Source organism: Podarcis filfolensis (genome assembly GCF_964270895.1).
Source record: "Podarcis filfolensis genome assembly, chromosome: 17".
Classification (NCBI taxonomy): Eukaryota; Metazoa; Chordata; class Lepidosauria; order Squamata; family Lacertidae; genus Podarcis; species Podarcis filfolensis.
The window spans coordinates 28,757,101-28,901,279 of NC_139621.1; the positions used below are offsets into that span (position 1 = coordinate 28,757,101).

Genomic DNA, 144,179 nt, shown 5'->3' on the forward strand with positions numbered 1-144,179 from the left:
CAGGTTTTATGGAAAGCGAAACTAAACACTGCTGAAGACTTCCTCTCTGCTGCAGGGGAGCAGGAGAGTGTGTGAGCCCAAGGCTTGCATCAGCTACTCTCTGCTGATGCCAGGAGAGAAGGCAGACCTGAGGCTTATGGCATCTCCTGCTCATCCACTTAGTGCTAAGCCATGGGATACATGAGGTGAGGCAGAGGGAGGAAAGGTTATCCAATTGAACAACTGGTAGCATTTCTAGTCATGCAGCAGCTGTACAAGTGTTCAAACAAAAGGGTCAGTTTCATTTACCTTTTACCCCTGTCACTTACCTTTTAAAAACATTTGTGGGGCAGTTTTGCCATGAGTGTGATGTGCTAAACCCTCCAAGAGAAAACAACCAAACAAAAGGGTCAGTTTCAAGTTATGTACATATATGTAAGTCATTAGATGTTTCCCTTTGTTATGCACAGTGTTTCTAAGACCTGGTCAATTCGTTTCTGAAATATACTCGGAGTCGAGAGTGGATTTCATGCTCTTTATTCAGCTCATAGTGGTGAGGAGGAATGAAAGTTCCCCCAAAGTATCTGCTTTATATACATTATTTACACAATGGAATGGGCTGCACGTGATCAGCTAATTCCGGAATTCTGTAGGCCAATCAGGTTGTGGATTGACTTCCATCAGCAGCTGGATTGGGTGGCTCCTGCAGACCAATCATACTGCTGCATTGTTCTAGGACCAATCAGACTGCTGCATTCTGAATCCTATTGTTCTGGGGCCAATCAGACTGCTGTATTTTGGATCCTATTCAACTCAGTACATAACAGTTTCGTTTAGTTTTGATATACCTCTGCTTTAGCTACGACTCTTCTTAAACTACGGGCATTTTTTCGCAAGCGGCATCAAAACCCAGATTTGACGTTTTCCCATTCTTTGGACTCCCAGGGAAACTCAAAAAACCTGCTGCACTTGGAACAGGGTATGGAGATCGCAGGTGAACGGGACACAGCTGTGGGCAGCCAGAAGAAGGGCCATCCATCTTGTGCCTGCCCATACAAAGCAGAGCGAGAAACTAGGGTGCCATTTCCTAGAATTCTTCTCATTGTGAGACTTTCTTGGGTGAGCTGAGAGTAAATCCAGGACTGTCCCTGGAAAATAGGGACACTTTGCAGGGTCTGTCCTCAGGGCAGGGTTTGGGCCTACATGTTAATGAAAAGAGTGAGGCTGGCTGATCTCGGACTGCACACTCCCATCTTTGATCATGGTTCTTTTCTGCTTTCTGTATCCTCTTAACGTTCAGCAGGAAAACTATAAAAAGCATCTTCCACGTCGCTCGCTGAAAACACCTTCAGAGCGGTGGAATGCTGGCGGGTGGTCTAAAAAGAGCAAGGGATCATTAGGAGGGCAGAACGTGTGAGCTTCAGTTCCCAAGTTGTGGCTGCGCCATCGCCGGATAGAACTGAAGAAGGCAGCTTTAAAATATACTGCTACTTGGAGCGAAGCCACACAGCCTGAAACAGCTCAAGTACAAAAACACAGCAACTCGGCTGCTCAGTGTGACAGGCCGGCACGAACGTAACCCTTCAGAATTCTTCTCTTTTCCGCTCGGCTCAGAACACAAGAGCGCAAGCTCAAAGGTTCTGCCCTGATGTTCAAAGCTCTCCATGAGATTGGCTCTACCAATCAAAGCAACCACTTCTGACTCCCAGGAACACGGTCTCTCGTACCAGCTGCGATTCACTGGAGGGGGAAAAATGCAATAGCCTCCAAGCAGGAACGCACTGCAAGGGCGAGGGGGCAACGCTGTCGAAAACAGCCAGGCTTTAAGTCGAACGCAAGGCCTTTTCAGACAAGAAATGAATGGCTTGAACAGCCTTCCTCAGTCCGGTTGTTTTCTCTCAGAGGGTTTTGCACATCACACTCGTGGCAAAACTGCCCCACAAACGTTTCTAAAAGGTAAATGATGGGGGGACCCTGACCCCAATTTCAAATGCCGCCTGCAAGCAGTTTGCTCATTTCTCTGGTGAGAGAGCTACCCCACCCCTGGGCAACGGCGGAGGAAGCTGCTTGGGCGCCTGGGGCAGCATGCCCAGGGGCGTGGCAAGCCGCCCATAGGGGCAGGGCACACCACGGGGCCTCTGGAGTCTGCCTTCCTCCTCCCACTCAGCCGCCCTATAGCTGGGGGGGGAGGCAGTAGGTAGACCTTTTGGGCAGCGCAGAGCCTGCGTGTGCCCAAGCCACTGCATCTCTCCTAGGAGAGATGCATGGCTCAGGCGCGCTGCAGGCCCCGCGGTGTCACCCAGCATTTGTCACCCCCTTCAGTGGTGACACCCGGGGCGGACCACACCCACTGCACCCCCCTTCCTCCATCCCTGCCCCTGGGCAGGGAGACAGAAAATAAATAAATATAAAAAAATTTTATTTATACCCCGCCCTTCCCGGTTCAGAAAACCGGGCTCAGGGCGGCTAACAACAAATTTAAAATACTAATTTGATGCAACAAAAAACAGCATAAAATACAGTATAAAACGTGAATAACAATAAATTCAGAATTCAAAAATCAATTTAGGGGGGAAATCCATCCAACAAACATTAGATGATCACCAGGACTAGCTGGCTAAGTTAGTCCTATTTGGGCCAGCGAGGAGACCAGGGGAGAATTAGCTGTGGGATCCCAGAGCGAGTAATCTTCATAAAAAGGGGAGGAGGAGGGAAGGAAGGGGAATAAAAGATCAGGCTAAGTTCAAATGGAAAGCCAGGCAGAATAGCTCTGTCTTACAGGCCCTGCGGAAGGAAGGGACGGACCACCTAACATGGGCTTACTATAGAAAATGTCTCAAAGAGGCTTACAGTGATAAAAGCAGCACATAATGCAAACATTAAAAATACATCAAAAACATTGACTTACGAGCATCCATCCTACAGCAGCATTCAAAATTTTCCAGGTGCCAGGCATATTTTGCACTTGGCCATTGGCCGCTTGCAACCAAGTGAAGATGTCCAGCTGCCAGGATGCCCCTGACATCTCCACCATCTGGAGGTCCACGCCTGGGGATCCTTGGATCGTGACTTGTTTTCACACACTAGCAACGTATCCTGTAGCATTTTGTCCATTATGTTTTGTCTGCACAGTCAGAACCAATTTCAGGAACCAAAAAGTATTGAAAAATATGACTTTTGAGCCGTCTGGCCCCCAAATGGCAACTAGGCATTCCGTTTTGGCGGCTGTAACCCTGGTTTAAGGAGCCATCTGGCACCTAGCTTATATACCTGAGTTTCTGACACTGTCCTGCAGTAGCATAGAAAGGACAAATACTGCTAAAAGATGAAGCCCAATACAGGCTATGGTGTCAGAGCATATAGCCCCAGCTAAGAGCCAAATGTGGCATATAGCCCCAGCTAAGAGACAAACATCTTTGCTGAAGGGCACTGCTGGCATTTGATGGCATACACCATGTTAGAAGATGAGCAATTAAATAGCCCTGAGATGGTACCTTTGATGTTGTTGGGGCCCGTGATGGTGTTGTCTGGATGTGGCAGCAAAGTTGGCATCTGGGTTTTATTGCAGGCTCTGGTACCAGTGTCCATGTTATGTCTGGTTGTTTTATTATTGTGGGTGAGGAGTTAAGATTGGGTGGCTGTCTGTAGGTGATGAAAGGTCTTCCTCCCAGAGCTTGAGAAAGAGAACTGTCATTGTTTAGGAGAGGTTGTAAATCTCTGATGATGTGCTGAACTGTTTTAACTTAGGAGCTGTATGTGATTACTAGTGTTCTGTTATTTTCTCTTTTGGGTCTGTCTTGCAGCAAGTTCTCGCTGGGTATCAGTCTGGCTTTGTTGATCTGTTGTTTAACTTCATCAGATCTTCATCAGATAACTTCATCAGATATTTAGTTCCAAAAAGGTTTGCTGTAGATCTCTTAGGTGAGAATCCCTTTCTGTAGAGTTGGAACAGACGCGGCTGTAACATAGAGCCTGGCTATATACAATTGATTGGTAGGTTTGGGATGGTAGCTGGAAGCATGTAGATGTTTGCTGGTCAGTTGGTTTTCGGTATAAGGTGGTGTCTATGTGCCCATCCTGTATTTTTATAGTGGTGTCCAGAAAATGTATCTCTTGCATAGATTGGTTCATTGTTAGGTTGGTGGCAGGGTGAAAGTCATTGAATGTCTGGTGCAAGGTGTCTAGGGTCTGCTGACCATGTGTCCAGATAATATCGTCAATGTATTGCAGGTACAAGAGAGGTTTGAGTGGGTAGGAGTTTAGGAAGCGTTGTTCCAAATCTGCCATGAAGATGCTGGCATACTGTGGGGCCATGCGGGTGTCATAGCTGTGCCACTGATCTGGAGGAACAGGTCATCTCCAAATTTGAAGTGGTTGTGAGTGAGGACAAAATGGCAGAGTTTGGTAGCAAAGTCCACTGTGATTTTATCTGAAATGGTGTTCCTTATAGCTTGTAAACCATCATTGTATGGGATGTTGGTGTACAGGAATCCCACATCCATAGTGGCTAGTATAGTATTGTTGGGTAGATTGTTCAAAGATTGTATTTTCCTCAGAATTCTCAATGGAGGCCTTGGAGACTCCAGGTAACATGAAGCTTACTGTTTTGTAATACAACACATATTCTGACATGAAACGGGAAGTCAAGTGCACCTGGAGTCTGTTTGACCTTTGTTATCAGACTACTACTACAATGCTTTTGACTAGGAGAGGGCTACGCTTAAAATCTCAATATTTAGAAATCCCCTCAAACAAATGTTATGACCCATAACCAAACCCAGTTTTCTGTTTAAAAAAAGCTTAATTCTGTGTGGAACAGTAGCAGTGGCATTTTTACCATTCACTCAGGGTTGAATGCATTCATCAGAGAATGGAACGGATTCAATCACACTATTTCTGTTATTCTTCATTCGATTTATATCCCACCTTCCCGGGGCAGCAAACGTCATGGCCTGGACCACCCCAGACCTCATAGCCCGGACTAGCAGAATCACGTCGCAAGGCAATTTATAAGACAAAATTGCAGAACAATTTAAAGTACATTAATGACATGAACACGCCCCATGGAGCAAGAAAACATATTTGTGCGGCTCACTATTTGCCCATCACACTGCTAAAGGCGCTGAGACAAACGGTTTCCTTTTCCATTTCGTTTTAATAGCAGGGATTTAAAATGCACACTGCACCCAAATACAAAGCAGACCATTTTCTGGCTAACAACTGTAAATATCTTAACAGTAATTTCAAATACATTTTCACATTCGTTTGTGTAAAAGAACTACAGTGAAATTACCACGGTGAGGTCGTTGTCGTCGTCAACAGCACCACAAAGATCTAGTAGCAGAGAGAGACTTGCTCAGCCCAGTAATACAAAACATTTCAGAGATTTTACTGGCACAAAAAGGTTGGAAGCGCACTTGTCTGCTGGTGTTTGTCTCAAGTACTTTTCAGCTGCCCTACCCCCTAATGAATTTCAGTATAATGGTAGATGGGTACTTGAGACAACAGTACCCATTCTTTATATGGCAATGAATTACACTCTCCCAGAAAACCACTTTAAGAGAGAAATTTACCTTTACATTTTTAAAGGGCGGGGAAATGAAACCTTTTAAAAAAGCCTTCCTGGATTTATTTTTCAATGTAAAGTTACTTGTAAAATCGTATGTTTATGTCATGAAATATTTCCCTAATGTCCATTGATTTATGTAGGCCTACTCTATGACCCGAGGCAGATCCACACGATAACTTTATAGCACATCCAATGCACATTTAAAGCACATGGCTTCCCCTTAAAGAATCCTGGGAACCGTAGTTTGTTAAGGATGCTGGAAATGGTAGCTCTATTGGGGGGAACTACAGTTCCCATGAGCCTTTGGGGAAAGTGTTTCAAATGTGCGCTGAATATGCTTTAAAGGTATATTGTGGATTTGCCCCTAGTTGGCTATCATCCAGTAGAGGTTAAATCCTACAACAGGGCGATACAGCTTCTGGCCTATGAAGGCAAATACAGACCATAAACCATGTATTCTGGCCGGGCAGGTGATTTGGGGAAAAGGATGGAGACCTCCCGGAAGTTGGCCCCTTTCTATTTTTATTTCCTGCCAGGTGATTGGCAACACCACACAGGTGTTTTGGTACCAGGCAAACATCTGAAACGTGGTTCAATGTGCAAGTTTGTGTCTACAGCTAAGCTAGCATTAGATAGGCTGAGATACCAAATTATATAGGGAAAATCTGTCTAGTATACAATATCTGTTTCAATAAATAAGTGTGGGTATTGAAGAGGGGTCTGTTCTTACCACACTGAGTCTCTGACTCATTAAGTGGAATTGTTTGAAAAATCCAAAACGAAAATCCACAACACTTGAGTTTCTTTGTTTCATAAACCCAGCAAGGACAAAGGAAGCTCATGCTTACAAATAATTTAATATCTAAGTGGTTCCAGTGAGTAAACGTACAAAGATTTGAAAACCCTGTATGGAAATTTTGTGAAAAAAGCTACAAGATTGCTTGTGACTCAAGCCAAGTGTGAAAACTTACAAAATTGGCCCTCAAGCACTGTTACATATATAAAATCGTTAGAATATTAAACTGGTTTAAATTTGATCACTGAAATTACTGCTTCTTTCAGTCACTGAATATATTACATTTTCACAAATATGTTCACATTTCTCAACTAGATTAAAATCATGTATTAAAATATTGGGAGAGTAACCCCCGGTATTAAAGAATGAAAACACCAGGACACAATTCAGCCAAAAAATTAAGCACCTTCAAGTCCTAAATGCTCATGCTTAAAGCTCACTCATCAGATTTCAAGGTGCTCAGGTCTGCTGGATCATCTCCCGAATAAGTTACAATCAATATAAATAGTCAGTTCTGACAATCACATTTCACTGGTGCCAGAAAATATTTCATCAAGCTTTTCAAAAGTTAGTATTTTGTTTCCTGAAGTAGAAAAACTATTTTAAGATCACAGTAAAAATTCTTCATACAAGTAAAATCACAATATAATCTCTTCTTTTATCAAGTCACATTAGATAGAAACTCAACATGATGCATCTTGTCCAAGTATGAATTCTAGCTTACAAAAAAATACATTTTTAGAGGCTACATGGAGCCATGTGGCAGTTGCAATAGTAGTTGTCAATAGTGCAGAAAGTTTGTGGGCAATGTAGCCTGAGCGAGGTTCACTGAAATGGGGGTTTGCACAGGAAACTTTGCACTATGCTTCTGGAAGCCATTTGCTACGTGAATTTCCTTATACACAATTGTCCTTTCACATTATTAGGAAAAAGAAAAACATGGCGTGTTTTTATGGGCATGTACAAAGAAGCAACGTTTGGCCACCCCGCATCACATTCTAAGCTTTTTATTCTGTTTTCTTGGCATGTCTTCTCTTGACACTGTCGCTCGTCTCTCCAGCTGTTGTGCGGTCGTAGTCTGAGGAGGCGCCATTGTAAGGGACTTTGGCCTCGCTGGCTTCAGGGCAAGGCGGGTGAAGACCAAAGAGGAGGCCAACCAGCACCTTCTCAAACGGGGCCAAGGGAGTGAAAGCATTATCCGTCAGCATCATGATTACCTGAAACAAGGAGAACAGCAAGCGGCATTAGCTCTCCAATAATATTTACAGGTGTGTGTACTTCTGCATACCTAGGGAATGCCCAGGTAGAAACCACTCACTTACTTTTGGGTGGTCCTGTTTTGCTTCCAAACACACCATCATGTGATTACCCAAGCTCACAATTAAAAGGAATGGTTATGGGCTATCTGATGTGCTATTCCTTGCATTTATACATGTTACATCACGTTATATCACGATGTCATGAGCAACAACCCATAAATAAGAATTAATCCAATTCCCCAATAATTTTTCCATTTTTAGATACAAACCAGGACCCAAGTTAAGGGAAGAATATCAAACACAATACGTATTTCTCCCTAGATCATACAAGCAAGCAAACACTACTTCTTAAAATTGCACAGTTATACTTTTTAAAACTGACATTAATACTGTAATTCAATTCATATATTCACTAGTAAATACACTCTCTCTCTCTCTCTCTCTCTCTCTCTCTCTCAGAACCACCTAGCATGCAATTCTGACATGGCTGAAGTGAAGGCAAAGTTCCTACTGATTTCACAGACAGAAGGTCATGGGTTCAATCCCCATATGGGCAACCTGCATATTCCTGAATTGCAGGGGGGTTGGTCTAGATGCCCCTTGGGGTCCAACTCTACAATTCTATGATTCTATGGAACTAAAACTAGGTAGATATCTTCTGTACACAGAACAATTAATGTGACCATTTGCAAGTTTAAAACTGCTGCTTTACCTGGCAGGCTCAAGGTAGTTTGCATTAGTTAAAAACAAACAAATGCAGAATGATAAATACAACCCCAGGGTGGCATCTAAGGGATGCCTACCCGCTTGCGTGGTGCGACTTTCAGGTTCTCTTCTCCCTCTTCCAGCCTTCTGTGTGCTTCCAAAATCTACCTGGGCGTCCTGTAACCCCCAAGAGCAGCTTTTGAAGGCATAGGAAAAACTAGCATATTTCTAAATATCGTGAATCGTCAGTAGACCCTGCCACTGGAATCCTAAGATGGCTAGTAAATAGCACACCTAGACATGAGAAACCACAGCCAGGGTTGGCAGAGGGTAGCAGTAGTCATGTGAACTGGTCTTTGAAATTAAGTACGTATCTCATCAGGTTTTCAAAAGTGAAGTTCCCCCAAACATTCCCAGAGGGCTCCTTTCTGTTCTTCTGGCCTTTCTAGAGGACAGATCCAGATTATAGTCATACCTTGGTTCTCGAACAGAATGTGTTCCGAGAGTCCGTTCGACTTCCAGAACTGTTCAAAAACCAAGACGCGGCTTCCGCGGAAGCTGTGCCGGACGTTTGGCTTCCGAAAATAAAAAACTGGAACACTCACTTCCGGTTTAGGGTCGTTTGGGAGCCGAAATGTACAAGTTCCAAGAGCATTTGGCAACCAAGGTACAACTAATTAGTTACCGCCACCATCCAAAATTTTCACCACTGATTTTTCCCCCCAAATGCTTTAAACAGGAGGGGGTGGTTATCCTTCTACAGCCCAAGGGACACGTTTCCTCTTGGTCAACCATCAAAAGGTGTGGCCAAGGCAAAAGTGGGTGTGGCCACCCCACACAGACCACAATGCAAGCACCGTGTGCAAGGACCTCCACAAATTGCAGGCCTGTTTGCTCACCCCTGATTTACTGCCTCCCCACCCTCTCCCTCCTACTGTGAGGTGCCCTGCTGCAATCCCTCTACATGGGACTCAACACTGCCACTACCAAAGATAGCTAGGCAGGATGGAAAGCAAGTGAACTGCTGGGAGAAGAGGAACTGGAGCGGATCAGACCACACTGGATACAGAAAGAGCACTCTGATCTGCTCCAAAGTTTCCCGAGTGCCCAGGAAACACCATAGCAGATCAGAAAGCTCCTTCCTGTTTGGATCTGTTTTGCTGATACTGCCTCTTTGGTTCACAGTGCCGCTTTCTCTCTCTCTTTCCTGAAGGCAGCTCCTACATTCATCACGTGCTGCCTTTTGCCACTGCCGCTGACAAAAATTGTGGGTTCTTGGGGTCACAAACAAGCATGGGGAAGCTGGACCAGACTCACAGGCCAGTAGTTCACCACCCCAGTTTTAACTGTTACCACACAATTTGGTATTCAAACTTCTAGTTATTGAAGAAAGAAGAGTTGATGCAGGAATGAACTTTTTTAAAAAAGAAGACTAAGATCGGGGTGCCGATTTTATGTAATTATAAAACAATTAAATCTAATATATGAAGCATTAGATGCACTACTGGAACCATCAGTACAAAAACATGCACAGGTTTATTTAGAGTGCCTGTAAGTTACTCATGTCAGCACAACATCAGCACCAAGAAGCCCCAAAATTCTTACCTTTGTGATTACCAAGAAGGAGGTGTAATACAGCATGAGGTTGGGCTTTGCTACTGGAAGAAAAGAGATGTGCTGCATTGTGAAGAGTACGGCCCCTATCAAGCTTATTTTCACAGGGCTGGGGGGGAAAGACACAAAACATGTCAGGAATCATTTCTCAATCCCCTCTTCACCCTCAAAGAAGAGTTAGTAAATCTCTCAACACTGCTGTTAGTTTTCGTTAATTTGTCAAGATCTCCCACCATCACCGGCCCAGAGGCATTTGGGTTCTCCAATAGGGCTGCAAAACTTCTAATCAGTAAACAAAAAAGCTGAAGGTTTAGCTGGCTGGCAGGCGAAGGGAAATGTCAATTGACTGGCTGGAAGTTAGGGGCACGGGTGTTCAATCTCCAAGGCTCTTTTGACTTTGGTGAATGAAGAACAAGAGGGAAATATTAAAGATGACCATCCCTTCTCAGAACGTGTGGTAAACTCCCTTTATTAAGTTGTTGTTTTAACTTTTTAACTCAGTAACTTTTTTATAATCACCTGTTTAGGTGGTATATATACATTACTGGTGTGATTTCTATCCCTCTCATCAAGTAATGTATGTAAAATGAAACATAACAATTAAAATAAACCTGGAAAACCAAGCAGCAGAAAAATACTGGCAAACTCCCCAAAAGACAACAAAACCTAGTTGTCTTAGTGGGATAGGAAAGTTAAAAATAATTTCACATCGGGCAACCAACGTGCCTTTTTGGTTCCAGATAGTACTGTACATGGGTAGAAGAGTCTAAAAAGCCCAGAACACAATTTATCATGGCCCTCTAATGGCTATGGTGGCTTATTTACCAGCCGTCATGTATTTATCATTAACTCTGGAAGTGTACATTCGATTCTGACCCAGCTAAGCTTCCTGGTTTCTAGAATAAACTGCAAGCAGGTGATCCAAACCTCTGGAGCAGTAACAGAAAGGCAGCTTCTGCTTCTTACAAAAGCCTGGCTTGAAAGCATGCAAGAATTTGAAATCAGGGCTTGAAAACAGGGCTTGAAAAGCCTCAGAGAGCTTCATATGGGAGGAAGCACTTGATAAGAATCCCAAGACCCAGAATTCAAAGGTCTTTATAAGCAGATAATGCAATGTTGGATTCCACCCACAGGTTTATTTAACATGTAACACAGCTCAATGAGACTTGTTGAGCAGAAAAAAGGGCAAATGATTAACCAGCCAAAAAATCCAGGTTGAAAGCGCTGCAACAACACATTGGGAACTGTTTGCTAGTCTTGCTAAGAAATAGATCTGGATTTTATACAACAGAAATGAGAATTCCTCCGTTTTCTACCACGATGCACCTGTCTTTCTCAAATCTTTACCGCTACTTCCACTTGACATTTTCTAAGAGCGCTTTGCTCAAAACACTTCACAAACATTCGTTTTGCTAATCCTTACACCATCTCTGTAAAGTAGCATGGCAACATTGCAGACAGGCATGCCATGTTGACAAACTTACTGAATAAAAGCTTGCCCAAGTCAACCAGTGAGTTGATGGCTGGAGATTGTAAAAGAACAAAGCTCCTGCCCTCTGCTGAACATAAAAGGGGCTATCATATTTTTCGCTCCATAAGGCGCACTTTTTCCCTCCTAAAAAGTAAGGGGAAATGTCTGTGCGTCTTATGGAGCGAATGCAGGTGGGAGGCTCTGCTCAGCGCTCCCTTTAAAGAGCCATGTGGAGTGTGTGTGTGGCTTGTGGGGTCATTTCCACAAGGTGGGAGAAGGGACTGACGGGCTGCCCTTCTCCCTCCTCGGGGAAAAGCCAGCAAGAGCTTTAAAGGGAGCGCTGAGCAGAGTCTCCTGCCTGCATTCACATCTGGGATGCATACAGGCTCTGCTCAGCGCTCCCTTTCGTCCCTCCTCCCGCTTTGCTGGGAAACGTTTTACGGAGCAAAAAATACAGTAGTTGTTTAACATGCATTTGTCTTCCCCTTGGTTCACCAGGGAGATCTCTGCCAGCACCCTATGAAGCAGGCCCCTTGTTAAAGGCACTTCAAAAATTCCCAAAACTGTGACTTAGAGAAGAGGTAGGTAACCTCACGCCGGGGGGTGGGGCAGAAACCCCCCGACCCATCTTATCTAGTCCTTTCTACGGTCTCCCTGGCCTCTTCTTCCCAGGACACACCCTGCACTGCTTGTCCTCCATGCCCTCAAGTGCTTTGCCTAGCTGGAAGGTGTCTCTGAACTTTGGCACTGCCTCTTGCTCACCTGGGTGGAGTGGGAGGTGTGTGCCGAAACCTCTGGCTTTTGGGTGGCCGAAACATACAAAAGAGGCACATCTGTTGCTCTAGTCTAGCCACATTTGCCTCTGGCCCTGCTCAGCATTTGCAGGCAGTCCGCATGAGGTTTCGCATGAAGGAGGTTTCGCATGAAGGAATGCCACCCTCTGGCTGAAAAACAAGTTCCCCACCTTAGGAACCTTAAAGGTACCCCTGACCGTTAGGTCCAGTCGCGGACGACTCTGGGGTTGCGCGCTGATCTCTCTCTAAAGGCCAAGGAAGCCGGAGCTTGTCCGCAAACAGCTTCCGGGTCATGTGGCCAGTATGACTAAGCCGCTTCTGGTGAACCAGAGCAGCACACGGAAACGCCATTTACCTTCCTACCAGAGCAGTACCTATTTATCTACTTGCACTTGACGTGCTTTTGAACTGCTAGGTGGGCAGTAGCTGGGACCTCAGGAGTTCCGAAATTCTCCTTAAGAGCAATGTATAATCCAGAACTAAATTGCACAGTGCAGTAATAGAAAATATCAATCTATGTATAACCCTTTTAAAAATCCTGAAGTTCTCATGTCAGTGATATTGTCGCAAGAGGAGCTCCCGAAAAACATTTCTCCTTTCACGAGCTTCAAGTTTCCTCTCTTAAAAACATGCAATTCTCTGCCTTGCATTGACCAGCATATAGCTTTAAGAGAGGAAAAAATACATCTGCGGCACGTTAAACTGACAAAAATTGCATTTCTCTTCACAGCTGAAAGATTTAGGTCACCTACACACGCCCAATAACAACAAAAGGCAGCTCATACCACAAACACACACACACACACACACACACACACACACAAAGCTAAGTGGGGGGGGGTCAAGAGGGAGAAGAGACAACGCCGACTTTTGGCAACAGCTCTGTTTGCGTTGCTGTGTTTCTCTCCTGTCATTCTTTATTACCTAGGATAGTGGCTGGAAGCAGGATGCCTAAGTGCTTTGGCACTCCTGCTGCTTTTATCACACTGGTAGTGGCAGCAGTCTTTTCAAAATAATCACTTCCGCAAAGGAAACCCTGCCAGGAAGTCAGAGAGGAAGGGCAAGGGGACTTTAAAATGCCCACCATGAGCTCGTTTCCCCCTCTGGAGGAGCGGCTGGGGCCTGACAGCCTGCTCCAGCTCTTTTTGTACTTCCCACGGCAGAAGTTAAATTGGGAGTGATTTAACATTCCCAATTTAGCTTCTGCAAACCTGAGCTGAAACTGTAACTCAAGCAGTATTCCCCCGTGCGCCAGAGGCACGCTCTGAACAGCATACTAATGCCGCTCGCCTTCGGAGCAGGCTCTCGCATCCCCACAAAACCTGAACTTTTCTTTCCCGATTAATTTCAGTTACTGCTTTGAAGCTGACGTTTTGTCAGACACTGGTGAAGCGCCCGTCACTATGACTGGCAGGGTGCTTTGGGGATGCGTTCAGCAAAAGGCAGGGCTGGTGGCACACATTGCAAGGACCCCTGGCAAGATTTCCCTCCTGCGCATGACTAGGGATAAGGAATGCGCAAATCCGGGTGGTGTACAGCTACGACTCCCATCATCCCAGCCATGCTGAGTGATGCTGGTGGGAGACTAAAGTCCAACAAGGGTCACATGTTCCCTACCCGTGATGTAGACAATTCAGTGTCAGGATTGGGGTGGTAAACAGGTTTAGCTCTCGGCAGAGTTTAGTACTTAAGAGCAGAGTTTTAACTTTTTTTTTGCAACCAGATGAGTGGCTGATACTATTTCCCTTACCTAACAAATCACACGAGGTTATCCCTGCTGTTAAGGTTCAGTTTGCCTGCCCTATTCCCACACACCCGGTAATCCCTTGCATCAGTAGGTGGGACAGGAAAAGGATTTACAGTTGCAATCGAAATGATTCAAACCCCCCCCCCAAATTGCAAATCAGGTTTATAATATAAATTTACAGACTTTCAGCTGTTTGCAACGAGCAAATCAAACAAAAGCAATTGAAATAGCTGAACACAAACGGATGCTTCGAGTAGTTCCCCCAATTCAGCTGAAATTGCAACTTATGCTCACTTCTCCAGTCTCACTATTATTCAACCCCCCTCGTTGCAAACAGCTGAATGTCTGTAAAATTTGATAATAAACCTGATTTGCAATGGGAGCTGAATAATTTCGATTGCAACTGTAGCTATTCCCCAGACTCCTGCTGCCAACACTTGCCAATGAAAGTCAAAGACTATTTTTTATTTATACCCCACTTGATCTGCCTAACACTAGACCAGAGTTTCCCAAATTGGGATCTCCAGCTGTTTTTGGACTACAATACCCATTATCCCTGACCACTGGTCCTGCTAGCTAGGGATGATGGGAATTGTAGTCCAAAAACAGCTAAGTTTGGGAAACCCTGCACTATACTCCTTACAGTTTGGTTCTGAAAGGACCAGTTCTGATGAAGCTATATTTGCTTCATCTATCTTGGTTTTCAAAGCACAGAATGAGAGTTAGACCCATGCTGTTGCCCCCATCCTGCACTCAAGATGGCAGCTTTGGAGTTTCAGTCATGGTTTGTTACAACCCTGTTTTTCCAGGTACATCTGAATTCAGAAACTGTGGTTTAAGGCTGCAATGCTATACTTCCTCACCTAGGAATAAGCTATATTGACTTCATTCCCCAAGTAGGCTATGACTGAGCTGTCAATCTCAGTTTACTAAGCAGGATATGAAACCATAAATTGGGGGGGGGGAGAGAATAGGCTGAGCTTCTATTTATTAGCCTGCACGCAACCCATCACCTCTTCCAGGCAACCGTTCAAGGGTTTCATCACCTCGCTGGGAATGGAAGAAGGGGAAAAAAGTCTGGGATAGCTCAGTTGGTAGAGCATGAGATTCTTAATCTTAGGGTCATGGGTTGGGCAAAAAAAATCCTGCATTGCAGGGGATTGGACAAAATGACCCTCGTAGTCCCTTCCAGCTCTACAATTCTATGATCATATGACTCAGCTGGGTGTCGTCAGTATACTTCCAAACTCTGAATGAGTGCTTTTAGCAGCTTCATTTTAAATGCTAAGAGGAACGGGGCATAAAACGCAGCAGATCGCAGGACAAGTCAACAGCCACAGTGATCCCCAGTGGAAGTCACTGCCAGCGTCTTTACTTGAGAGGCCCCATAGGGCTCTTCAATGAAGCTCTCTGCTGCCTTGTTCCTCAGCTCCCCTTCCCTGTGGGCAGTAGTGCAGACAGGTAATTTAAGATGAACTCCATATGAAGTCAATAGTACTTACTTCTGAGGAGCTGTGGCTTGCAGCCATAGACTCTTCATCATCTTTATGTGGTTATATGTGCACTGCTTTGCTCACTTTCTCATGTGACAAACCACAAGAATACAGAGCACTCTAGCGCTCTGTATTTGCCCAGTCCTACCCAGGGATGCAGATGGCGCTGTGGTCTAAACCACTGAGCCCACGGCTTGCTGATTGGAAGGTCGGTGGTTTGAATCCCCGCAACGGGGTTAGCTCCCGTTGTTCGGTCCCAGCTCCTGCCAACCTAGCAGCTCGAAAGCACATCAAAGTCCAAGTAGATAAATAGGTACCACTCTGGCGGGAAGGTAAACAGCGTTTCCGTGCTCTGCCCTGGTTTTGCCAAAAGTGGCTTAGTCATGCTGGCCACATGACCTGGAAAAACTGTCTGCGGACAAATATCGGTTCCCCCGGCCAGTAAAGCAAGATGAGCGCCGCAACCCCAGCGTCATTCGCGACTGGACTTAACTGTCAGTGATCCTTTACCTTTATCTTTGTACCCAATTCATATAGAGCAAAACTAATAGGTTTTCTAGAAACCAATACTACAACATGTGACAGTTTCGTAGCAGATATTTTGGGGTTCCTCAGCAGCAAACTGGCACGGACAGTTCTCCCTCCAGGCAGAAAGTTTGAAGCGCACTAATTTATTATAGAAGAGTCATGTTACTGAAGAGCTACTCATACAGTGCTACTTTCAATACAAAGAAAGAATATTCCCAGGACTGTGCCAATTGTTATGTGCTTTTCATTGACTTACTAGGACATCTTCAGCAGTTCGTTAGTTTCTGGCTTCCACACACCTCTCACTAACTGCTCAAAGTTAGATATTAGGCCGCCCCCAGCTCCTGCAATTCAACAAGAAATTATTACATGCATAAAATTGGTTCCAGAAGATCTGACGAAACTCAATTCTGCTTCCAGTCAGGACAACTGCAAAGCTGCTCACGTCCCTTTCTAAAAGGAGCAGGATATGGCCCTCAAGTTATAGGCACAAATGGAATGACCTACTTCACAGTTTTTGAAATTGGATCCTCAATTTGAGACTCATTTGAAAACATCCTATTGTCAGGGGCAAGCACCTAATATTTCAGGGGGGGGATTAATTCAACAAGGATCTTAAATTTTGTCAAAGCTTAATAATAATAAGTAATAATAATAATAATGGCAGCCAACATTGCCTGGTACGCTGGAGCTTAGAATTTGTGATTGTCCATTTAGCAAAAAAAAGCTTCAAGAAAGATTCCTATATCTTACTGAAGTTAAGCACAAAATCTCTTCTTGCTTACAAAGCAATAGCAACACAGAGATTATGCACCCATTAAGGACTCATAGAATGATTTCCACTCTTCCCTGTGACTACTCCAGAAGAAAGACACCAAACTCATGGAAGTAGTAGTCCAGCCCCATAAAAGTCTCACAAAAGTTATTAGTCTACAAAAAAACATTTGACTAGCCTACTGGGACCTGGCAGAGGAGGGACAAACCAGTGTTCCGTTTTTAAACACCATGACTGCAACTCTTGAACCTTTTTTGAAACACTCATCACTTGCCAGCTCTCACCAAAAGAGCCTTTTGCAGCACACATATGGAAGAGGATGTGAAAGCTAGCAGTTTAGCTATATGCAACGAAACCAAACTGGAGCTGCTGTAGTATATTCCCTTTCCACCAATTCCAATGTTTACATTTTTTAAAAAGGATGAAAAAGCACAAAAACACTCCCCTGCCCTCACGTCCACCGTGCTGACCTCCCCATCTCCTACGTATGGATTGCTGTCTTATAATTTGAGCTTTAAACAAACCTGTCAGAGCTGACGTAGAAATATAAATGCCCCTGCTAGTGATATACCTGGCAGAGGTGGAATTCCGTAATAAAATGAGAGCACCTATAAGCGGCTCTCATCCAAGAACAGCATTTGCCAGTAAAACTGAAACTAGGGACATCTTATTCAGAGGCCACATAAGCAGCAACATGTGACGAAGGCTGAAACCTTAGGCACAAGTTCTTTTCCTCAGGAGGATGGAACTAAACTTGAGCAGGATTGAGCTTCATGGCTCTAAGGGGCAGCCAAGAAGGGGATGGTAGTGGTGACAGGGAGGGAGAGAGGGGAAAGAACACATTAACAGGATGGATTTAAATTGGTTTTTCTTCTAAGAGTGGCCCCGGATGCAATACCATTTCATAGTGGTGCCTAATCCACACAAGCCATGTACAGTCCGCACACACCCATTTTTGTGCCCCCGAAATGCCCATGATTTTTTGTGAGCCGGCCCAGTGTCCTTTAAAAAAATAACAATTGGCCATACTGATTTTTTTACAGAGGGTTCACTATGTGTCAGTGCAGCCCATGGCTCCCCAAAAGATTAGCAACCACCGTCCTTGAGATTCCCCCTTAAAATTTGAAATGTTTTTTAATATATATATATATTATTTTTTATACATTACCTCTGGCCCAGCCAACTACTATCATGATTAACCAGACATTTTTGTAGTGCTGATGTGCATGTGCAATCCCGCCAGTTATTTTCCATGTTCTAGTCACTTCCTTCATCCCTGCAAGCAGCAGTCGTATAGGTAGAAAACAGAAACAGCGGTAGGCTAGATCACGCGGACAATAAAATACAAGATACCTAAAGAATTGGGGAAAAAGTTTGAACCTTAGCTACTTCGCAATGTTTGCAATGGAAGCATGCTGACAAAATGAAACAAACTGATAACGGCTTTTTTTTAAAAAAAAAAAAAAGCTAGATGTTAAGAAGTCATCGCTGTAGTATTACGGCTATCAGTCACTTTAAACCATAGTTAAACTAAGCTATGGTTTAAATGTGAACATGCAGCGTGCTGCTGAAATTGTGGACACGTGGCTCCTTCCCTGCTCTTTGGTTAAAAACAAACACACACAACTGCTGTTAAAAAAAAACAACCCAACACCTCATTCTTTGTGGTATATCAAGATCTGGCATTTTAAAGAAGTATATAGCGTTAAAAAAAGTCACATCCATTGTGTCTAGTCCACACGTATCCCCTTAATATTACACTTCATGTACAGATGCAGCATTTTCCTAAAGCCCCCAAATTTGGGGAAAATAGGCTAGGAGCCCGAAACATGCATTCACCAATGCTGCAATTGCATGAGTAACTCTCTCCACATACCTATAGGAGCAGGGGCAATTACATGAGCATTTTGTCTAGCTCTGAACAATCTTTCCCTCCCATTCACTTATTGAAAGATATATCTATTCCCTCACTGTTCCACCCCAGCACAAAGGTTGAACAATTACAAATAAAGGCCTGGTAGGCAGCATTTTACTCACTTCCTCCTAATCATCTATTGCTCTCCCCTTTTGCCTCTGCCTCTACAGGCTCCTTTAACAAAGAGACATCATCTTCATTACCATCTCCCTCCCACAGCCAAATTTGATTGAAAATCAAGCACGTCGGCTGACACAGAGTGAACAGAGATGCTGCTGGTTTACTGTCAGGATCAGAGGAGATCTCTTCATCAGGTTTCACCAGCCTTCTCCCATCTCTCTCCATTGGCATGCCAAAGAATAAGCCTTCCTCAGATGCCTGCTCGTGTGCCAATGGAAGCTCAGAGGGCCAAGCATCTCTGCCTTCTTCAATCCAAACAGATATGCTTTATTATTGCAAGCCAACAGTTGTGACTTCACTATATGGACCTTGCTTTTTCCGTTGTCAGAATCTGCATACGTTTCTTAACATCTATAATACGCAGGGCTTCAATTTGGCATGTGAGTTGTCTTAACACAATAGAATCTCCCTAACCTCCAGCAGGTGCACTGGGTGAAAATCTTTTTAAAAATAAACTTACATTTGGAAACATTGCACAAGATGGGTATTTTTTTTCAGACAGGTCAAATTATCTTTGCTTATGAAGCAGATCTTTCCCTAGCATCTTAGTGCAAAAGTCTTCATCAGGAATTTGCAATGCCAGACCTACCCTCCTAGGAAACACCAGTGGATCCAGCTGCCCAGCTAGAAGCAATAGGAGCCACTGTTTGAAATTCTGCACTTTGCACCTGACTATTGGCCAGTTGCAACCAGGTGAAGATGCCTGGGTGCCAGGATGCCGCCTGATGTCTCTATCACCTGGAGGTGCATGCTTGAGGATCCTTGGATCTTGCCTGTTTCTACACGCTAGCAACACATCCTGCAGAATTTTATCCATTATATTTTATCTGCACAATCAGAACGGATTTCAGGAGCCAAAAAGCTGTATTGAAAAATGGCAACTTGACATTTAAGGAGCCATTTGGCACCCAGGCTCAAATATCTGAGTGTTTAACTCGGATAGGAGCAGGTAGAAGTAGTAGTTTCTCTGTGGGTCTGTTTGACAGCGCAGTCTGGCGAACCACACAGGGTACTCTGAACCGCCACTCTCCACCCTCTCTCAAATTTGCCTGCAAAACTAGTCATAGAATCATAGGGATCTATAATAAATTAGGAGACTGCTCAGTGGTGATTTTGATCTCGTTAGAGAAGTGGTATTACACAATATTTGCTCATTACCGTACACCTGTGAAATCCCTTTTTTTTTTCAAGGGAGAGGGGACACAAGAAGAAGAATTGGAGGGGAACAGCCAGCTTTTGTTTTTCCAGTTTTCTTCTGGGCCTTCACAACTCTAGAGGCACATTCCTTTCATGCAAAGTCATAGCAATGCATGTGCATAATTGCCTCTGCTGTATAGGAAGAACAGCAGATACCTCATTACGTATGTCCTAGTCAGAGGAGGAAGTAGTATATAGTATTCAAATCAGGCATTTATAATAAATAAGACTGGCTCTTGTAGAATGCAGAGAGATGTTTCCCATAGGTGCCAGTAGATGTCACTAGTTGACAACCATATCAGAATCTCTATTAGCTTGGCTTGTTCAGTGAAGGGAAAAAGTTTCTTTTATTTTTATTTTATTTTTTTATTGCTAGTTACAATAACAAAAAACAAAAAGCAAACAGAATAGACTACATCAAAGTAACATAAATAATAAGAGAAACAGCAAACGAAAAATGTTATCAGCCTAAAATACAAAAAACAAACAAACAAAAGTACACAAATCTTGGCTTCCCTCCACCTGTGTATGACTTCCTTCTTTCTCTTTTATTTTAATTGTTGTGTTATCAATAATATTTTGCCTTTATACCTCTTATATAAATAAAGAGTATAAATAAAAATTATATTATTATTATTATTATTATTATTATTATTATTATTATACCCAACTTCTCCTTGTCTTTACCCTGTAAACTTCATTCATTGCATATTAATATGTTTATGCCAGAACAATGCTTTTCCATGTACTCCTTTACACAATCCCACTCTTCTATCAGTTTTTGATCTGATTGTCCTCTTTATCACTGCAGTAAGTCTTGCCAGAACTATATATTCACAAAATTTTATTTGCCACTCTCTTAGTGATGGAATTTTTTCTCCCAGTGAAGGGGAAAAGTTTCATTTCAGATTTTATGCAGTACAGAGGCAGCATTCTACACAATTCTAAAGTCGGCTGTATTTTTTTTATGCAATAAAAACATTCCTAAATGGTCAGCTGCTGAAGTCGATAGGGCTCATATTTCAATGTGTAAATGTAAACAAGGCTTGAGTGAAAACAAAGCATTTCACACTTGTCACGGGTTCTTGGTTTGTTCTGTGATGCATCTGACAGCAATCTTCAGAACTTTCCTTCTGTTTTGAAGGAAGTATCCACACACCACTTCACACATCAAGGGGCTGCACCTTCTCCAATCCAATTTCTTGTGCAGCATTTTCAGAGGATGAGAGGGGAAAGGTTTAAATACCTACTTCTCAGATATATTAAAAGATTCAACTGCAGAAAACAGGACCCTCATAGTGCATTTGCCATGCTTACTTTTAATAATGATAGCAGTGTTATTAACCAAGGTCATATAGAATCCCTTGCACCAGAGGTGGCTAGCACTCAGCTTGGGGTCCTGATGGGGCCCCAGAAACAACTGCTGGGGGGCCACAAACCCCAGTGTTTTTCTGCATGGGTACAATCTATATGTAAGAAAAAACAGGAGTTCCTCATGATGTATATAGCACAAAATCAGTATGTTGTACATCCCAAATACACCAGCAAGGCAGGTAGGGTTTTTTTTTGCTGGGGGGAACGACCCAGCTTCCCTAAACGCTTTAGGAAAACTGATTCTTATCCTAATAGATGCACCTTAAAGTAGAGATGATGGTGCATGAATATACATTCAAGCTATCCTATTAAAGATGGTGGCATCCTTTAAGTATGATAGCAAGAAACAAGGCAATGAAGTTATTTTTTCCTTGGCCTTAATTTGCCTGAATAACTGGAGTGTTTTATCAATCAATCAGTTAATTTTAATAAGACACCGGTTAAGCTCTGCATATTGAAAAGCAGCTTCGACTATACCTCCCTATAGCTTCTTCCTATGTCAAGCAATGGATACGGCTCAGAACGGCATCTCATAATGAGATTTTTGGATTCTAGGACGAGTATAGGATGATGGTAAACACATGGACTTGAATCCTGAGGAGGGGTTACCTTGTCACCCAACTACCTGATTCATCAACAGGACCCCCCAACTTATAGGGACAGGGGTTTGGGGGGAGGGTACAGCAGGCTGCAGAGTGAAGCGAAAGCCCATTCTATGAACACAAACTCTGTTCTGTTTATGGAAGAAAAGTTAGGATCTGAGCCAGAAAATGCATGCTTTGTTTTTCAGGCCACGAGACCCAATTATTCTGATTAATGGCGACCTAAATCAAAGCACATTCTCATACCGATGAACTTCTAATAAGATGATGTTAGTACTGCTTAAACTGAGAAACTACTGTAGTGAAGGAAAAACACTTCCCCCCCCCCAAAAAAAAGACCCCACAAGCATTCACCCCACCCCACCCAAATCTGGGTTAAGAGACAGTGGAAGAGAGCTGCATCCATTCCACAGCTCGTGTCACGGCAGCTAAAGAAGGGCTGAGATTCATAAATTCAACCCCAACTCAAAGCTGTTAATGAGCTTCACTAATTAGGAAAAAGTCCAAAAAGGAACAACATGTACTTTATGCACACATAAAAAGATATCGTTCTCTGCCAGTTACGAACACTGCTAAGTCCTATTACTGGGCCTCTCAGCTAGTTGGAAATTCACATGGAGGACAAATCTAGCTCACAGTAATTACTAATTTGCACGTACCAATTTTCTGTCTTTCTCCTAACTCCAATGCTCTGAAAGACTAGAAGTGTAGTGTTCAGAGTACTGGACTAGGACTTGGAAGACCAGCGGTCAATTCCTCAGCTGAAACTACTTCACAGGGTTGTCGCGAGGATAAAAGGGGCAGGGGGAGAACCATATATGTCACCTTGAGCTCCCTGGAGGAAAGGTGGCTCTAATCGTCACGAAAATGCAAATCTTAATGCGGTAAATTGAATGACGGGCTTCCATTTACGCCACAAGACACCACGGTAAGCAGCCCAATCTGATCTATACAGTGGTACCTCGGGTTAAGTACTTAATTCGTTCCGGAGGTCCATTCTTAACCTGAAACTGTTCTTAACCTAAGGTACCACTTTAGCTAACGGGGCCTCCTGCTGCTGCCACAAAATTTCTGTTCTCATCCTGAAACAAAGTTCTTAACCTGAAGCACTATTTCTGGGTTAGCGGAGTCTGTAACCTGGAGCGTATGTAACCTGAAGCGTATGTAACCTGAGGTACCACTGTACTTACTAGAAGCCGAGGCCCGCCAAGTTTCAGGTAAGTAACTAAGACTGCAGCCTTTGTGAGAAAGGCGTCGATGACGGCATTCACAATGAACCTGAAAACAGTAACTGCTCGCTTTTACTCTAAGCAGGCAAGCCCCATTTTCACTTGAAAGACAGACGTACCTGCCAGTGTTCTGAAGTAACAGGTCTAACCCCATAATTGAGACAGGATGTATTATTGCCTTTAAAAGTTTTTTTTCTCTTTAGTGCAGCGTTTTATTTTAGTCAATCTAACATACACCCAGTGCTCTTTGGTTAAAAATAAAAACCATGTAAAACAGCATGGGGACGGGGGGACACACAAGAGAAGAGGGTTCTTGACTTCACAGGGATCAGCCAGTCAGGACCGTGAACAGCACACTCTATAGGAAAACCTGCAGATTATTCACCTTCCCCAAGCTACACCATGAACCAAAATAACTATATGTACATATTGTGGCAAGGGCACCAATTGCCCTTTTTATGCATGTCTATATAAACACCCAGTTTTTAGCATTTGAACAGTTTCTAATTACAGGTGCAACACTGTGTTAACTAATTGATTAAATTGAATAAAAACCTTTTTCAACGAGGTGCCCAGACAACAGCTTGTATTAAAAAGCATACTTAAAAACCGCCAATTGCAGACACCCAGTTCTCTTGGGCCCTGAATATTTTTATTTATTCATTCATACGCAAAACTATGCAGATTTGATCTATTAAAACTCACACAATTAACTGACCTAGATTCTTTGAATCAGATGGCAGCTCTAAAACTCTGAAGCTGCATTCCATGACTTTGAGCACAGATTTAAGTTTTAGGCAACATCCTTCATCGTAAAAGCTGCTTACCAGACTGACGAGGCAAGTAAGACATTTGTGGTGTTGGCAAGAAATCCAACTGGAGGTTCTGCAAGCATCAGCGAAGATAAAATGGAGCCACCAAAACAGTAAAGCATTGCGCTAAACCAGCATGCAATTGGGCTGCGGTATGATACGTCAACTGCTCCTGGAACAGTAGAAAATACAAAGTGTAAGTAGTTCAAACGTCTCACCTTTAATCTCTACAGAAAGAGCAAAAACCTGATCACAGTTCAGTACCAACCACCCCCCTCAGCAATTTTCAGGTCATCCAGTGGGGTGCAAGTTTGTGGACCACTGTTCCTATCAATGTAGTTCATTAATTTGCTTCACACGCCCAAGAAATACCAAAATAGGCTTAAGCATTATTTATGAAATATATATATTTCATAAATAATGCTTGATAAAGCATGATCTCCAACGTTAGCCATACTCTGAGCAAACCCACTGAAATAAATTGATTTTTATTTAGTTCAGTGTGTTTCTGAATAAAGTGAATAAATTGGGTGCTGTCCAAAGTAGTTGAAATGGCATCACGAGTGTGAAGGGTCATTGTGTCTTTCCTGATATAACACCCCCCAAACTTCCTAAAGATGGCCCTAAGGATCAAGTGACTCCTTGAAAGAACAAGAGTTGGAGCACAGGGGTCTCTGGGGCAGGATAAGAAAATAAGAAGAATTTGGTTGGGGATGCCTTGCAAAAGTAAAAGGGCCTGACCATTCATCTTTGGATCCAAGCCAATAAACCCATTGCCCACCCAGAGCTAAAGCATACAGAATAAACTGTCTATGGTCAAAATCCCAAGAACACTTTGAGAGAGCAAATCCCACTGAACGTAGAGCTTACTTCTCAGTAAACATACTTAAAATTGCACTGTCAACCCCATTGATGTCATTTAAGATTTCTCCTTAACTGGCCTCCCTGTTGGGTTCTAAGCCAACCTTATAAGAAGACTTTTGTTTGATTTGTTTGTGGCAAGGACCAACTGCAGACCACAAGGCAGAAAAGGTTGTCCACCCCCTGCCTTCTTTTAGGCCACAAATGACCGATACAGGGGGTCTTTGCAGTCAACTAGTAAAAAAAGCTGTTATGAACTTTGTTTGCAAGGTTGTTCCAAGCATGGTCCACATTCAATAAGTAAAATAAAAAAATTCCTTCCAGTAGCACCTTAGAGACCAACTAAGTTTGTTATTGGTATGAGCTTTCGTGTGCATGCACACTTCTTTTATATTAAATAATTGTTTTATTTTGTTTTGACTACGGCAGACCAACACGGCTACCTACCTGTAACTATTCAATATGTACTTATCAAGCATGATGAAATACTGTGCAAAGCATACAGACTCCTCAACAATCAGCTACTACGTGAATGTCAAAAAAGAAGATACATTTACAATGGTCCAAGCAATAACAGCACTGAATGCAACCATCATAGCACCAGAACAGGTGCAAGGCTTCATTCAAAGGGACCAACCCAGCTCCAGCTCGCTACAAAACATTCTACTACTGCAAATGCAATACTATTTCAATTTTTAAAAAACTTGCTTTCTTTACAATAGTATGAGCACAAGAAAGCAGGCAAGTTAAGAAACTGGTATTATGTGGAAAAGCAAATTTTAATGGGAGAAAACAGAAATGATCAAGTGATTTGCTTTCAGTAATCCACAAGTAATTAGATGTAGCCACTAATGACCTTTCCTTTAAACTGTCTTTAATTCATACCAAAAAATGAGGATCCAGTTAGTAGGTGCACATGCAACTTAATTCTTTGGAATTACTTTTGTTAAGCCAAATTAAACATAGTGTGTATCAGCAATATCCAAATATAAATTGCCATGCTTTAATATCTGCACTGCATGTCACAATGAATATTAGTGCTGAGAACCCATCAATATTCCTTCTAGCATTAAAGCTGCAGTTAATTAAGCTTAATTGTGTGCTTGACAAGGGAGATAATTATCTGGATGAACTATCAGATTTACTTAATTACAAGTCTGGAGCACAAGATATTAAGTCCAAATGCCCTATTCACAAGTATATATTTACAAGGATTTGTGAGGTCAGAAGACAGGCACATATTCCATAAGTCTAATTTCCACTACCCCCAAAAAATAAAATAAAATCAGGCATTGAGAAAGATGTTTTGAAATATATCAGGAAGATGCTCCAGATTCAGAGGAACAGGGGCTAGTGGATTAGTTGCAGGTTTTCTCTCCAAGCAAGAACAGCAACAAGTGAATACTTCACCTTCCCAGAGAGACCAGGAAACTCAGACTTCCAGAATAATGCCTTAATGTCCAAAATTATACAGGTGCAAGCAATGATAACTTTTCCCTGCTGCTCCTCCTACACTCAGTTCATGGTTGAGGTGCTGCTGCATCATTAAGCCATAGGCTATCCTGTTCCAAAGGGGTCAAGCGAGCACCACCACCCCCTGTGCTTCCAGCTCCTTCTGCATCTGGTCCTCTGGTCTGCCACTTTCAGCTGGGAAGTCCTGCCGAGCTGGCCTGAGTCTCCATTCCCCTTCAGCTTTTGGTGTTCCTCCCTGGCCCCCTATGCCTCTTATGGTAGATAAAGGTAAAGGGACCCCGACAGTTAGGTCCAGTCGTGGCCGACTCTGGGGTTGCGGCACTCATCTCGCTTTATTAGCCAAGGGAGCCGGCGTACAGCTTCCGGGTCATGTGGCCAGCAAGACTAAGCTGCTTCTGGTGAACCAGAGCAGCGCACGGAAACGCCGTTTATCTTCCCGCCGGAGCGGTACCTATTTATCTACTTGCACTTTGATGTGCATTCGAACTGCTAGGTTGGCAGGAGAAGGGACCAAGCAATGGGAGCTCACCCCGTCGCGGGGATTCGAACTGCCAACCTTCTGATCAGCAAGTCCTAGGCTCTGTGGTTTAACACATGGCACCACCTGTGTCCTCTTATGGTACGTCCCTTCTTTATACCAGCCTTGCCCAACTAGATCTATGAGCCAAGCATTGCATTGGGGTAACTTAGGATGGCAGATGTTCACCATGGATGAGAACTGAGCTTAGCTCCCATTCAAAAGCACCACCACCATTCATCACTGCAGCATGTCCAGGCACCCAGTGGAGAGCAGCACTGCCACCAAAGCAGCGGTGGTGCATAAGCCACTATACCATTTTCACCACAAGCAGGACTGGGCCATGACCCGGTGTTTTTTTTGGGGGGGGAGGGATGTCATTAGCACCATTCCCAGCTCTCTCCGAAGTCTGGTGCCAGCCCTACACTCCAGCTTTGATCCCCAGGATTCTTTGAGGAAGCAGCAACATGTAAAAGCCAGTGTAAGACTGTGCTGCAAATATGTCCCTGGAGTCCAAGGCATCAATTTGTTTTTCTTCAGAAGAAAGGAACACTGCACATTATTTGTGGGTCCAAAAATTCAAGTTAATGATTATAGCATGGGCATGTTGTTACTATACTGCTATGCTGCTTCAATGGCTTGCCATTTAAAGTTGCCATTTATAGCTATATTGTGGGTAGAACGATGAACTAAATTTAGTGTTTTGTATCATCCATCTGAACATGGTCTTGTCAGTTGGGTTTACCCCACTAATCATGAGACACCATGAAGGCATGCAGTGTGTGCTCCGGCCAAGTGGTGAAGATAAGGTTGCTAAGGGGCCAACTTCATGTCACACACAGCTCTGTCTTTTTCAAAATGAGAGAAAGCAGCTGAAGGATTCTGAGCAGAGAAGCCGCACGTAAGTGTGCCTATACCGTAGAAGCATATCCCTTTCACTGTTTCCCCCATTCAGAATTTGCCTATAGCAGCTCCACTCCTGCAAAATGCAGGCAAATGCGGTGCATTTTCAACACTACCAAAGCAAAGTCACATAGTACTTCCTTTTGTCTGCCTAAACACACCTGTTTGAGGCTGAGGTGCCTCAATAGTATTTGTTGAGAGTCAAGGCCATGGTGAACAGTTGCCCAAGATGAAAACAGCACTGAGTGTCGTGGAAAGGGATATTTTTGTATACAAGCACACAACCATGACTGTATATAATCATGAGGGTTATTATGGGCCAAGGAGAAGACTGGGGGGGGGGGTGACATGCTCAGCTATCCCCAGTATAGACCCAGTTTTTAATTTCTGAAGAGAGATTTCAAACCCTCTTAAAGGCTCTGAAATGGTCCATGGCAGACATTGTGAGACTCTACAGTGCATGGTTGGAGAACTTGCAGGCTTCCAGTTCTTGTGGGGCTCCAGTTCCCATCAGCCCCAACCAGAAATGGTGGGAATTGTAGCCCAACACCTGGAGAGCTACAGATTCCCCATCCTTGCACTACAGAGTTTCACAACTTGTGCCCTGAAGCAGTTCAGACCCTAATGCCACATGATGCAGCAACAACCTAGCTGAAGCCAAGCAGGTCTGGACAGGTCAGTACCTGAACAGATTACCAGACACCCGACAAGTGCTACCTGGAATTTCATTAAAGAAAGCACAGCATAACAAAATAAGTCATCACTTTAATCCATTCATTGATATGTGATGTTAGTCAAATCTGCTCCATACACACTCCAAATCCACTCTGCATATTGCTTTTATGCCAAAGCACCAAGCCAGTCGTATTTGTGTCATTTCAGCAACAGGCTTTTGCCAGCCTTTAAAAAAAAAACCCGAATGTTTTTTGTGTGTGTGTGCAGCTTGGCATTTGCTTCAATTCTGCCAGCTGCTTTTAAATTGTGGTATTTCAATGTTCTTGTTCCCATTGGTTTTATTTTTAACTTTTGTAAGCCACCCTGAGAACCTGCTAATGCTGAATAAATAAAAGCTTTCAGGACAGTCTGAACCTAGCCACAAATTTAACCTCTGGCAACAGCTGTTCTTGATACATGAGCTGATTTTAGTCTCAAAGTGCAGGGTACCATTCCTCAAACTGGTGCCCTCCAGGTCTTTGACTACAACTCCCATCAGCCCCAGCCGGTATGACCAACAGTTGCGGATGATGGAAGCTGGGAGCCCCAACTTCCAACAACACCTGGAGTTGTCACAGGTTCTCCATCCTTGGTGCAAGGGGGGAAAGCAGCTCTGCACATGATCAGAAGCACTGTTGTTACTTCCAATTAGAACAAATGTCCTGCTGGATCACACCAAAGGCCTATCAGGTCCAGCATCCTCTTTCTCACAGTGTCCAACCAGACGTCTATGGTAAGCACACAGGCAGGAGATGAAGGCAACAGTTGCTCTTTGTGTGGCATTGTTGTACATTAGCTTTGAGTATGGACTTCCATACAACAAACAAGTCAATGGCAGAATCATAGAATTGTAGAGCTGGAAGGGACCCAAGCTGGAAGCCCAACCCCCTGTGGTGCTGGAATTTCAGCTAAAGCATCCAAGACAGATGGCCATCCAATCTCTGCTTAAAAACCTCAAATGAAGGAAAGTCCATCAACTTCCAATGGAGACTATTCCACTGTCAAATAGCTCTTACTGTCAGAAAGTTCTTCCTAATATTTAGTCGGAATTTTCTTCCTTGTCACTTAAATCTATTGGTTCAGGTCTTGCCCTCCAGAGCTGGAGAATACAAGCCTGCGCTATCCTCCATGTGACAGCCCTTTAGCTTATCTGGAGATGGCTATCATGTCTCCTATTTACCAGGCTAAACATGCCCAGCTATCTGAACCGTTCCTCATAAGGCTTGGTTTCCAGACCCTCTATCATCTTGGTCCAGTGGGTGCCAATATTGAAATATTGGGTGAGCCAGGTAAGCCCCACCCCAGATAATTGATCACATGGTGTTGCACACATACACCATTTGAATGGCAATGCCCATTAACTCAAATATTTTATGCGGGGACTGAAGACTCCTTTGCCCGTAGGAGTCAGCTCCTATGTCTTTAGTCGCCTTCCTCTGCATAACATCCCTTCTTAAACTGTGGTGCCCAGAACTGGATGCAGTACTCCAGGATACAATAAGACTTACATCCTCCATGAATTTACCTAATCCGGCTACCTGTCAAAGTCATCCAACGAACCATGCATGCGTCTGTCACCAAATCATATGGATTCAAATTTCATAAACTAATAATAATAATTTTATTATTTATCCCTCACCCATCTGGCTGGGTTTCCCCAGCCACTCTAGGCAGCTACGCAGCAGGCAAAAGTAACAAGTTTTGATGGGCGTAATGGAATACTGAATAGTTTAGTTTATGTAAAATATGCGTGGATTTATGGTATGCAAAATGAACCATGGAAAGAGAAGAAGGGAAGTCACTGATGTTTTAAGGTTATTTAAATGAACATTCTAAAATGTAAAACAGAAAATATAATATAGAAAAAACTGAACAAAAAAAATGCTTAATTTTCTCCCTCTCCGCCAAAAAATTGAAAAAAGCGGTGTTTGTGTTTCTTTAGAAAACGTGCGGGCATGCAGCATACAATTTAAAAAAAGAGAGAAAAGCGGCGTGGAGCTGAGCGAGCCCTCGCCTCGTAGCTAACCGCGCTCGTCCACAAGGGAAGGCATTCTGCACATGCCCAGGAGGCACGGCCAGACGCGAGGCCGGGCTCCTCCGGCGCCGCCATCCCCGCTGCCCGCCCGCCTTCCCCCTCACTCACCCGGCTGCTCCTTCAGCGACAGGACGGAGGCCGCGTAATGCGCCAGGTCGAAGAAAGGGAACATGGGCAGGCGGGAGAAGCGAAGCGCCACCTGCCCCAGGAGCTCCTCCATCGCGGCGGACTCCGCCGCGCATGCGCCGGCGACGGATTTAAAGAGGGAACGTGAGGGGGGCGGGGGAGGGCGAGAAGAGCCAAACGAGCGAGGGGCGGGGCTTAGAAGGGCCCCTCCGCCCGCTCTCTCTTCATCGCCTCAAGCCAAAAAGGGGCGCGAACGGTCCCAGTCGAATCCCGCGCATAGTTTTTTGTCCCGTACAAACCGCCGTCGGGCGGGAAGAGCGCTCGCGCCGCGGGGGCGGGGCAAAGGCTGGCCCCGCCCACTCCCCCCCACTAACGTTGCGCTGGAATGAAAGGCGATTGGCCGGGCTGCCGCGCGGTGGGCGGGGACAGGAGGGTGGCCGCGCGATCAGGCAGGGACGCTGGGGGGGGGGAGGCAGTGAGGGCCGGTCCCCCCATTGGGGAAGGTGAGGCAACTGCCTCAGGCAGCAGAAGAAACAGGGGTGGCAAATCCTAATGCAGATAATTATTGATTTCTGCTCCCCCTCTGTACCTGATGTAGCTCTTCAGTCTAGGGTTGCCACCTTTGTTCTGACATAATGAACATAATGAAGACGTTGGGTGCAAATATATTTTTTTCATCTGGTGCTGAAGTGACAGCTGTGTACAGCTGAAAACACTGGCAGCAGTAAGATAAATTCAAAAGTGTAAATAAGTTCTGATGGATGGAATACTGAACGGTATAGTTTTTGTAAAATATGCAGGGATTTATTATATGTATGGAAAGAGAAGAAGGGGAGTCATTGATATTTTAAGGATGTAAAAATGAGTACTTTAAACTGTAAAACAGAAAATTTAATTGTGTATATATATATATATATATATACATATATATGAGAGAGACGTGATATATATATATATGTATATATATATATATATATATATATATATATATATATATGAAGCAACTTCAAAACATTCTATTGCAATCTATTGTAGCCTCACAGGATGGCCCCTGTGGAATTTGTCCATACATGAGAATTTGTAAATCTGTCTGTGCTTGGCTACCCAGAGCTTAAATACATGATGTTTCACACACCCTTTTAAACACACGCATTTGGAGAAGATCCCTAACTTGGGGGAGAGAGACGACCTGAAATACAGGACAAACTGTATCAATACAGGATGTAGCAATTTACATTGAAATATGGGACAATCCTGTGCATCCGTACCTTGGCTCCTGAACACCTTGGGAGCTGAACGTTCCAGCTCCCAAACGATCGAAAACCAGAAGTTGTTCCAGTTTTTGAACATTCTTTTGGAAGCTGAACGTCCAACGGGGTTTCCGCGGCTTCCCATTTTCTGAATGTTCTAGCATTTTATCTGACCTTTGGATCTTAAATCAGGCCATACTGACGGTTAATGCAAACGGCAAATTTCTAAGTTCCAATGGCCGTAAGTCGCAAGCATTGTATTAAAGGAAGTTGTTTAATCAGGAGCACCAAAGGCAATGAGCATGGTTTACTGAAGATTTGCTCATATTAGTAAACTAGTCTTGACTGAGTGTCCTATAGGATAGTTCTTGAAAGCAGGTGTTAAATCAGACAGTTCTGTGGGGTACTGTGATATGAATGCACACTAAAGTCAAGGAAAATCTTTTACTCTCGTATTCGCAAATAAATTAAAGAACCTTCCTTCCAAAAAAGAAAAGTCTAGATTCACATCAAGGAATAGCTTCACATGCCCCTAAAATTACATTTATCACATTGTCACAAAGATCAGCAGGTTTGCAGTGGCATGGAAAATGGGGGATGTTTTATAAATTGTCCATGTGACGAAGTGGTTACACAGCTGCTATATGAACTCAGCCTAGATTGATACAGCTCACAGACTCCGCCAACCAGCTAGTTGTGTGAATTGGCCCTGAAAGACCACAATCTTAACAATGCATGGGGATTTCTCATGGAATGGGGATATTACTGTCAGTCCCATAATTACATCCTCAATTGAAGAAGGACAAGAATAGTTGCTGTAGCTATTATAGTTTTAAAGAAAATGTACTTCAAAGGTTTCCTGGCAGCAGCAGACACTAACTCACCTACCTCCCAAAAAATTGACTGACATGATTGTGACATCACCATTTGCCATCTACTTGTTGATCAGTCTACAAGTATTAAGCTGGGTTTTTACAGGATAGGGTGTGGGGAATTGGCAGGCTACAGAGCTGTCAAGTAGCAGCTTGGCATTAAGAGGAGCTTGACATTAAGATGAGCAACTTGAAAGTCTTTGGGGTAGGTCCAAGATGGGGGTTATGTTCCTCCAGTAGCTGTTCCGGAACTGCACTCTTTGCTACATTTTTCTATCAGTCTATTACTATCCCTCTTTAAGTGTTCAGCATTAGTGTTTAACTTAACACAAGAGTAGTGAAAAACACCACCACCCATCACTGCTGCCTTTTCCCACCAGGTGGAAGGTGGTCTTCTGAAGTGGAGAGCTTCCTGTACTTATGGAGGCTTCCTGTACCTTTTAGAAAACTGATTTTCAGGGGGAATTGGAGTGGAACAGGAGGGGAGGGAAGTTGGCACCCTCATCCCCATAATGCTTCCTCACATATTATGTTAGCATGAATATTGATTTCATGAAGAGGACTATTTCGTAGGCCACAAACTTCTTGCTTTGACCCAGCAAACCTTTTGGGGGTGATAAATACGCACATCCTTATTTGTGTGGGAGATTGGAGGGAGCGCAAGGAATTGCCCCTTTCCCATCCCCTTCAGTAGTAAATACTCGTTGAAGAAACAGAACTTCCCCCATCACTGCAATATGTGCCTCCTGACAGGACAAAAAGGCAGGGGAGAGAGAATGAGAGAGAGAACCCAGCTAAATACCTGTAGAATGATCAGGAAAAAATGGAAGACCTGAACTATTACATGTAACCCCAGGAGGCATTTTCAGACTTGCTCCCCAGTACTGGAGTTTTCCATCAAGGTTAAGGGCTTGCCGATCGGAAGGTCGGCAGTTCAAATCCCCGTGACGGGGTGAGCTCCCATTGCTCAGTCCCTGCTCCTGCCAACCTAGCACTTCGAAAGCACCTCAAAGTGCAAGTAGATAAATAGGTACCGCTCCAGCGGGAAGGTAAACGGTGTTTCCGTGCACTGCTCTGGTTCGCCAGAAGCGCCTTAGTCATGCTGGCCACATGACCCAGATAAACTGTCTGTGGACAAACATCGGCTCCCTCAGCCAGTAAAGCGAGATGAGCGCTGCAACCCCAGAGTTGTTCAAGACTGGATTTAACTGCCAGGGGTCCTTTACCTTTATCTTTACAATAGTTAATAGCTATAGAAACTGAGTTCTAAAATTTAGGGGAAATGCCCATTCTAATTATTATGCTCCAATGATTTATATTTACTCTTTATGGTGCCACAATATTCATAATTAATATTAAGAATGCTTACCAAGGTCAGATATATAACAATATATGACATACTCATATGGGAAGCGTGAAATCACATCACTGTGCTCTTTGCAATACTGCTTTTTATCCACTGAGTGGCATCACATTCATGTCTAAGAAATATAAATAAAGTTCTGCCTGATTTCCTAAATTGAGGAAGTACAGGGAAGAGGAAAGAGTTACCAGGTAGTTTAGGATGGAGGTGGATCACTGGCAGCCTAGGGCCCAGTCTGGATGGCAAATAAATTATATCTGGTCTTTGCTAATCCTACCAAAGTTGATTCAAGCTACTGTAAACAGTTTGTTCACAATTTTACTCATAAGGAAAATAACTATGGAAAATATCTGTTTCCTAGAACATAAACCTGCAGACATACACTGCTGCAAATAGTATATTTTTTTGGCTTCCACAGTAATGGGATTTGTATTATGATAATTCACAGGGAGGGGTGGGAGGTTGTTTGTGTGTTTGAAATATTAATATGGGTCCATATAAATAACAACCTTTCCCTTTCCAAATCCATCCAACACACTCTCATAAAAGTTGAGACACTCTTCAGATGTCTATCCACCCTTCTCAAGATACTCAAGTCACATAGCACTTAACTAAATTAACAAATATGTAAAAAGAATGGAATGGACAGGAGGAAGATCTGAAGAAAGGAAGGAGGTTTTTTTTGTCTGAGATTCCAGCTGCCCCAGGTAATCAGAGATGTTCCTGCACACTCTCTCAGTCCCCAAGAAGGTTGGAAAAGCTGTGTCTTCAAACTTATCCAGATTCTCCTTTTTCATAAATGTGACTTTCTCCTTAGCTGCAGTCTTTTAGAAGTAAATTTGCTGTTCATCCCAGCTGTTTCCAGGTGTTGCTTTCTTCTTAGACACAGATTTGTGAAACTGATTGTAGAAGTCATGCAAGCCAATTGCACTGGCATCCTGTACAACCAATGTAAGATTTTTCTGACAGTCTCTTCAATATTAGGTGAAACTTCCCAAAGTAGCTAGACCACAGTTTGTCCCATGTTTTGTCTTCAATTATACATGGGATCTTTCCCCCCATACTTTTTTCACAGCTGGAAGGGGGCCCATTTGGATTTTTAATTTTATAAAAGCTGAAAAAATCCCTTTCCCCCTTGCACCAAACCAAAGTAGCAGAGTCAGAACTGACACATATGAGATACTTGGGCATATAGAAGGTGCCAGAGGTATGCATGGTTCGGTGAGCTCAATTTACTGCTCAGGGATGTGAGATGCAATTGGAACCAATGCCTGACCCACAAAGAATAACTGGTCCCAGGAATTCTTTTGGGTGGTTTCCATGCCCCCCATTTCATATTTAGAAAACACATCTGAATTATTTGCTGATATGAATATTCACAGTTACATTCTTTGATGAGCTTGCTTCCTGTTTCAGCTACAACTCATCAAACTTCTCATTACTTTTGGTCCATATTAGCCAACATCCATCATGATTGTTCAGGCCCAAACATGCCTTCTTTAAGGGCCTTTATGTTTCCTTGCAAACATTTCAGAAACATTGGTTGTTGTTGTTTTTTGTTGTTTTTTTAAGGCAAAGCTGACATTGTCCCAAAAGCTTAGCCCATCAGGAAAGAATACACCCCTATACCAAGTTTGGATTGGGTCAGATTAGGGTGTCCCATTTTACAATCGATACATATTTAAAGCAATTATTATGGTCAAGTCGGCTCAATGGGAACCTGGTTTCTGATAGAAAGACTGTCAGTAGCATGACAATAGAGGAGGGATGGTGAGGAGCCAAGGTCAGTAAAAGCTGGGCAGAGAAGATATGAAAAGGCACAAAGGCTGTTCTGTAGCAAAGGCAATGGAATTGCAAGCAGCCAGTCCAGGAATGAGAGCTGAACCGATTTGCAGAAGTGCATCTATGGCGTGTTTGTTCTTTGTATAGTACTTACAGTCATCTACTTATGGGTATGGGTATGTATGTACGTGTTTTTAATAACAAAAGACACAGTGGAAGAGCACAGACTTGCAGTCTAAAGAAGAGGAAAAGAGGATTGGAGAGAAATGGACTGTGGAGGATGTGTAGCTTTGTTTTCAAACAAATTGTTAAAGAGAAAAGATCAAAAGGAGATTTCCAATGGTACAGAGGGACAAGCCAGTTAAGAAGCACATCACAGCCTTTCCAGAGCTGTCGCTTGACAGCAGATTGCAAGGTTCTGCACCATTCCCTCTGGTGATAGAAGAGATTTCTGTTGGTAGATCCCAAAGCCCTAGATTGTAGACACGTGAGTGGGGTGTTCCCTCCTTATATACAAACATATAAATAAATAAATAACTCTTATTAATGTAGGGCACATCCAATTGACTAACCTGCCCTGTAGTTCGTAAATCATCATCTTGTTGTTGTTGTTTAGTCATTTAGTCGTGTCCGACTTTTCGTGACCCCATGGACCAGAGCACGCCAGGCATTCCTGTCTTCCACTGCCTCCCGCAGTTTGGTCAAACTCATGCTGGTAGCTTCGAGAACACTGTCCAACCATCTCGTCCTCTGTCGTCCCCTTCTCCTTGTGCCCTCCATCTTTCCCAACATCAGGGTCTTTTCCAGGGAGTCTTCTCTTCTCATGAGGTGGCCAAAGTACTGGAGCCTCAGCTTCAGGATCTGTCCTTCCAGTGAGCACTCAGGGCTGATTTCCTTAAGAATGGATAGGTTTGATCTCCTTGCAGTCCATGGGACTCTCAAGAGTCTCCTCCAACACCATAATTCATCCCCTATCATCTATGTAAAAGGTAAAGGTAAATGACCCCTGAACTGTTAAGTCCAGTCAAAGGTGACTATGGGGTTGTGACACTCATCTCACTTTCAGGCTGAGGGAGCCGGCATTTGTCCACAGACAGCTTTCTGGGTCATGTGGCCAGCATGACTAAACCACTTCTGGCACAACGGAACACCGTGATGGAAACCAGAACGCACGGAAATGCCATTTACCTTCCTGCCACAGCAGTACCTATTTATCTACTTGCACTGGTGTGCTTTTGAACTGCTGGGACCGAGCAATGGGAGCTCACTCCGTCGCGGGGATTTGAACGGCCAACCTTCTGATTGGCAAGCCCAAGATGCTCAGTGGTTTAGACCACAACGCCACCCGCTCCCTTCATCATCTGTGTTACATCATCTATGTAACAACCTTTGTCTCTTACATTTGCTCAAAACACCTGTTTCTGATTAAGGGTATATAGTCTGACTGTTCATCTAGAACTCCCAATTCCATTTTCTCTCCCTTTTTTTGGGTAACCTGTAGAGAGATTCATCAAATGGCCATGTAGCTGCAAAGGGAGGAAAGATGAAGTCCGCCTTTTCATTTGAAATAACTGGTCACACTTTTGGCTGGCTGCCTGTAATTTGTGGGATATATCCAATGCTGCCGTCATGTTCATGCAACAGACTTCTGCTTGTGCAATGGAACCCTTTTTTCTCTCCAGCAGCCCCCCCCCCATGCACACCCTAAAAAAAATGGGGGGGGGGTTAGGAAGAAGAAGAAGTCCCATTGCACAAGTGTAGTGCACTCACTTCTACTTCATTGGCAATCACTCATAGCCGAGTAAGATTGTCTTCCATAAAAGTGAGTTCATAAGTGACTGTGGAGGCCAATTCTGGATCCACACATCCTTCCACAGTGGGGACATAGGTTTCCAGGCAAGAGTTGATCATGGTGAGGGTTTGCCAAGCGTGCCTTCTTCTTAGCACATTTCTCCCTTGCGTCCTGAGTTCGAGTATCTTCAAAGTCCATTACACCTTTGGTAAAGGCTGTTCTCCAATTGGAGCGCTCGCAGGCCAGTGTTTTCCAGTTGTCAGTGTTCATACTACATTTTAAAAGATTTGCCTTGAGAGGGTCTTTGAACCTCTTTTGTTGACCACCAGCATTACGTTTACCATTCTGAAGTTCGAAGTAGAGCAGTTGCTTTGGAAGACGATCATCAGGCATCCGCACAACATGACCACTCACACACAGCGATTGATACAACCCAATGTGTGTATTTTACAGTCCCAGGCACATGAGGAGGCCACATTGCAGAACCTAAACAGGTCTGGGCCTTTTCCAGGTGAGTGACTACCTGGGAACCACAGGTAAGTCACTTTGGGTTACATGCTGAGAGAAGGCACTGTATTAAGAAAATAAGCAGTCAGAAGATGGTCCCATTTTTCCAATGAATGGTGTTGGATACATGCTTAAGGAAGTATAACATGCTGTCTGCTGTAGAAGCAGCTATTGGCTGTGCAATGCTGTGCACAGTGGCTTTTTCTATTCTTGTTTAAAGTAAGAAAAAGAACTTGCAACAGGAAACAAACACTGTGCCCCACACCGCAAACTGGTGGTTCCACCTTTCCTACCCAATTTAACAGCGGTCTGCTTGGAACACTCTAAATTCTCAAGAGCTTCGCAGGCTTCCCAGAGTGAGCTTTGTCTTCTGAGACAGAAGATGTTTTATTGTTAACTGACTCGCAGGCGCATTGTCCTCCATTGTTGCTGCTGCTGCCACCGTCGTCCCACCAGCCCCTGCGTGGGGCACCCTCCCTGGATCCCATTACCGTGTTTGGGATCATGAAGTACAAATTAGCATAATCAGATTAGCTGCATGGTGCTGTACGTCTGAAAAGGACGAGGGGAAGGGGGTGGAAATGACAAAGGGAGAAAGTATTTCGACAAAGGGAAGCCCTGAGGAGGGCAGAAAGGGTTTATTGGTGTTAGGCTGCGGAGCTGAAGGCTTTGCACCTGCAATGCGAACAAGTCCTCTTCTAACTAAGGACTCTTAGATGGTATTAAAACACGGGTGGGAGGGAGGGAGGGTGGGCAAGGCAGAGAAAGAAAAGCACACGGAATGAAAGAGGGACGGAATGAATCAGCCTGCATCCCATTAATTGATTTATCGGGATAGGGAATGTGCAAATTGCTGACAGTGGTAAAACAGGCCGTTTGATTTCTACTCAGCATGGAGAGGAGATCAGCCAAGTAATCTGGTCTATCGAGATAAGAGTTTTAGAGCCTCTGCAGGAGAGTGATAAGAAATGCCAAAACCACATTGGTGGTTATAGTTGTGTTTGGGGCTTTGCTTTTTCCCTTCTTCTTTCAAATCCTGCTGGAATTCTTCATTATTATTATTATTTATTCCGTTTCCAAATATGTAGCCTCTCCCTCCCCGGTCCTTCTTTCTTTTGTGAATTTAAAATACAAAAACAGGATGGAAAGGAGGAGGACAAATCTGCAGGGTGACACAGTCTGCCTCAAGCAGGAAACCTAAAGGTACCATGAAAAAAGGCACCATTCCCAATAATTTGATATATTTATATTTTTTTTCCAGGATGCTTCATTTTGTTTTTCAGCCTTAGGCCCCAAAGTGAAGTGGGTTGCCTCTAAAGAAGATCACTAGTTAGATGGTGGCTTGGAAGGACTACTCTTAATAAAATAAAATAAAATAGTAAAATGACTGCCTTGGATTCAAATCCTTATAAGAAAACATTTGCTGGGGGCTGTATATTTAAGGCCTTTGTTTAATTTGCTGCTGAGATTTACCAGCGTTAGCTACTGCAAAGCTGATTTGCATGACTAGCAGTGGGGTTTGTTGCTAATTAATCCCATCCTCTTGTTCCGTTACAGAGTGGGAGAGGGAGGGAAGGAGCTCTCACAAGCCTTAGTGCTGAAATTCCTCACCAAGATTACCAGCACTGTCCAACTGGGACAAGGTGCTGTTGTCATGTTGATTCTACAGAGCGATGCACACAATATGTTAAGACCAGCCCTCTGTGAGGAAAAGCTCGGGTTGCTTAAACATTTTCTGCCAAGCTTTTGCAAGATCCTTTATTGGCTAGTCTGACAAGCTCAACCTATTTCTGTATGAAAAGCCAGTTTGCTTACTGGGCATGGAAAGCTGCAGAGGTGCTGAAGAAGAACTCCAGATTGTTGCAATATGATGAAGCAGGCTAATCATGTGGGCTGGAGAGAGGGGCAAGAATAGCTTGGTATGGTTGGGGAGTTGCTGAAGCCCCAATCTGTTATAGGTCCTTCCTGCCAAAAGCCTGTCTTTGGAAATTAGGTTGTTGACAGATGCAAATAAAGACGGAAGGCCTTGCGATGAATAGGCATGCATCATAAATTCATCACAAATAATAATAACCACACAGACTGAAATATTATGAACATTTGGTGCAATCCTTGGCCTCTCCAATCAGGGCTAGGAAAGATTCTACTCGGAAACCCCAGAGAGTTGCTGACAGTAAACAATACGGAGCTAGATCAGGGTTTCCCAAACTTGGGTCTCCAGCTGTTTTTGGACCACAGTCCCCACCATCCCTGACCACGACCACGGATGGCTAGCTGGCCATCCTTGCTAGCTAGGGATGATGGGAATTGTAGTCCAACAACAGCTAGAGACCCAAGTCTGGGAAACCCTGAGCTATATGAACCAATGGTCCTGTCTGCCATCTTGGAAGGCCACTGCCAGTCCATGTAGGCAATATGCTACTCTGATTCATTATAAGGCAGCTTCCTATGTTCCAATGTACTGTAGACTGCCTGATGCTGATGGACTACAACTCCCATAATTCTCGACCGTTGACCATGCTGTCTGGGGCTGGTGGGAGTTGGAGTCCAATGACACCTGAAGGGCCAGAAGTTCCCAGGCCAGACTTAAAGCATAGCAGTGGCCTTTAGCAGGGACCGGGGGTACATTGGTCGGGGTCTTATTATTACTCGAGATTTGGGACAGATCTGCCCAACTTGGGACCCACTATGACGAATGGAGGCCACAAGCCATGAATCAAGAGCTGCCAGACAACTCCCCTTGTTTTGCAGTCACAGGTCAACAACAACAAGAACAGATTTATCAGTTCTCTGGTGGGTTGTGCTACATGGTTTTGTGCAGTGTGGCACTGAATCACAAGTTGTGCAGAGGGACCTGAGAGAGAGAGAGAGAGAGAGAGAGAGAGAGAGACCAGATGAAAAGGAGAACAGGGCTCTTGAACCCTTAATCAGGATGGAAGGTATTTCTGCAACGGAGAAAAAAGATCCATTTCCCTGGATCCTCTTTTGCATTTGGTCATTCCATCAGAAATAAAGGATCATGTCCAACAGCAACAGAGCTACCCAGAAGTAAGCCATATGGAATTCAGAGGGCTTACTCACAGGTAAGTGGGGTTAGGTTTGCAGCCTAAATCTTTTATTTTTTTACTCACCTTCCTCCGTCTCTTTAGTTTCCCTCTTGGCACCTGCTGTTTTAAAAGTACAATCATGGCTATGGAAGGGGGAAAAGGATGAATTTAAAATCATTTTATCTCTCTGGCCTTTGGTTTTAACAATGTGACTTTTAGATGATCTCTGACCTCACAGGTCAGCAGTTAAGCTGGCCATTCTCTCACTTTCTTTTTATGGTTGAAGGATGAAAGAACCCATCAGATGTGAACTGTTTACCCTGTATCTTCACTTGGTCATCTCAGACAATTCCCTTACGGGTAAAATAAAAATAATGTGAAAGAATAATGTGAAGTGTGTGGAGTTGATATGCCACTGCAGTATTTGAACAGCAAGTCTTGGGTACATTACTGACTAGCATAGATCTCGATTTCACAATGCTGGGTTTCTATTGCAGAAAACCCCACAGATGGTTAATTCCAATGCAACCCCTCTTTTCTTTATGGATATTTAGGGTATACATGCACAATGAAATACCAGGAGCTGGTTCACATGTACTTTGATAGGAAATATAAGGCAGCTTCATATGTTCAGAGACATGCTTTGTTTATCTAGATACTCTGACAGTGACATCTCATGTTGTGAGGCACCAAGTGTTTATCGGTTCTGAACTGAGATCCCATTTTAATCCGGAAATGCCAGAAAGTGAACCGAAGACATTATGTATGCAATGCATATACCTCCCTCTTCCTGTAACTCTAGCAAAGGCTTGAGGCCTAAACTGCTGTGACATGCTAACTTGAGATAAATGCTACCTCAAAAACCCAATGCTTTTCAATAGCATATGTTTGGGTGCTCAGCAAGGCATGTGTTTTCGGGACTCATGTAGTGTTGAATATTGCGTTATAACAGAAGGCCAAGCCAGCAGGGAAATCTTAGCTGATAGTCTTAACTATTAACATCAGAGCTTTTTTCAGCTCAGGTGGGTGCCATTGCCATCATAAAAGAACAAGGGAAGCATTCATTGCAAGTTCCGGCACCTCTTTTTCTAGAAATATAGTGCTGATTAGCAAAGAAATGTATTCTCCTGAACTTTCTCTTTGCACGTTGTCAAAGCGCAAGTAGCTAAAAGTAACATCCGAAGCAGACATAATCCATCAGAGGTAATATAGGTGTACACATGGTTAGAACTGTTGGTTTAAATTCTAGCTTGGCCCCTTCTAGGATTTAGAATTCTAATCCGGTAAAATATAATGATGTGTACAGGATTATATCCAATGTTTGTCATACTCACCCACCGAGATTAATGAACTCATTAATTAGGCTAATCAATTTCAGTGAGTCTGCTCAGAATAGAACTTAGATTATACACCCCATATCACTGGCTCAAAGAACAGTCCGAGGAATCAGGATGCTTAATCTAAACAGGTTTGGCATTGTAAACTTGACGAGATGAGAGACGTTGACTAGATGGGACACTAAATGAAAATTACAGCTACCCACCTTGCTTTCCATAATGCCTAGATCTGGTAGAACTTACCTGTGCCCTAACATCATTGTGCTCTTCATCTCACAGCCCCGGTCACTGTTCTTTTTATCTACCTGGAAGGTAACTTCTGCAGCAGAAAGCCTTTGAGATTAATGGATGCTCCCCATGCATTTCAGATCCCCGAATGTTCTCCAAATCTTTATCTGTGGACCATGGCTTTACTCAAACTTGGGAAGCACAGCGATATTTTATACACAGTAATTTTAGTGCTGATACCCAGATATGTCATGAGCACGTTTTTTGACTATGCAAAATGGCTCTCTCTAGATCTGGCCTGTTGTTGTTGTTTATTGAATTTATATACCGCCCTATACCCGGAGGGCTCAGGGTGGACACGCAAATGGATTTTGATGGTTGGTGGCTATTTCCACCCACTTTGAGTGCATGCTCACCTCCCTAGATGGAAGTGAACAGACTTCTTTTTTTGGAGCCTTGAATTGGGCTGTATTGGGAAACCAATACTTTGGGAGTATGAATTGGGAAACCTACTTTGGAGTTTGCAGAAAAGGTTGCTATAGGTTTTTGGTGGGCAGAAGCAATTCCTAGGAAATTTGGGTACAAGACTGATTGCCCACGGGTCAGCACTACCTGTGTGCAGCAGCAGAGCATATGCCCAGGGCAGGCGCACTCCCGAGGGGGGCGTGGCACGCAGGGTGCCCTCCCAGGCACGGGATAGTCGCTCGGGTGCCCAGAGCGGCGCGCACACCCTGCAGCCGGGGCGGAGCGAGCCACCCATGGAGGACATTTGGTGCGCCGCCTGCCCGCGACTCCCAAGCCTTCCCCAAGCTGTCAAAACGAAGGGGGAAGGGGGGAATGCCGCCAGCAAAGCGGCGCAGCTCCCCCCCTTATCACAACAGCTTGGGGTAGGCTTGGGAGTCGCGGGCACATGGCGTGCAAAATGTCACCCCCCTCAATGAGGGCACCCGGGGCAGACCGCCCCCACTGGCCCCTTCCTACACCCCTGCCTGTGTGCTTGCTTGCCATCTGTTCAACCTGTACATTTGTGAATCATTTATTACAAAAGTTAAGGTGGCGCTGTGGGTTAAACCACAGAGCCTAGGACTTGCCGATCAGAAGGTCGGCGGTTCGAATCCCTGCGACGGGGTGAGCTCCCGTTGCTCGGTCCCTGCTCCTGCCCACCTAGCAGTTCGAAAGCACATCAAAGTGCAAGTAGATAAATAGGTACCGCTCCGGTGGGAAGGTAAACGGCATTTCCGTTCGCTGCTCTGGTTTGCCAGAAGCAGCTTAGTCATGCTGGCCACATGACCTGGAAGCTGTACGCCGGCTCCCTCGGTCAATAAAGCGAGATGAGCGCTGCAATCCCAGAGTCGGCCACGACTGGACCTAATGGTCAGGGGTCCCTTTACCTTTACCTATTACAAAAGTTACTGTGATCTCCAGTACACTTTCTTTGCAAAGTAACTGAGCCTATGGAGCTGTACCTGCTTCTTCCTACTGATAAGAGAAGCGGTAAACAATGGCAAAAATTTTCTAGTTGGAACAGTTTCATTTTTAATAGAAGAAACAAAGTGACCACTTTTGTAAATAATTTATTTCTTAATATATTAGCCATTAAATAGCATAGTATACAGGAAAAGGTATCAGTTACACCATATTTGTTCATAGCTATACAGAAGGAAATCACAAAACATAAAAAGTGCTGACAAAATAAATCTTTGGTAGATAAGTCTAGTTAAAAACGCAAATTGTACATCAACAGTAGATACTATTTTCCCCCTTTACTATAAAATTAGGCAGGACATTTTAGAAATATTACTACATGAAAACTTTCACCACCCTAAAATTAAGTGCCTGCCTTTTTATTTTGTATCAGCACAATGTTCTACTCAAGGAATGAATAAATCTTCATTTGTTTGGGGTATTTGGGAAAGCTTATACATGCTAGGAATAATTGCCAAAATGAACAGTCCCAGCACAAAACATAGATTGTTAGTTTGGTATCTAATTAAAAAATGATTTTAAGCCTTGAACATGGATAGATTTATCATGAGGTAGCATCAGAACTACTCCATCACTTCTTCACATTTTAAGTAGCTTTCCTGAAAAAGAACGAGACTATCAAATATAATAGTACGTTTTCATACATAAAGTCTTCATACTTAAAAAGCTACGGCAGATTGCAGACAACTGTTTTCTACCATAATGCGAAAGATGTTTCAGGCTCATTTCAATCCCCAAGGATTGCGCCCTTAGTTCCCCAGCAGTTATTAAGGTCTTAAGCAGAATTTCTCACCACCCGTTTCCCAGAAATAAGTCCCACTGAATTTGCTTCTAGACATGGTTAGGATTTCAGCCTTAGTGTCTCACTAAGCTAGGGTTGCCAGGTGCCTGGAATTTCCCAGACACAGCCAGAATACTGCAGCCAGAACACTAAGCCCAGTGGGACTTACTTCCACGTAAGTATGTACGTTGTTTAAAAGGGCCAATCAATGGGTTCCTAGGCAAGTCAGAATCATGTCATAGCTTATCTAAGGTCTTGCAAGAACTGAGTGGCCGAGTGCTTCTTAAGATGTCCTAGTCTGTAGTCTTTCCACTGTGTGGTCATTATGCAATGAAAGAACTCTGTCAGTCCAGATCCCTAGAAGTGTGGGTTTGCTTTTTTAAGTAACTGCTTCTGTTGAATTATTGAATTCTAATAATTTTATTCCCACCTGCAATTATTTAAAACGTACCATTTAAAAACGTTTGGAGCTAGTGGGGAAGAGGCAGACCTAAAGCAGTATAATTACCACAGCGCTATCATTTAATTTAATCTCACAGCAGTCCTGTGATATCGGTTAAAACGAGCCATTTGCTGGAAGCCAAATATGACTTAATGGCTGAGCCGAAATGGGGGCTTTGATGTCCAAAGCGCAGCAGCTTCGCCACTTTGCAGTTGCAGCAAAGTACAATATTTATTGGTCTGTTCCTTGAAGCTCACTTAGAAAGCAGAATTTCAGTCAAGAGACTTCAAGTGCCGATTAACCCAGGCAAATGGAAAGCAATGACCTCAGGACTCCATCTTGTCTCCCATGCTTTTTAACGTTTGCATGAAACATTTGCTGGGAGAAGACGTTTAGAGGTTTTGGGCTACAGTGTCACTGGTGTGCAGATGCCACCCAGATCTACCCTTCTTTTCCTCCTACCGAGACCACATAACACCAGTCCTAAAAGACCTACATTGGCTCTCAGTATGTTTCTGAGCACAATTCAAAGTGTTGATGCTGACCTTCAAAGCCCTAAATGGCCTTGGCCCAGTATACCTGAATGAGCGTCTCCACTCCCATCATTCAGCCTGAACACTGAGGTCCAGCTCCGAGGGCCTTCTGGCGGTTCCCTCCCTGTGAGAAGTGAGGTTACAGGGAACCAGGCAGAGGGCCTTCTCGGTAGTGGCGCTTGCTCTGTGGAACACCCTCCAATCAGAAGTCAAGGAAATAAATAAATACCTTACTTTAAAAAGACAGCTGAAGGCAGCCCTGTTTAGGGAAGTTTTTAATGTTTAATGCTGTATTGTGTTTTTAATATTCGGTTGGGAGCCAGCCAGAGAGGCTGGGGAAACCCAGCCAGATGGGCAGGGTATAAATAATAAATTATCATTATTACTACAGTTTTACCTTGGGTTAAGAACTTAATTTGTTCTGGAGGTCCGTTCTTAACCTGAAACTGTTCTTAACGTGAGGTACCACTTTAGCTAATGGGGCCTCCCGCTGCCACCGCGCCGCTGCATTGCGATTTCTGTTCTCATCCTGAAGCAAAGTTCTTAACCTGAGGTACTATTTCTGGGTTAGCGGAGTCTGTAACCTGAAGCCTCTGTAACCTGAAGCATCTGTAACCCGAGGTACCACTGTACTGATCCCAGGGGGACTGTAGAAGTCCTCAGTGAGTACCTGCAAATGGTTTTGAGGTGGAGGAAGATGAAGAAGCTGAGGCTTTGACCACCTATGGCACAGGAAGCCAGCCAATCTGGATGGAGTGTTGCAAGTGGTTCTGGATGGTTTGCATTCTCCTTGAAAGAGCAAGTTTGCAGCTTGGGGGGAGGGTGTTTCCTCCTGCAAACAGAGCTGTCTATGGAGGCACAGGTGACACAGTCAGTGACTGGGATGCCTTAAACCAGCTCAAGCTGCTCTGCCAGCTACGAACCTCCAGAGAAAAACACCTTCCCTCACTTGTTTACGTCCTGGTTACAGACTAGCCCACTGTAATGCATTCTATATGAGGCTGTCTTTCGAAATGGTTTGGAAACTTCAACACAGAGAATGCAATTGCCTGTTGAGGGGCAAGTGTTTGGAACACGTAGCAATTAGACTGGTCTTTAATTATATAAGGTCTTTCATTACATTTAAACTGTTTCTGTTTTTGATTATAATCTGATCTGAATTGCCGTGCTGAGCCGTTATCCTGTTTTTAAACTGCTTTTCTTTTTCTTCAAAGTTTTGTAATGAAAGGGTTTTACATTTTATGATTTCGAATGTTTCTGTGAGCCACCTCAGGAGAGCTTTGCTCTTGAAATGCAGCGTGTGAATACTGGAAACAAATGAATGAAGTAACGTATTGATTTTCCCCTAATAAGCTTTAAAACTTTACAAATGTTTGTTAAGAAGGTGAGCATCTTCCTAAGATGAACAGTTTAAAAAAAGACACACAAAAAGAAATAAACATGGATAATAGATAAATAAATAGATTTAAAAGGCTGGCGACAGCCACATTTATAATCAATAGTCCCCAGAACACTTCACAGTGTGCAAAGTGCTTTACATGAGGTATGTACACAGGAGAGTGTGTGAAGGCATTGCAGCAGCCAGTGAAAGGAAGGAAAGAGGAGAATTATTTCTTTATCAAAAAGATTTATGAAAATAATATAATAGTATGATGCTGTGTAAAATATAACAAGTGTAATTCAGGGTTTTTTGAGAACATTCGGATGTCTATTTTAGGTCCTTTTAAATTTCTTGCATTCTTTTTTTTAAAAAAAATGGGATGGGATATAAATTGTAATATAGTATATTGCTATATAATTTTGTGAAATATGTTTAATAAAGATTTAATAAAAAAAATTAAAAAGGAAGAAAAGAGGAGAAACATCCCAAAGCCTCAACTTATCTAGAAGCAGGCAGGTGTAACAAAATAAGCATTTTAAAAGATGTTTTAAAAATAATAATAATGGGGAAACACTATTAGTGGCTAGTGTTTTTTCCCCCAAGTGGCAGATTCTCCTTGATAGTATCTTCAGGATAATTAAGGGCTGAGTGGCAACTTTTCTAAAAAAATAATAATAATGAAAGATGCAGTTAAAATTAAATGAAATACTTCTATTTCATTGACTTCGCTGGAGGAGTTAACACTTTAGTCCAATCATTCTCAAAGTGTGCATTGAGACACACACAAGTATGCCGCCCGAAATCACACAATGACATCCTCAGAGGTTTCTGTGTGGGCTCAAAATGCTCTCACACAGAGAAGGCTGCTAGTTGTGTCTCTTGCATGATTTACCGCTCCCAGCATTGCCTCCTTCCAATCTGCCTCCTGGGGAAGGGGGATATTAACTCCACTGTGCCCCTTCTGCAGATGGGATTGGATCATCCAGCCCATTCTTCTCAGCGCAGGCATACACTCTCAGAAGGGGCTGCCCCTTGCAACTGAAAAGACGATCGATCAGGTGGCTGCTCAAACTGGCTACTCATGCAGAAACACTGAGGGCAGGGGAGATCCTCCATAGGCAGGCAATTCAAACTTCTACTCCGAAAAGTTAACCTTTTTCGGTGTAAGAGTGAAGCCAGATTAGATGTTATGTTACGTTATTCACATGATTACTGCTTGTGTATTTATTTGTATACATTGTTACCTTGGTTCTCAAACGCCTTGGAAATTAAACAATTTGGAACCCAAACACTGCAAACCCGGAAGTGTTCCGGTTTGCGGACTTTTTTCGGAAGCTGAATGTGCTCTGTTTTGAGTATGACGCTTCCGATCTGAGTGTTGCACTGGGGTCTGTCTGTTTTTGCTATTTATTATGCGTTTTGTTTTTGCGGCTCTTTTTGTGTGTGACTGTGTGGAACCCAGTTCAGCTACTGATTGATTGATTGATAGCGTGACTGCAGTACATTGTTCATTGCTTTCATTTTATGGATCAATGGTCTCGGTAGATAGTAAAATTCATGTTAAATTGCTTGTTTTAGGGGTTGTTTTTTAAAGTCTGGAACGGATTAATCCATTTTGCATTACTTTCTATGGGAAAGCGTGTCTTGGTTTTGGAATGCTTTGGTTTTGGAACGGACGTCCGGAATGGATTAAGTCTGAGAACCAAGGTACCACTGTACAAGTAAGAACCACGGTGGGCTGCAGTGGACTGCTAGCATTAACCCTTTGCCGCCACTGCTGTCTCAGTCCAGATTAGGGAGGGGGACACCCCTAAAGCTGCTATTTGCCCCCAGAGAGCAACCTGCTTTCTGAGAGCCTTCTTCCTGATTTAAGAGCTCTCCCCCATCACCACTGTTCCGATCTGGTTCAGGGTATCCAATGCTGCTGTTTTAGTAAATAAAACAGAAAGCATTCATCATATAAATAATGTCACATCTAGTCTAGCCCTGAATTGTACAACCAGTTTTAATCCATAAAAAGGGTGCCTTGGGCTGCAATCCTAACCATACAAGCCTGGGAGTAAGCCCCATTGAATTCAGTAGGACTTACTTCTGAGCAGACCTGCTTAGGATTGTTCTGTAAATCAATAAAAGTTTGGGGAATGGTGCCTTTGATGAATGTCTGAGAAGTAGGTGAAATATAATGTAGTCTTATTTCTCTTTCATTGTAAATAATCCAAACAGCAACCTGCTGCCTTATAAAAAGCAGTGGAACGGGTATCTTTCAATTAAACTGTGTTTCCCATTAGGAAACACTTCTTGAGCAATTTGATTAGTTCCACTTGTTTAATTTAAATGGTGTGTGTTTAAAAATCCACACCACCTTCCTACTGACTATAGCCAAATTTAAAAATCTCCCCCCCCCAATCTACAAAACCAGAGTAAACAGTTGCTGTTCCTGAAAAATAATCAAATTTGAATGTATGTCTTTTAAGATTCAAATGTTTGAAAAATTAAATAAGCAACCCTAGTTTATTTCTTCTGGCAATTTTGAATAAAACTGCAGCAGGTGTACTGGGCATGATTCATCCTCTCTTGGTTCACGTGTTTTCACTCTGAAAATATACCAAATATTTTTTGGTATGATTTTTCCAGTTGCTGCAAAGCAAAAAGAAAAAACTGGAAATGAGATGCAGACACAAGAGCAATGACGATGATTCATAACTTGCATGGCTGATGAAGGCAACAGAAATGAGTTAGCAAGGGGCTTAGGTACTGTTTTCACCTGAGGCAAAAAGATTTTTGAAAAATACGACAACCTCTGCTCCAGGGCTCAGTTTTCAGACCAAGACTGAAGGCAGGGATATGGTGCTCTATCTGCAGTCTGCTGCTGAAAGCAACTACCTTTTGATGTTAGGATGGACTTGACTTTTAAAACAATTTAAACTGAAGATAAATGAATCTTCAATACACATTACTCAAAAGTGAAGAAATGGGCTTGCAGCCCTTGCTTCCACAAGCCTCCAAAAATGTGTAGTGGCCCAACTCAAGTGTTTCTTTCCTTTTAGGAAAGGTAAGAGGAGATGCAGCCCTCATGCCACACATTGCAGGAAACAAGGTAGAGAGGACTCACTCCACCACGGAAAAGAAGAGAAGAAGAAGAGTTTGGATTTGATATCCCGGTTTATCACTACCTGAAGGAGTCTCAAAGCGGCTAACATTCTCCTTTCCCTTCCTCCCCCAACAAACACTCTGTGAGGTGAGCGGGGCTGAGAGACTTCAAAGAAGTGTGACTTGCCCAAGGTCACCCAGCAGCTGCATGTGGAGGAGCGGGGAAGCGAACTTGGTTCACCAGATTACGAGTCTCTTAACCACTACACCACACTGGCTCCACAGCCCAATAATTGTATGAACTGGGCCTAGAAGTTACGTTGCTGCTCAGTCACCAGCTATTGGCTCCAATAACTCTCACCAATGCATCATATGTAGTTTTCTGTGGACTGTATCACAGATCCTTGGCCTTGAGATCAAAGCACTTTGTGGCAAGTAGAGCTGTTGGAATCCTGATCAACTTCCAGAGATTTGATATCCCTCTTTTTAAGTACTGAAAATTAGCATCTCCCAAAGAAACCGTTACACAAAATACATTCGATAAAAGAGCAAAAGATATATATATAAATACTGTACATAGGCAGACAACCCACAACTTGTATAAAGAAGGGAAACTATCAAATTACTACCAGGAGGGCTACAGCCCCGACAAACAGCACGTCACGGAGACGACGCCTCTGACCAACACTCTGGAGCATTGCTGCTTGTGTTGGGAGAAGGGACCTCAGAGTCTTCAATGAGAGTCAAGTCTTCCATGCTTTCCAAACTTGGACTTGGCTGGAACAGTCCCAGTATCCTTCCCCGTGGATTCATCCCTGGCTGCTGCAGGCCTTGTTCCCCGAGCACCTTGACAAGGAAGTTGATGTACCTCATGGCTAAGCGGAGGGTCTCGTTCTTGCTGAGCTTTTTGTCCGGAGGGTGGGTGGGAATGAGCTTCCTCAGCTTGGCAAATGCGCTGTTGACGTTCTGCTGCCTCCACCTCTCCCTGCTGTTGGTGAAGATCTTTCTGGTCATTCTCAAGAACCGGCAGAACTGGAGGAAGAGAAAAGCGTAAAGGTCATCATGAAAGGACTAGCTGAACTGCAGCTAGAGGATAGAAGTAAACATTTTTTTAAAAAACCCTTCAATAAAGGTAAAGGTAAAGGCATCTCTGACCATTAGGTCCAGGCGCAGACGATTCTGAGGTTGCGTGCTCATCTCGCTCTATAGGCCAAGGGAGCCGGCCTTAGTCCGCAGACAGCTTCCAGGTCATGTGGCCAGCATGACTAAGCCACTTCTGGCGAACCAGAGCAGCGCACGGAAACGCCGTTTACCTTCCTGCCGGAGCGGTACCTATTTATCTACTTGCAGTTTGACGTGTTTTCGAACTGCTAGGTTGGCAGGAGCTGGGACTGAGCAAGAGGAGCTCACCCCGTCACGGGGATTCGAACCTCCGACCTTCTGATTGGCAAGCCCTAGGCTCTGTTGTTTAGACCACAGCGCCACCCGCATCCCTAAACCCTTCAATAAGATAGCTCAAACCTAGAGTCCGACTGCAAACCCAGTGCCTCTGTATTTCACTTCTGCTTTGTACAGGCCTGAAATGTTCCAGTAGACCAAAGGTCACTAGTGCCCCATTAGCAGATCACTCCAAGGGGAGCAGCAATATTTGTGAAAGGATAGCCAGAGTTGCCCTCTTCCTTTCTTTTGCTCTCTTGCTTTTGTCAGCACAAGCTCTGTGTGCAAATAGCGACCTTTGTGGGTTTCTCCGTTAGATGGAATGCTTCAAAATGCATCCTTGTCTCTCTGACATTTGTACAAGATCAGCAAACAGAGGCCCCCATCCACCCAAGGGATCCTTTTCAAATAGCTGACAGACTCCCAGTTTGTAGGTGGGACATTTATTTATTTACAGCCTCCCAACATGCAGCCCAATCCTAAGCATGTTTACTCAGAAATTCCACCATGTTCAGCTGTGGTTAAGTTAAGTGTCATGGGATTATTGCTCCTGTCTATTTGCTTCACCTTAAAATGTCTTCTTAGCCCTACCTCAGGGAACTGTATTTTGAATCCTTTTGCCTCAGACCCTCCAAGTGTCCCTGTTTCCCAGGGACAGTCCCAGATTTACAGAATTTTCTAATTTGATCCCGGAATGTCCCGCTTTCCCTTAGGACATCCCTATTTTCACTGGGGAAATGTTGGAGGGTATGGAGTTATGTGACCTCCGAGCCAAAGAGATAAGTAACTATACAACCTTTAGAAGACATCTGAAGTCAGCCCTGCACAGTGGTACCTCTGGATACAAACGCTTCTGCTTGCGCATGTGTTGGGTTATGAGCTACGCTAACACAGAAGTAGTTGCTCCCAGATGCAAACTTTGCCCCGGGATGCGAGCAGAAATCACGCGCCAGAGGTGTGTGCACAGCAGGAGGCGCGCTTTCACTAATGGTGCCTCATGTTAAGAACAGTTTCAGGATAAGAACAGACCTCCAGAACAAATTACGTTTGTAACCAGAGGTACCACTGTATAGAGATTTTTTTAAAAAAAAGTTTCATGTTTTATTATGTTTTTATAGATGTTGGAAGGTGCCCAGTATGGCTGGGGCAACCCATTCAGATGGGCAGGATATAAAAATTATTGTTGTTGTTACTACTATTGAATAGGACGTCCCTATTTTCAGCAGAGAAATGTTGGAGGGTCTGTTGTCAAGGTTAGCTTTGCAAACAGAAATCTCTTGAGTAAATATTCCATAATAATGCAATAAAACCAGATCCACATCCGGGATCCAAAGTGGCCTGATTCAGATTCCCTGCTTTGAGTCTTATTTGAAGCTGCTCTGTTACATTATGGGCACTTTTAAATGTCCAAACATCATGAAAATGTGAGGTTTAGGGTTTTCTTGTCTGTTAGGTGCAAGGATGGTCCATTCAGACAAAAAAGCTTTCATGTTTATGAATGAAATTGCTCCACGAGCCATTATGTGAATGGTGTCAGAGAATGAACCCCAAAGAAAGGATCTGATATATATTTGTTGAAGTAAGTCTGGCTTTATATCATGTCTTCTCAGCCAGTAGGGTTTATTGGCGTAGTACAAAATGTGAATAAAAATGATTCTGACCGCCCCAGAATATAGAAATTGTACAGTAGAAATTGTACAGTTGTCCAGGGTGTGTATACTCCTAGCACTACTGTATGCGGTCAAACATATTTCATAGTGCTTCAAAGACCTGTAAGACCTATTTGACCAAAGTCAGCAATAGGACAAAGATGTGAATGTGTACGCATTATTACCTTCACCTCTTTGAAACTACCAGCAACACAGAATGAAGTCCGAGCAAACAAGTTAGAATCGAGAGCAGCACCTCAGAAGCCCCACCAAATACCCAAATGAACATGATGAACAAATCTCACCCAAAGGCTACTACCATACAAAAGATTAACCAATGCAGGAAGATCTGTTTCTCAATAGCCAAGGCTTTGGGCAGCATCCCTTAGTGAATCTATTCAGGCTGCTAAGCATCACCAGCCGCAGCAGTTCCTAGCACAAAAGCTGCATTTCTGGTGCATTTATTCCGCAATAAATGGCCGCTCAAGCAGCAGTAACCCTCGTAGGCTAGCAAAGAACCTCTGTATAATCCAGTGGGAATGAAGGCTTACGAACAAGTAAAATTTAAAGAGATTCAGACCTCCAGGGTATATAAATAGCTTAGATTTGTATCTGGCCTGTATCGTGCACATGCCAGCTCACCATGTTATGATGGCAGAATCTAGGGGCGCACGGATGAATAAGCCATAGCAGGTCAACTGCCCAGACAGACCTTCCACATCACCCCCAACAATAGGCTTCTCAGTAGTGTCCGTTCACACATTGAGTGCAGCAGCTATTGAGTGTACGGTCTAATCAAGGACAGATAGATCAAGCTTGCGTACATGTACGTATCAACTCGCCTTTAGCATCCCCATCGTTGAACTTCGAAAAGGGTTAAGAAAATATTAGGGCCCCGATCCAGCTCTATAGCTACTGGCTATAGAGATAGAATCATAGAATTGTCAATTTGGAAGGGACCCCAAAGGTCATCTCCCAAAACAACAACAACAAAGATGGGCCAAGATACTTTATGTCCAGGTGTATTTATTTTATTTAACAGAATGTGTATCCCGCTTAATTATAAATAAATCTCTAAGAATATGATGAACAGAGGACTGTGTACAATGATCACTCTCTGTCTGTCTGTCTGTCTGTCTTTCTCTCACACACACACAACACTGCATGTGTATTAGGAAATAGAAGATATCCAGCTCCAAGGGCCTTCTGGTGATTCCCTTACTGTGAGATGTGAGGTTACAGGGAACCAGGCAGAGGGCCTTCTTGGTAGTGGCGCCCGCCCTGTGGAACGCCCTCCCTTCAGATGTCAAAGAAATAAACAACTATCTGACTTTTAGAAGACATCGGAAGGCAGCCCTGTCTAGGGAAGTTTTTAATGTTTGATGTTTTATTCTGTTTTTAATATTCTGTTGGGAGCTGCCCAGAGTGGCTGGGGAAACCTAGTCAGATGGGCGGGGTATAAATAAATACAGTGGTACCTCTGTTTGCGAACACTTCTGGTTGTGCACCCTTCGAGTAACAAGCTCCGCTAACTAATCCAGAAGTACGTGCTCCTGGAAGCGAACTTTGCCCCTGGATGTGAGTCGAAATCGTGCGCATGCCATTAGCGAAAGCGCGCCTCAGGTTGAGACTGGTTTCCGGTTACAAACGGACCTCTGGAAAGGATTAAGTTTGTACCTGGAGGTACCACTGTAAATTATTATTATTATTATTATTATTATTATTATTATTATTATTATTATTACCATCCACAAGGAGCCATTTAGACAAGGGTCTAGTAGGTATGGGACAAGAGACAAGGGAGAAGTAGGTATTGGAACAAAGATACAGCCCCATTTAAGGTCTGATCTCATGGAGAAAAGGTTCCCAATGGATGCTGCACTCTTGCTGCCAGGATCTTGCAACAGAAAGCAGTATATAGACATGAGCCCTCATCTGGCTGGGGCTGGGAAGAAGGAAGGAAGCAAGTAACCTGCTACAAGACACTGGTTTTCCCCTGGTGGGCTGGGACCCACCACTGGTTGCAGCAGCAGCCGCACTACCAACATACAAATATAAAGGAAATTGTTCCGAACTGCATGCTTGGTTAAAGGTTGGAAAATGTTGATGTTCTTTCTCAGAGTCCAAATCTCCACCGCTTCAGAAATATTCACTAGTTCCAACCTGCCTTTGGAATTCAAAAGTAACACAGAAACTTAGGCTCCAAAATAAATGGCCAACAGAAGCCCAGGATATTTTGCTACCTGAAGCAGAACTCAAACGGCTGCCCTCCCTCTCCAACTAGGCAAACAAAGCAATAAGGAATATGGTTCATTCCAATTGCAATGTGTTTTGAGGGTCTGCGAAACTTCGTCCTCAGTGGTACTGCAAATATAGAAGCAACATAACCTGGAAATGGGATAGAGAGTTTAAAATATAATAAAGTTTGCTTCCCTCTCACAATCTCATATTAAGTGAATAAAAGTTACCAAGTTAGTTTGTGGTGGGAAATTACAAGAACTTAGAACGTGTCAATATATTTATTTTATTTATTTATTTACGGCTATTAGCCCATAAAATATGTACAAACATAAAAAACACAGGACATAAAAACAGATATATCCGACAACAGAAAGTGAACACCACGATGCAAGGGTGGGTCATTGAGCAGAGCCAAGTGACGGCTTGGGGCCAGGAGACCTCCAAGGCATGGATCACAGAAAAGGAAAACTAAAGACGAACTCCGACATGCACTCTCAACGTAACAGTCCAATTAGTTTTGATGTTGTTGTTGTTTTTTGGTGGTTTTTGAGTGTGAGATAACCGCATTCAGAAATCTCGCCACCTGCAGAGTTACAGAAGGATCTGTATCCTGCAAAAGCAGTGCGGCGTGTGACTCAACAGGCCTGCCAACCAAGCGCAGTAAAGCAGGACCCAGGAATTTAGCCCTGGCTATGCTATGTAGGGGACAGTTGAACATTATATGTGAAAGAGATTCAACAGTTTCCCCATCACACACGCATAGCGGAGACACCAAACCATTGGAAAATCTGTGGTTCAGCAGGTTTGATGGAAAGACATTGAACCTTGCACGAATAAATGCACGTCGGTGTGGTACTGATGAAAGAGATGACATGTATGATGGAAGGCCAAGTGGTGGGGTTATTCCGTGATACCTGGGGGAGCAGACACCCCCACCCCTGGCGAGGTTGTTTTGATTTTCAATGTCCGCTAATCTTTGCTCAATAAGGCTTTTGGCTGAGCGTAAGTTCATCTTTAAGGAGTCCGCTGGGGAAATTCCGATGCTCAGAAGTTTGGCATGGATTTTTCCTACCCACGGATTGACAAAGACGTCCCGCCAGAGGCACTGAAAAAGGTAATGGTCGGGAAGCCTATGCCAGCTGGACAGCCAATAGCCAAAGACTCGCTTCCAGATGACAGTCTCCAATGATGCAATCCTTAACTCCAGACGTATGGCTGCATTGCTCACACACATGGGGAGTTTCAGAAGGCGACGGAGAAACTGATTCTGCAATGTCCCCAGTGATGTTAAATTGGACCCTGGGGCCCAGAGCGGGGCAGCATAACAGAGGGTGGAAACCACTTTTGCGTGGTATACCTTCAATGCAGAAGGGATGTGAGAGGCTCCGTCGGCCGCAAGAAATTGGAGTAGAGTATAAAGTATTGTTTTCCCTTTGTTTAGTAAATACTGTATCTGTGGCTTCCAGCTTAGATTGTAATGAAAAAAGACTCCCAGGTATTTAAATTTGAAAACCTGTTCTAATTGGACTCCATCTAACTTCCAGCTGTAAGTTTTCCGAGACCTGGAAAAGACCAGGACTTTAGATTTCCCATGATTAATTGTCAGATGGTTAAGTTTGCAATAAGCCGCAAAAATCTTTAGAGCTCTGCATAAACCAACTCTAGAGTAGGAAAGGATCGCTGCATCGTCGGCATATAGGAGCAAAGGGCAGCGAAAATCAGCTAGGCGGGGGGCATGAATGTTGGCTTGAGACTCATTCAGAAAGAGCTTCATATCGCTAATAAACAGGTTGAAGAGGAGTGGGGCCAAAATGCAGCCTTGGCGCACACCTCTATTTATTGGGACCTCGTTGGATAGGTTTCCCGCCGGTGTGAGTCTCACTCTAGCCGACGACCCATGGTGTAATTGGGTTATAAGCCATAACAGCCTTCTATCTATGCCCCATCTCTCTAATTTCTTCCATAGGCAATTTCTTGGGATACTGTCGAAGGCAGCCTTTAGGTCTATAAAAGCGACACATAGGCGCCCCCGACTCGGGGCAGAATATTTTCTGGCAAGATGATACATGATTACCATATGGTCAGAGGTCGAGTAATTGTTCCTAAAACCCGCTTGCTCATGGCCAATCAAATTTGAGTCGTTTGCCCAATGGGACAGCTCGTGTCAATATATGTATGTATTAGTATAGCCAACAAAATTCAAATTAAAAACAGATTCCAAAAAAACGAGATAACCCCTCATAATGGAAAAATGCCCAAACGCCTAATTAGTAAGGCTCAAAATGTATCCTAAAGGTCTCTTTTAAAACGTATGAAGAAATATCTCACAAACGTAAGAAAGTAAACAAAGTTTCTAGCTGCAATTCTCTAAGTGGATACTCCTCGGCATGGCCAAACTTGGCCTTCCAGCTGTTTTCGGATTACAACTCCCATCATCCCTAGCTAACAGGACCAGTGGTCAGGGATGATGGGAATTGTAGTCCCGAAACAGCTGGAGGGCCAAGTTTGGCCATGCCTGCTAGTTACAGCCTTCCCCCACCTGGTTCTCTCCAAATGTTTTTGACTACAATTCCCATCAGCCCCTGCTTAATGCTGTCTGGGGCTGAAGGATGCTGCTAAGCATCCAAAATGAGACTTTTAATATCAACTGGAGCTAATTGCCTACCCTAAGCAACCCAGTATTATCAAGGAAGCAGAATTTTGGAGGCCTTTAACAACTGCTTGCTTAAGACTGATAGAGTGGGCTCTTAACCCCTTAACAACATACAAGTTCCTGGTTCTAAATAAATTGGGAGTGGGTTGGAAAATCTCGAGTGGTTCCCCACCCCCCAATTGTGATGAGTAAAAGAAAATGGAATAATCCCATCTGCGCCACTCTGAGCTCTCCCTGGACAAACAACACAATACAGATGTAATAATAAATAAATACTACCTCATTTTTAAAATAAACAAAGCCCTTTGTGGTGCAGACAACTGCATTTATTCTTTTCCACAGCAGAAAGACATTTAATCCACTAGCAGCAAGACATGGACGTACTATTATGAGTTGTATGTTTCTTAGCCAAGGAATCAATGAAGTGGACTTCCCCACTTAGTTCTGTGAAGGAAACCAGCACCCTAAACCTAGAGCTCTACAAAAAAAACCAGCTACAGACCCAGCAATGCAGCTGATGTGGTTCTAGCATTATCAGGGCGCCATTTTGAGCGAAGGAGTCGAAATGAGATTTTCCAAGCATGAAGGGGTAAACTGCCCAACTTCTTTTGTTCTGTGTACTCACGCCAAACCTACAGTCGTGCAACCAAACGGACCCCAAAAAATTGGTTTCAGTAGAGTATCTATGGTAGGGGTCAGCAGTTTTTTTCAGCAGAGGGCTGGTCCACTGTCCCTCAGACCTTGTGGGGGGCCGGAGTATATTTTGGAAAAAAAATATGAACGAATTCCTATGCCCCACAAATAACCCAGAGATGCATTTTAAATAAAAGGACACATTCTACTCATGTAAAAACACGCTGATTGCCGGACTGTCCGTGGGCCGGATTTAGAAGGCGATTGGGCCGGATCCGGCCCCCGGGCCTTAGTTTGCCTACCCACGATCTATGGCATATGGAATTGCTCAACAATGCAAATGTGGGTCCATGGTGGGAATGGAGACGTGTGAGAAAATATTTCTACCCTGCTTCTGCTTCATTTTCAAAGCAGCCTACAACAACAGCAACAACTAAACCCCTTAAACGATTAAAGCAGCCCCCGTTTGTTAAAACAACAATTGAAACAGCAATTTAATATGGACTGCCTAGCTAAAACAAAACAAAAAATGAAAGCATTCCGCGACATACGGTCAACGCTCCTAGACAGCATCATCACAGAAAATGGATGCAGTTTCCTAAGGTAGCACTTGACTTCTAGGTGCTTAAAGCTTGCTCACCTAGCCAAACATTCGCTTTTTAAAGCCATGCTCTCTAATTTCAGATGCCTGCAGATTTATTGCCATTTTTTAGTAGTGCACACGGAAAGGCACACTGCATATGGTCAGAGGCACTTTTCTGTTATTTTCCTGTTCCACTGAGTCAATCTGGAAAAGAGGTCATGGGCTGAACAGGAATTAAGGGTTGCACCCAGTGGTAGATTTACTCAGAACAGACACATTGAAGTAAATAGCTATGGCTACCTTGGGCCCATGACTAACTTAATTTCAGTGAATCTAAGCAGAGCTGGACAGAACCCAAAGCTTTTCTTGAGCTTTCGCAGCCCAATAAGCAGCGGCATTTCAATATTATTGTTGGGTTCATGGGTCCTTTAAAAGAATTATAATAAAGAATTATTATTTTTTTCAGGCAGACTCAAGTTTCCAACCACTTAAACAACAAAATAAACTTCTTTTTTACTGAATCTGCATGTATTAGATCACTGCTGCAATATAATTAATGTATGCAAGCCCAAAAGATAAAAAATACACTATTTTGCTTATTTATTTATTTAAAAAACAAAAGCGGTTTTCAAATGCACATAGGGCTAGTTTTGTCCATTTTAATCTGAGTAGTAGAGGGAAACAAAAATACTGAGATGCAATTTTTTAGTAATGGTGCATACAATTCCTAGACGCACTGGTCCCAGCTCAGAGGCTTCGATAACCATGCAAATACTGCACTATTCACATAGAGTTCCCTTATGAGCAGAGGGTACCTCATTCACTTCAGTCGGTTGTGCGTAAGAACCCTTGTGGAATTTTGAATCAGGGTCATTATGCAGCAATTAAGCGCCACGGAAATTAATGGGACTGCATTCTAACTAATACATCGGTTTCGCTAATGAAGTCTGCTTTTATGTAAGAATTACCCCAAACACAGCAATTAGAAGGGGGGCCAAATAAACAACCTAAGATTAGTACCCCCAATTAAAAGCGCATTTAGGAAAAGGCATTGCCAAGAGTCATTTTTTTCGGAATAAAGGTTGTCCCCTGATTTAATTCAATTTTTAAATATCCCCCCCCCCTCTCTCTCTCTCTCTGTGTGTGTGTGTAAAATGTAAGAGACAAATAGCCAGAAAATATAAGGAAGGAAAGACAGACAGAAAGCAGTTTTTAAAGCAAAAAATTGCAGCTGCTGGGGAGGGGGGAGGCACCTAGATCAGAACCACAGAGCCCTTTCCCATCTCATGTTTTTTCTAATCTGAAAGCCCCCCCCCCCCCGCCGAAGCAGCTATTAAGTTCAGGAGGCAAACAAAATTGTGCCAGGGAGGACTAAGCCTACCTTCACAGCACCTGTCTCAGACTGCACTGGGGGATCCCCCGTGGCTGCATTTGGCCTTAAAAAAAAGTACAGTAATAATAATATCCAGTTTAGGGTGAAATGAAATGAAATGAAACAACAGGGATGTGCAAATAGCTCTTTGGTCTCTGTGAACTTTTACAAACAGCTGTGGCACGAGAGGGGGGGTGCATCCAGCTATAGGGCCACAACGGGGCAGAGACTGGGGGGTGGGGTTTCATTGCTTCCCCCTCCACTGCATACAAACTGCCCTTCCTAGCAAGCTGCTATTTGCCCTGCAAGGAAAAAGCACACATTTTCCTAACAAGCCAAATAACAGCTTGGGAGGTGGTGGTTATAAGGAACAGGGCAAGTTAACCCCCTCCCTCCCCGCAATGCCACATTCTCAAACGGATTGCCCGACCCCCCCTTGCTGGCAATATTTGCAAAGGTTTGCAGTTCTGTTTTTCGTTATTCTTATTTTATCGCCGAAAAGGATAGCCACCTAAAATTCGGGAACCATGCAGATCCAGAATTAAATAACCACCCCCCAAGTCATCAAAGGAAAATCATATCTAAATCACACGGGATGCTTGCTGTATAGTGTTAATTATATTTAATATTTATAAGCTGGTTTTCTATGTGTGTGCACACACAGGCTCGAGTATAAAGAGCTTTCTCTCTGCCCATATCCAGTTTGGCCTTTCTGATGAGAGGGGGCCAGTTCTGAGATTTTTCAGCCAAAAGGTGTTGGCAAATTCTAGCCATAACAAAGTACCTTTTTAAGGCACTTTGATTTCGTTGGAAGAAATAAGAATGTCCTTAAATCTCTCCTGCTGATGTCAACAGTATTCAAAGGTGTTTCTCCTTATCCGGATTTTGCCCCACATCATACAAATGTACATATATTATGGAACTGAAATCTGTATATAATAAGGTACTGCCCGTGCTTTTTTGGGGGGTAAAAATAAAAAATGGGGTGCCTTGATAAATGTGCTGTGGGTGCCAGCCCATAATAGCTGCCATGGTCAGGGAAAATAAGAGGTACTCTGTATTGGAAAGTAGGATCACAAAAAAAGCACTGGGTATTGCAATATGACCACAGAGAATTACATTTTGAGCTGATGTTTTCCACTGGACACTGTATTTATTTTAAGTGGGATGAAAGTCCGAGGACTCTGTTGTTGCTGTTGTTATTATCTTTTAAACGGTGTTTAGGAAAGAATCGACAAAGATAGCTAAATAGTTCATATATGTATGCACATGCAAAGAACTTGCAACCCAGGCAAGGAATTCATAGCTGTCACTGTCATATACACTCAAAGGGGAGGAAATTCAACAAGACCTGCAACCTGCTCCCAAACACTTTATACTGAAATACCATCGAAAGTCCTTTAAATGGAAACATACCCACAGATTTTGGTAGGATAGTTTCCACGTAGTATGTGCTTAAGACAAGGAATGCAAAGCTACGGATCTGCCTCTTGGGGCACTGAGTGAATCTGTATTAATTAAACACTATAAAAATATTCCACAAGACACATAATGAGCTAGCTACCTTGCATGCTAAAGCATAAGAATCTGTTACCTGAATATTTCGAAAATAAATACGACAGAAACTGTTAAGGCTGCTGTGGTTTCTAAAAAGTGGCCCTATCATGTTGCATACATCACATGTAATGGCATGTAGAATGTAAAGGAAGTCTCAAAGTGTCCGGTTTAGTGGCATTTTCCACCCAGGGGTGAACGTGATTTTAACATACCACATGGTTTTAAATGCCAAACTCTTGAAAGCTTCCAGAATTTCACTCGTTGTTGATATTCCCTGTTTCTTCACAATTGTCATTGTTATTATTATGCATTAAATTTGTATACTATCCTATACCAGAAGGTCTCAGGGCGGTTCACAACATAAAAACACAACATAAAAACGCAAAACAAAAACAAAAACGAGAACAACCCAATAATACCCCCCTCCCCACCAAATTCCACGCAATCTCAGCTGTGGAATGTTATTCAGACGGACAAAATGAGAACAGCTCCGCTGCCGGTCTCTTAACCACAATGCTTATGCCACAATGTCAGCAGCAATGTGGGAAAGAGCAGAGGGTGCAACCGTCACACTCCAGGTCTGGATTTAGTCACCTGTGAAGGAGCAGCCCTTTCCAGACATAGCCGGAGCCATGTGCCGCCACCACCTTATGAGTGTCAAAAGGAAGCTGTCAAGATTCTTACTCCTTCCCCAGCACAAAATTCAGCGCGGATGTCTAAAAAGGCATTCCAGGAAAACCACCCAGCAATACCCACAAAGCCTTTTGGTTTTGGGAAAAGTGGGAGCGTGTGCACATTTGGGAAAGTTGCATAAAAGACTAAAATGCTTTAAAAATAAAAAAAATAAAAATCTAAGAAGGAAAAACCGCACACACATAATAAGCAAAGTAACTTACCTTTTCCCAAGCTGATCTTGCAGAAGTGTTCGCCTGCAGCCCAAGTTCGTTCTGGCTGCTCCCGGTACTTTGCTCTCCCAGCTCTGAGATGCAAGAGCTGCTCTCTCTCCTGACAATCCAGCCAATTGCCGGTCCCTGCCTGCTGCCTCCTTTATAGAATGCCAGATCCTTTGTCTGGCGCGTGTCACCACTAGTGCTAGCGATCCAGGGAGCTTATTCCGTATCTCCTGGGAGATCCTTTTCATGCTGCAGCTTCTTGCTCTTCCTAGAATTCTAGCCCATGCTAGAATAGGTGGACAAGACAGCTTTGGAGCTTTGTTCTGAAATGCCAAGAGGTTTGGATTCAAATGCTAAGGGGAAAAAACACACCAGACAGGCTATTTTTGCAAAAGGCCGTAAGTGGCAATGTGATGCTTTTTATGTGTTGTTGGACTCCCATCAGCCCCAAGCCAGCATGGTCAATGGTCAGGGATGATGGATGTTGGGGGGAAGCATCTTGCCTACCCCAGCCATAGCCTATTGAATTCAGCAGGGTTTTATAGGAGCTGAGCTTCATTTAAGTCTGCGCTTAGGAATCAGGCAGGGGAAGGGGGAGCTCAGCCCTGGAATTGATTTCCAAGTGCCTGGAGTCTTAGCATGGCAAAGGAAGCACCTCTGAGCATGTGCAGAGTGTCCAGCAACCGCCAAACATCATTGTGTGTCTGGCCTTTTGAGCGGGGAGAAGCTTGGAGACCAGTAAGGGCAGCTTGGAGTCACGCTCAGAAACCTGGCAATGCTCTTTTTAGAAACTAATCGCCGGAATACAACACTTGTGGGAAAACACCGGTGTGGAAAATGCCTCGTGGGATGTAATTTTTTAAAAGGCAACAGGAATGGTTGTCGAAGAAAGCAAAACAAAGGAGACGCACGCTACTCTGGAGACCCGCGGAGGCTGTTTGTAATCACAGTGTTTTTCCGTGTATCGTTCAGTGATGTGTGCACCAAATATTTCACATAACTGCAGCCCAGGGACACACGTACATAGGTATGCAGCTACAAACAGGGGAAGGACTGTAGCTCTGTTTAAGCTCAGACCTTGTGTGGGGTAACTCCAGTTTTAAACCCTGGTACCCACATTTAAATGTGTTTGGGGGAGTCTAGGTATTGCCTCTGGTCACAAACCCTCAAGAACATGGGTAGGCAAATTAAGGCCCGGGGGCCGGATCTGGCCCAATCGCCTTCTAAATCCGGCCCGTGGATGGTCCGGGAATCAGCGTGTTTTTACATGAGTAGAATGTGTGCTTTTATTGAAAATGCATCTCTGGGTTATTTGTGGGGCACAGGAATTCGTTCATTTCCGCCCTTCAAAATATAGTCCGGCCCCCCACAAGGTCTGAGGGACAGCGGGCCGGCCCCCTGCTGAAAAAGTTAGCTGACCCCTGCTCAAGAGCTGCTGCCACCTAGACCGTAACTGAACGAGATGCACCGATTCTCTGACCTCCGACTTATAGTATGGCAACTTCAAAATGTTCAGTCAGTAACAACCATCAACAACTCAGACGATAGCCACCCCCACCCTTGGTGATTGGCCTTTAGTCTACAGGGTTTAGATGTTGGTTGCAGCAATAAGCTTCCCTCCTCTCAGCCATCCTCTGTATTGTATTACTATGCTGTGGTGTTCAGTGTTTGTAGAAGGGTGCTAATCGTTTTGTAAATAAGTCCAATAGGTAGAGTGATACCTTGGATAAGGTCTGTTCTGAAGTGCCTCGAGGCAGACCTTCTCAACTGGCACACTGAGTTGAGTGAGCTCTGTCCTGCTGCAATAGCTATAAAATTAACACCAGGTCCCTAAATCTGGATGCTGGACGTGGAAATAATTTGCTTGGTTCTGTGGTTTATTCAACAGGTGGTTGTTCTTCACCTGGCTAATGAACAAGGTGGTGAATTTCTTACCACAATTGGTGGCCCGACAGTGGAGGCTGGTCGACCCATGAGAGCAAATGGTGCATGCCTCACCAACCTCTCTGCTCCCCAGAGGTGGCACGTCACATGGGGCTGAGCCTCAGGGTCAGCAGCCTCTTGTCTGTTTCGCTTGCTCTCCAGGAGTTGCTACAAGCTGCCCAAGGAAGGAGGCCGACAGCAGTTGCCATGGAGTGGCCTTGAAAATGATTCTCCCTTGCCACCACAGCTACTTGGGACAAGGGCCGGCTCATCTTCATTCCCAAGCTCGACAGGAGCAACACCAGCAAGGAGGGGAGGGGACATTCCAGGATCAAATCAGAAGCCAGGATGGCTTTCGTAATTCCAGGACTGTCCCTGGAAAATCGGGACACTTGGAAGGTGGAGAGCAAAACTAGAATTAGCTGGCTATGCCTGTCATTGGCCCCTGGCTCTAACCTGCTGTGGGTCTCACAGTCTTCGCGGATACCAGTCTCAAAGAACACAAAAGATGTAACCGGCTGTAAAGGTAAAGGGACCCCTGACCATTAGGTCCAGTCGTGACCGACTCTGGGGTTGCGGCACTCATCTCGCTTTATTGGCTGAGGGAGCCAGCATTTGTCCACAGACAGCTTCCAGGCCATGTGGCCAGCATGGCGAACCAGAGCAGCGCATGGAAACACCATTTACCTTCCCACCGGAGCAGTACCTATTTATCTACTTGCACTGTGTGCTTTCGAACTGCTAGGTTGGCAGGAGCAGAGACCGAGCAACGGGGGCTCACCCCGTCGCGGGGATTCGAACCGCCGACCTTCTGATCAGCAAGCCCTAAGCTCTGTGGTTTAACCCACAGCGCCACCCGCGTCCCGTAACTGGCTGTACTTTTGAATAAATAAGGTCTTATCTTAGACTCTGTGGAAGGATTCTGTGGAACTGTAACAAACCTTCATGTGGATTATTGGACTCTATGAACAAACAAGTGGAATAGATACTTATACACGTATGGACCTTATGCATGAACTGACTAGAGAATGAACTGGTCCACTGGGTCTTCTGCTTTTTTCGTTGAACTTTATGAGACTTCCGTTGAAATCTACAATTTGACACAATGAATAGTATACCTTATTTATTCAAAAGTACAGCCGGTTACGTCTCGTGTGTTTATTGAGTATGTTTCACGTAACCATAGGTTTGTTGTTGTTGTTTTACCAGTCTCAAATGGCACCAGCCTCCACTGCAGTTCCAGGTGCATTGCAGACTTCACTGCCTCTGCTCCTTGCAACCCCCTGGCTTTTCTGACATGGGGCGAGAGGGGTGGAAATGAGCTGGCTCCCTCCTCTTGCTCCTTGAGCAGAAACCAGCATGGAGATAAATAGCTAAATGTGATTGAACACGTTTGTATGCCTCTCTTCAGTACGGGGGGAGCCTAACACAGTTTACAAATATCAATAAGAAAACAGTCCCTGCTTTTCACACTTATAACCCATAAGACTTGGTGCAGAAGGAAAGAGGATGGGGAGGGAGGGGATCAGACCCCAGATCTGAGTTACGGAGTTATTGTAACTCCAGCTGGAATAGAAAGAGCTCAAGGATAAGAGGAGCTGGAGGTTGCTGGTCTCTCTGCTGAGCTGATGGGGAGGCCCTGCATGTAGCCCAATCTCTCCTTCTTCTGCTGTAGCCTGACAGTGGCTGCTGCTACCTCTCCACGCCGAACAGCTGCAAATGAAGCTGCTGCTCAAGGCACAACGGCAGAGGTCAGCTGAAAAGCAGGCTACCCCAGTGGCATATTGTGGGTTACCAGGGCCCGGGGCTGCATGAAGGAGGTGGGAGGGTGGGAGGGAGGGAGAGGTCGCTTCCTGGTTATGGAGAAGCTGTTTTCAACGACACCCAGCAATGGAAGCACCCAGCTGTACTGAGACAGCACCAGGTGTTGAAATTTTGCTCCCCTAAAATTTTTGTGCCCGGGGCAACTGCCCCTGTGGCCCACTACCACGCTATGCCACTGGGGTACCCTATCTGATACTAAGCAGCTTGACACCTATTATTACTCCTACTCCTACTTCCTATCTTGCTTTTAATGCCCTTTTTTGTAGCCAAGCCTGCACACCTGGATTGGTCCATGGTCCACCTGACTGTTAGAATTCCTGCTCCATTATTGCAGTCATGGGATTTTTGTCTTTCACATGTTTTGACTCCACAGAGTGGGAAGTGACGGAGACAGGATGTTTGTGTTACTGTGTTCCGTGAAGTGGGACTATTGTCCTTTTCTCTCTCTCTTTGCTTTCTGATGCTAGAGAGAGAGGAAGCCATGTTGCAGTGCTCCGTGTGTGTTTATATGTAAATAAAGTAGATTAGCCAAAATTGCTGAGTTGCTGAGGTCTGTTACGCAAGCTGCGAAGACTCTGCGGATCCCTAAGTGTGCCGATGTCTGTTGGCATCAGTCGCTGTGATGCTTGGGCTGAAGAAAGTTTTTGAAGCTTCCGAACAATCAGCCAGGAGAGAGAGAACATGCCAGTCGAACATGTGTCTCTGCCAGGGTCCTACTCGAGTGTAGGACAAGCTCCTGACACTGACGTCAAACCTTTGATTTTCAGTCCTTAGCAGGCAGCAGAAGCACAGCTTACTGAGCCCCTGGCAAGCTGCAAGACATAGGTGGCAAGCCACATTCAGCTTGATGAATGACAAGTTGTGGCAGGCCTGCCCTATGGTACGAAACAGCTAGTCCTTAAGGTTCATTTCATCTGATCCTGACTTCCTTTTCACTATCGTAAGTGCCCAGAAGGTATCAGGCTTGCAAACTCAGGAAAAGTGCAGGAGAAGTTGAACCTGGCCTACTTAGCATGTTCCAGAAACACAAACTATATTGTACTGCCTGGAAGCCCACACCTTACCATGATGTGCATACCAGATGCACCTTAAGACATGCATTTTGAAGCATGGAGCTGAATCCTACCAACTTCAAAAGAAAGGTAAGTACAGACCCTCCAAGTGTTCCTATTTTCCAGGCATGTCCCTGATTTAGAGAAGCAATCACAGTTTCTGATTTGATCTTGGAATGTCCCACTTCTCCTTAGGATGTCCCGTTTTCATTGGAGAAATGTTGGAGGCTGTGGAGTTATCTGACCCCTGAGCTGTCTGAAGGCAATCCTGGATAGGGAAATTTTTAAAATACTTAATGTTTTCTTATGTTTTTATATATATTGGAAGCTGCCCAAAGCGGCTGAGACAACCCATTAAGATGTGCAGGGTATAAATAGTACAATTATCACTAGGGAATGAGACATCCCTAAGGCTGCCCTTAATTAGAAGGAGGAGAGTTGTCCTAGGTAAAGGTAAAGGGACCCCTGACCATTAGGTCCAGTCGTGACCGACTCTGGGGTTGCGCTCTCATCTCGCTCTATAGGCCGAGGGAGCCGGTGTTTGTCCGCAGACAGCTTCCGGGTCATGTGGCCAGCGTGACTAAGCCGCTTCTGGCGAACCAGAGCAGCACACGGAAACGCCGTTTACCTTCCCGCTGGAGTGGTACCTATTTATCTACTTGCACTTTGATGTGCTTTCGAACTGCTAGGTTGGCAGGAGCTGGGATCGAACAACTGGAGCTCACCCCGTTGCAGGGATTCAAACCGTCAACCTTCTGATCGGCAAGTCCTAGGCTCTGTGGTTTAACCCACAGCACCACCCGCGTCCTGAGAGTTGTCCTAGTGGGCAACAAATAGCCAGAGAAAAAAATAATGGACTTTTCTTCTCCAAAACTGATCTAAAGCATTTAAGCTTCTTCGGTTCTTTTTAAAAGGGGTTGTTCTTTTGCAAGCTCTTCAAAGGAGAAAAGGTTTTCTTCTTTTCAGAGAGGGAAGGGGTGGAAAAAAGAAAGTAGTGGAAAATAAGAAAAGCTACACTTCTTTGAAAGGAGTTGCAAAAGGAAGTTACCTCTGGAAAGAGCTAAAGAAACTCAAAACCAATTCACTCTGCAATCGTTTTGCATTTGTCCTGCCACTGAGTCCAAAGGGAGCTGCAATCCTATGTCACACTCATCAGGAAAGGTGATATAGAATGGCAGGTTCGAGAATAAAAGCAGGGCTTTATATTTATCTTTCTTTGGTCTGAGCATCCTGAATTGGCGCCTCTGCCGTGAAATAAAAAATAGTGAAGGCAGAATTGAAAACCCATCCACCTAGATCATTGAAATAAGTCACCCACGAAAGGGTTTAAATCATCTTGGTTTATTTTAACACTGCCCAGAATGTCAACACTTCAAATTTCAGTGGTTTGGAAATACAGGCCACACATTCTTGTGATTGCAAGTTCCTTCTCCTGCAGGACTAAATTGAGGCTGGTCTCTTTTCTCATGGTAAATTAGAGCAGCAGCTCTCCCCTCTGAAAGCTGTGTCAATTGCTTCATTTAGCACAAGTGTTATGTTAACTAATCCCCCACTAGCCCATTTGAAAAGGGCCTTTGGCCTCCACAGAAGCCTCATTTCCATCTAATTTACATTGGAAAGTTGCCAAAAGCACCTCCAGTGTGTAACCTCCTCCAGATCATTATTTACCCACAGCCTGCAGCGCTGAGATATTCCAGCCAGGAATATCTAATATGGGAGAGAAGGTTTGCTCTGTACGAAAAGAGATGGACAACCATTTGCATCTGTAAAATTGTGGGCGAGCAAATCTATCCTGCCTCCTGACGTCCCACAAGCAAAGGTTTCGACTTCTACTGAATCCACTGAAATCATTTAAAACCACAAAAAATAAACTGAGGATCCGCTGAGATGATATGGTACTACAGTCATACCTTGGTTTTCGAACAGCTAAGTTCTCAAACGTTTTGGCTCCCAAACACTGCCAACCGGGAAATGACTGTTCTGGTTTGCGAACTATTTTTGGAAGCCGAACATCCAACGGGGCTTCCACGGCTTCCAATTGGCCGCAAGAGCTTCCTGCAGCCAATCAGAAGCCGTGCTTTGGTTTCCAAACATTTTGGAAGTCGAAAGGACTTCCAGAACGGATTCCGTTCGACTTCCGAGGTACGACTGTACTTGGAAACATTTTGGCAGAAATCATGAAACACACTTAGCACTGATTAGAAGTGCAAAAGATTGCATTGTTCTTCCTATAATGGAATTTTGAAGTTTTCCATGAGGACTAGTGTACTGCAGTGGCTGAGAGAAGGGTTGGCAGACTAGGAAGTCTACAGTTCAAATCTTGCCTCTCTTCCAAGAACTGCCCAGGTGATCTTAGACCAGGGGTCAGCAACCTAAGCCCATGGGCCACAAGCAGCCCGTGGGGGTCGTTTAACTGGCCCATGGATCCCGCCACCCGCTTGGGGACCCTCGCTGCCCGCTCGGTCGGCTCCCGTGCACCGCGCTAAACCGGCACGGAGCAGAGCAGGGACCACCTTGCGCGACACCGGCCGCCTTCCCATTGGCTGCAGGAAGCTGTGCACGCCTCCTCCGTGCCGGAAATAGTTTTTGCTCATGCATGCATCTGCGCGCACACACACACTCTGGCCCACCACTATGTCTGCGCGACTGTGAACCGGCCTAAGCCACAAAAACTTTGCCGACCCCTGCCTTAGGCTATATTTCAGTTCAGCTCAACCCTCAGTAATATTGGCCTAGAGGTTTGAAGTTTCAAAACTGGTTGGCATCCGTCTGTCTCGGGAGACAATGGAAGAGTGCACCTTCAAGGATGAAGTCAAACTGTTGGGAGACTTACAGCGCCTGCCGTGGCTGTAGAGACCGATACGGGAGAGACATGTTTTGTTGCAGCTGGGGCAGATGAAGGCATCAGGTTGTACTGATGCATAGGTGGCAGCTCCTGAGGACTAAGGCACTTTAGAGCCCCAAAATGTTTTTTTTTAAGGGGCCCGGGGCCCCTCAGTGTTCAGAAGGTATTTCGCTCTGCCCCCTGGCTCCTCATGACGTCACTCACGTGACATCAGGATGTTGTGCATGTGACGTCAGGATGTCCCATTGGGCCCTCTCAGTCGCCTTGAGAAGCTGGCAACTCTGCGCTGATGCATGTGAATCACTGCGTTTCTTCTTCCTGCACTTTCCCCAGATATCATTCCTCCCTCTGGTCACAAGGGATACAAGACCTGACTGTCTGTCTCCAGGCACTGCAGTTGTCTGCAAGGTATTCCCACATGGCAGGGTTAACGCTGCCAGCCTTCATGTCGTGTTTGCAGGCAACTTTTGCTATGTAGCAACAGTGTGACTTCTTTACCTCTCTTTCCTTATTAATTTGTCACATACCGACTTTGAAAAGCAACAGAAGCACACACAAAAATTCCTTAGTAATCATTTTTCCGCAGTTTGGCTTCTCATTGCTTCAGCTCTTTGAATGAGAACACCCAGCTCCTGTTCTTGTGCTACAATGGCATGCTCTATTGTCCGTGCCGGAAGTGAATGTCAAGGGGAGAGGGCTATTGGCTTGCTTCTGTTTCATTACGTAGTTTGTGTTCTCATTTTGTATTTTTATGTTGTGAACTGTCCTGTGATCTTTGAGGAAAGGGCTGTTTACTAATTTAATCAATCAATTAAATTAATTACTAATTTACTAAATTAATTACTAAATTAGAAGGAAGGAAGAAAGGAAGGAAGGAAGGAAGGAAGGAAGGAAGGAAGGAAGGAAGGAAGGAAGGATAACCTCAGCCCCACCATAATACTTAATGATGGAGTAAGAGCGATAGTCACCCACCCAAGCATATTTTCCCTCCTCTCTTCTTAAATTAAAGGAATGCATCACCCTAAGATTTCATTGCTATTTTACTGAAAAAGACTTTTTAAACATACAGTTATGGGTTGGATGTAACATGTCACCCCTTCCACATAGTGCAACTCTCTGTTGAACAGATGTTCTTTCGGTTCACAAATTGAAAATGTTGGATCCACTGGGAAATGATATACAATGAATTGAAGAAAATGTTGAAAATAACTTTTGTAAAAAAACCAGAAGCCTTTTTGCTGGGTATTTTAGGCCAAGACATACTAAAAGAAATGAGGATGCGTGGTAACGGGCACTGCTTACCAAAGGAGGAAAGGGGACTTGCGCTGATTCACAAGCTCTGGGGCTGAGCTTGGAGCAATTCATTAGCAACGAGAGCTTGTTCAGGCTGAACCTCAAGCCTGGCATCAACTCACGGGCTTCAACATTAATGTGCAGGATTGGAATTCTCCTCTCGTCATTCAGCAGCGCAGCACATGAATACTAGTAAGGAGGGAATTAAGATCTTTTTCTTTTTGTGATTGCTATGGACTCTCCACGGTTTGGAAGCTCCGTCCATAATAGATAGGTAGACTACCTATAAGGCAAACATGGAGCTTGCTCTTTGCCTTACACTCCCTGCCCCAATACACTGTGAAATGAAAACCCCAGTTGACAGGAATACACTTCTCACAGGCGACAAATCCGACACATTGGTGGACTGAATTCATCCCTATCAAAACAGCGCCATCTGCATCACAACGTACCTCACATTAGCTTGCTTCAATTATCTTACTCATTAAACGCAGACGGGGATTTTTTTGCTATCTGGCAACATCGCATCAATGCAACGCCGTGTGGTTTCAGCAGGAACCAGGACGCCTTCCTTGTTTTGTCTGGCTCACCCAGTGATTGGCTGCATCGCCTATACAGTCAAACCTTGGTCGTCAAACACAATCCGTTCCAGAAGACCGTTCAACTTCCAAAAAGCTCAACAACCGCAGCTTCCGATTGGTTGCAAGAGCTTCTTGCAATCAAGTGGAAGCTGCGTCAGACTTTTGGGTTCTGAAAAATGTTCGAAAACCAGATCATTTACTTCATTGTTCGGGAGGCGAAATGTTAAAAAATGGAGCAGTTCGAGAACCTAGGTTTGCTTGTAATTTCCCAGACTAGAAGATAGCAACCAAGCTGTACTGACTAGGGAGCAAGTATCATTAGGTTCACATACCCTCCAACATTTCTCCGATGAAAATAGGGATGTCCTATTCCATAATAATAATAATACAGTGGTACCTCGGGTTAAGAACTTAATTCGTTCTGGAGGTCCGTTCTTAACCCGAAACTGTTCTTAACCTGAGGTACCACTTTAGCTAATGGGGCCTCCCACTGCCACTGCACGATTTCTGTCCTCATCCTGAAGCAAAGTTCTTAACCCGAGGTACTATTTCTGGGTTAGCAGAGTCTGTAACCTGAAGCGTCTGTAACTTGAAGTGTCTGTAACCCAAGGTACCACTGTAATAATAATAATAATTTTGTACTCCATCCCCTGATTGGATTGCCCCAGCCACTCAGAGGCCTCCAGCACATGTAAAAACACAATAAAACATTTTTTAAAACTTCCCTGTACAGGGCTGCCTTCAGATGTCTTCTACTTATCTCCTTGGCTCAGGGGTCGCATAACTCTATACCCTCCAACATTTCTCTGATGAATATAGGGACGTCCTAGGGAAAAGCGGGACATTCCGGGATCATATCAGAAACCAGGATGGCTTCTGTGAATCCAGGACTTTCCCTGGAAAATAGGGACACTTGGAGAGTCTGTCTATGGTCCTTCCCATTGGGTATCTGCTGAGACACTTGGCCCTGCAAGGGGTGCAATGGTCTCGATCTGGAGTCTCCTGGTCCTGGTCCTCTTTTCTGTCACTGCCAGTCATCTCCAAGCATCTGCCTCTTTCAGACACTTGTGCTCTCCAAACCAAAAGCAAGAAAGAACCTAAGAGTCATGCTTTCGGGTGTAGTTGTTAGGATATAGTTCCGTTCCACCTTAAGACGGACAGGCATGACTATCACATGCCTGTTTACTTCCAGCACAGTCTGCTGGGAACTTCCGTTTTGTATATTGCTTTTGTATACTGCTGTTTGCTCTGACACGAAGGGAAGCAGACATGTTTTTCCTTTGTTCCTGCTGCTGAATAAATGCTGTAAATATGCTTACACAGGTCTCTGTCCACCACTTCTGTTGTGAGGATTTATTCACTCTGCTGATAAGAGTGTGCATGGCTTCTAAAGGCTATCTATCTGAGGCTCGTGTCGCTGATTGATGCTGTACCGGAGATCACTGTGCTGCCGGCTGGTGACTGGAGCAAGCTGGGGAACCTGCCAAATGCCCCCGTCTCCCCAGCAGTATCCCAACAGTAGTAGCCTCCACATGAACTCCCTGTACCACATACTGCATTAGGTGAGTGTTGAAAGGGTGAGTAGAGTGTCTGAACCAGGATCAAGTCTCTACGGCAGGGTTTCCCCAAACTTGAGTCCTCCAGCTGTTTCTGGACTACAACTCCCATCATCCCTAGCTAGCAGGACCAGTGATCAGGGATCATGGGAACTGTTATGTACTGAAGTTCTCACCCTGGGCCAGCAGGGGGATACTGTAGATAGTTATGCAAATAAGGGATCGAAAGTGACGTTCAGTGATTGGATAGTTTTAGAAAATTGTTACAGTTACGTTGTACTGGAGCTCTATATAAGCAGGCTGAGTGAACCCTTCAGTTCAGTTCTGTTCTGGCCTGTGAATAAACAAGAGCTGTTTGAAGAATCGCTGTGTCGTCTGATACGTTCACCCACAACTTAACAGGAACTGTAGTCCAAAAACAGCTGGAGACCCAAGTTTGGGAAGCCCTGCTCTAGGTTACCACCACATCTTGCCATCTTCTGTCATTTAAAGTGGCCCAAGCTTTTATTATGGCATCCTCAAGGATAATCCAAAGAGATCAATTAAAGGTCACTCACACACACAGAGCAGTCCAACTCCGATGGCCACCTTCCTCCCTCTGCTTGGCTCTGCCTCGCCTGCACAGCCCCCACCTGCCATTCATGAAGGGCTTGGCAGCCCTGCAGGTGCAGGTCTCTCTCTCCAGCGTGGTGAGAGCTATGAATAGTAAAGGTTTTTAGCTCAAGCACATGGAGGCTGTTTAGCAGCCATTGGATAATCCCCAGTTAATCAGATTATGCAAATTCTTCCTTCAAGCCCCCTCGCCCTTCTCCCCCACTTTCTAAAACGAGAAATTTAGCCATGCTAAAGAAAAACCCCAAGTAGCATGAAGATTCAGCTCTGCTAACTCCATGCTTTCACCCACAAATGCATCCTCCCACCATATATATATATATATATATATATATATATATATATATATATATAAAATCACCAGGCCTCTAAGAGGCATAGTAGCCACTCTGTAAGAATGAGCAACTAGAAGTCTTTGGGGGGAAATCCAGCCCCACGCTTTGTGCCCGAGTTGTGAGACAGGAGACAAAAGAGGTGCAAGGCAGGGGTGATGTCTATATTGGTATTAGTTACTATTTTTAAAAAAACAGATTTTTAAAATTGCTTGACACAAGATATCAATGGAGCGCACAAGATAAAACACAAAAGCTACAAAAGTCTAAAAACACACATACAAAAACCCATCTCTATAGCTCTGCATCTAATATTTCACAAATGGCTATGCCTTCTCCGGCAGGAAGGTAAACGGCATTTCCGTGCACTGCTCTGGTTCGCCAGAAGCGGCCAAACCCGGAAACTATACACCGGTTCCCTCGGCTAATAAAGTGAGATGAGTGCCACAACCCCAGAGTCGTCTGCGACTGGACCTAATGGTCGGGGTCCCTTTACCTTTACCTTTTCCTGAATAAGAAATGGATACAGTACACTCCTAAACATTAATTCGCTTTATCTGGCAACTCATTCCAGAGAGCTAGAGCTGCAACACTAAAAGCCCAAACTAAGCACATATCTGATATATTTGGTACTCTCAGCAATGCCCTATCTCAGGGGTGTACCTGCTGGGCAGAGAGGCAGTCCTTAAGGTAATTTGGTTATAGCACTGGAACTGGCAAACAGGATACCTGGAGCTCTAAGGTTACCAGATTTTTTTTCAATGAATCCGGAGACACTTTTCAACTTCAATGGATTTTGTATAAAGACTGATTTGTAAATCTGTGGACATCTGGTAACCTTACATTACACCCCACTCATTTCTCAAAGAGTTACTCTGGCAAAAGTAGTTCCTGAAAGAGATCACTACAGTATTAGATCTGGCTCAAGGAGATATTATTCAAGCTTTGTTTTACAGAACCTCACAGACGACAGATCTATATCTATATGTCTATCAATATCCATATCTGTTCCTGCTTATTTCCCCGTTGTTTATTTATTTGGGGAAAGGTGGACAGTGTTCAAAGACTAACTAACAAACCGAGACCAGGTGAGCCCTGCATGCTGTAGGTTCAAGAGACTTCCAGCCCCCCCCCCCCAATATCATAATCTCGATTTGGTAGAGTCGATAACATTAGGATTATCACGTCAAAACTTGGAGATTATCCCTGTATTTCTTGAAACAGGGTGATCAGACTGCTATAGCAATCTCCCCCTACCCCTGATCCAAGTCCTTTCTTCTGCCCAATCCTATCCCTGTTCATATACCTGCTTGCAACAGCAGATAGTGACTAGGCAGCAAAAGGTGAAGTAGATGCAGTTTCTTCATCTCCTGATTTCAGTACTAAAGAGCTATAAGGGGAATCTCCAGATTACAATCTCTAACCAACCCAAATTCTAATCAAAAATAGAATGATAATTGTGCACACCTCAGACCAGGGGCCAAAATGATAGGTTTCTGGGCCTGGAAGGTGAGTCTGCAAGACTTGAAAGGGTCAAAATAATCCAAAACCATTGCTTAAAGCACACCTGCAACACCCACGGGTGAATCTACAAGGCAATTGATCAAAAGATGTTTTGCATGTGCCAAAGGACAGTTGTCCATTTGATTCGTTTTTCTTGTTGTTTTGCATGCAGCTATACTTTTTCCTTTGTGCATGAAAATGTCCTTTGCTGTTGCGGTAAATGACTGGAGGGGCTACAACAGGTGCGGTTTGCAAATCCTGAGGTAAAGAGCCCTTTTTCCTCCTATTACTAGGAAAGCAGAAATGTGTGTGTGTGTGTGTGTGTGTGTGTGTGTGCGCACACACACACGCATGTGTACCTATAGAAACACCCCTGCACTTCAGTGCCAGATTACCAAATAGGCAGAGTTGACACCGGCCTTCAGGCCCCACTCCTTTTGGGGCCCCACAACAACAGATCTAAATAATATTGATTGGCTCTTGCAAGAAAATTACTATCGAGTTTTCTTAGTTCAATGTTATCCCACTAGAGCATGCACACAAGAAACCTCCAGATACAAAGCTTTCTGTAGTCTGTCGCGAGTTCCCGTCGACTCCAGATCCTAGTAGAATATTCACGAGTAGAAGCATAAATATTGTTTGTCGTCGCTCTTGCGAACACACACCCCCCCCAAAGATTTCAACTGCCTAGGGGCCTCCACAGGGTTTAATCTGGCACCCCTGCACTTGAATATAAAGAATCTTTCTTACTGTAGTACAGATCAATGGCTGCCACCTGCCTGAAGTGACTCTTTGGATTCCAGCTAATATACTTGCCACAAACCCTCCAACCTTCCTCAGATAAGGAGGAGGATATTTCTCACTCCCCAACCCTCCTTGACCCCCCATTTTCTGTCCTTCCCCACCTTCACAACATTTCCTATCAGAAGAAGAAGGGCAAGTGCCACCATTGTTGCACCAATGGTACACAGAACATGCACACCGTCCTGAGAAAACCCCATGACTCTGATTTGATTTTATTACAGTCGTACCTCAGTTTACGAACATTTCGGAAGTCGAATGCTTCGGTTTTCAAATGCCGAAAACCCAGAGGTAAATGCTTCCATTTTCGAATGCACCTCAGAAGTCGAACGGCTTCCGCTGAGTCCCCCCACCCCATTTTCTCTATTGAATTTGCAGGCTGCCCTTTGCGCCTCGGTTTTCGAAGGTTTCGGAAGTCAAAAGGTCTTCTAGAACTGAGTACAGTGGTACCTCTAGTTGCGAACAGGATCCGTTCCGGAGGCCTGTTCGCAACATGAAAAGAACACAAGCTGCAGTGGCGCATCTGCGCACGCGTGATTTGCGATTCATCGCTTCTGTGCATACGTGTGACGTCATTTTGTGTGTCTGCGCATGCGCGAGCAGCAAAACCTGGAAGTAACCCTTTCCGGTAGTTCCGGGTCGCCGCGGGATGTAACCTGAAAGAACGTAACATGAAGCGGACATAACATGAGGTATGATTGTATGTTCGAAAACCGAGGTACCACTGTATTTGGTAGATTTGCAACAAACAAAAACAGAAAGGAAAACACACACCATTTTAGAAAGGGGCAAGATAAGACACGTAAGCACAAAGCATTTAAAATAATAATAATCACAACTCCTTGCACTCTGCTCTGCCCATTCTTCCTGCCCGAGGCGGCCCTGCCCTCAGCCTGCCCCTCATGTGGCTGGCACATGCTGTGGGGCTGGGGCTTTGCGTCAACAGCCTCCCCTCCCCCTTGCCTGCTCTCCAGCAGCCACTACAAGCTGCTGAAGGGAAGAGGCCAGCCACGTGGAGAAGCAAGGAGATGCTCCCTCGCAGTAGCTGGCACCATCATGGTCGTCACTTGGGACAAATGCTGGCTCCTTCTCCTCCCCGAGCTCAGTGCTAGTAGCACTGGCGGAGAAAATAGGGACATCCCCAGATCAAACCAGAAGCCAAGATGGCTTTGATAATTCCGGGGCTGTCCCTGGAAAATCAGGACGTTTGGAAGATATGTTGATCTATGCTAACTGGTTCATGCAGGAAAAGGATATGTTTCAGTTACAGTTGTCCCATGCCATTTAAAGGTCGAAACCAACACTTTTAACTGCGCTCAGAAATGCTGGAGATCAGTGCCGCTGCCTAACAACCAGTGAGATGCTACCTACAGCCAGACCCAGTTGCTGTATTGTGCACTAACTAAACAACCCTCACAGGCAGCCGTATGTGCAGGGCAGGGCACTAACCTAAGTGAGATGTTACCAGTGACTGTGGCTCTATCTGGCAGCAAGTACACGTTGGCTGAAATTAGTAAAGGGTAAAGGGACCCCTGACCATTAGGTCCAGTCATGGCCGACTCTGGGGTTGCGGCGCTCATCTCGCTTTATTGGCCGAGGGAGCCGGCGTAGAGCTTCCGGTTTATGTGGCCAGCATGACTAAGCCGCTTCTGGCAAACCAGAGCAGCACACGGAAATGCCGTTTACCTTCCCACCGGAGCAGTACCTATTTATCTACTTGCACTTTGACATACTTTCGAACTGCTAGGTGGGCAGGAGCAGGGACCGAGCAACGGGAGCTCACCCCGTCGCAGGGATTCAAACCACCGACCTTCTGATCAACAAGTCCTAGGCTCTGTGGTTTAACCCACAGCGCCACCCGTGTCCCAATAAATGCGTTCAAAAGAGCAGATTTTTCAATGGTCGTTGAGAGGCTAACAGCAACTGGGTCAGGACAGAGGGCATTCCAAAGTCACAGCTCCACTGAGAAAGTTCTCTGGCAAGATTTGATTTAAAAATATAATAAAATATCCATAAAGCTAGGGCCCTACCAACCGGGTAGGTCTATAATGGATGACATGCTCTTGTATTAAGCTTCTCCCCGCATCCTTTTCCATGCTAAATGCCAGCAACTTGCACATAAAAGGGGGAAAGGCTCCCATTGCTATTAAATAAATGCAGTTGGGCGGTGTATTATGTGTTTTCTGAGAAGTTCTCAGATGTCTTTTTATCCTCGGCCTCCCGCCTCCGATTGAGCCGAAGCCTACACAAGAGGCACAAAACCCGCAGCAGATAAATAAAAGATTCCCTTGAACAGCAGGTACTCTTCGCACCATAAATTCTCAGCCCATGAAAAGCTGCAAACAACAGCCGTTGCTTCCTCACACCGCACAGACACAGTCACACACACAGCTCCAGCGGCAGAGGTTGCCGTGCCAAGAAACAGAGCCAGTTGCCAGCCAAGGGGTGGGCCTTTTCAAAGGGCATTGGCCAAGCGGCAGCGTTTGTGAGCTGCTCCTGTAATGCTGAAAACCGTCATTATTCCATTCCTGAAGGATTTACGTGTAAAGGTCAGCTAGCATGAATCCGTCACCTGTTAATCTTGGTTCAGTCCTCTGCTAGGATTGCGGTTTGAGTCCGGATCTGAGAAATTGCTGGATGACTATGAAGCAAAGTTGTCTCAGGGCAAGTCAATATGGATACAGTGGTACCTCAGGTTACATACACTTCAGGTTACATATGCTTCAGGTTACAGACTCCGCTAACCCAGAAATAGTGCTTCAGGTTAAGGACTTTGCTTCAGGATAAGAACAGAAATCGTGCTCTGGCAGCGCGGCGGCAGCAGGAGGCCCCATTAGCTAAAGTGGTGCTTCAGGTTAAGAACAGTTTCAGGTTAAGAACGGACCTCCGGAACGAATTAAATACTTAACCCGAGGTAACACTGTATAACAAATACCTACATGTGTTAAATAATCAGACATTTAACTGTTCTCAGGCTGTTTGAATTAGCTAGGTTGTAAAACTGTACTTTTCACATTCCTAAATCCTGTTTTGAGGATTAATTTCCCTGCAATGCACAAGCCATTTCCTCACATTTCAGTAGCAATGCCATAGTATTTCCCCCTCTTTACAATTATCAGCTTCGCTTGTCATATTTAATGGCTCTTAACGCTTGCAAGTAATATTTGCATAATCAATGCAGCAACATTAATGCAATTAACATGAACATATGGCCTATTCACACAAAATTCCGCAAACCAGCCTTCATAGGGAGAAGCCTCCCGGTGGCTGTAGCAGCTATCATAAGGTATAGCTAATACAGCAGCCTAAAGAAAGCCCTTTTCCACCCCTTACTCAGGAGCATCTCACTTGCTTGTTCATCAGCCATTCACCTTCCAAGAGCATCTGGCTCCCTGAAGCAGGAGACAGGAATAAGGACATTTCTGCGGCTTCCTTTTCACTGTGACGTTCTTGTTCTTCTTCTTGCTACTGCTACAAGAAGCTGCATGCAACTCCTGAGCAGGTGCGGCCAGAGGTTAAGCAAATGAATAAGTGGCAGCACTGCCAAGGGCTCTCCATGTGCATGCAGAGCAGCTGTCCAAACCAGTCACTGCTACAGTCACTTAGAGCCTTCTTCACATGTGAACCAGCCGTAGTGACAGGGTGATAAGGAGGCCGCCTGCTCTAAAGTACAGGAATTTCAATGGGAAACTGGAAAATGGGAATTGCACGAACATCCTGCAAGCAAGCATACAAATCATGAGACAGTTCAACAGTGATATTAGCACTGTAGATCATGTACCTTTAAACGGATTGCTGTGTTAAATACTATGTTAAATAAGTAAATGTACAAGTGAGGGTTATTAAACACTAGCACTAGTGCATTTTGGAGGAAATGTGAGAGAATTTACAGTTAAATGAACAAAATGCACCTGCCATTTGGTGTTAGAAGGAATTTTAAATATTTGCTTTTCCATTCTCTGTGGCTGACTAGAACAAAATAGCTGTGGAAATTAAACAAGTGTGCCTTTAACTGCAATCCATAACCCACACTGGCATCCTAATTGGTGAATAAACTTAAGCTTGCAACTCTTTTAAAAAAACACCTCTTATAAAATGTCAGCTATGATACTGTTAAATCCAAAAACAGATGACAAGGTTTTGCTTTGTTTGTATGAGAACTAAATGTGATTTTAAGAGATTCTGTATTTATTCCACTTTTGCCTCTGATAAACATTTTTGGAGGTTTATGCACACAGGTGGCCCAAGACATTTTTGCTTTCTGAAGGGGACACACACACACCCCAAATTACTCCCCCCAACCCCCCCCCAAATTACAGCACATAATACCCAAACCGATCAATGAATTTTGTTACTTGAGGTAGACAATTTCATAAGTGCCTCTCCCTGGGTGTCCAAAACACAATAAAAAGTAGACGAACAGTGAAACAAATAACTTCCTTTTCATTGCACCCAAAAGCAGCTTACCTGAGATGGTCACCTCACTGAAAACCCAGAGGGCCCCTCCAGACGTCTTTTTTATTGTGCATTGATGATTATTGGAACTCATGGTGGTATTGGGGTGGTTAGACATAATCCCTCTTTCAATACTGTTCGTGCCTGCAGACGTTTTGGGACAGGCATACTGCTTCATTTCCCACCTGTCTGTGTTCCACCGAGTCCTGCTGAAATCAGGCAACTCTGTATACCACAAGTGTTTGGGCTTAATTTATTTTGTCTAGCTTTCGTTGTACCATAGCACAAGACCGCCCTTCCAGATGGGAATATTGCCATGACACTGGGGAAGTGCTGCAGAGTGATGTGTGAATGGTCCAGTATAAATGCACTATTAATGCAGTGTTTTTGCATCAATTATCTGAGATCATAAGAGCAGCCAGGGGCATACGAAGTGGGGGGCGGACGGGGTGGGCTGCCCCGGGTGCCACTCTGGGGTGGGTGGCAAGATGGCCCCTGCCTCCCCCCAGCTGTAGAGTGGCCGAGGGCGCATGCAGTCCGTATGGGCAGCCGCTCTCGCGCACCATCTATACGCATGTCCATATGGGCTGCCTCTTGCACGTTGACCATACAGGCTGCCGTGCATGCACACTCCATACAGGATGCTGCACATGCACAGTCCATACGGGATTACGGTCGCCGTGCATGTGCGGCATCCCATATGGTTATCGCACATGCACAGTCTGTACGGGATGCTGCACATGCACACTCTGTATGGGCTGCCCTGCCCCGGGTGCAGTGGCCAACCAGATGCTATGGGTAAGTCTGAAAACAGGACCAGAGTGGAATAACACAGCTTGCGGACTATCCTCACAACAAAAACACAATCATCAGCATGGAGAGGCCTTTTGCCTGACCAGAGATAACACCGGGGCAAAATAGGAAAGTTGTGTGAACAGGTTGGGAAGCAAAGCTTTTCTCAAAAACCGCCATCTCCAGCCTCAAAATGAATTTTGAGCATTTCTGGCTGTGAAATAGGTATGACATTCCTGTCGAAGATTTTGTGGCTCTGCTGTACAGTATACCGGTGTGCATTCATAGGCCCTCCAACTGTCCCAATTTTCCAGGGACAATCCTAGATTTACAGAAGCTGTCCCGGTTTCTAATTTGATCCTGGAATGCCCCGCTTTCCCTTAGGACGTCCCTATTTTTATCGGAGAAATGTTGGAGAGTATGGAGTTATGGGACCCCCAAGCCAAGGAGATAAGTAACTATGCAACCTTTAGAACACGGGTCTCAAACACAAGGCCCGCGGGCCGAATCCGGCCCGCCAGACCTCGTCATGTGGCCCGTGTAGCCGCCGCTGGCCGCTAGCCTTCACCTTTTATTCTCGCTCTTTTTTTTTTTGGACACAAGAAAGCCGCCTCTTCAGCGCATGCGCGGCAGCCTACAAGCCAGAGAACGTCTGCCCTCTAGCGGCGCCGGCCGTTCTACACAGGAAACCTCCACTTGTTTTTATATTGAGCGCATGTCATCCTGTGATGTGACAGATCCAACGGCTGCCTGAACCCTTCTCTCCTGTACTGTAAGTCCTACAGATACAACCGGCCCTTTGAGGGTGACCAAACTGCTGATGCAGCCCCCGATGAATTTGAGTTTGACACCCCTGCTTTAGAAGATATCTGAAGGCAGCCCTGTATAGGGAAGGTTTTTTATGTTTAATTAAAATATTTTTTATATGTTGGAAGCCGTATAGAGTGGTTAGGGTTATCCAGCCAAATGAGTGGGGTACAAATAAAATTTAATAATAATAATAATAATAATAATAATAATAATAATAATACAGTGGTACCTTGGTTCTCAAACTTATTCCATTCTGGGAGTCAGTTCGACTCTCAAAACCTTTTGACAACCAAGACATGGCTTCTGATTGGCTGCAGGAGCTTTCTGTAGAAACAGCGTCGGATGTTCAGCTTCCAAAAAAAGTTCACAAACTGGAACACTCACTACTGGGTTTACCTAGTTGTTCGAGTACCAAGGTACCACTGTACTATTATTGAATAGGACGTCCCTATGTTCATCAGAGAAATGTTGGAAGGCCTTCATTCAAATGTCTGGCTCCCCTTGTTTCTCTGTCTCATCCTTTCCCGTCAGCTTGCTCTGAAAATGCGAAGCGACTGTTCAGAAAGCGTAAGGCAAGGCCTCGTGTTATATGACTTGAGAAATCAGAATCCCCATTCAGACCGTTGCCGGTAAATGGCAGCAATTGCTAGGGGATTTGGAGAGCGGGGGCAGGAGGGGGAGAGAGAATGGAGGGAGGAAGAGAAAGAGTGGAAGAAAAGGAGGGGTGGAAGAGGGTTTGCGTTTGGCTCTTCATTCTCTATTCATTGTGAAATGGGGATCACTCTAGCTAACTGGCCCAGAGAGATAAGGGTTTCAGACAATCTGCGTTAGGCTGATAAGGACGGCTTGCATTGCGGAAAGATTATTTGTTAAGAACCTTGGTGGAGTAAAATATACAGTCAAAGGCCTTATCGCTGGAACTCATTACCCATTCACACACATGGTCACCGTCACCAATTTTGCTATAAACACAAATCATCCGCTTGTAGCCGAACAACACAGGGATGATATACATGCATTGGTTGGGGGGAGGGGGAGACCAGAGATGGGGAAGGGAGGAGAGGAAATGAGCACATGCTTAGGACTCCTACAGCCACCACCATTTGTCCCATTGTTTGAAGCCGCCATTCTCATTTAACCATTTTTAAAAAAAAATAAAAGAGGACATATTCTTGTCCATCCTCGATGCTTCTTAACCATAGAGCTAGCCAAAGCTGAATGTTGCTTCTCACTATTCAGTTTTATCTGAATGGTATAGCTCATTCCAGGGGCAGTTCTTTTTCCTTGTGGCAAGAGTGAGTGCTAGAGATTTTCGGCATTTTACAATACCTGTTTCCTTATACAAGCTAATAGCTATGTCCTACCTCCCCTGGCTTGGGAGAAAAGCAATGACAAACCTAGACAGCATCTTAAAAAGCAGAGACATCACCTTGCCAACAAAGGTCCGTATAGTAAAAGCTATGGTTTTCCCAGTAGTGATGTCTGGAAGTGAGAGCTGGACCATAAAGAAGGCTGATCGCCGAAGAATTGATGCTTTTGAATTATGGTGCTGGAGGAGACTCTTGAGAGTCCCATGGACTGCAAGAAGATCAAACCTATCCATTCTGAAGGAAATCAGCCCTGAGTGCTCAATGGAAGGACAGATCCTGAAGCTGAGGCTCCAATACTTTGGCCACCTCATTAGCAGAGAAGACTCCCTGGAAAAGACCCTGATGTTAGGAAAGATGGAGGGCACAAGGAGAAGGGGACGACAGAGGACGAGATGGCTGGACAGTGTTCTCAAAGCTACCAGCATGAGTTTGACCAAACTGCGGGAGGCAGTGGAAGACAGAAGTGCCTGGCGTGCTCTGGTCCATAGGGTCACGAAGAGTCAGACACGACTAAACAACAACAACCTCCCCTGGCAGAGGCAGTATGCTTCTGAGTGCCAGTTGCTAGAAGCAGCAAGAAGGAAGGGTGCAGTCGTGCTCAGGTTACTGCTTGCTGGTTGTGCATGCGCAACAGATTACGCATGCAGAACTAGGTGGGCTACTGGTCTGAACCCATAGGCTCGTCTTATCTCCACAGGATTGTGAAGTTGGGCACCACTCCACAGTGCTGACGGCTCTCATTTTGAGTAGATTTTGCCAATGTTATCAGAGGTAGCAAGGCAACATGGACCATCAGCTCCCCACAAAGTCAGTAGAGATTGCTCCATTAGGGTGAATGTGGCACCACCCACCAATTCAAGTTGACTTCAGCCAGTGCTGTTAGTTAGAGCATGGTGCTAATCATGCCAAGGTTGCAGGTTTGATCGCTGTATAGGAAAGCTGCATGTTCCTGCATTGCAGGGAACCCCCTAAATCTTCAGGGTCCCTTCCAACTCAAAAAAATTATATTCTATGATTCTTACAACCCGACAGACCTTCCAAGTGTTCTGATTTCCCAGGGACAGTCCCAGAACTACAGAAGACGTCCGGGTTTCTGATTTGATCCCGGAATGTCCCACTTTTCCTTTTTCCTCCATGTCTTGATCCTGAGTCCAAATGCTTCCTCCATGTCTCAGGGAACAATTAAAAGTGATGTTTGTGTAGGTGCAAAAACAGAGTCTGTTTATCCTGGAGATAAAATCCCCGCACCAATTGGTGAAGCTGGCACACAAAGCCCTTCCTATAATTTTAAAGGAAAATGTCACCAATCCGCTTTAAATTATTTCATTGCGATGCTTCTGCCGCCTGCCATTTCTGAGGAAACATAGGGAGTGTTGAGTCCTTTCTTGTAAAGAGAGCCTTACGCTGTCTACACAGAAGTTAGTCTCATTGTATTCCATGGAGCCGACTCCCACGTAACTGGGTCGAGACTGGGGAGCCTTGCACCGCAATCTGAAGCATTTTGACTCAGAATCAAGTCTCACTGAGTTCCTTAGGATTTACGCTCTGGTATGTTCCTGACTGGGTCACGGGTGGCGCTGTGGGTTAAACCGTAGAGCCTAGAACTTGCTGATCAGAAGGTCGGCGGTTCGAATCCCTGCAACGGGGTGAGCTCCCATTGCTTGGTCCCTGCTCCTGCCAACCTAGCAGTTCGAAAGCACGTCAAAGTGCAAGTAGATAAATAGGTATCGCTTCAGCGAGAAGGTAAACGGCATTTCCATGCGCTGCTCTGGTTCGCCAGAAGCGGCTTAGTCCTGCTGACCACATGACCCGGAAGCTGTATGCTGGCTCCCTCGGCCAATAAAGCGAGTTGAGCGCCGCAGGTCACGACTGGACCTAATGGTCAGGGGTCCCTTTACCTTTACCTTTATGTTCCTGACTTAAGGTAGCTTACAACTACAATTTTATTTCATTCCATGTGATAGTCTTTTGAAAATGTTGATACCTCTATGGTAGTTTTGGTTTCACTTTTGTTTTCAGAGCACCAATTGGGAACCGTTGTGCTACACAACCTGGCTCTTTGACAACCTTTCAAGCTCAGCTGCATAAACCAGCCGACCAAGAGGGCACTATATCTCTGCCTCGCAAATGTACAAAACAAGGCCAGAGTCAACAATATGAGCTGTGTCCACCTTGAAACGTTTTTGTTCCTTTTCATGCTTATTTTGCCGATTTCCTATAGAGAAGACGGGCGATTTGGGGAACAGAAGCTGAAAGGCAAATAAATTCCCCAGGAGACCTGGCACCATATGCCTGATGAGCCCACTGAGTCAAACCTTGGACCTGTCCAAATGGTCGGGCTGGGCTTTTGTCTTTGGCGACATCTATTAAAAGCGGCTCTCCAATGTTTGCTCAGAGCATCCTCTTTCCAGGCAGCTGGGCAAAAACACGACAAAGCGGACAACTCAGGCCGATTAGAGGAGTCCAAAATGTAAACATGGAGACTTTTCATCCAAGAGAAGCGGCTACAGAAGTGCAGATGAGGCTGCTAACACACAGTGTGTGTGTGTATAATTGGGGTATAATGTTAGTTCAAGATGAGAGGCTACAAAAGTCAAACAAGCAGTTTGATGCTACTATATAGCTGCACTTAAGGGCCTTGACTTTCTATACCGCCTGAAAGGCCAAAAGCAGCATTGATTAGCTAATTAAGAAAGGGAGCGGGGTGGGGGGGCAATTCAATTTTGAAACAAGCCTAGGAATGGAAAGAAGGTAATAGGGGCTTTATATTAGGACTGCCATTTCAAAGTTTCATTGTAAGGGTAGAGAGATTTCTGGGTGAGGGATCCACTCTTAAAATGTAATGGGAATTAAAAGCGCCTTCAAAAAGTATTGGCTGCCTTTGATAGCTCATAACTACCAAATAGAAAGGTGTTCATGAGATCAGCTATGTGGGTTCACTGAAAAGAAAGGCAGTGGAGGCAATGTTGGGTTGCCTCTCCTAAAATGACATCTTTGGGCATTGCCACTACAGTGGTACCTCAGGTTAAGAACTTAATTCATTCTGGAGGTCCGTTCTTAACCTGAAACTGTACTTAACCTGAAGCACCACTTTAGCTAATGGCGCCTCCCACTGCCGCCGCACCGCCAAAGCATGATTTCTGTTCTCATCCTGAAGCAAAGTTCTTAACCTGAGGTACTATTTCTGGGTTAGCAGAGTCTGTAACCTGAACCGTATGTAACCTGAAGCATATGTAACCCGAGGTACCACTGTACTTGAAGAGGACATCTCCGTAGCTTTCCAGCCAACATCTTGCACAGAACGGCAAGGTTTTCCAAGCAGAAGTAGGGCAACCACCTCAGGCTGTGGATTTGGGGTGCCATTGAAGGGTGCAGAGTACACCTGACAGAACTGCCTGCTCCATGCCCTCCAACATTTCTCTAGTGAAAATAGGGGCATCCAAAGGAAAAGCGGGACAGTCCAGAATCAAATCAGAAACCCAGGCAACTTCTGTAAATTCGGGGCTGTCCCTGGGAAGTAGAGAAACTTGGAAAGCCTATGAATGTACATCAGTATACTGTATAGAAAAGCCACAAAATCTTCTGCTACTCAAATCCTTTGAAATTCTGTATAATTCTCCCTCACTGCAACAAGTGAGGTTACAGGGAACCAGGCAGAGGGCCGTCTCAGCAGTGGTGCCCTCGCTGTGGAACGCCCTCCAGTCAGATGTCAAGGAGATAAAGAACTACACAACTTCTAGAAGACATCTGAAGGAAAGCCCTGTATCAGGACGTTTTTAATGTTTTACTATGTTTTTGTATGTGCTGTGCTGCCCAGAGTGGCTGGGGGAACCCAGCAAGATGGGTGGGGTATGAATTATAAAATTATTCTTTTATTAAATTTGAATACCGCCCTTCATCTGTAGATATTACAGCATAAGAATACAAAATTAAAAAACACACAATAAGAGTCTTAGTCCTGTTCCGTTTCTAAGGAACTGAATAAAAACTGGTTTGTGGATGGATCCCTTCTAAAAAGAACACCCCTTTCACAATTAAATTGAGTCTACATCTGCATCAGCTGATGACGTAAACACATTCATGGGCTCCTGCTTTACGTCAATAGTTAGTGCAAGCAGAGAAATGTATGCAATGACATAAATAATAATAATAATAATAATTTATTTCTACCCTGCCCATCTGGCTGGGTTTCCCCAGCCACTCTGGGCGGCTTCCAACAAAAGATTAAAAATACATTAAAACATCAGTCATTAAAAACTTCCCTAAACAGGGCTGCCTTCAGAAGTCTTCTAAACGTCAGATAGTTGTTTATTTCCTTGACATCTGATAGGAGGGCGTTCCACAGGGCGGGCACCACCACCAAGAAGGCCCTCTGCCTGGTTCCCTGTAACCTCACATCTCACAGTGAGGGAACCGCTAGAAGGCCCTCGGCGCTGGACCTCGGTGTCCAGGCTGAAAAATGGGGGTGGAGACACTCCTTCAGGTATACTGGGCAGAGGCCATTTAAGGCATCACAACATGGGGTGGGGAAGCATTTTTACAGACTTCTAAGGGCAGAAGAGGAGGGATTTTGGTGCACGGGTGACATTAGTACGTGTAGCCATGCCCTAAATTAACTGCTCCTGAATCCTCCCTCCTTTCAGTCCATTTGCTTGGTCTTTACAGAGGGCAGAAGTATTTTTAGCAGGACACTGGAAAACCCCAGCAGTACCATATATTTAGATCCTGGTCTCAGATTTGCATTTATAGCCAGCCTGTCTAAAGCATCTGGCGTCTCATGACAAATGAAAGTGTTGCTGTGCGCTGTGTGTTTTGCATAACCTTTCTCTCTCCCCCGAGCACCATTTTGAAATTCCTAGCAAGAAAGCCTTGTCTGTGGATATCAGATGTAAGCAAAACATGTGTACAACTATAGTAGATACTGAGAATACTGATGTAAACCGAAGCCAGGATATCTGGTTTCTTTACGTATTTGTATGGCGTTGCTCTCAAATATTTAGCATTCAGAATGAAACATTTTCAAATTATGCAAGAACGTATTCCCTTACCTGTGCTAGTTTCTCCCAGTACAAGTGTGGCGCAACAGAAGAAATGGCACACACCAAACTACCCGGATTTTGAGGTGCTCTTACATTTTTCCTCCAGTGTTCACATCATTTTCTCAGTTCCTCAGTTGAAGGTGACCCGGAAACTACAACTAATCCAGAATGCGGCAGCTAGACTGGTGACTGGTAGCAGCCGCCGAGACCACATAACACCAGTCTTGAAAGACCTACATTGGCTCCCAGTACGTTTCCGAGCACAATTCAAAGTGTTGGTGCTGACCTTTAAAGCCCTAAATGGCCTCGGTCCAGCTCCGAGGGCCTTCTGGCAGTTCCCTCACTGTGAGAAGTGAGGTTACTCAGTAGTGGCGCCCGCCCTGTGGAACGCCCTCCCATCAGATGTCAAAGAAATAAACAACTATCTGACATTTAGAAGACATCTGAAGGCAGTCCTGTATCAGGAGGTTTTAAATGACGGATGTTTTAATGTATTTTTAATCTTTTGTTGGTAGCCGCCCAAAGTGGCTGCGGAAAATAAAAAATAATAAATATTAATAGTATTTTATTATTCCTAAGGTTCCAGATTGCATAGCTGCCAAAATACTGCATTCGAGTACAGTGGTACCTCGGGTTACAGACGCTTCAGGTTACAGACTCTGCTAACCCAGAAATATTACCTCAGGTTAAGAACTTTGCTTCAGGATGAGAACAGAAATTGTGCAGCAGTGGCGCAGCAGCAGGCCCCATTAGCTAAAGTTGTGCTTCAAGTTAAGAACAGTTTCAGGTTAAGAACGGACCTCCAGAACAAATTAAGTTCTTAACCCGAGGTACCACTGTATTTTCTGGTTTTAAATCCCCCCTGAATTTCAGCATAATTGCTGAATTATCCTCACAAATATACTACCAAAGCTGAACATGCTTGGCTCCAGGGAATGAGCCACGATACCACTGGTGAATCCTCACCTGTCAGCATCATTTGACTGCCAACCAAAACAGAGAAGCCCTTCAAATATGTAATAGAAACCATGTTGGCAGGCTATTATTTCAAGTCTGGGAGACACCGAGCGCCACTTCAGTATGGTATGATTTTAAAAAATGGCTTCACTTTGAAATAGTCAAACCTTGGGTTTTCGAACAGCTTAGTTCTTGAACCCGGAAGTGACTGTTCTGGTTTGCAAACTATTTTTGGAAGCCGAACGTCCGACGGGGCTTCTGATTGGCTGAAGCAGCTTCCCGCAGCCAACTGGAAGCCATGCTTTGGTTTCCGAACGTTTTGGAAGTCGAACTGACTTCCGGAACGGATTCCGTTCGACTTCCAAGGTACGACTATAAAAGCAAGGAGGCTTCTTGAGGCCTGCCTCATGGGGGAAGTAGCTGTAGTAGTTAAAACTGGTTGCATAGTGAAGATACGGAGATATGATGTCATAGGCACATGCATGGAACAGAGTTCATATGCACAGGTACTCTCACATTTTCTCAGCCAGGTTACTAGGGTCGCAGGGGTGTGGCCAAGTTATGTTCTTTTCTGAGTCCTCCTTCCTTGCAAAGACACTGTGCATACTTGAGCATTGCAGTTTTACAAAAAGCTCAGCACCTAACTAAACTGCAGTGTCTTACTTTGGTTCAAAAGGTGTCCCTGCTGTCACAGTTGAAATTCTTTTTTTTTTTTAATGATATTTATTCAGAGTTTCAAAAGTACAAGAAAAAGGACAAAAAAAAGAAAAAAAGGAACAAATACATCACAACAAAAAAAAGAAAAAAAAAAGACAAATCCCATATTACATCTTTTCATTTGCTTAATTCTTTGACCTCCTCACACCTCCCTTTTCGTATTCTAATTTAATTCGTTATTTCAGCAAATTCTTTCAGTCTTTCTCAATTCTTATTTAGATAGTCTAACCTATTAGTTAACTCAACAAATCCTTTCCATCTTTTGACATATTCTGTTATTCAATTTACCTTGATTTATTTAACCTTGTCTTACCATAAAAAGAAAACCTTAATGTTCAAAATTTAAAACATATTTATGCATAACTCCTTATATCCTTTCTACTAAAGCCAGATAATTCCATTCCAACATTTTCCCTAATATTTCATTAGTTTTACACTAATTCCAAAAATAAAAAGAAAATTTTCCTTTTATAGGCTTTTTTTAAAAAAAAATTTATCCAACGTCCCTTCTTCCTGGTCTCGGGTTATGTCAGTCCTTACTGTCCATTCCATCCAGTCCATCAACCTGGTGATCTTATGTCCGAAGCCCTTAAGTCTCTTCTATGCCTCTTCTGCAGATTTTCTTCTTCTTGTTTATGCTTACACTTTTCCTTATCTTTTGTTGGTTTCTTTCTTAATTTCTTCCCTTTCTCCTTGAGGAGTAGGTCTCTGGGGGATTCCAACCGATAGTTATATCCATCTTCCTTCATCAGACTAGCCCATTCCCCACAGTCCCACTCCCCGCCATCATCATTGTAATCCAAAAAGTAACTATCCAAAAAATAGTTGTCAGAATATTTCCAAGTCCCCCCAAAGTTAAGAGCCTCCTTAACTCCAGGCTCTCCCAGGCCCACTCCAAATTCAATCTTCCAAAACAACGGCTTATGCTCCTGCAGGGCTTCGGATCTCTCCATTTGTGTTGCTTGGGGTGCGATCGCAGCCTCCTCCATCTTCATCTGCCCTTGCACTTGCCCAGTCGAACCAATTTCCTGAGTTGGTCGCTGCATAATTTCTATGTTTCCTGTTAATCCATATTCACTGGCTACAGCAGTCATCAAGTCCAACTTCTCCTTCATCAAACCCGTCTTCTCATGCAACTGCTCCAGCAAAGCATTTGTCTTGCAAAAAGCAGACACCAAAACTTCCTCCCCACACATTTCTATTCAAGGTCAAACGGCTGGTCCCACGATCCCAATCTCGCAGCTGTGAGGTCTCCAAGTAAACTGCAGCAACAAATTGACAAGCTCCCTCTAGGGGACACAATTTCTATTTGTATCCATCTTTTTGAAACATGTCCAACAAAAGAAAGTTACTTTCAATTTTCAATTTTCAAATACTTTGTTTCTTTAAAATGCAGAAGGCAGCATTGAAGTCAGTTTGGTTCTCTTTTTTAACTATCTGTCAAAATGCTCCACGTACAATCAATGGACGTCTCCGGCAATTTCTGTCCTGACACCCCGTTCCCAGGTCTGAGACGATGGAAACTTATTTTCCTTTACTCCCTCTCCTGCAGGCTTAAACAGTCAGATTCCCCCCCCCCCCTTTTCACCTGCTTCCAAGGGGGTTTTATTAGTTGTAAATGCAGGAAATTCCAACCTTTAAGACAACTTTCCAGGCTATTAGATTGTAAGGTTTTTGCTTCAGTCTATTTACAAAAAGCGAGAGGCGGACTTCCTGTTTTGAACCTTCCCGCTTCGGAGCCTAATTCAAGTATTTCTTGATCCAATTTTCCGTTTTTACTCACGGGTACTTGTTTAGAGTCCAATTGTCAACAGGAAAAAGTCAGCGCTCTCCGGCGATGGCTGTGCGGCTTCCCTCCATGAAAATAGCAATCAGTTCGCAGCACCGCGCTGCTCACCCCACTTCGCTCCGGAGCCCCAAATTGGGGTTCCCCGCGAGTAGGGGAGGCGCTCCTGGTGCTCTGCCGAACCCCACGTTCCCAGGCTCCCTCCGCCTGGGATTTCTAGCGGGTCCCCACCTTCGCTGCGGTGGGCAGACCCAATTTCCATGGAGCTCGTTCCCCCGATTGGAGGAACTCCGCCATTCGCCGATGGCGCTAACCTGGAAGTCTGTCACAGTTGAAATTCATACAGAGGCCAAAGTCAAAACACAAGTGCTAAAGACACCAGGTCTCTATGTCCAGATCATCAGTGTCCAGATCAAGGGAAGTAATAGTACCACTCTATTCTGCCTTGCTGAGACCACACCTGGAATACCATGTCCAATTCTGGGCAACATGATTTAGGAAGGGTGCTGAGAAGCCAGAATGTGTGCAGAAAAGGGCAACCAAGATGATCGAGGGTCTGGAAACCAAGCTTTACGATGAGCGCTTGAAGGCAGCTGGGTATGTTTAATCTGGAAAAGAGGAGATTGAGAGAACAGACGATAGTCATCTTCAAATATCTCAAGGGCTGTCACATGAAAGAGGGAACAAGCTTATTTTCTCCTGCTCTGGAGGGTAGGGCTCAAACCAGAACTTTCTGACAGTAAGAGCTGTTCAAGAGCGGAATGGTCTCCCTTGGGAGACTGTGGACTCTCATTCCTTGGAGGTTTTTAAGCAGAGACTGGATGGCCATCTGCCATGGATGCTTTAGCTGATGTTTCTTCATTGCAGGGGATTGGACTAGATCAGGGGTCGACAAGGTTTATCTTGCCTGGGCCGGATCGGTTCTGCAGAGATCCCTCTGTGGGCTGGATCATGCGTCCATGCGTCTGCGCGCCCTTGATTTTTGGCGTCTGCATGCCTGCGATTTTCGGCACCGCAGAAGTGAGTCCCCACGCTATGCTGCACTGGTTTAACGCAGTGCACAAGTGGGCATTAGGGCGTTAGAGTGGGCCTTAGGTTGGTGACCCCTGGACAAGATGATCCTTGGTGGCTCTTCCAACTCTACAGTTCTATGATTCTGTATCAATGCCATTCTCTAAGACCAAACACTCCAATTCTCCCATCTCCGCTCAGAGGCTTCTAGCATTAGCGGAGAAACACATGCATGCCTTCTCTCTCTTCAAGGGTCTCAATCCATACTTCCAAATACTCATCAAAATTCAGTCATTAAATTAACAGCAAGGCAGCCCTCATTCAATCATCAAAATATATCCATTTTTGAGTCTTGATTTAAACCAGGCAGTTAAATACAGTTCATTCGGCAATTTCCAAGGTTAGATTAAATTAATAATTCAAAATTGACCAGCAATAATAAATTCTTCTACTATTAAAGTTCATCCAGGAAATAATTTCCTCACATGGATTTACTCTACAAATTCATTCATTCCATAATGGGCTCAAAAACCCTCAGCCAAGTAAATTAACTAAGCTCATTTTACCTGACAATCAAACGGAGGTGAGAAAAGCAAGATTTCTGTACTGTGCCTTGACTGGTTCTTAGGAACAAAAATCTATACCTTGTTTTGAAACACACTAAATTTTAAAAATAGAAACGCATCACTGCAGCTGCATTGGCACCAATAGCTGAAAAGGCAAGCTGATAAAGGAAGCCTGATCTTACTTAGCATTATATTTTCAGAAATTAAGAAGATAAGGAGGACATATACAGGCTATACCAGGATATATAGAAGTTTATGTTGTTGTCTATCATGCTTGTGTTGTTGCTGTTTTTGTATATATGACAAATGCAACCTTAAAACAAGAACATTGTTGAGCACTAACTGCACATTATAAATATATTTGCCAAAGGCATAGATTCTTATCTTCCATATTCTGAATAAATGTGACATTTTCCTAAGTCTCTTTTCATAAGTTTATTTAAAAAGTTCAGAACGTATGTATTAATTTTAAAGCCTCCTTCAGATTATTTTGTACTGAGTAACATCCTGAAATCTAGGTTAAAAGCGTACCTCTGCATGACAAGTACATTAAAACCTTCATCCCGAACCCAGAAGTTACTTGATACTAACTTGTCACATTGACTTCAATAGGACAGAAGGAACAAGCAACTTTTCCTTGACAGGAGCCACCGACAAGAAGAGCATCATCATACATTGTACAAAACAGCAAACAACTTCGTCAATAAGTTAAAACACAATATTGTATGTGGATCATTTAAATACTATTTGTTTTAGTGAGGGGGCATGCATTAGTACCGTCTCTCTTTTTCCTATCTACACAAGATAAACAATAGTTTTAAAAAAAATAATTCACATTTTCTGCCCACAAATAGAAATGTTTACATTATTGTGCTTTGTATAACAGAGCTCCAAACAATGCAAAACAGACTTCAGGCCACAGTGAGCCACGTACAAATAAAATATACTATGAGAACTTCTTCAGAGATAACAGTATTTCACTTTGTCCTGATCGTCAGTTTCAGATCTTTTTGAACTGCTGCCCATAATAAGGGATGTGACAAATTATCTTTGATTTTTTTTTTTGTACAATGCCCCCCCCCCCGTTATCTCCTAATGATGGGGACATGGCAGGAAAGTCTTGAACTGCGATTAAAGGTCAATAATACACTATTAAAAGCAGTGCTATTTTTCTAGAAAAATAGATGCCCGAACTCACCATGAACTCACCTCGTTCTCTTAGAATGGCAATGGTGCCCACCTGAGAGTTCCAGTGGGAAAAAAGCCCTGATTAAAAGTAGTATGGGTTGCTATTTTCCCCATGAGTGAAATCCCACTGGGAATAACTGTAAAAAGGAGCCACACTGGGATGTGCAATAGACCAAGGATGGCCAGCATCTGTATTCTGAGCGGCCATACTGCGTTGCCAATGAGTAAGCTGTGAAGGACTCTCACGCGCTAGCGCTGCTCCCTCAAAAGTGGTCCTGAGTGGGGGCTCCAAGAAAAACTTGGATTCGAGAGGTTGGAAGGAAGCTATGAACAATTTAGGTGAAAGGGGACCATGTGAGTCAGATGGCCATTCAAGTAGGTGACATCATTTCCTCCTACATCCATTAGCTCCTAAAGTGATACTGGACCCTGTAGATTCAAACACAGGCTTTACCTAACAACCCATCTGTGGGATGTGATACATAGATAGCAGTCAAATACAACATTCCTTGTTTTCCTAGAGTGGACTTGCAAGGGGATGTTTGGTCCAGCCAGTTGGAACTTCCTGTTTTCTCCTGGCCTGGGACATACTTCCTCTTGCATGTGACTAGAGGTGGGCATGACTTTACCTGGGCAGGTAACAAAACCACAAGGCACGCAGCCCTCCTCCCTCTCTTTTCCATCTTCCTTTTCGTCGTGTGAACTGCAGTGACTGCCAGTCTGCAGTCACTGGGATTAACCCCCCCATGTGGGGTAGATCCACACGTATATACTTTGTAACGAAGTCTGCCTTCAGGGATCCATCTGTGAACTGAATGTGTGAGTAAACTTCTTTTATACACATTGCACAAGATTGTGTCGTGTCTATTCTTTTAGGAGGGATACAAAGGGGTCTTACCAGGAATCTAATATTGAGAAGCTTAAACAAGCTTGCAACCAGCTAACCGCTGTGCATTTAAAAGGGGAATATAAAACTCTGCTAAATTACAGAACTTGCTAGCACAAGTTAGGGAGGATATTAATAAACAATATATCCTCTCCTGCCTCCCTGAACATTCCCACAAAAACTTCCATTTCGACTAAGCACCAAAAGCCACTGCTAAATAGTCCATGGCTTGCCATACAACTGGTACCACCCGCCTGCGTTTTTTCACCTGCGTTTTTTCCAGTTCTGGGCAGAGAGCAACACCCAGAGGTTCAGCGAGCTGTGGTGTAGACATGAATGGTGGGCTGTATTTGGTGACCCTTAGTTTGGGCAGAATAGGCAGCTTTTTTCTTGACTTAGGGACATTTGCTGCAACAAATGTTCAAAATGGCCTCCCGGTATTACTTTTTCCTTAAATACAACTTTTATGTAGCTTATTCCCCACCCTGCCCCCCATCCTCAGCTGTAGAAAAGAGTTCTTCAGAGTTCCTGAAGCAGGACATCAATTTGCTTGTGCGTTGACCAACTGAACAGTGAATACATCTTTTACAGCATCTCCTTTGGAAATGGCTGAAGCATTCCACAATCAAAGACGCCTTGTGGGCAACATAAAAACATGTCATTGCTTTAGATTGGTCAGTAGAGTTGAATGACTTCTTCCCATTCGTTGATAGGCCAGATCCCATTGGGCTGGACGTTGGGTGGAGAGTTTTTCCAGTCCCACATCTTCACGGGTATCTTCCACTCTTTACCATAGTTGGCTTCGATGTAATGGAGAGTTTCACATGGCACACGTACCTTGAGTTCTACGAACTCAGTCCAACACAGTGTAAATTTCGGAAACAGATACCTGTGTTGCAGAAAAAGAACAGGAAGGTCAATGATGAAGGAAAGGGGCTTTGTAATCCAATCAGTGAAATGTGGTGTGTCTTCGTATAATCTGCATACAGATAATGTAAGAATTCTGGGATTGAGTAAAAGTGTCTGCATCCAGATTGCATATTGCAGAATTTGGGCTAAAATGGCTTCTACAACTACATACTAAACACCTTTGCATGACTTATACAGACGTACTTTGGTTTTCAAACAGCTTAGTTCTGCTTCCTGCAGCCAATCAGAAGCCGCGTTTTGGTTTTCGAACGTTTTGGAAGTCGAACGGACTTCAGGAATGGATTCCGTTCAACTTCCAACATATGACTGTACTGGCAAATTTGGGTCGAACAATTATAGTTAACCAAGAGGGTCCTGCACAACAAACCCACTTCCCCAAAATGCCTGCATTTTTGCAATGGGAAAACTCACTAGAAAACGTGGGGAAACGCTTGTCTAACCTCGCTGCAAACCAATCAGAATGAAATGCTCATTAAATAGCCAACAATGTCCATTCTCCCTGCAAACAAATTGAGATGAATGCTGAAAAGGTCCCCTAGAACCACACCTAGTTTTCTCCAAAAAGTGGTTTGAAAAAGTGGTCTGCAATTCCCTCATGGTTTATCGTTTTTATATTGGTGGTAGAATAAAACTGCACTACACTAATTGCTAAGAATATCTCATGCTAGAGTTTGTCAAGCTCTATTTCCTTCCCCCACAGATGCCAAGTCTGACTCATACTTGAATTTCTTGCCCGATTTGGCCTGAGTTCCGCCATTCCACACGTGGTCATCCTCTTCATAGAAGAAAAATATATCGAGCTTTACTTCATCCTCTCCTTGAAAGGAGAGCTCCAAGCTGTCTTCAACCTGCAAGGTAGACAGGAAAAAAGCACCTTATATGGCACAGATAATATTAAAAGAGGCTGCAAAGTCAAACACTGCAAACATACAAGAGGGACACATGCCAGGTCTTTGTGCAATGATTTTTAGGCAAAGTGACACGGTACATTATCCATGTTTGGGTTTTGTTTATTTTTCTGTCACAAAAGCATGCTTAAAATAAAGCAGCATCTGCTGTGGAGAACCCAATCTGCACCACGCTCTCAATCTGGATTGGGGATCCTGCACCAAGTCTCCTGTCAAAAACCTTCCCAGACGACTTGCCTACCCAAGTATTGCTTGCACTATATGGCACCCTAGGGGTTGGGGAACTAACAGTCGCAGCAGAGAAGGGTATGCTTTGGCAGGAAACAAGAGGCCAGTTGGGACCTCACTCCAGACTGAGAGCTGGCGCTTCTTCAAAATAAAGAGATAGTTTAAGCATGCATTTTTAAAAAAAATCATAACCTGTAACTGGGCTTTGTAAAGAAAACCAAGACTGTTCTAACAATCTGGCTCTTTAGTCACACCAGGATTTAATGGCCTGTTTGAAACCACCTTATCCATATACAAATAAACATTTGTTCATGGTTATCAGGTACACTGTATGAGAAGACTATTTATATATCCAGCCTTTCCCCCAAGAAGCTCAAGGTGGCATACATTTTTGCCGGGCCTGATGCTCGGGGTGCCTAGAGGTCTGTGGAGTCGGGCGTGTCATTCAGGGGTTTGTGTTAAGGTCAAGTTTTAATTTCGGAGAGCCTTCATTTTCTGCTGTTACTGGTATGAACGCTTTGCATTTTTATTGCTGGACTTTATCATGACTTATGTAACAACAGCTTACTTTTATTGCATGCTTGTTTTCATTTATGGCTTATGACTGCTATTGCAACTAAGTAAATCTTTTGGTGTGGTAAGCTGTGATATATCAATATATCGCCCAAAACCAGTTTGAAGTCCATATCGTGATATTGGTTCCATAATTTCTGACCCAGCAATATATCATGAATCAGGATGTGTGTGCGCGTGCGCACTCTATGCAAAAATCACAATTTGAGGGAAGCTTTTAATGTTTGATGGATTACTGTATTTTAATATTTTGTTGGAAGCTGCCCAGAGTGGCTGGGGAAGCCCAGCCAGATGGGCGGGGTATAAATAATAAATTATTATTATTATTATTAATGCCTCTACATAGCTTCATCCTTATTTCAGACATTGTGGTATATCAGTATATCACAATGTTTAGTTGATGATATATCACGATGTTGAAAACCAGAAACTGCCCAGGCCTATAAGGGACGCGGGTGGCGCTGTGGGTTAAACCACAGAGCCTAGGACTTGCCAATCAGAAGGTCGGTGGTTTGAATCCCCGCAACGGGGTGAGCTCCCATTGCTCGGTCCCTGCTCCTGCCAACCTAGCAGTTTGAAAGCACATCGAAGTGCAAGTAGATAAATAGATACCGCTCCGGCAGGAAGGTAAACGGCGCTTCCGTGCGCTGCTCTGGTTCGCCAGAAGCGGCTTAGTCATGCTGGCCACATGACCTGGAAGCTGTATGCTGGCTCCCTCGGCCAATAAAGCGAGACAAGCGCCGCAACCCCAGAGCCAGCCACGACTGGACCTAATGGTCAGGGGTCCCTTTACCTTTACAAGCCTATAAGCCAGTTTGAGCATGGAAAGGCAGCATACAAATAAACAACGCTGTTGATACATTGTTCTGTCCTCCCACCCATTTTGTCCTTACAACAATCCTGCGAGGTAGGCTGACTAAGAGTGATAGCGACTGGGACCCTGGGTCACTCAGCAACCTTCATGACTGCAAAGAGATCTGAACCCAAATCTCCCCAGTCCAGCATCCACTACTCCATGGTACCTCTTCCAACACACAATATTTTCTTCCTGTTAGAGCCTGGCATTGCAGACCCTGGAAAGGAGGGGTTACAAACAGGGCAAAGTGCCCAAGTCAAGTGTGTCATCCACCAACCTTGCCGAACTTGTGCTTTAGTGGCAATCCTGCCTTCTGAAATGCTGGAATGATATCTGGCTGGTAGTCTTGAATGAAAATCCCCAAGTCCACATCCTTGCTGTAAGGAATAATATTGCACTGCCTGTACCAACCTGAAAACACAACAGTTCTGTGAGTTTCATGGCAGAAAGCTGGCAGAGTACAGACCCAAGCCCACAAAATCTACCAGCCTATGAAGATTTCTCCTAGTTTGCTGGGGACTTGCAGAGGAGGGCTTAGCAAAGGCTGTAACGATATGGTGGCGAAGTGGGGTTAGGGAGTGGAGCAAGTTAAGGGTGGCAGTGCCTAGTTCTCTCCCATCACTACATAAAGAAGACTGATGATCTTCTTTCCAGGGACATTCCAAAGTTTCGGCAAGTACTGGGGTGTTTAAGGCTTAAGCCATTGAACCATACATGTTTCAAGCTGTTTTGGTTCATAGTTCAGTTTTGGAATATGAAAATGCGTCTCTGCACGTTTGTGGGTTTTGCAGCACCTGTTAAGACACCCCTGAGTAATTGAATGCATTCAGTTCTCAATCTTAGCGACCAAACGTGACCACAAGCTCCTTACCCAGGCAAGTTCCACTGCTCAGCCAAAATCTGACTCCTAAACTGTTTAATGTCAGAGAAGCAAGATGCAGCAAGGCCTTGGCTTTCTTTCTGAATTCAACAGCATCCAGAGATACATCATCAGGGTACAGCTGAAAAATAAAAAGGAAATTGTAAACGACTTGTATTATTTTCATACAGTCAAGTGTTTACAGCTCCCACCAAACTACTTTTTTCTGCTGTTTCAGTATTTTAACTTTTGTTATGTTTTAAAGTAGGGTTGTAATTTTCCTTGATTTTCCTTGTTTTAGCTTTTTGTATATCTCTTTGAAGTCTTTTACAATCAAGTGGTATATACATTTTATGAAATAAATAAATCAATATTTAATGAACTTCAAGATATGTTCAAACCCAGGTAAATAACCATTTTTAATACAGGTTCTTTTCTATGCCAGTATCTACTGCCGTGGCACAGAAAATACTATTATTTTCCTGCTTTCCTATATAAAATAGATTCACCTTTGTTTCCATGCACTGGATTTTCATTCTTTGGCGCCACCAAGTGTTAAAGGATTATAGCAAATCTTATTTATCAGTATTGTACTGTGGCTGGCTTCGGGACTATAATATTAAGCTACCAGTGGGCTGGATGGGTAAAAGGGTTCATAGGTTTCAAGCTATTTCCATTAACATTTAAATCTGAAACAGGACTCTGGGGTCAGGAAGCAAAGAACCATGCAGATATTTCTATATACCAAGGGGAGCTTTGACTTGTGATTCATGAACAGCACTCTTCCACACTTTACAGCAAACAATGTTTCCAACTGTAGTTCATTGGACCGTGGAATACATATGAGTAAATAATTATTTAAACATGAGCCACTTAAGAGATCAGAAGCTAGCTTCACCACCATTGCTTATCTCTGGAGGTAAAAAAAAAAAAGGTAAAGGACCCCTGGATGGTTCAGTCCAGTCAAAGGCGACTATGGGGTTGCGGTGCTCATCTCCGCTTTCAGGCCGAGGGAGCCGGCGTTTGTCCACAGACAGCTTTCCGGGTCATGTGGCCAGCAGAGCTAAACTGCTTCTGGCACAGCGGAGCACAGTGACAGAAGCCAGAGCGCATGGAAACTCCATTTACCTTCCCGCCACAGAGGTTCCTATTTATCTACTTGCACTGGTATGCTTTCGAACTGCTAGGTTGCTGGGACAGAGCAACAGGAGCTCACCCCGTCATGGGGATTTAAACCGCCGACCTTCTGATCAGCAAGCCCAAGAGGCTCGGTGGTTTAGACCACAGTGCCACTCACGTCTTATCTCTGTAGTATCCATATAGCATATATAAATCAGCAAGGCAGGAGGAGTTAAATCAGGATTGCACAAATCACAATCCAGCCATGCACCGAAACAGCTCACTGTCTGCTTGACTACAACTCTCCCCTCTTATTTTCACAATCAGAGGCAAGCCGTTTAGTAGGCCACTGCGTGTGGTTCATAGGCAGATTTGGGCTTGGTGGGTCATAGGGTGTGCAAGTCTGCAGTAAGATATTTTCATATGGTTCTACAGTCTGGGAACAAAGGCATCCATCCACACAGCCTAGATCAGTGTTTCCCAAACTTGGGTCCTCCATCTGTGTTTTTTGTTTTTGTTTTTGGACTACAGCTCCCATCATCCCTAACTAGCAGGCCCAATGATCAGGGATGACTGGAACTGTAGCCCCCAACCCCCCCCCCCAAAAAAAAACAGCCAGCCAGCCAAGTTTGGGAAACCCTGATCTAGATATACTAGCATTCCCATTTAAGCATGTTAACTCTGATGACAACAACAACCATTTTAACCCTGGGGTGGTGGGGGAAACCAGGCAAGCAACACTGGAAAGTATTTCACATTTTGAGTGAAATGCTACTTGATAACCACTAACCTGGAAGAAAGATCGAGCTTCTCTGTACCTACATTCAATAAACCTGGAGTGGGACCTTTCCTCTAGGAACTGAGATGGCTCTTTTGGAATCTGGACTGTCAACCCATCAATGGAAACACTTATTAGTTCTAGCCTGTTACAAAGGAGGAAAGAGTTACATTAATCTGGCCAGAAAACAAGAGCACCTTTCATGTCTGGAGGATGAAACGAAACGAAACACAGGAGCAGCTGCAGTCGCTTCATATGCAAAGGCTGCAGATTATCTATTTTCACCCAACTACTCCAAAATAACTCATTCCATTTGGACCAAGCGAGGTGTTCTGAAGCTGTTCAGCCTATCTGCACCAACAAGAAACAAATGCCTACGATGGGAAGGCAGAATGGAAAAAGTAAAACAGCACCATGCTCTCATCCAGCTGAATCCCTTTAGCCAAATGGATCAGGGACTCTGCCATACAGTGGACCCTCGAGTTATGTTACCTTTGGGTAACTTAACTTTCGGGTTGCGAACACGGCAAACCCGGAAGAGCACAGAAGCGCTCTGCGTGTCGTGCGCATAAGCACTCTATTGCGCCGCACGTGTGCACAGAAGCAGTTCCACCAGACGCAGACTTTTCGAGGCACATAAGGACCCCCTGGAATGAATTAAGTTCATATCCAGAGGGCCTGCTGTACTAGAAACAACCCACCAGATACAAGGGCAGAGGTACATTATTTGCCTAATGAAAGATTTATCTGAGTGCCTTTTCCCCTTGGGGGACCATACTTATTCTCAGCTACTTGCATTTAAGGATGTGTTGCAACATGATGAGCAACAAGCTGTTTATTTTCCAGCTATTTCTTCTGTTTGGCCCCATTTTGAAGCCTCACAGCCCAGTGGCAACCACACCCTGGTGGTAAAGGATTTCCCAAGTTTAAGATGCATTTATTTGGCCTGTGCTGATTTTATAGTCAAACATCATCACTGCACGATTCCCTGTTCTAGTATCATGCATGAGGGTGGGAGAAGAATATTGTCGGATCACGAATGTAAAACTTTTCTCCATTGCTGTAATCTCATTGACTTCAGAAATCCTGCACATCTGATTTCATTCGTCGTTCAGCAAGGATACAAGGCAAACCGGACAGCTGTGTGCTTTGCATGAAAAACTCGTGCATCAAATAGAAACAGAAAACACTGCCTTGCCATTTCTTACTTGTCATAGGCTCCCGGGTAGCGGCCAAATGGCAACTTCCGAAAAGGTACAAACTTCCGGTCCATATGTCTTTTCAGCCGCAGCTGTCCATGCCAGAGGTAGTTCCCGCTCCTCTCATAAAAGACCACCAGATGGATGGCATGTGCTGCCAGTCTGAAAATGTAGTGTAAGGGAATCTCCATCCCAGAGAGGTCGTCCATCCCTTCTAGACGTGGGTCTTTGCTCTGAAGCTTTAGCCACTGGAAACCCACTCTCTCAGCAGCTCGAAACAGGCCCACCTGAAATTGCATTTTGCTCAGTACATTAAACACACACACACACACACCATACACACCCACACCCACACAGAGTCCTGCTTTGCAAAGCACTTGCTCTTCTGTTTCAAAATGAAACAGAAACCCCTCTCTATGGTAATGCAATTATTCTTACAATCTCCTTTTTAGTTCTAATAAATACACTTAACCAACTTACTTGGCTTCACACAGTTCTCTGAATACCACTTAGCATTTATTTTCATACACTTCTTTAAGTGTAAGGAGTGTATTAAAACCTCTTTTGTGCTTTTCTGCAGTTTTCCTCCTGAGTAACAATACTATCTGTTAATATATGAAAGCCATAACAAAAAAAACACAACCTTCAAATACGAACCACAGAGAGACACACTCCAAGAGATCTGTTGCTGTTGTGAGGTACCTTCTAAGCAACATTTGCCTTGTGGTCAAGTCACTCACCTTGTGACTCCCCCTTTCTCAAAATTCCTGAGAAATGCACCATAAATGTTTTGATATTTTGTCTCTATGCTTACTCAATCTAACAGTTACAAAGTTCAGCATAGATAGGTAAATGAAGATGAGACAAATTTACCTCAAGTTTCCAGGCTTTGTCCAGGACTGCAAAGGTGGTGAAGTCCCGTCGAGCACAGAAGTATCTGCATTCTGAGTGGCTGCTATCAGGAGACGTCCTGAGCTGCTTCAAGTCTGTGTCAATTAGTCCCAGAAGCAATGGATCAATCAGATGCACAGGTATGTTGTGACTGGACATCAAACTAATGAATTTCTTAACAACATGCTGTATAAAGAGACAGGAAAGGGGAAAAACATCTTTAAAAAGCTTTTGAAGACCCCTAAGTCAATAAAGTAACAATAACGGGTATCATACTGATCAAAGCAGCAAAAGAGATCTTATACATCTTATACTCAGGGCTGCCTCTGAAGACGGTTCAGAAACTTCAGCTAGTGCAGAATTCAGTGGCCACGCTGCTCACTGGAGCAAGACGGTTTGGGCATATTACACCAATCCTGGTCTGACTGCGCTGGCTACCGATTAGTTTCTGTGCCCAATTCAAAGTGCTGGTTTTGACCTATAAAGCCTTAAATGGCTCAGGACTGCAATACCTCTTTCATGTGCCTCCTCCTCGAGAGGCCCGGAGGGTGGCAATATGAGAACAGGCCTTCTCTGCAGTGGCTGTGGAATGCTCTCCCCAGGGAAGTTCGCCTGGTGCCTTCATTATACACCTTTAGGCGGCAGGCAAAAACATTCCATTTTAACCAGGCCTTTGGCTGACCTAATTAACATCCTATACCCTTTAAACTGTGACTCTTTTAGGGGGGTGTTATTGGATTATTGTTTTTATTTTTATTTCATATATTGTGACCTTTTTTGTGACCCGCCCTGAGACCACCGGGTGTGGGGTGGTCTATAAATTCTATAAATAATAATAAAAGGATAAAAATACTTTTAGTGCAAAAGTACTTACCCACCGACTACCGTCTTGTCCTGCTTTGTTCCCTTTAATCTTGGGGAAAACAGCTCCATTCTAACAAAACCAAACAACAGAGAAGAGGCTTTGCAAGTCAAGTCCTAGTGCTACCACCAAGACGAATGAGAAGTGAAGCTTTGGTGATATTTTTCAAAAATATTGCATTTCTTTAATATATTTGAACTAATCTATTTTCAACTCGAAGAGTACACACTTCCTCTGTTGACTAACCTTCTGACATACTACACTGGAATCAAACTATAAAGATAGCAATGGAGCTAGAAAGCTCCACTCCACTTGACTAGAAAATGGCCAGACATATGGAACATATGAAACATATGAAATCTGACTTTAACCATGTTTAAGCCACATTGATTTCACTGGAATTTACTACCAAGCAAGAATACTCAATACCAAGCAAGTCTCAATCTCGCGTCTCCCATCTTATTTTAACAAATCACTATAAACACTTGTTTGGATTCGTTCTGCTGAATGTAGCTGTGTGGTAGTGTTGTTTTTAAGTGAGCTGCCAGAGTTCTTACCCTTGGTGATAAATAGTATTTATAATAGTACAGCTGGAACAGGAGAAAGACTGAGCTTGTCAAAGTAAGAAGGCCCAAAACCACGTTCTTGTTAATTCTCTGCATTAGTCTTCAGGGCTCTCTTGACTATCAGTTGAAAGCAGGAGCTTCGTTCTTCTCATCTTTTCAAGTAGCCTACCAACGTCTCTCCAGTGGAAAATAAAGCTGGGGAAAAGAGGAGGGGGGAACTTGAATTCAATGAAGTGTTTGTAACAGTTTTATATAAACGAGAATCATTGTTTTGTGCAAAGCACATTAATGCTTGTTCAAATTACTTTTAAGTCTCTTAACAATGAGAAACATCAAAGTGCTTGTGTGAGTCCCTGTTGGTTAGTAGCATAACACAGCTAGGTTCTCAGATCCCCCCCTCCCATTCTCCCAAAAGTATTTGAAAAAGGAGGAGCTAACCTTTTTCGGGTGCTTGAAGACAGCATCCCTCCAGGGAACTGCACTATTCAGGGGGTTATATTCCTCTCCTGACTCATTCAGTGATCAATCTGATGACAGGGGCAAAGAATTTGCATCCTCATCAGGGTGATGGGCAGAGCAGAGAGGGATAAACCTCTCCACCAAATCCCAGTGCCATGTCTACTTTTAATCACTCCCTCCCTTTAAATTATTACTGTCTGTGCTAAAAATCAATGGGGTTTTGCTGGTGGTAGTGTCACATTGAGTAATTCCTACCTGCAACACACTATCAAAGGTACAAAGCAATCATAAACCAAGTTTGTTCTTTTGGAGCTTCTCATGGGCTCCCACATCCAGTGCTTAAAGCACATTCAATGCACATCTATCCCCCCTGCCTCCAAAGAATCCTAGGAACTGTTGCTTAAAGGTGCTGGGAACTGTAGCTTTCCCCTCACAGAAAAACAGTTCCCAGCAGCTTCTCACGTACACACGCCCTCCCATCAGATGTCAAGGAGATAAAGAACTACACAACTTTTAGAACACATCTGAAGGAAAGCCCTGTATCAGGAAGTTTTTAATGTTTGACATTTTACTATGTTTTTATATGTGCGGCGCTGCCCAGAGTGGCTGGGGAAACCCAGCCAGATGGGCGGGATATGAATTATAAAATTATTATTTTATTTTATTACATTTGAATACCGCCCTTCATCTGCAGATGCCACAACATAAGAATACGAGATAAAAAAAGCAAGGGGATAAACAACTGCACAACTTTTAGAATACATCTGAAGGCAGCCCTGTTTAGAGAAGTTTTTACTGTTTTATTGTGTTTTTAATACTCTGTCAGAAGCCACCTTAGAGTGGCTGTGGAAACCCAGTCAGACAGGCGGGGTATAAATAATAATTTATTATTAATAATAATAAGCTAAGCAGCCAAATGGCTCCTTAAACCAGGGTTACAGTGGCCAAAAAACACAATGCCTAGTTGCCATTTTGGAGCTGGATATTTTCAATACAACTTTTTGGGGTTTCCAATTGCGCGGATAAAAATATCGTGGATAGAATTCGACAGGATGTGATGTTAGTGTGTGGATCCCAAGGCAGACAGGTGCCTCCAAGGCGGCAAAATGCACCTGGCGAATTTCGAACGCTGCCTTGAGGGGGGGCGGGGCGGCGGGGTTGGGCTAGATGACCCTCACGGGTCCCTCGCAGCCTTGCAACTTCTCTCCTCCTCTCAACGTCTATCCGCGGGGCGGAAACCTCCCCGTTTAGCAGCTGCTTTATTTAATCTTGTCCCCCCACCCCAACCTTGTCGCTGGAGCAGCGTTAAAAGAGCAGCCTAAAGCGAGCCCGGCGAGAAAGGCGCCCCACTAAAAAAAACCACACACACGCCTCATAGCAACTGCCTCCCCCCCCCCCCGTCCCTCTTACCTGACGGTGCGCCAGGCAGGTAGGAGCCGAGCGACGGGCTTCTGCCGTAAAGCGAAGCCCGCCCTTTACGGCACCGGCCGCCTCAGGGCGGCGCGAGGAGAACATAGAGTTAAGACGGGAGGGAGGGAAGAGTCCGTTTACGAAGGCGCGCAGGTTGCCTTTTCCCCTTGAAACCTCATTTCCGGTTCCCGTTTGAAGGGCCTCTGTTTGTAAGCGGGGGTGGGGTTGTGCCCCGCACTGTTCGGTGGGGAGCCGGAGGTGTTGCGTGGCTTCACTTGAGGCTCCGACCCCCTGGGGGGGGGGAAGGAATTAAAGCTGGCGTATACGAAGGAGGACGCCCGGTGTGCGCGTGCGCGGGAGATGCTGCGTCCCCAGCTGTTCCCAACAAGCCGCAGCTCCCAACGTGTCTGAGGCTGCTGGGAGCATAAGGGGGGGGGGGCGTCCCTTCGGTTTGACTTCACCCCCGGAGGCGCACTGCGTTGCCTCTCGACGTAGATGGAGGCAGACATCAGGCTGACCTTTTGGTTACTTTTCATAGGTGTTCGGCAACTGGATACACTAAAAATAAAATTAATAATAATAATAATAAACTATATTAGCAAAGTTAAGAGGGGACACCCACCCTGCAATCTTGCACTCAGGAGGTATGTGTTTATTGTTGCACGTGCTGTGCGGAGTCCTGCAGCTCTTTTAACATAATAATAATAAATAATAATAATTTATTATAATTAACACGGTGGAAGGCACCAGTTTGAAAATGGTAAACCCTCACATCGAAGCAGCTGCACCTCAGTTCATTCATTCATTCTGACCCTAGAATGGTAGGAGTTGGTCCAGTTGGGAGGATCCCAGAAGTTCTAGTCCAACCCCCTGCAATGCAGGAATGGACTAAAAAGCATCCCTGGCACATGGCCATCCAACCTCCGATTTAAAAAAAACCAAAACCTTTAAGGAAGGAGAGTCCACCACCTTCTGAGTCATTATTTTGTCATTTCATACGATTTTTATACCGCTTGACTTAAAAACAAAACAAAAACTCACACACCTCAAAGTGGTTTACTAAAAGATGAAAAAACATGGGGGGGGGGCGACCACAATCCTACTTTAAAAGCATGCAAAGGATAAAATACTAAAACAGATTAAAATTGCTTAAAATTTTCTAAGGTAGGCTCATCTAGACAAATTTTTTCGCAGGCACCGAAAGGAGCACATCAAAGGGGCCTGCTTTATTTCAATAGGCAAAGTTTTTAAATTTATCAGGTGAGGTTGCAGCGCAAGGACTGGAAACGCTACTTTGCAAAAACAAAACCCACAACACTATGCAATCCTGGCAGCTGTTCTAAACTCAGGTCAAGCAGGACAGCTTCATCCTAGGCTAAAAAATGGAAGAGTCTAATCTACCCTTAATTATTGACAAGCTGTGCCATAATAGTGGTTTAAAAAAACAAACGAAACAAAAAAACCGCTTGGAACTAAATCGGTTTTTCTCATCGGAGAGCTACTGGAAGCCTGATCCAGCACTACCACTATACAAATATATGGTTCCCCAATACATATCTTTAAACTAGTTAAGCCCTATGTCTGAAAATATTGAATATGAGCACAGCAGCCTCATCGGCAATTACTATTAGCCCAACAATGTTTCAGTTGTTTCCCCTTCACTATTACCTATGTTACTACCAATAGCACCATATATATTAAGCCATAGCTGTCAACTTTTCCCTTTTCTTGCGAGGAATCTTATTCGGAATAAGGGAATTTCCCTTTAAAAAAGGGAAACATTGACAGCTATGTATTAAGCGCCAGATCAATAACTCACATACATTAAAGACATCAAGTGTCACTATATTTTCAGATACAGTTGCCCTCTCTGGTGAAAGAATGAAAAGGTGCAGGAATAATTGAACTAAATATTACTAGCCTCCCTATTATCCAAGTTTGCTTTATACGTCTGCTAAAACCGCCCAAGAGTTACAGCATTGAGTTACAGCATTTATATTGTTTTTCAGGCAGACCTCCCAAAGCAGTTTACATAAACATATTTTGTTGTAAAATATAATTACATAATATATTAAAATACTTGTTTGTTTAGGAAAAGCTGTTACTGCTGCTTCTCCCCTCCCAAGGCAACAGCAATGTTCAGGCAAAGATCTTCCATACCCAAAGAAAGCTACTATAGCATATTATCCTCAGAAAAAGCACGACAAAAGATGTATACGAGTTTTCAAAAGTTTATTAATACAAAACCCCTGCAAGATGTGTTTGACTTAAAGACACAGCAAATTAAAACACTCCATGGGCTCTAAGGCACCCCAGTTGTACAGTGTTGTGGTAGGTAGGGTTGTTGTCCGAGGGTACTTGACAAGGATGAAGAGCGAAGCACTGGGTACCTGAGGTCAGTGCACAATTTCCCCATTTAGGAAGTTCAATGTGACAGCAGAATATCAATATGCTTTCTTATCTCAATACCTTATGCTAGGAGAGTAATGATAAGAGCCATTTTGAAAAGGCACATGCAGAAGTGTTTTACCGGTGGTGAAAACGAGCAGCCCACTTGCAGAGAGAAGCCGCTCATTTGTACAGTACTAAGGGAGGAAAACGCGGCTTAAGTTTCCCTTTCAAGTCAGTAGGCTTCCAGAACACTTCAGTTTAATTCCAAGGACAAAGGTAACGACCAGAAAATATAGAGTCAACCAAGTGTGTCAACCGCATAGTAACAAAGTCAGTTGATATACCACACCAAGTTCTCACTTGCATAATTAAAATGCCAACATTTGCCGAATTAGTTTGCCTCAAAACTGTTCCTACACCACAGAAAGGAATCCTGTCCTAAGAGACAAGGGAGAGAACAGGCAGCCTTACAGGAGTATTTCTGCTTCCTTTAATAAAAGGAGAATGTATTATGTTCATTACATAGCCCTCAAACTTAAACTGAATTATTAAGACTGTATTGTATAGTCACTGTATAAACCTTCCATTCTTACACCCTTAAAATACCATTCATAATACGGTCTTGTGACTTGGGCTTTCAGCTGCTCTTCAGAAACCTCTAAGCAGATTCACATAGTTTTGGATTTAAACCCAATTGTGAATTACATTTGCTACTTTATTATACAAAAGGGAGTCAAGTTGTGTTACATGATTATGTCACAGTAGACAATTCCATAATTTCTGTAAACTAAATTAACAATACACATTTTCTTCTTGCTGTAAATATACAAAAGAAAACCACCTTTCATTAGCTACCAATACAAAAATACTTCAAATTTTACAATGAGTAAGCAGACAAATTATATACACACTATGCCTTGTTTGTAACCAATCTAGCATATCTACCTGAAGAGTAAACACAATCAAATAATTGTTTTGCTCAAAACCATCAAACTGAGTAATTTGCTTTGCTCAATTGCACCAATTTCTGCATGCTTGCCACAGAATGCAAACCTATCAATGTTGTTAGTTCAAGTTTCATAAACAATATCTAAAGTGCTTAAGGCATTTCCTCGTGTCACCATACTCTAATTCCTTAAACTGATATGGAACTACCCAGCTGGGCAGCCAACAGAAGCACCTATGCCTCAGATTGTTCCACTAGCAGTAATGTTCCTCCGATAAGGATAACCCACCACTCCAAATGTATGTTTCCCAATACATGTCAAACCTCTAAACACTAGTACTGCATCTGGAATAAATATTGCAGATCCACAGAGTTGTGGAAAATTCACAGAGATGCCTGCATAATTCAGTAGAACTTGCAACTGTGAAGTATTCAGTCGATTCAGAGTCTGGATCACACTTGACAGTTAGCAGATGCAACCATTTTAAGACAGTTAAATGCCTCTATTAACTGTACATAGAACAAAGGCCTTACTCCAAAATATGTAATTCCGAGAGTATAGCAGCTTGATTCTGACTAGTTAGAAGCCCATTTATACTGGTCAAAGCATCATAAAGGTATTTACCACATTATATTTTCTTCCTAGAAGTAGTTGGCATGTTATCTGCATTGGGCATAACAAGCCAGTTATCAAAACATCTTTATTTCACAAATCAAATATGCAAAGAATAAAAATGTGAACCTAAGTGCTGCAAATACAAAGGTATACGAAGCAGAACTACATGAAGGGTCTTACAGAACAAACACATCATTACAATGGGATAAATACTGGGTTCCTTGATTGTTAGAAAACATGGTAAGACTGGGTAGAACATGGTGTTTAAGGAGTTCTTAGGACATGAGACATTTTACTGTGATTTGCTACTCTTTTGCAAGAGGGACAATTGAGTAAACAGACTGGATTAACGTAGCCATTCAGGGATTCTGAGGAAGCAATTTACATGGTTCAGTTGGGAAAGTTGAACATTCAAACTCAATTCTTCACACTTCAAAGACAACTGCAGGTATCCATTTCTCACAAGTAAAAAATGCTCAGATGCACTTTATTAAAAAGTTTGCTTCATACTATTCTGCGAAATTTCTCAAGAGTGAGACAATAGATCACAGAATGTAAAAAACAACAACACCCCAAAACCCTAGTACCCTGTTCTATGATGGAGAAATTAATAGGGAACCAAGCTCAAAATGTTCAAAGGTTGGAAGTTACCATAAAATCTGAACATGCCATCTACATTCTTAATATATGCTTCCGACATCATGGAGGAAACTCAGAACTTATGGAGCCTTTAAAACTGGAATGTACAATCCACTTTCAAAATCTACAGGAAAAGTGCTTTAGAGGTTTGAAGATAACATCATTCCGGACACTTACCATGTTACAAACTAAGGTGTCTGATGCATCTAGCAGTTGACTAGGTACAGTATATTATTTTGAGCCTCTGGAGCAGTTTTCAGAGCACATCCTAGAAACTAAAGGTGTGGCAACAAGCCATTAGCTTACAGATAAGAATGGCTGGTGAAACATGACTTAATTCTAAGCGTACACTTAACCTCAAAAAAGTGTACCATGTGAAGTACACACTGAAACTGGCTGACAATACAAAAAAATGGGACTGAAACTGCCTCATTACTGAGCTCAGGTGATTTAACAGAGGAAAATGGAAGCACTTCGAAAAGCTCCTTAAGTTGACTGGTCAGAAATACTACAATCTCTTCCATTCCTCAAAGCATTTTTCATGGTTAATGGACACTGTCCAAATACCAGTTTAAAATACACTACTTGAGATGACTGTGTAGTTCTCGGCAATGTTATTCATGGTGCCCAACTGCGTAAAAACTACCTTGAATCAAAGGACAGTGATCAAAACCTAAGTATTTGTACCACACACCACCACCACCTTTTCATTACACTGTGTTATGGAAAGTTAGACTGGCTTTTTTAGATGGCTCTCATTTTTAAAGCTTCTGTGTATTACCCTCCAGCTCATCTCCTTTTCCGGGGTCAAGGAGTGAGTGTTAGAAACCTAGAGAGAAGAAAAGCAAGGAAGGCCTTTTAGACCAAGATCATACTTGCCTTTGTTGCGTGTTATACTGAAGTTATCTGTCAAGAATCCGTAAGACAAGTAGTCAAACTTAGTCTAACAGTAGTAGATAGCTACAACCTCAAATACCCAATTCTCTTTTTTAAAAAAGATCAGTCTATTTTCCTATTACACTGCAGATTCACAGTACACTCCTGCTAACGTTTTGGTTCAGCCCCACTAGTGGTGCTTAGGCCTCAGAAGTAGCAGGAACACATTAAAGCATTGCTCAAAAGCTCTTTGAGTAACACCTGCAAAGAAAAAGCAGTTAACATGAAGTGAAAATATCATTGGGCAACATTGGTTAGGCTGCTGGCTGAACCGCTTAATCCATTTTCGCTCTTCTGCAGTGTTTTCACGGCACTTGGCACCTGCAGTCCTGTTGTCAAGGTGAGACCACCACACCAAACCTAGAAAACCGATATATAAAAGATGAGGGGTCATCAGTGCTCTCTTCTTGCTCAGAGTCAATTAAAATCATGGCAATCACTGTATATCACAGCATTTTTCTGTCTGTTCCCCGAGTATGTTGAAACCCCTATCTTCTCTATAACTGGCCCTGTTTTACCAAAGAGCTGACCAGGGGAACAGTGAGAATGACAATGATTAACAGTGTTGTCACTTTTTGAAAAATTAAGAGGCTCAAATCCAGTTTAGCCATAGTTATATTCTGAAACAGTTGCTCTGAACTGCTTAAACAGTGTCACCTTTTCTACTTTTAAAATCTACTGTAAATATAAAAATAAAACTCAGGTGAGGAAATTCTCGCTATCTATATAGAGAGGAGGCTGACAGTTTGGCATTTTCTTAAGTTTCTAACACAAGGTGGGGTGGGGCGGGAAGTCTAGTTTCAACAGTGTTCTATATTACACTCCAGCTCCCATTCAAGTTTGTTTTAAGGGAGAAAAATTCACAACCCTACTTTAAAAACATACAAATGTTAAAATACTAAAACAGATAAAATTACTTCAACTTTCTAAGTATCTGGGTAGGCTCATCTAAACAGGAGAAGGTCTGTGATGTATATTCAGAACAAAAACAAAATTCTGCTCCCAGGCAATTTTGTGTAAGTTATGCACATTGTTTTGCAGCTACGAGGGCTAGAGTTATAATACATTCCTTTTTTTAAAAGTGTGAGCTATAGATTTTCAGGGAGCTGTGCATCTTGTCCTCCTCCAAATACTGCTGGACTCCAACTCCCATCAGCCCCAGACAGCACAGGCAAAGGTCAGGGATACTGGGAATTACAGTCCAGCAACATTTGAAGGGTCACAGGTTAGCCACTCCTGCATTTCCCCATTAGAGGTTTCTGTTCTTCAGGCATATACAGAGCCCTAGAGCTAGTCATCAAAGTGGTTGCCAGTTTTTCCTGGAGCAACCAAGTTTAATAAGCATATAAACATGTTTAGAGGTCTGACAGTGACGCATCAATAACCCAAAAGCATCTGTGGCATTCAATGCGAGTCTCTTCCACATTATGAAATTATTCCTAAAAGTAACTGTAGAAAAATAGCCCTTGAAGCAGAAATGATGGAATGAGTTAAATTAGGTAGGTACTGACCATGAAACCTGGTAGTAGCGGCTGGGTGAATTTTGTTTTGAAGGTGTACAACAACTGCTTTGAGCTTGCGTTATAGAAAGAGAGCTGACCTGAAGAGAGAAAAGCATGTTAATATTTCTAAAAGAGTTCAGCTTATGTGTAACATTTGTCTTTTCCTTAATACAAATTCTCAGAAGCTAAAGGAGTAACACTATTTCAGCTCTCTCATGCATAGTTCTGAGGACTCCCAAGTTACCTCCATCAAAGTCGCAATAGACTCCTATCCTGTCTGGAACCAGGACATCTAGCGATTTTGCTTTGTTGTTGTGTTTGGCTGCAAATGTAGTCTGGAGCCAGTTGTTCACATGCACGCACCAGCTTGTATTAGTCTTCCCTAGCTGGTCAAATTTCCCCAAATTTTTATACGCTACTCCCACACTATAGGATTTGCAATCCTTCTGGGCTTTCACTTCCCAGTAGTGTTGCCCATTCTCAATAGTAGTATCTCCTGTAATGAAACAGAGAAGGAACAATGAACACTTCCAAATAAACTTGTGCTGCCTAGAGCTCAAGAGTAAACACAAATTGTTCAAGGATAAGACCCATAACTGATTGAGTAGAGATTTCATTAGCCAGTGAAAATCCCCAATCTTTTTGGTGTTGTAGAAATCGGGCGTAGGAAACCTTTGGCTCTCCAGATGTTGCAGAACTACAACTCCCAATATCCCCAGCCGTGCTTGATAAGAGTTGGCAAGAGCTGTAGTTCAACAACACGGGGAGAAGACCAAAGGTTTACCATTCCAGTGCAGATCATAATGATAAAAATTAAGAAAGCTTATCCCCCCCCCAAAAAAAAACCTTTCCCACAATGCACATGACAAGGAACTCCTAAGTCACTTACTCTCAGCAGCTAGAAATCTCATAACCAGACCCTGGAAGGACCTATCAGGAGTGAACATAAACCACTGGTACCAAAAAAGTATGGGAAACTGCCCTACCAGAAAAATTAACCAAAAAATGTAAAACTAGCATGGGGACAAGCAAAAGAGGACACCTTCGCCCCGGTGTGGCTTCCCTTTACCACATATACAGCACAAGAAGATAATGACCTACCCCCCGCATACAAATTAATATGGCTAATCCTGCCCCCCCCAACAAACCTTACTTCAACCAACCAAACGCAAGCAAGCAAGCAAGCTTTGGGCCCTCCCATCTCTCAACCTGACAATAAAAACCCCCAAATAATTATATAAATAAAGGACCTACCCACGAGATGCTGCCACAGAAACTCTGCACTATACAATAGAATGAAAAGACCATTATCCTCCTCAACCCTCTTCCTCTTTTCTCCCAATGTCTAAGCAAATAGTGTCTCACACCAAATGCAAACAAACTGAAAAAGATTTTATGAATTGAAAGTGGAGGTGCTATATGTACTTTTCCTTGTTGTTGTTTTTTGTATCACAAATAATTAATAAAAATTTAATAATAATAATAATAATTTAGAAGTATTATTTTTTAAAAAAACCTTACCCAACACTGTGTACGATTCCCCAGTAAATCTATCTCTGCTGCCCCTTATCAAAGGTGAACGTGAGCTAACAGATGATCGCTTTGGGGAAGGAGTTCCACTTCTGTAAGATGACAAGAAATGAGTTTGTTCTGCACTGCAGTATGCAACCATGACTACAACAGCATACAAGCAAAGGCACAAAGTTAGTATTTTTTAAATCCAGTTTTAGACTGTTTCACAGAAGAATTTATGGTCACAGATGGCTCACATGCTGTTAGAGGGGTCTGTTCAGGTAGCCATGCTCAAAGTCTCTATATCCATACAAATAGCCATGCACAGGAGAGGCTACCAGTAGAAAAAAACATGCTAAGACAACAGAAAAGTTACTATTACTGAAGACTAGGAAGGATATGTGCAGGGTAGGAATGAGTGAACTTGAAGTGTAATTCTGGGGGGGAGGTGTCCCATTGATCCGATTAGAAATGAGTTATTTTAAAATAAGATAGAAACCCAGTCCCAATACATTAGCCATCTTCCCCACACCTCTGGTCGCATGAATGTTGAAGTGGCATGAATATAGCAGATATAGCATTTACTGTTTTCAGAATGAAGTTCTACTGTGAATTCTTAAGACATTTAAACGCAACACTGAAAAGGCCTTTGAACAAACGAAACGTATTAAAGGAAAGTTACTTACCAAAAGAAAAAAAGAAATAAGTGAAAGCATGAAAAGACAGCAAAGCCAAGAAATTAAAAGCATATATTCAGGGGGGGAAAGGAAGGGGACACACCACAGTGTTTGACCCTACGCCAAGTACATTCTTACTAGGAAGCCTACTACTTTCTGCTTTCTATCATAAAAGCAACACGTTAGGTTTGCTGCCAGGTTATGTAGAAAAATAGCATGTTTGTTCAAAAGATGCTGCAATTGATACAAGGAGGGCACAAACTCAGAATAACTTCCCGCTTCTACCAGATCTACCAAAATGCTGACATGCTATTTTTCAGGTAAGTGCTCCAAGTTCCCTTCACCCAGAAGATGTCCTTAATATTAGCAGCCTTTACAGGTACACAATTGCATTTATAATATTTTATATTTGGTACATTTGAAGACATGATTCAATACAAGCCGAATTCTCTGCGTTTAATTGTACTGTTGCAATGCCAACATGCATGCCGGTTTTGTTTTGATAAGCCACTGTGGAACTAACTAATGCAATTTCTATGGTGTTTTATTTGTTCATGTAACATCAAAAAATAGCAAGTTCTTTGGACAACGTGCATTCTCAAAAGAAAAACACACATTGTAATTGCAAAATGCCAAAATACTCGCTTGGCCCGGAAAGCCAGTCTAACTTCCAATTCTGTATGCCTAACTCAAGTACCTGCGTCTCCAGAGGGAAGAATACACAAGGGCTGAAATCTATACTGCAGGTGATACACGGAGACCAAATAGCCTTGTCCCCTTCTCCAGTAATGCTACAAAACAAAGCATCATGCTGCAAAATGATCCACCTCACTTGACTGGCTACTGCTTGCAGAGGTTGGGACCATGCAGTGCAAAAACTCAACGCTCCTTCTTGAAATAAAATTACTTAAAGCAGAGAACGTAAGACTGAAGGGCAGGGTCAGAAAAAGCCAGAATCTGCCTTTAAAGATTGTGAAGGATTTCTGTATTTAAAGGATGCAGTTATGTCTGTTTAGTGCTGGCAGAATCAAATATCCCCATTTACTGCAGACTACAAAGTGACAGACTAGGCCTATGGTCCCATTACAATTGGGGACACAGCCCAGTGTGTACCATAAAATACCAGAGGCATTAGCTTGCTGGCAACTGGTGCATTTTGCGCTGCCTATGTTTAGTGTTAGTGGTTCTCATTTCTGTAAATTGTCAAAACTTATATACTGGCTTGGTGATTTTACAGAAAGGCAGTTTGAACGGTAAATACAAAAGTTGACAAATAAGGGGGGGGAGAAGGATCTAAACAACAAACAGTGGCTTGTCTACTGGTAAAGGCTGCTGGATTGATTCATGCTAACTCTAGAGAGCAAGAATTGAAAGGAAAATATTGGAGAGTAAAAAGCTGAACCCTATGGCTATGAAGAGGCACACTGTCACCTTGTATTGTTCTTCAGAAGGGTAATCTGGCAACTGTCAGACAAAAATAGGTAATTAAAAAGCTACTTCGTGGCTACACACAGACTTATTTTTTAAAAAATATATATATTAGTATTTAAAACCACTACAAAACTGTTCTGATAACTATTAATAACTGTATGCTGTTCACAGACTTACAAAAAGAAAACACCCACTTGCTTACAAATTGAAATTTAACCGAAATGGTTTAAGAAGGCTGCATAAAATAGGTTTGGAATCTATTAAGCCCTATTTGAGTTTTATAGCCTTTTTACCTCTTGAACTTAATGTGTTACCAGTTCCCTGTTCACAGCTGGGGTGGGGGTGACATGAAATACGTTCCTATTACTGAGACTACGGATGTATAAAGTTTCCCAGGCCTGGAGCCTCCTCCTCCCTCTTACGAAAAATACTTCCTGGGAAGTAAAAAAGTGGTTTGGGTATTTGGAGTTGGCAATAGCTCACTTGACAAGAATACATCTACCTGCTCCCAGACAATACTATTCCTATAGTGTAGGAGAGCACATCCCTGTCACTTATGCAATACACTTATGCAACAGCTTAGTTGTCGAAGAAATCAGCTCCTGAACACCGGTTTGTGAACATTTTCCGGAAGCCGAACATCCGACGCGCCTTCCGCTTGAGTGCAGGAAGCTCCTACAGCCAAATGGAAGCCGTGCCTTGGTTTTCAAACGGACTCCTGGAACAGATTAAGTTCGAGAAACCAAGGTACCACTGTATTTTGGTATGTGGCAATTGTGGAAGCTTATGGTATGCCAACAAACCCCCAACATTTAAATCCACCTTGGAGGAGGAGAGGACAGAGGGTGAAGAAAGAGCCATGAGTGGAGACGGAGCCTTTCCCCATCCTCAGGACCCTCTGGGAAACTCAACTAACCTGAGTGGCGAGAGAGCAGCTGAATGGGACACAGGATGAGAGTGAGGATGTGCCAGAAGGAAAATGAATTGATATTGATTCATATATGTTAGTAACTTTGTACTAATGTAACCTTTTCATATGTAACTGAGATTTTGTAATATTTTGTTTAATTGGCTGTTGCTGCTCCTTTTTTCGTACAGCACTTAAGAGATGTTTTTAGTCTATTAAGTGGTGTAGAAGTTAAATAATCTAATCTATTTGGAGAACATAAATTATTCTTTAGACCATCTCAGAAACTTATCTCAGACTTATCTCAGAAAAGCTCCCCAACAGATTTTGTTTTTGCAGGCCAGACTTTCTAACTTGCTAGAAATATATCAAATGATTTTTTGTAAAAAAAATCATTTGATAAATTTCATTTCTCTAATTTACACAGAAAAAGATGCTTCTAGAGAGCTCATGATTTGTGCATAGGTCATACGACTGAATCACATAAGGGTTAAATTCTTAACCCTAAGAAGAATATGACTACTAGTATTTTTCAGCAGGGGTAATCGTTTTTAGTAATTTGCCCATGTTAGGGGAAAAACAAAACCAGAGCTACCTTGCAACACTGTCACTTTTTCCAGAAAAAGAAATTCCCCATTTCCAACACAGGTTTCAAGGTTATTCTCTTCAATAGCTGCCTCAAAACTTTACCAGCAAGTATGCTATAGTGCCAAATACATTAAGTTTAGTGTCCATGGATTCATTAAGTTTATAGCAAAATGAATAATCTCTTTTGCATAGGAAGACTTCCTACCTGATAGACCAAACTTCTATTTGCTGCAACAGCCTTTAAATATGACATCTACAAGTTACGTGATTTGATCAGAGGAGGAGCTCAGTTTCCCTTACCTGCCTTTGTTCTCTTTTCCTTTAATTTTGTTTTCTTGGCTTTTGCCTCCTGTAGAATCCCACTCCACATAGGAATCTTCAACTTTCAAGTTAAGATGAGATGATGAACCATCCAGGTTAAATATAAGAGCTGCCCAGAGAAAAGATGCAGATCAAAAGGTTTGTCACACCTTTTCTGAATGCAAAGAGTGAAGAAGTTAACATATTTAGATAGGCTGCCCAGGTTCCCTACCTAAGACAAGTCTACTTCTGATGCTATACTTCCAATTATTATTTTTTAAATGCTTACTCCACCTGCCTGCTTTTATTTTAGAGAAAAATCAACGATAGTGCCCTAATTCAGAATATTGCATCATAGAACCACAGAATCGTAGAGCTGAAGGGACTCCCAAGGGTCATCTAGTCTAACCCCCTGCAATGCACGTGGCCTGTATGGGAATTGAACCCATAACCTTGGCATTAACAGCACTACACTCTAACCAACTGAGCTAACTGCTGCCTGCTTTTGATCTGGTTTGCATGAATTAATATTGCTCCCTCCCACTCTGCTCTGAACCCGCCTCCCCCCCCAAAAAAACCCCTGATATCTACTACAAACAGCACCTTGGGTGCAAACAGTCTGGAAAGTGCTGTTTTCTGCAGTAAATCAGCACTGGAGCATGTTCTAGATTAGGGGCCCTTGGCTGCTTTGTCTCCAAATTATGAGCATGCTTTTTGAAAATGCTAGCTAATGTCCTGTGCAGTTTGGCCCTTAATTTACAGTGACAGGGTGTGCATTTTGTTCTGAAAGGTAAAGCCTAGTTCTCAGTTTTAATCTGGGGAGGGGGGGAAAATCAGTATGTAGGGCAATTCTTTATGTTAACTGTCAAGGCTGTCAGTTTGCCAGCAGAGCTGCACAGCAGGGATGGGGGAGCTGGGTCCAGCCAGGGGACCAGATCGTTCTCTCTCCCACTGTCCAAGGGTCCATCTGTCAATCACCTGACATCACAATGCCAGGTGACCTGCTTTTGTTCGCAAGGCTTGAAATCAAACTGAGTAGGTAGAGACACAGCCCACAAAGCAATGCTGATGAGCAACCCCTGCAAAAACCCTTTCAGCTTAGCTCCACATCTGATATCATATATTGACACCACGTACTGGGCAAATGGGCATGGCTTGGCTAAAAGGGAGGCCTGCAGGCTTAACGTCCCACAGCATTCTTCAAGTAATAGGTTTACAAAAGTTCTTATGACTAAAGGCAGAATACAACAAGTTATTTTCAAAGCCAACTAAGAGATGCCACTGTAAGCAAGCATGGTAATTTGATCGGCAGAGCATTAGAAGATACATACAGGTTATAAAAAAAGTACTAGCATCAAATCTTTCATGGGTGAAGCCAATTGTGTAACGGGCAGGACTTAATATCTGGAGAGAATATGACAGAAATAGCTACGTTTTATTCAAGAAGCTTTTTAACTTTTACTGACACTCAGACAATGACAATGAGGTAGGTAGTAACTCTTCCAGAGACCGAGAGTTTTTAATACAACAAAGCAGTCAGACTGAGTCACTGCTCCTCGCTGGAATTTGTTGTGGGGTAAATTTAATCTTTGTTACTGCCAACTAAGCAGAATAATTGAGGCTATGTTGCTGTGTTTGCCTTCATTTTTGGAAGCTAAACAATATGTGTCACACTAAACAGACTCTATTCAATTAGAATGCATTAGACACGGTTCTTTAGTATTTCACAGAATACAAGAATTGAAATTCCTCTGTGAAAGGTCAACAGTATGTTTAAGCAATGCTGAACTTGATGATTCTACCAGGCAAGTGCTCACTAAGAGCACTGTAAACACATAGCTTTGAAGGTCAACTAGAAATGCTCACCTATCACCAAAATGAGAATAAGGTACAGCTCTAAGAGTGGCATACGTTGAAAAGGCTTGAATAGTTCCAGTTGTTATATAGCAGACATGGAAAGTTTTCCTAATGCCCAAAGATAGTAGATGTGAAGCTGAGCAATGCAACTCCCTAAAATGTATGGCAATAGTTCTAATTTTAGAAGTGCAACATTTGGTGATACAACCCATTACAAATATACATCTGCAAGCTCATTTGCCGACATGCCAAGTTCTTTTTAAATATGGAGATTGTTATGGAGATTGTTGCCTTGCACTCTGTTTTTGCCTTGCTAGGATTATAATCCAGCGCTTCAAAGTTGCCCTCTGACTTAAAAATTCAGAATGCTTTTTTATATCTTACAGTAGCAATTTACCACTAAAAGCTTTCTATAATTTTTCTTTCACCAATGTGCAGGTACAGAGACACAACTGGTAATTTCATATGGCATAAGTAAACTGATCTGACTGATCTGTGCATTAGCCCTCTGCTGATGACATCTTTAGCACACTCACATGCAAGCCAGGCATGTACAAGTTGTCATAAATTGAAAATAAATCCCAAAGCTGGTTGGGAGAACTGACCCTTATATTAGGTGGTGCACTTTGCAAGCCACTCAATGACATCATTAAAAACACTTCTCATCTACTGGACTACACTGGCAGTGCTTCTGCATTTCAATGAATCGTCCTGCTATTTTAAAAAATATAAACATTAAAATAAATGAGCAATATATGATCCGTGGGCAAACAATCTGCAGCTTCTTGGCTTTTCTGAAGAAATATCCTGAGCATGATTCAATATGCTGGGAGGCTGCTTGCAAAACTTCTGATAATATTTACACAGCCATATTATGCCACTCCGGTGGAACTGGTGATATATGTGTTTATGCCACTCACAGGGTGAAAGGCATTTTAAGAATCAGCAGAACATAAGGTTTCAACACTTATGACAGAAAATGATCACAATCTCTATCACGGGATAGGAAGAAAAGGTACCAGGCTCTTCACTGTTACATCAAATGCACCAATATGAGGCCATAACAGGATAAAAGTCTGAGAAAGAATCAGGCACACCAGCAAAAAGCCATGTTGTTTTACCTGTCCTCAAGTAAGTGAGCTAACAGTGTGAATCTGCTTTGGCAACATATTCCAGTCTGCAGCACTGAGACTTCATAAAGATGGCAAGAAAGCCATTAATGCCTCCCTAGCAGCTGACTAACTTGCAGGCCAGGAAAGCTAACAAAATCTCACTACTGTTTTGGCTCAAGTACCGCACAAAGAAAGCTAAAATATTTTATTGCTGCAGGGCCACAAACAAATCCACCGTGTGCCTCACAATTGCTATCAAAGTGGTTAAATGGTTGCATGGCTTTAAACAGATGGCTTAAAATTGGTAAATTTTTGTCAACTGCGTATCACAGCACACTTAGTTACTGAAGGGCTTTAGGATGAAAAAATCTGTACCGTTTATCAAGTGGGAGTGGCACTACTTAGCACTTCCATCTCTAATCAGTGCCATCTCCCTATGCTAGAATTTGTTTAGAAGGCGTATGTGCCCTTAGGTTAGTGTTTCTCCTGGTACCATGTCAACAATTTTAAATAGCAGCCCTTTAGACAGTGCAAATACTATAGTCCTCTGCTTCAATCCTTTCCTCCAATTCACTTAAATCGGCTTTTGGGCCTAACGACTGGAGGTACGTTAAGGTACACAGCTGCTGCCCTAAAACAACACTGTACATTTTATAGCCAAGATGGCATTTGACCATGCATTTCCTATATTCAAGCCACTATATGGTCCTAGTTCTTAGCTATCCAGTTTTACCTTTTGTCTCTAAAGTCACTGGATCAGAATAATCCCCAGCCACGGCCTTGTTGCAAGCTCTGACACGGAAGTTCATGTATTTTGAATCAAACCTCAGACCTGAAAGAGAGAAGGTCTTCAGACATCCACTACCATTAAAATGAACAAAAAATAAATAAATAGCACTATAAAGGAGGAAAGGTATATGTATTCTGCTTCTCCCAAGCTACAGACAAATTTAAGTACTATATCAATATTAGCTGAAGTGGAGGTAACTGAATGAGATCAGATCTCCATTTATCATGCTGGGAGTGCAAAACATTTGCAAATGCAGGCTTCAAATCAGATGGGGGAGCTGACATTAAAAGATTCCCATGAAAAAGTATGAAGCTCATGTTACAACTCAAGTCAACTTGGAGGGAACAGAAAAATAAAATTACCCGATAATGTATATTCAGTGCCCTTAATGTAGTCCACAGATTCCCAGCACCTCTCGTCCTTTATTCGAGGAAGCCCATCAAAGTTGGTTTTCCTGTATTCTAGTATATAGTGATCAATTTTGTTGTCTTCTTCTGTCATTTGCCATGAAATCGTTACAGAGTTGTCAGCCACAATACAATCTGCTAGAACTATCTCTGGAGCTCTGGGCACTGTTAAGGAAATAAAACAGATCACTGGTAAACTCAACTGCCACCCACATACTGATCTTGTACTCTTGGCAAGATCCAGATGGGTGAGCTAAGATTAAAAACAAAATCCTATGGCTAAGGGTTTGACCTGATCACTTTTATGTACTGCCCGATCCTATGCATTAATATTTAGAATTAAGTCCAGTGGGATGGTGTGTACACAGGATTGCAGTTCTAAACTATGTGCATTCGTTCTGTGATGAGTCTTAAAGTGTTTTTGCCTGCCTTAGTTATTGACTTCTGTTTCAGGTTGACCTTTTTTAAAAACGCAATCCAGTAAGGCTTGTGCTTCAGGGATCAAACAGCTACTGGAACAAATATGCAATGCCAAGGAACATTCCCCAAAATAGTTTTAAAGGTTTGGTGTTTGAGTGCCACCATGTGTGAGGAATGCAACATCCTCCTCTCATTCTCTCTCACACACAGAGAGGAAGAGGAGAGGTAGATGGGGAGGAGGAGGGAGAGAGGGGGAGAGAGAGAGAGAGCAAGGTTCCCTACAACTATTATAGCACAGCAAAGTAAGATTGTCCCCTTCTTCAGGGGTAAAAGCCCCAAGACTTTTAGACTAGCTAAATATTTAATCCCAGAGATTACTATTTTCTCTTAATTGGGAAAGCTGAAAAAGAAGTTTGCTACATTCAAATTCAAACACGGGGTGGATAGAGGTCTGTTTCTGGTATTTTTTTTTTGTTTTTTTACTAGGGAAGGGGGAGAAAGAAGCAGGAACAACGAGAAGCTGTCAAAGACACAAATCAATAAGTATTTTGACATTCTGGACTGAGGTGTCAGCAAGACAGTCAGTATGAAATGTCAAAAGTTAGGAATGTCAGAAGACTCACTTTGGGTTTCATCATTTAAAGCTGAGCTGTTTTAGCCATCAGTTAGAATTAGTGTCCAATGCAAACACTCAGAACTGCACAAAGTCTTTATACCAAAAGATCCCAAACAATTCATCATCCACAAGATAAAATCAGATTTGAAATCCTGACAGTTTTAATTTGGTATTTCAATACAAAGTCTTAGATTATCCTTGCATGAGCAAACTCAGGCACAAAAATACTACTTGCAAAGTGGATGTGCAAAATAGGGGAACTTGCATCCTTGCAAAACCTCTGCAAAAGTACATTTGCAGCATCCAGAGTCTCAGTGGCCCAGAGTGCCTTCCATCAGGTTCGGCTGGTGATCCCGCTATGCCCCTATACACCTTTAGGCAGAAGACAAAAACATTCCTTTTTAACCAGGCCTTTGGTTGGTTTGATTTTAAAATGTGGGTTGGGGGGGGCGGGTTATTGAGTTGTTATTTTGATTGTATATTTTGTGGTTTTATATTTTGTTCTGTGAACCGCCCTGAGACCTCCGGGTGTAGGGCAGTATACAAATTCAATAAATAAATAAATAATAAAACAATAAAGATAAATAATAAATAATAATAATAATAATAATAATAATAATAATAATAATAATAGTCTGATGGGCATCTTAAGTAAGCTCCAGTATCATATCTGTGAGCTATGAGTTTAGACCCAGAGTGGCTAGCCCTTTTCTGGCAGAGGGTTGCCCTAATCTATGGACAAGACCCCAGCACCTGCATGTCAAAGTAGTCATGTTGAGATATGAAGTTCTCAAGGCTGCCTTCAAAAAGGCTCCCCCATCACTTATTTCAAATTGCTTCTCTCATAATAACTCTCATAATAACTCAATGAAAAATAAATTTGAAGAACCTTAAAAATAAATTTGGGAAAGTCAGCCGGGGCGGGGGGATTCCAAATCCCTTTGGTTCGCTGCAGGGGACCCACAGAACAGTCTGCTTTTAAAAAAATGTTTTTTGAAGTTTTAAATGGAACCAACTTAGAGAGGATCTTCAGGTGCACAATAAACACAAGAACTATGGAAGCAATTAAGAAATAGTTAACCTTTTGGCCTCAAAGCAGGGGAATCACAGGAGTGGTCAATATTTTTAAGACACTTTTTCAAAAGTAAGAAATCTGGTGGGGATCATGGGGGCCACAAAAGACCTTTTGAGGGCCAGATACGGTCCACCAACTAGCCACCCCTTGTTGAACTCTGCAAAGTTACAAATGTATTTCTTGTTTGTCATCTACACAGCTACCAACCTCTCTGCCACTCTCCCTTCTCTGATATGTCCTGTCTGGATGTGAGGTGAGGAGAGTGTTCTCCTTTGTCCCACGCTCACTTTAAATATATACAAAACGATACACTGTGGGAAGTGGGAGGAGAGCATTTCACACTCACCCATAGCCATCTTTACAGCAAAAGGGAAGATTATTCCTTACCTCTTTGGAAACAGGGCAGCAGTATTCCAAAGAGCTCAATGCTGCGCAGACTTATTTTTACCTGGCAAAAACTTTAGAGCCTGGAGCATATGCCTTTCTTGAGAGAAGTCCACCATCAGGTGCGTCATGTTGTCACTCACTTTGGGTTTCAAGGACAGGCGGAACGCTGGAGCCATTGTGACTCTAAAGGGTAGAAATCAGGAAAAAATCATTCAGGCAGGAGCCAAAAACAACAGACAGGGAAGACAGGGGTTTCAATATTTTAAAATGTCTAGATAAAAAGTGAAGCAGATACTGGAGCTTGGCAATTCACCAAACTATACCAAAACCTTTATTTAGATTGACTACTGATGACAAGTTGAGAGTTAGAACAAATATTTTGCGGGGGTTCAGGCTGGGGGATTTTCGGTAGACCTCTCAGCTACCCAAGCTACCATGCTGAGGGTTTGTCTTGTAACTATCCACTTCTGCTCCTGCAACATCTTAAGGATAGAGCGCATCATACAAAACCACTCTGTGGAAGCTTCACAAGGCTTAGAACTTTTGGACGCTGATGCTATGAGCAGCAACTTGGAAGGTTTCCAGAACCCCACTCTAAAGAGGCATGAAGGGGCTCAATGTGATGGTCAAGTTGCACACAATGCCTCTAACCCGTTAACATAAGGTTGAATATCATCAGCTGGTGTTTTTTTGGCAGCATGCTCCTGATAACCAATGCCTGGGCTTGACCCTTAATAGTCAAGACTCATTTCAGAAAGAGGAGTCCATACATGATAAAGCTTAAACATAAAAGTGAGCATATGAAAGAGCAGGGAGTCTTGGTATAACACAATAGTACCGTATTTTTCGCTCGATAACACGCACCTGACCATAACACGCACATCGTTTTTAGAGGAGGAAAACAAGGGAAAAAACATTCTGAATGAAACAGTGGATGTATCATTTTTGTACTTCATGCTGTGGCCACAGACATGTGATCTGATGGTGAATTTGGGGTGACCCAATGCAAAAATCCTGAGAATCCCTGTGGATCCATGCTTTGTAACCACGTTTTTGCACCATTGCAGCCCCAGGCAACAGTGGGTGTGTGATTTTGGGGGGGGCAGGCTGTAGCCATGGACATGCTATGTGCTCTGATGGTGAATTTGGGGTGACCCAATGCAAAGATCCTGAGGATCCATGTTTTGTAACCACGTTTTTGCACCATTGCAGCCCCAGGCAACAGTGGGTGCGTGATTTGGGGGGGGCAGGCTGTAGCCATGGACATGCTATGTGATCTGATGGTGAATTTGGGGTGACCCAATGCAAAGATCCTGAGGATCCATGTGGATCCATGCTTTTTAACCACATTTTTGCACCATTGCAGCCCCAGGCAACAGTGCGTGTGTGATTTTTGGGGGGCAGGCTGTAGCCATGGACATGCTATGTGATCTGATGGTGAATTTGGGGTGACCCAATGCAAAGATCCTGAGGATCCATGTGGATCCATGCTTTTTAACCACATTTTAAGTGGGGAAGGAAGGAAAAATACAGAATGGACAAGGAGCACGAGAGGGGTGTGCAGAGAAGCAGCTGGCTAAGAATGCAGGAGAGGGGTATAACGGGAGGGAGGAAAGGAAGGCAAAAGTTTTCCCTCACCTACCCACCCAAGCCAGCCAGCGCTCTCTCTCTCTCTCTCTCTCTCTCTCTCTCTCTCTCTCTCTCTCCCCCCCCCCCCCTCCTGCATGTTTTCAGCAGCACCGGAGCACAGAGACGACACTCTGCTTTCCCCTCTGCTTGCCTGGAGGGGAGGGGCTTTCCCTGCTCTTTGTTCCGTTTGAGCAAACACAGCAAGGAAACAGAGGAGGGTGGGCAGTAAGACCCTGAGGCAGAATGCAGGAAAGCAGCCACTTCCTCTTTTCAGGTTTCCCTTCTCCGAGACGCGCGATTTGATTTTTGCCTGATTTTTTTTGCCATTTGGCTCCAGGGACCACACATTCGCTCAATAACACGCACAGACATTTCCCCTTCCTTTTTAGGAGAAAAAATCTGCATGTTATAGAGGGAAAAATACGGTAAGTGAAGTGTCTATTAAGCAAAAACAGAGAAATGTTCTTGAGTGCCACTGGAAGTCTTCTCATTCCCTGCCTAAATTTGAGCATATTTTAGGTGTATGACATGGAAATATTATGTTTTACATGTAGCCTATCTTTCTCTATCCTTAGCCTGAGGTATTAGAATAATAATGAAGGTGAGAATTACAAGTTAAAACTGAAAAGTTTTATGTTTCTGCACTTTGGATGTTTGGGGGCTGCACCAAATTCCAACTATACATATGTGAAAGTGCTTCAACTGTTTTGGGAACAGATAAGGGACAAGCGTACCATTTTCTGATTTTTCTCGTAACCATGCTGTTTTAGATAACTAAAATCCAGCTCAAATTATGTTGCCTTAACAAGTTCTGATATCCCATAAGTGAGGCCTACATACCATATAAAACAAACATTTTGGCCTCCTGTGCCACTTCCAAATTAAATTTGAAATGGCACCTATTTTAAGGGATCAGCATTAAGAATGATTTTTTCCCCTTCCAAACGCATTTGTTTAAAAATGTGCCTGTGTTCTTTTGTCGCTGAATGAAAGTTCACACACCACACAGGGAGAAGGAAATGTAAAGCCAAAACACAGCAGTGTTGTCTTATTAGCATGCAAAACTTGATTTTATCTTTTAGTTGCATGAATCTTAAGTGAAAACTGTTAAGAATTACTTAGCCAGAATCTTCAACGACAATTATGGAAGACTAGGAACAGAAACAAATAAGTTGGTACTGTACCTATCCTTGATCTGTCTGGCAGCCTTGAGGTGCATCAGGAAGAAGAGAGAGAAGGTAATTAATAGTTTCATGCAAGTTTCATCTGCAGTAACATGCAAGAAAGAGTTAGAGTTATCAATCTCACAGATACCCAGCTCGGTTTCAAAACCAACTCAGAATTTTACCACTGAAGACCTGCCTCATAAGCCATTGTTAATACAAAGTTATTAGAAATTCAGCAACAAGCAAAAAAAACAAACAAAAAGGAATTTCAACAAGCCACACTAAACTAATTCTGTATGACACTGTCATCAAATCTCTGTGCTCTATTTTTAATCTGATCGGGCCAAGTGACATTTGAGTGTTTCGTTGGGCATGTCAGCAATTAGGTAGTGAGTAAGTGTTAGATCTGTGCCAGAGTTGAACCAAATTCAGGGAGTTTTATCATTCAACTGGCCCTAGGCAACAAAATGTTGTTATCGGTGGCAAGAAATACTGGAATGCACCCCAAATTCTTACACTCTAGTGAACATGCTCAGGCCTGGCTAGATAGGGTTCCTTGTCTGGCCCACAGATAATTAATGTTTTAAAATAGTATAACAAGTAAGTGACACAACACAGAATCCGAATTAAGAAACTAAAACATCAGCTTCATATACATTTAAAAGTTGTTTGCTATTACAACTATCACAAATACAGTAGAAATTAGGACATTGCCATCTCTGTTTGCCAACAAAAATTAAAGAGTTTTAAATTTTGATCTGTGGTCCCTTTCATGGCACGGGGGTACTTTGCAAACATTTTTATCTTCATTCCTTATGTACTGAACACAGGGAAAGACTATGTATTAAGATTTTATATGTTATCACCACAAACAGTGTCTTAGGTGATAAGATGACCAATCAGAACAAAACAGAAAATAAAACATCCTCACCTGTCATCTGAGATACTGTGAACCACAACAACTTGCCCAAGATCACTAACTTCAAATTAGGGAGGCTGTTGCTTGCTGCATCTCAAACTCAATGCTATCTGCACCATGAATGAAAATGCTTCCACAATGTTTTCCTCTCCTATCTCCCAACTAGACCATCTTAAAATGCAAGTTACAAAACCAGAAGCAGATATTCTAAGCAAAGTCTCCCTGCAACCACACAGAATGGTTGCTTAAGTTGCTTATTGCATAAATAATTAAAAGTTGTTAGATCAAAGTAGAGATTACTATAATGAATTTAGCTGGAAGGGAATGCAGTCTTCTGCAACAAGCATTGTGTGTCTGCTACCTCAGCAGTTACACGTAGTGCAGTATCTTTCATGGCAAATTTATTCACCATTTACTTTGATAGTCACAAGGTAAGGCTGAAGAGTAGCAATCATACATGACCATTGAAAGCTATATAAAGTCCACTTTCACAATAAGTCTTTACTCTGACCACAAAAGCAACAGCAATCCTTTTCTCCCTGAGCTACCCTATCCCTCAATTCAACCCAGGTCATTTTCAGAATTGCTTCAGAAAATCTCAGTATGAAATGGCTACCCTGAGAATTATTTGAGAGCCAAATTAACCTTGTTACAGCAGGCAAGTATAATTTGGTCATAGTCCACAAATAACTTGCTAGTACAGAAAAGGCTGAAAAGCAACTTTTCGAACATGCAGACATGTATTTAAAAAGTTTACAAATCCAAGCTAGTTTGTATCTATGGCTGTTTGGCAGGCACAAAAACATAGGGCAAAAAAATCCAATAATTAGGATTTGTTGTCGGGCATAGCAAGGTGGAAACAATCCAAGAACTGAGAACAAGGAACCTGGATGAAGTCCAGGGGAAACAGTGTAACAAATGGAAAGGAACTGTGATGAAACAGTGTAGCATCAGTTAACCCTAGTCAAAAACTAGGATAGACATTAATGGTGAACAAACAGAACCTGAAGAGCAAGTTTTGTAATTCTGTTTTTGCCTTGGGTTTAATTTCCAGGGAAATAACGCAAGCAACTTCAGATGAGCTTGTTAAAAGTATAAAAACAAAGTTCAAATGCAGCCCTTCAACACAAAGAGCAGAACAAATTCAGATTTTGATGGATCATTTGGAATTCTTTCATATATCAGTTTAAGCATTGCCTGCCCTTGATTGGATCATTCAGCTTCCTTTCCAACCAATGTACAAGGAACATGGTTCGGAGTCAATGTAGCATAGCTAATGCACATCAGCTGGAGGCATGATGCACTGACTGGCAAAGCCAACGTAATAAATCTATTTAACACACAGAGACAACTTAATGCATTGCCAGGTTTGTGTTTCTAAAAGTAGATTATTTTGCCTACTATATTCCCATTTAGCAGTTAGTCAATCATTTTATTAGCTGGATCTACAGAAAGGCCAGAAGATTCTGCTGTTTTGAGAACCATCAAAAATATCAGGCAGAGGCACCTTCCAAGAGTGGAGAACGCAGTCACAGAAGGTGGCTCTGCCTAATTTGGGGGATTCCTCCTCCCCCAAGCCCATTCCATTCATGAAGGTTCCCTGATCATGGGAGGGTAGGCAAAGGGTTGCTGGGAAGGGATGTGGCAAAAAAGTCACTCCCTTCTACCAGTGTTTCTCTGGAACCAACCATATAGCAGAGACAATACTGATGACCTACTAATATTGAGCAGAACATGCTTGCTGTGTGTAAATTTTCTATCAAGTATGTGAATGAACAGATGTAATTCTCTGCAGGTACCTAATAAAATTATGCAAGCATTATATCATCTTAATTTTCCTCTTTTTTTTTTTTAGCAACTGAGCACTCTTAAAACTCTCTGAACTATAATTGCACAGACCAATTCAGCTTCTATGAGTGTTAGCCTATAGGCAGTATCCAACTAAACAGTTCCACAAGCAAAGCACTTTTGGCTGTACAGTCGTACCTTGGTCTAAGAACAGTCCTGTTAACGAACGATTTGGGCATCACACTCTGCAAAACCTGAAGTAGGTTTTCGAACGGAAGCCGACTGGTGGAAGGAAGCCTCATTGGGGAAAGCATGTCTCGGTTTAAGAACGTTTTTGGTGTAAGAATGGACTTCCGGAACGGATGAAGTTCATAAACAAAGGTACCACTGTACAATATAACTTCTCCTCCCACTCCTCAAACACAACTTATAGTTCTCATTTTATTCATGAAAACTACTACCTACTGATTACAAAACCAGTAATCAGAATAGTACTATTATCCTGGGGTAGTCTGAATATATGTACTTGAAATGCTCAGAAGGTAATGTTGATCACTCCAGAGATTCTAATCAGCTCCACAATAAGTCCTCCACAATGTTTACTACACAATCTATAAGTAGTTGCAGGCAAATGGCATGCAATAAAATAGCATCTCTCCTTTTCTTCTTCACGTCAGGCACTTTTATACCTTTGAAAATTCCTCAGGGTCCTTTATGTCCAGTGAACGAGCAGCAAATTCCAACAGTTCTTCAGAGTTCTCCAGGGCATTACTACATTGGCTAAGTTGATTCTAGGAAAATAACAGAAAGCTGTTCAGTAAGCCAGTCCATAGCATGAGTTATTAAGAGAACACAGGGCTATCTTCTCTCCACCACCACCACCACCCCCGCAAAAAAATTCCAGATGCCCATTACTGGCAAATGGTTGAGGCCCTTATGGAACACATGCTAAAGAAGGCCTCAAGTTCAATCCTTGGCATATTTAGCATAGAGTGTAAACATAAAATATTAGCATGAAACACGATAAAAAAACACTAACATGCAGTATTGGGGGGAAAAAACCTTTCTGGCAGAGGAAAATAAGACAGAGTTCTCTCTGTGGAACTCAGCTCCCTCAGGCCTCTGCAATCAGTTGTACACCCACACAGGTTTATTCCCCACCTACCCCATAAACGTAGGAACATAAAAAGACACTCCCGGCTGAGTACTATGTACTTTGGCATGCCAAGTTCAAGGTTACACAGCTATTTATCTTAGCCTATGAAGAGTGAGGCTCAATAAAAGGTGTGATCTACTCCAGGAAGTGCACCAAGTGTAGGCTGGAGAAGTGGCTCTTAATTCTGAAGACGTGTGTTCTAGAATGCCTGTTCTTGAGTTTGCACAGTTTTAGATCCCAGCGTCTTTACTCCCTTACGTGGTGCTGGATACGCGACTATAAGGTTCAGGGGGTGTCATTGGCTATTAGATGACAGTATAGTCGTACAATATTAAGGTTCCATGTCAGGTTGCTCAATACAACAGTACAGTATTGACAAACAAGGTTTCCAACTACTTGAGTCTTGGCAATTCACGAAGCAGAGTTCTTTTTCCCTGTTTACTGTATTGCATGGTGAGATTACCAGACATTTTACTATCTAAGCCAGGGTGGTCCAACTCACGGCCCACGAGGATTTTTTTGGTGCCCTCAGCAACATTCAAGAAAAATCATATTGAAAGCTTGGGGGGGGGGGGAGTGTCATGCATTGTTACCGAAAGTGCATAAATCTGTTTATGCATTAAACTTGTTTAAGAATTTAAAGGATTATATTTAAATATACCATTAATAGATTTAATTAGATTTAATTAAATATATTAACTGTGTATATTAAATAATATTAAATATATCGCAAACATTTTAATTTACAACGTGGAAATTTAATTCAGTGTGGCCTATGAATTCTGTGTCAAAGTTTTCTTGCGGCTCATGTTTGTTGGGACTGCCCTGATCTAACCAGATGCTGTTGGTGTGTTTTAATATTTCAAATATATTCATCACTGGAGAGACAGGTCAGCCGCTGTATCTGTACTGTCAAAAGCCACATGTGCACCAGTGATTTAAGAGGTGAAGTTATTTGACAGCATCTGGTACACCGAGATTCTGAATTATACCAAAATTCCATGATCAAGTTGAACTAACTAACTTTGTATACGTTTAGCACGTTTTACTGTGTGATAAGCTTTAAGCTGTCAGAAGAAGGTAGAATTCTTTCAAGGAACAGGGTGAAAGAATCAGCTACGGTGACTAACACAGCCATGGAAGCTCAACAACTGTGGCTACTTGCAAACCATGAAAAATTGTGCTCTACCAGGAACAGCTGGGATAATTCAGTTGGAAGAGCATTAGACTCAATCTCAGGGTTGTGGGTTTGAGCCCTACGTTGGGCAAAAGATTCCTGCATTGCAATAGGCTGGACTAGATGACCCTTGTGGTCCCTTCCAATTCTAATATTTGATGATTCTTAGTTAGTGCAAGCACATTCCAGTCCTCCTTCGGTATGAGGTTTCACAGACTGCCAGGATTACAAAGACAAGTCAGATGCCATGTTTCCAATACTGTTTTACACACACAGTGAAGCTGTAGACATGAGGAGCAAGAGCAGCCCAAATTAATCTCACATTTACTAATTCCATACTGTACTTCCATCTGCTGGCCATACTTGAACTTCCAGCCCTGTGTCCATAAATCTCTGCGTCCATTCAAAAGTAAGTTGGAGACATTAGGGAAACCTCCTTTCCTCACTTTCTGCTCAGCCTATATATTAGAGCAATGCTGCTCCCTGTAAAAAACTGAAGTGTGTCCTTTCTGGACAGCCTTGGGACAGTTTTGTTTAACCACTATTGCAGGAAAAAACTGGACTCTAATATGCTTTTTCCAAAAAGTTCTAAGCAGTTTGTTTTGTTTTCTGCCTTTTGTGGTTTGTCACATATTTTATTGAAACATAGGAAATGAATATTTTAGTAAGACAAATAAAAATAGTTAAGGAAATCTAGGCAACTAAGCATCTGAATCAATTTGCTCCAAAAATTAAACATTACACGGAGCAGATTGAAGATAACTACCTCCCTGGATAGGTTACATGTGTAAAACTCAACTCAAAGAACAGAACTGGATGCAATCAATTTAAGTATCATATCAAACTCTTAAAGCATAAGTGCTAATCAGAAGTCTGGAAAGAGTAACTGCTTTTCATATATGAAAACTGAACTGTGCTAGCTATCCAAGCCTACTGGCTTCTATTTCATTTAATTAATGTGCTGACAAAGGGGTTTTAAGCACGTTTGGTACAGAGAAAGGCTTTATACAATCTAATATTGGCAACTTGGTGTTGTTGGCTGCTTTGGTCATTGCTGTATTTTCCTTCAAGGATAATGCGGCATCAGTCAAAATAATTTGATTAAGATGTTAAAAATATGTGTATAAACCATGTACATTCAAACAAAGCATTCTGTACACTATGCCTACTAACTAGCATTTTTCTTCATTTTTTAAAGTCTGCCACAAAGCTTGAATTTAGAGTCCTGTATTGTAGCCCAGCAACTAAAGAAACAAGAGTTACACATTCCTGCTGCCTACATGTAGCTGACAAGTCTTTCATGCAAGGCACACAGGGCCAAACCTGAATGTCAATTTTTAAGTTTGCTCTCTGCGCTTGTTGGTAGAAATAAAAACTCCAGGAGTCTAATAGGAAGAGGCATGCACCAAGGCACGTGAAGTAGTCCTCACTTACTAAAGAGTGCTCCAGGAATTCCAAAGAACTGAGAGGGGTTGTGTGGTCATTTGCATGTCAACATTCAAAACGCAACCTACTTTTACAGAGAAGGTTGGGACAAGTGCAAAGCGAGTGAAATGTCTGCACAAGCTTACAGAATTTAAAGTGTTTTAGAAAGCAAACTTGTGCTGCATGCAAAGCTAATTAAGTGACAGTCTACTAATTTAATTAGCGCACATTTCCCTATTCTGACAGAGAGTTCTACTACAAAATCATCAGAAACCTAATTACCTGAAGTTCTTGGGTTTTATGAGCTTGTTCTTGCTTGATACTAGTTGACATGCTCTCCTTCATCTCGTCAAGTATTGCATATAAGCCATCAAACTCCTCATCCAACTCAGCAATTACATTGGAAGAATTAGCCTGTAAACAAAATTTCAGTTATGAGTTGTGCTGTCGGATTTCGTCTATTTCTTCGGCACAAACTATAAAATGTAATAAGCATCACAGAACCTTGTTCTTATTACAGTAGCGTACTTCCATTTCCTTAATATAATAATAAAATTAAGGATACTGCAGATCAATATCAATAGTAATAGTCACAGGCTTGCCCTTTTTCTTTAGTCATCCTGGCCCAAAGAAAACACTATCACACTTGGGTCCCTGGCTGTTGTTGAACTACAACACCCATCATCCCTAGCTAGCAGGACCAGTGGTTAGGGATGGTGGGGAGTTGTAGTCCAACAACAGCTGGGAACCCACTTGACTTAGCAGTATTATTGAATTAATTTATTTTGACACATTTTCTCATATATATATATATATATATATATATATGCATACACACACACATTTTAGTAAGAGGCATTTAAATTTAATTTTTAATTTTCTAAACTGCTTGATATAAAAGGAAAATCTTGGTGCTTGCTCCAATTGCCTCATTTACATATTTGGCGCATTTGTATCCTCTTGCCCTTCTTCAAGGGACTTTGGGAAGTGTGCATGGGGTTATCCTCAGATATAACCACAGAACTGTAGAGTTGGAAGGGACACTCAATGGTCATCAAGTCCAACCCCTGCAATGCAGGAACCTTTTTGCCCAATGTGGGACTTGAACCCATGGCCCTGAGACTAAGATTCTTGTGCTCTACCAACTGAGCAAGGCTGGGGAAAGTTTTGAAGACACTTCACCCCAGTTTAAAAGCAACGCAACAACCACCATAGAAAAAAAAAAAGACTTTAATGTGAGGCATGCTGACAGTGCAGCTCACTGGCTTCAAAGAATAAGGATGTGTACCCATGAATAAACTCACATGACTTGGCAAAGCCATTATCTAGGTTTGGCCCTTGGCCTATATGGTTTGCAGTATTAAAGAAAACGACACTGTTTAGAGAAGCCCTTTCAGCTTTGAACGTAATGAGCTCTACAACCTACCTGTACACCTTTTAAAGTGTGATTTAGAGTTTCAATGAAGTTTTGGATTTCATCATTTTTGTGGGCCAATGTGGAGATAATCCTCTGCAGAGCTTCCTAGAATTAGAAGAGTAAATTTAATTAATATATGCAAGGTCATATTACCTTGGTGTATATACCCTTCTTGCTTCTGTACTGTGCTTTTGCACTATACAAGCCTGTAACTGAAATAATTTCATTTGGTTACATTTATTGTTTGTAATGTTTAACAAAAACAACAATAATGTCAAAAACTGTTTACTTCAATGCAGCAACACTGGTGAGGTCAGACAGACTTGCATGTTTAATAGCAAGTGGCTTAATAGCTACCATAGTCAGGTGTAATTGGAACCAATACTATTCAGAGTTATTGACTTGTTTGTTTTTTGCAAATGATTCAGTTAAGACCTTTTTAAATTTAAAAGCATTGATAAACTCCTTAATATTTTAAAAATCTCTAAGCACCGTAGAACACAAAAATGTATTATTAGAACAAATGTGGCACATAACTAGTAATATAAAGGCATATAAACACAAAAGCAAGAAGCCAGTGAATTCAGACAAAGAAAGACAGGGAACAATATTAAGCATCAGGGAAAGCCTGGAGCAACCCAATGTGCTTTTACAAGACTTCTGAAGCAACTGACAGTTGTTGCTGCATGTATGTTGGAGACAAGGGAATTCCACAAAACAGTGGTACCTCGGGTTACATACTCTTCAGGTTACAGACTCTGCTAACCCAGAAATAGTAACTCGGGTTAAGAACTTTGCTTCAGGATGAGAACAGAAATTATGCTCCGGCGGCGCAGCAGCAGCAGGAGGCCCCATTAGCTAAAGTGGTGCTTCAGGTTAAGAACGGACCTCCGGAACGAATTAAGTACTTAACCCGAGGTACCACTGTACCGTGGCAACTGTGGAAGATGGCCATTTTTGGGTCACTGGCATATTATATCCTAGAGGGTGCAGAACCACTAGCAGAATTTCCCCAGATGATCTAAGTGATATTACAGGTCTATATACCTCTTAGGTTAAGCCTTAGATCTTATAAGCATAGCTGTCAGTGTGTGCGCAAGTCAGAACATGCTCATCTGTTCTTATTTGGATTTATTAAAACCCATTTAGTCTTACAACATAGAAATAGTTTTATATCCATATACAGAGAAGCAATAGCTAATTTGAGGGCAAAGATTTCTATTTGAAAGGTGCCAAGACAGTTCATTGCACAGTCAACTCCTAATATACAAACATACCACGTTGTGTTATTTTCACTTACCAACTGTCTCACCCTAAACAAAGTTTGAGAATGAAGCTTAAATTAGAAGATGAACTTCATCAAATGAAAGTAGACAATGAAGAACAACTTTTAAATTTCAATGCTGGTTTACTGTGAAAAACATATGGAAGTCCTACACTTAAGTGCTACTTAAGCAGCAAGTGTGGTAATTTGTCATTTTCATACATGTAGTAAAACAAATTTTTATAACAAAATGTACAGCATTATAAGCATATAGTTCTTATCTTAAATAGATCCAGCAATATTTTACTAGCTAGATTAGCACTGAAGTTATGTGTTCTAAATACAAGAAGCCACAAGTTAAGAGTGTCCAGTTCCCTCTTGACAGTTTGAGAAGAAAGCGATTACCTCTGGATGTATCTACTACTACTCATGCTTTATGCTAGTAAGAGAACCAAGAAATTCATTTGAAAAACCAGACATCAACCTCTGTACATGGAACCAGTCTAGGTTCTAATTCTAATTATTCATACTAAATATTAACCAAAGCTTAAAATTAATCCATATATTCATGATCACTTCCAGAACAAAAAACTAGAGTTGTGGCCAATTTCCACATTAACTGGAATACAGAAACAACTAATACTTTTACAGTATAGAAAGTCATGCAGCTAGTATCAGACAGCAACTCACTTGATGTAACTATGCTTTTACCTGGGCAATTCCCAAGTTACATCCTCTTCCGGTGGTCTGATGGTAGCATATTTCTTCCTCTAGATGCACACATTTAACCTTGCTCAACTTGCTTTATACTGAATTATTAATAGGAGTTTCTTCTGTTGCCTAGCACCCTGTCCTACTTTATCAGGTCAGTATATTCACATATAAACATCAGATTTAAAAAGATTTTGTAGGATTATATATGCAATGGTCTCCTTCACTGTGCAACTCAACTCTCACAAAATCTACCCCACACAGCTATATATAGTTATTTGTCTCATAAAGCCTCTGGGTCAAAGGGAATCAGAATAGACATTTAATGTACTGTGTGTTTCCAAGACTATCATACAAATAGTTCATTCCTTTCTAAATTACAGTTTGATGATGTATCAAGTATAAATGGATTAGCAATTGAGTATTTTTCTTTATCCCAAAGTATCGGGCTCTCTTCCACCTCTTGATCTAAGACAATAACCATCAATTCTGTGCTCTCTGTACATATTGCACTCTTTGTTGGCCAAACACAGCAACAGCTAGGAAACATGTTTTTTTAAGTACATAATCACTACAAGATCTACTATGATGTGTGGTTAACTGTGCTACACCATTGGTAGGAAGGAAACAGCATCCTATACAGAGCCTAGCAGCACAGGAATCTTAACCTTTTTCTATGATTTTAAAAGGATGGTGCCACTTTGAGATGTGGTGTTTTCTCCTGTGTACAAGGTAGAGTAGCCAACCCCACAATTACTCTACTGGATACACAGTCATGATCAATCAAGAGAGAGAAAATAAAGCCAGTGCTGTATAGTTGAGCAAGTATTAGGAAGAATCCAGTATTAGAGGTTTCAGGTGAACTGTCTAAATATTCATAGGGTAGGTTATGAAGTGATCCACATATATTCCCCAGCATATGATGTCAGATAATTGAAGGCAACATAAGCAGATTCATTTACCAGAAAGGTTGCTGACATATCTAACTGCTCTTTCCCCTACTTCCCCCTTTCCTTCTTGAAGAGGCAGAGTAAAGCATCTCAGAACTGAATGGTTCAGAACTAAACAAAATTAGACAATTAGATGTTTCAGGAGTCATCCCCCTGCCAATCCAGTCTACATCCACTTACTCTTTCCAATGAACTTCAAGCAGCATATATTAAGTTCTTACTACAAAGCAAATCCCTGTAGTACAAATAGAATGCAAATAAATTTAGAGTAGTTGTTCATACTACAGAGCAAACTGATGTGGGAATAGAGAGGATTGTCAACCACCCATTTTTCCAGCCACCAAAATTCACTTTAACATTTGAAAATTCTTACCCTCCTCTTCAGCTAAAAGGCTCCCAGAGTGGCTCAGATAGATCAATTGCAAGACAATACGTATTTAGTTATGTGCTTTAAAACACTGCTTAAATAATCTGCACAAAACACTAGTAACCCTTTGGTGTGTCCTTTCACCCGAAGTCTATATAGCCCCCCCTTTTGCTGACCTTTAGGGGGATTTTAACAATATTCATTCTGGTCTGCCTTTGGTTAATGTTAGTTCACCCTGTATGCTTTTACCTGAGGCTCTATCTGCTGCTATTCCAATATAACTATTTGTTGTTTTAATGTTTCATGTATTGAATTTTTACTGTTTTTAAGGTCTGTTTTGTATTTTAAAGTGTGCTGTGATTTCCTTTGTGAGGACTTTTACCCTTAAAAGTAAACTAAAATTCTATTCAATAAAGAGACAGCCAGCTGTTTCGAGTACAGATGTCCTACTTGGTATTCACTTACCCCCAAATAAGAATGTTATCCTCATTATACGTTGTATGTTTGAGAAGATTTATCTGTAATGAGGTTACAGCCAATTTTCAGTGCAAATCCAACATTCTGGGTTTAAGTTTACAATACTTTGTTAACCCACAGATTTCAAGTCACACATCCAAATATGAATGTTTTGGTTACATAGCCTCAGTACAGCTACAGCCTGCATTTCTTGCCAACGGTTTAAATGAAATGCAAGGTGAATGGCCCTTACTGCAGGACAGAACATATGAGTGGAATGCTTGGGAAATTAGAGAAAGTCCTATTTAATATTAAAAAGTGTTTAACAAGTACTTTAAGGCAGGGGTTGTCAATACCGGCTCCTGCAAATGTTTTGGAATACAACTAAGACTCAGACTCAGTCAACACATCTGATGATGAGGAATGATGGGAGTTGTAGTTCAACAACATCTAGAGGGCAACACATTAGCTACTTCTGCTTTAAGGTCATAAATTAATTCATGCGAGAAGTGAAATTAGAACCAGTACTTCCTATCTCGTGGCTCATTTTCTTACCCAGTATATTAAAATAACAGGTCAAATTACAGTTCAGTCCTATGCATGCCAACTCAGAATTCTGTTCCACTGAGTTTACTTCCAGGTAGTGAGTACAGGATTGCAACCATACGTGAAATATTTGTATGCTGCTTTTTAAAAAAACATAAGAACAAATTAAACTGACAAAGAGACTGATTAGTCCCTCGCTTCCTCCTCCAGAACCTTCACATTGTCACCAACTACCCAAAAGGTTGGATTTAAAAAATGAACCTCAGAGGTTTACTTAAATCACATGGAAGTATTACAAAAGTACTTCCTATGTGCTGCTCCATGAAACTGGGGAACCCACCAAGAATAAAATGATATTCCACTAAAATAATTAAGTCATCTTAGCTAATAAGCAGTTCCATTTAAATTGCTCATGCATGTCAGTAAACTCAGTGTGGAGTAAGTAAAAAAATGTGACACTGTTGACAAATGTTTTATGATTCATATGTACTGACACAGATGCGTATTTTGAGAATGCTTACCCAATTTTATCTGAATACTTTTTGCAAGTTATAATGCATAATTATTTTTTCCCTGTTTAGTGGAAGAAAAACTTTGCATCACTCTTCAGTTTTTTAAAAGGAAAAAAGAAGAGACAGGAAGGAGGAGCAGATTGGCAACCTAACTCAGAAACCTTACTGTGTTCAAGCGCACACAGACTTGGTAGTCCAACCGTGTTTACTCAAGAGTAAATTCAGCACGGCCTACTATGTAGTCAATGGATTTAGGATGGCAGTCTAGCACCACAATCCTATGCATCCTTAATAACTAGCACGCTGAACATAACGGTAGCAAGAAGGGAAAACAGTTGACATCATGCCTTTTATTGGGATCAACTGAAAAGCCACAAAAACGCTGAGCAAACTGTTGTAATCACCGGAACTCTTTGTTAAGCCAAAAAAAAAAAAAGACAAAGAAGTGCGGGGGGGGGGAGAAAGAAAGAAAGA

The 144,179-nt window shown here is 43.1% G+C and overlaps 4 protein-coding genes and 1 long non-coding RNA gene across 10 annotated transcripts in view; 1 reads left to right on the top strand and 4 right to left on the bottom strand.

Annotated features, from left to right (window-relative positions):
* Nucleotides 1–5,114: 5,114 nt before the first annotated feature.
* On the bottom strand, nt 5,115–31,272 carry TMEM38B (transmembrane protein 38B). 2 transcript variants are annotated; one of them, XM_083593976.1, is made up of 6 exons: nt 30,651–31,265; nt 24,055–24,211; nt 17,899–18,083; nt 16,212–16,299; nt 9,914–10,031; nt 5,115–7,561 (listed from the first exon to the last, which is right to left on the bottom strand). In XM_083593976.1, exons 1-6 carry the CDS (start codon nt 30,760–30,762, stop codon nt 7,352–7,354), a joined length of 870 nt encoding a protein of 289 aa, XP_083450102.1. In that variant the 5' UTR covers nt 30,763–31,265; the 3' UTR covers nt 5,115–7,351. The 2 variants fall into 2 exon arrangements, with proteins under 2 accessions (XP_083450102.1, XP_083450103.1); XM_083593977.1 differs by lacking the exon at nt 24,055–24,211 and having other exon boundaries at nt 30,651–31,272.
* On the top strand, nt 7,510–20,615 carry LOC310753098. Its single transcript, XR_014543180.1, has 3 exons — nt 7,510–7,612; nt 11,892–11,974; nt 18,816–20,615. It is a non-coding gene; the product is annotated as an uncharacterized lncRNA (long non-coding RNA).
* Nucleotides 31,273–50,485: 19,213 nt separating the features above from the next.
* Nucleotides 50,486–63,874, bottom strand: TAL2 (TAL bHLH transcription factor 2). Its single transcript, XM_083594200.1, has 2 exons — nt 63,580–63,874; nt 50,486–51,590 (listed from the first exon to the last, which is right to left on the bottom strand). Exon 2 carries the CDS (start codon nt 51,570–51,572, stop codon nt 51,219–51,221), a length of 354 nt encoding a protein of 117 aa, XP_083450326.1. The 5' UTR covers nt 51,573–51,590; nt 63,580–63,874; the 3' UTR covers nt 50,486–51,218.
* A 31,947-nt stretch (nt 63,875–95,821) lies between these two features.
* FKTN (fukutin) lies at nt 95,822–109,280 on the bottom strand. 3 transcript variants are annotated; one of them, XR_014542949.1, is made up of 12 exons: nt 109,114–109,177; nt 107,683–107,771; nt 107,236–107,439; nt 106,691–106,750; nt 105,799–106,002; nt 104,935–105,212; nt 103,739–103,871; nt 101,842–101,971; nt 101,248–101,381; nt 99,126–99,253; nt 97,792–98,364; nt 95,822–97,743 (listed from the first exon to the last, which is right to left on the bottom strand). XR_014542949.1 is itself a non-coding variant. In XM_083592556.1 (10 exons), the coding sequence occupies exons 2-10, from the start codon at nt 107,338–107,340 to the stop codon at nt 98,151–98,153; spliced, it is 1,386 nt and encodes a 461-aa protein (XP_083448682.1). In that variant the 5' UTR covers nt 107,341–107,439; nt 109,114–109,220; the 3' UTR covers nt 95,822–98,150. The 3 variants fall into 3 exon arrangements, 1 of the variants encoding a protein (XP_083448682.1); XR_014542948.1 differs by lacking the exon at nt 107,683–107,771 and having other exon boundaries at nt 109,114–109,280; XM_083592556.1 differs by lacking the exon at nt 107,683–107,771 and having other exon boundaries at nt 95,822–98,364; nt 109,114–109,220.
* A 2,048-nt stretch (nt 109,281–111,328) lies between these two features.
* Nucleotides 111,329–144,179, bottom strand: part of FSD1L (fibronectin type III and SPRY domain containing 1 like) — a 33,718-nt gene continuing 867 nt past the window's right edge. The window contains exons 2-14 of one of the 3 annotated variants that reach the window (XM_083593570.1): nt 138,909–139,004; nt 137,765–137,896; nt 134,414–134,515; nt 131,036–131,058; nt 128,284–128,405; nt 125,680–125,889; nt 125,261–125,359; nt 121,559–121,688; nt 119,764–119,796; nt 117,665–117,765; nt 116,388–116,639; nt 116,153–116,241; nt 111,329–115,001 (exon numbers count right to left, since the gene is read on the bottom strand). In XM_083593570.1, coding sequence (XP_083449696.1) covers nt 114,879–115,001; nt 116,153–116,241; nt 116,388–116,639; nt 117,665–117,765; nt 119,764–119,796; nt 121,559–121,688; nt 125,261–125,359; nt 125,680–125,889; nt 128,284–128,405; nt 131,036–131,058; nt 134,414–134,515; nt 137,765–137,896; nt 138,909–139,004 — 1,512 coding nt within the window. In that variant the 3' untranslated portion in view covers nt 111,329–114,878. The remainder of the gene's footprint in view (nt 115,002–116,152; nt 116,242–116,387; nt 116,640–117,664; nt 117,766–119,763; nt 119,797–121,558; nt 121,689–125,260; nt 125,360–125,679; nt 125,890–128,283; nt 128,406–131,035; nt 131,059–134,413; nt 134,516–137,764; nt 137,897–138,908; nt 139,005–144,179) is intronic. The other 2 variants (XM_083593572.1, XM_083593571.1) reach the window with 2 other exon arrangements.

Excerpts from the sequence above, each read along its gene's own strand:
- TMEM38B (XM_083593976.1), bottom strand. The coding sequence starts at position 30,762 with ATGGAGGAGCTCCTGGGGCAGGTGGCGCTTCGCTTCTCCCGCCTGCCC. Across the intron at positions 18,084-24,054 it reads TTACTTGCCTCGTCAGTCTG|GTATCTTGTATTTTATTGTC; the intron begins GTAAGCAGCTTT and ends CCAATTCTTTAG. Across the intron at positions 16,300-17,898 it reads AGTAGTTGGCTGGGCCAGAG|GAGCTGGGGGCGGCCTAATA; the intron begins GTAATGTATAAA and ends GTTGAATTGCAG.
- TAL2 (XM_083594200.1), bottom strand. The coding sequence starts at position 51,572 with ATGACCAGAAAGATCTTCACCAACAGCAGGGAGAGGTGGAGGCAGCAG.
- FKTN (XM_083592556.1), bottom strand. The coding sequence starts at position 107,340 with ATGCAGAGAATTAACAAGAACGTGGTTTTGGGCCTTCTTACTTTGACA. Across the intron at positions 103,872-104,934 it reads TACCCGGGAGCCTATGACAA|GCTAGAACTAATAAGTGTTT; the intron begins GTAAGAAATGGC and ends CCTTTGTAACAG. Across the intron at positions 98,365-99,125 it reads AAATCGGGCAAGAAATTCAA|GTATCTGTTTCCGAAATTTA; the intron begins GTATGAGTCAGA and ends TCTGCAACACAG.